The 144,179-nt window shown below is 54.0% G+C and overlaps 1 protein-coding gene across 1 annotated transcript; it reads right to left on the bottom strand.

Moving 5' to 3' along the window:
- Window positions 1-48,079: 48,079 nt before the first annotated feature.
- On the bottom strand, window positions 48,080-134,040 carry LOC144487565 (cysteine-rich protein 3-like). The gene is made up of 7 exons (XM_078205648.1): window positions 133,966-134,040; window positions 127,947-128,004; window positions 120,643-120,846; window positions 103,802-103,873; window positions 60,555-60,649; window positions 54,351-54,408; window positions 48,080-48,161 (listed from the first exon to the last, which is right to left on the bottom strand). Exons 1-7 carry the CDS (start codon window positions 134,038-134,040, stop codon window positions 48,118-48,120), a joined length of 606 nt encoding a protein of 201 aa, XP_078061774.1. The 3' UTR covers window positions 48,080-48,117.
- Window positions 134,041-144,179: the final 10,139 nt, after the last annotated feature.

Genomic DNA, 144,179 nt, shown 5'->3' with positions numbered 1-144,179 from the left:
TGCCCTCACACCGTGCCCTCACACCCTGCCCCTCACACCCTGCCCCTCACACCGTGCCCTCACACCCTGCCCTCACACCCTGCCCTCACACCGTGCCCTCACACCCTGCCCCTCACACCCTGCCCTCACACCGTGCCCTCACACCCTGCCCCTCACACCGTGCCCTCACACCCTGCCCTCACACCCTGCCCTCACACCCTGCCCTCACACCCTGCCCCTCACACCCTGCCCTCATACCCTGCCCTCACACCCTGCCCCTCACACCCTGCCCCTCACACCGTGCCCTCACACCGTGCCCTCACACCGTGCCCTCACACCGTGCCCTCACACCGTGCCCTCACACCCTGCCCTCACACCCTGCCCCTCACACCGTGCCCTCACACCCTGCCCCTCACACCCTGCCCTCACACCGTGCCCTCACACCCTGCCCCTCACACCCTGCCCCTCACACCGTGCCCTCACACCGTGCCCTCACACCGTGCCCTCACACCGTGCCCTCACACCGTGCCCTCACACCCTGCCCTCACACCCTGCCCTCACACCGTGCCCCTCACACCGTGCCCTCACACCCTGCCCCTCACACCGTGCCCTCACACCGTGCCCTCACACCCTGCCCCTCACACCGTGCCCTCACACCCTGCCCCTCACACCCTGCCCCTCACACCGTGCCCTCACACCGTGCCCTCACACCCTGCCCTCATACCCTGCCCTCACACCCTGCCCTCACACCCTGCCCTCACACCCTGCCCTCACACCGTGCCCTCACACCCTGCCCTCACACCGTGCCCTCACACCGTGCCCTCACACCCTGCCCTCACACCCTGCCCTCACACCGTGCCCTCACACCCTGCCCTCACACCCTGCCCTCATACCGTGCCCTCACACCGTGCCCTCACACACTGCCCCTCACACCGTGCCCTCACACCGTGCCCTCACACCGTGCCCTCACACCCTGCCCTCACACCGTGCCCTCACACCGTGCCCTCACACCCTGCCCTCACACCCTGCCCTCACACCGTGCCCTCACACCGTGCCCTCACACCCTGCCCTCACACCGTGCCCTCACACCGTGCCCTCACACCCTGCCCTCACACCCTGCCCCTCACACCCTGCCCTCACACCCTGCCCTCACACCGTGCCCTCACACCGTGCCCTCACACCCTGCCCTCACACCCTGCCCTCACACCCTGCCCTCACACCCTGCCATCACACCCTGCCCTCACACCCTGCCCTCATACCGTGCCCTCACACCCTGCCCTCACACCCTGCCCTCACACCGTGCCCTCATACCCTGCCCTCACACCGTGCCCTCACACCGTGTCCTCACACCGTGCCCTCACACCGTGCCCCTCACACCCTGCCCTCACACCCTGCCCTCATACCCTGCCCTCACACCCTGCCCTCACACCCTGCCCTCATACCCTGCCCTCACACCCTGCCCTCACACCCTGCCCTCACACCCTGCCCCTCACACCATGCCCTCACACCCTGCCCTCACACCCTGCCCTCACACACTGCCCTCACACCGTGCCCTCACACCGTGCCCCTCACACCCTGCCCTCACACCCTGCCCTCACACCCTGCCCCTCACACCCTGCCCTCACACCGTGCCCTCACACCGTGCCCTCACACCGTGCCCCTCACACCCTGCCCTCACACCGTGCCCTCACACCCTGCCCTCACACCCTGCCCTCACACCCTGCCCTCACACCCTGCCCCTCATACCGTGCCCTCACACCGTGCCCCTCACACCCTGCCCTCACACCCTGCCCCTCATACCGTGCCCTCACACCGTGCCCCTCACACCCTGCCCTCACACCCTGCCCTCACACCCTGCCCTCACACCCTGCCCTCACACCCTGCCCCTCACACCGTGCCCTCACACCCTGCCCTCACACCCTGCCCTCACACCCTGCCCTCACACCCTGCCCTCACACCCTGCCCCTCACACCCTGCCCCTCACACCGTGCCCTCACACCCTGCCCTCACACCCTGCCCCTCACACCGTGCCCCTCACACCGTGCCCCTCATACCCTGCCCCTCACACCCTGCCCTCACACCCTGCCCTCACACCCTGCCCTCACAACCTGCCCTCACACCGTGCCCCTCACACCGTGCCCCTCACACCGTGCCCCTCACACCGTGCCCCTCACACCCTGCCCTCACACCCTGCCCTCACACCCTGCCCTCACACCCTGCCCTCACACCCTGCCCTCACACCGTGCCCTCACACCGTGCCCTCACACCGTGCCCTCACACCGTGCCCTCACACCGTGCCCTCACACCGTGCCCTCACACCCTGCCCTCACACCCTGCCCTCACACCCTGCCCTCACACCCTGCCCCTCACACCCTGCCCTCACACCCTGCCCCTCACACCCTGCCCCTCACACCGTGCCCTCACACCCTGCCCTCACACCCTGCCCCTCACACCGTGCCCCTCACACCGTCCCCCTCATACCCTGCCCCTCACACCCTGCCCTCACACCGTGCCCTCACACCCTGCCCCTCACACCGTGCCCTCACACCCTGCCCTCACACCCTGCCCTCACACCGTGCCCTCACACCCTGCCCTCACACCCTGCCCTCACACCCTGCCCTCACACCGTGCCCCTCACACCGTGCCCTCACACCGTGCCCCTCACACCGTGCCCCTCACACCCTGCCCTCACACCGTGCCCTCACACCCTGCCCTCACACCGTGCCCTCACACCCTGCCCTCACACCGTGCCCTCACACCCTGCCCTCACACCGTGCCCCTCACACCCTGCCCTCATACCCTGCCCTCACACCGTGCCCTCACACCCTGCCCTCACACCCTGCCCTCACACCGTGCCCCTCACACCCTGCCCTCACACCGTGCCCTCACACCCTGCCCTCACACCCTGCCCTCACACCCTGCCCCTCACACCCTGCCCCTCACACCCTGCCCTCACACCCTGCCCTCACACCGTGCCCTCACACCGTGCCCCTCACACCGTGCCCTCACACCGTGCCCTCACACCCTGCCCCTCACACCGTGCCCTCACACCGTGCCCTCACACCCTGCCCTCACACCGTGCCCCTCACACCCTGCCCCTCACACCGTGCCCCTCACACCGTGCCCTCACACCGTGCCCTCACACCGTGCCCTCACACCGTGCCCTCACACCCTGCCCCTCACACCCTGCCCCTCACACCGTGCCCCTCACACCGTGCCCTCACACCGTGCCCCTCACACCCTGCCCCTCACACCGTGCCCCTCACACCGTGCCCTCACACCCTGCCCTCACACCGTGCCCCTCACACCCTGCCCCTCACACCGTGCCCTCACACCGTGCCCTCACACCGTGCCCCTCACACCGTGCCCTCACACCGTGCCCCTCACACCGTGCCCTCACACCGTGCCCCTCACACCCTGCCCCTCACACCGTGCCCTCACACCGTGCCCTCACACCCTGCCCTCACACCCTGCCCTCACACCGTGCCCTCACACCCTGCCCTCACACCGTGCCCTCACACCGTGCCCTCACACCGTGCCCTCACACCGTGCCCCTCACACCGTGCCCTCACACCGTGCCCTCACACCGTGCCCTCACACCGTGCCCTCACACCGTGCCCCTCACACCGTGCCCTCACACCGTGCCCCTCACACCCTGCCCCTCACACCGTGCCCTCACACCGTGCCCTCACACCGTGCCCTCACACCCTGCCCTCACACCGTGCCCTCACACCGTGCCCTCACACCGTGCCCTCACACCGTGCCCTCACACCCTGCCCTCACACCGTGCCCTCACACCGTGCCCTCACACCGTGCCCTCACACCGTGCCCCTCACACCGTGCCCTCACACCGTGCCCTCACACCGTGCCCTCACACCGTGCCCTCACACCGTGCCCTCACACCCTGCCCCTCACACCCTGCCCCTCACACCGTGCCCCTCACACCGTGCCCTCACACCGTGCCCTCACACCCTGCCCTCACACCGTGCCCCTCACACCGTGCCCCTCACACCCTGCCCCTCACACCGTGCCCTCACACCCTGCCCCTCACACCCTGCCCCTCACACCCTGCCCTCACACCCTGCCCTCACACCCTGCCCTCACACTGTGCCCTCACACCGTGCCCTCACACCCTGCCCTCATACCGTGCCCTCACACCGTGCCCTCACACCCTGCCCCTCACACCCTGCCCCTCACACCCTGCCCTCATACCGTGCCCTCACACCGTGCCCTCACACCCTGCCCTCATACCGTGCCCTCACACCCTGCCCCTCACACCCTGCCCCTCACACCCTGCCCCTCACACCCTGCCCTCACACCGTGCCCTCACACCGTGCCCTCACACCCTGCCCTCACACCGTGCCCCTCACACCCTGCCCTCACACCGTGCCCCTCACACCCTGCCCTCACACCCTGCCCTCATACCCAGCCCTCACACTGTGCCCTCATACCCTGCCCTCATACCCTGCCCTCACACCCTGCCCTCATACCCTGCCCTCATACCCTGCCCTCACACTGTGCCCTCATACCCTGCCCTCATACCCTGCCCTCACACCCTGCCCTCACACCGTGCCCTCACACCCTGCCCCTCACACCCTGCCCTCACACCCTGCCCTCACACCCTGCCCTCATACCGTGCCCTCACACCGTGCCCCTCACACCGTGCCCTCACACCCTGCCCTCACACCGTGCCCTCACACCCTGCCCTCACACCGTGCCCTCATACCCTGCCCTCATACCCTGCCCTCACACCCTGCCCTCATACCCTGCCCTCATACCCTGCCCTCACACTGTGCCCTCACACCCTGCCCTCACACCGTGCCCTCACACCCTGCCCTCACACCGTGCCCTCACACCGTGCCCTCACACCGTGCCCTCACACCGTGCCCTCACACCGTGCCCTCACACCCTGCCCTCACACCCTGCCCTCACACCCTGCCCTCACACCCTGCCCTCACACCGTGCCCTCACACCCTGCCCTCATACCGTGCCCTCACACCCTGCCCTCACACACTGCCCCTCACACCGTGCCCTCATACCCTGCCCTCATACCCTGCCCCTCACACCGTGCCCTCACACCCTGCCCTCATACCCTGCCCTCATACCGTGCCCTCACACCCTGCCCTCACACCCTGCCCCTCACACCGTGCCCTCATACCCTGCCCTCATACCCTGCCCTCACACCCTGCCCCTCACACCGTGCCCTCACACCCTGCCCTCACACCGTGCCCTCACACCCTGCCCTCACACCCTGCCCCTCACACTGTGCCCTCACACCGTGCCCTCACACCGTGCCCTCACACCCTGCCCTCACACCCTGCCCCTCACACCGTGCCCTCACACCCTGCCCTCATACCCTGCCCTCACACCGTGCCCTCACACCCTGCCCTCACACCCTGCCCCTCACACCGTGCCCTCACACCGTGCCCTCACACCGTGCCCTCACACCCTGCCCTCATACCGTGCCCTCACACCGTGCCCTCACACCGTGCCCTCACACCCTGCCCTCATACCCTGCCCTCACACCGTGCCCTCACACCCTGCCCTCACACCGTGCCCTCACACCCTGCCCTCACACCCTGCCCTCATACCCTGCCCTCACACCCTGCCCTCACACCGTGCCCTCACACCCTGCCCTCACACCGTGCCCTCACACCCTGCCCTCACACCCTGCCCTCACACCCTGCCCTCACACCCTGCCCTCATACCCTGCCCTCATACCCTGCCCTCACACCCTGCCCTCACACCCTGCCCTCACACCCTGCCCTCATACCCTGCCCTCACACCGTGCCCTCACACCCTGCCCTCACACCGTGCCCTCACACCCTGCCCCTCACACCCTGCCCTCACACCCTGCCCTCACACCCTGCCCTCACACCCTGCCCTCATACCCTGCCCTCACACCCTGCCCTCACACCCTGCCCTCACACCCTGCCCTCACACCCTGCCCTCACACCCTGCCCTCACACCCTGCCCTCACACCCTGCCCTCACACCGTGCCCTCACACCCTGCCCTCACACCGTGCCCTCACACCGTGCCCTCACACCCTGCCCCTCACACCCTGCCCCTCACACCCTGCCCCTCACACCCTGCCCTCACACCGTGCCCTCACACCCTGCCCTCACACCGTGCCCTCACACCGTGCCCTCACACCCTGCCCTCACACCCTGCCCCTCACACCATGCCCTCACACCGTGCCCTCACACCCTGCCCTCACACCCTGCCCCTCACACCCTGCCCTCACACCCTGCCCTCACACCCTGCCCTCACACCCTGCCCCTCACACCCTGCCCTCATACCCTGCCCTCACACCGTGCCCTCATACCCTGCCCTCAGACCGTGCCCTCACACCCTGCCCCTCACACCCTGCCCCTCACACCCTGCCCTCACACCCTGCCCTCACACCCTGCCCTCACACCCTGCCCTCACACCCTGCCCTCACACCCTGCCCTCACACCCTGCCCTCACACCGTGCCCTCACACCGTGCCCTCACACCGTGCCCTCATACCGTGCCCCTCACACCGTGCCCTCACACCGTGCCCTCACACCCTGCCCTCACACCCTGCCCTCACACCATGCCCCTCACACCCTGCCCTCACACCCTGCCCTCACACCCTGCCCTCACACCGTGCCCTCACACCGTGCCCTCACACCCTGCCCTCACACCCTGCCCCTCACACCGTGCCCTCACACCGTGCCCTCACACCCTGCCCTCACACCCTGCCCCTCACACCCTGCCCTCACACCCTGCCCTCACACCCTGCCCTCACACCCTGCCCCTCACACCCTGCCCTCATACCCTGCCCTCACACCGTGCCCTCATACCCTGCCCTCAGACCGTGCCCTCACACCCTGCCCCTCACACCCTGCCCCTCACACCCTGCCCTCACACCCTGCCCTCACACCCTGCCCCTCACACCCTGCCCTCATACCCTGCCCTCACACCGTGCCCTCATACCCTGCCCTCACACCGTGCCCCTCACACCCTGCCCCTCACACCCTGCCCTCACACCCTGCCCTCACACCGTGCCCTCATACCCTGCCCTCACACCCTGCCCTCACACCGTGCCCTCACACCGTGCCCTCACACCGTGCCCTCATACCCTGCCCTCACACCCTGCCCCTCACACCCTGCCCTCACACCCTGCCCTCACACCGTGCCCTCATACCCTGCCCTCACACCCTGCCCTCACACCGTGCCCTCACACCGTGCCCTCACACCGTGCCCTCACACCGTGCCCTCATACCGTGCCCCTCACACCGTGCCCTCACACCGTGCCCTCACACCCTGCCCTCACACCCTGCCCTCACACCGTGCCCTCACACCGTGCCCTCACACCGTGCCCTCATACCGTGCCCCTCACACCGTGCCCTCACACCGTGCCCTCACACCCTGCCCTCACACCCTGCCCTCATACCCTGCCCTCACACCGTGCCCTCACACCCTGCCCTCACACCCTGCCCCTCACACCCTGCCCTCATACCCTGCCCTCACACCCTGCCCTCATACCCTGCCCTCACACCCTGCCCTCATACCCTGCCCTCACACCGTGCCTTCACACCGTGCCCTCACACCGTGCCCTCACACCCTGCCCTCACACCCTGCCCTCACACCGTGCCCTCACACCGTGCCCTCATACCCTGCCCTCACACCGTGCCCTCACACCCTGCCCTCACACCCTGCCCTCACACCCTGCCCCTCACACCCTGCCCCTCACACCGTGCCCTCACACCGTGCCCCTCACACCCTGCCCCTCACACCGTGCCCCTCACACCGTGCCCCTCACACCCTGCCCCTCACACCGTGCCCTCATACCCTGCCCTCACACCGTGCCCTCACACCCTGCCCTCACACCCTGCCCTCACACCCTGCCCTCACACCCTGCCCTCACACCCTGCCCTCACACCGTGCCCCTCACACCCTGCCCCTCACACCCTGCCCCTCACACCCTGCCCTCACACCCTGCCCCTCACACCCTGCCCCTCACACCGTGCCCTCACACCGTGCCCCTCGCACCCTGCCCCTCACACCCTGCCCCTCACACCCTGCCCCTCACACCCTGCCCCTCACACCCTGCCCCTCACACCCTGCCCCTCACACCCTGCCCCTCACACCGTGCCCTCATACCCTGCCCTCACACCGTGCCCTCATACCCTGCCCCTCACACCGTGCCCTCACACCCTGCCCCTCACACCCTGCCCCTCACACCCTGCCCCTCACACCCTGCCCCTCACACCCTGCCCCTCACACCCTGCCCCTCACACCGTGCCCTCACACCATGCCCTCACACCCTGCCCTCACACCGTGCCCCTCACACCCTGCCCTCACACCGTGCCCTCACACCCTGCCCCTCACACCCTGCCCTCATACCGTGCCCTCACACCGTGCCCTCACACCGTGCCCCTCACACCGTGCCCTCACACCGTGCCCTCACACCGTGCCCCTCACACCGTGCCCTCACACCGTGCCCTCACACCCTGCCCTCACACCGTGCCCTCACACCGTGCCCCTCACACCGTGCCCTCACACCGTGCCCTCACACCGTGCCCTCACACCCTGCCCTCACACCCTGCCCTCACACCCTGCCCCTCACACCCTGCCCTCACACCCTGCCCTCACACCCTGCCCCTCACACCCTGCCCTCACACCCTGCCCTCATACCCTGCCCTCACACCCTGCCCTCACACCCTGCCCCTCACACCCTGCCCTCACACCCTGCCCTTATACCCTGCCCTCACACCCTGCCCTCACACCCTGCCCTCACACCCTGCCCCTCACACCGTGCCCTCACACCGTGCCCTCACACCATGCCCTCACACCGTGCCCTCACACCCTGCCCTCACACCGTGCCCTCACACCGTGCCCTCACACCCTGCCCCTCACACCCTGCCCCTCACACCCTGCCCCTCACACCCTGCCCCTCACACCGTGCCCCTCACACCCTGCCCTCACACCCTGCCCTCACACCCTGCCCCTCACACCCTGCCCCTCACACCCTGCCCTCACACCGTGCCCTCACACCGTGCCCTCACACCGTGCCCCTCACACCCTGCCCTCACACCGTGCCCTCACACCGTGCCCTCACACCCTGCCCCTCACACCCTGCCCCTCACACCCTGCCCCTCACACCCTGCCCCTCACACCGTGCCCCTCACACCCTGCCCTCACACCCTGCCCTCACACCCTGCCCCTCACACCCTGCCCCTCACACCCTGCCCTCACACCGTGCCCTCACACCGTGCCCTCACACCGTGCCCTCACACCCTGCCCTCACACCCTGCCCTCACACCCTGCCCTCACACCCTGCCCCTCACACCCTGCCCTCACACCCTGCCCTCACACCGTGCCCTCACACCGTGCCCTCACACCCTGCCCTCACACCCTGCCCTCACACCGTGCCCTCATACCCTGCCCTCACACCCTGCCCTCACACCCTGCCCTCACACCCTGCCCTCACACCGTGCCCTCACACCCTGCCCTCACACCGTGCCCTCACACCCTGCCCTCACACCCTGCCCTCATACCCTGCCCCTCACACCGTGCCCTCACACCCTGCCCCTCACACCCTGCCCTCACACCCTGCCCCTCACACCGTGCCCTCACACCCTGCCCCTCACACCCTGCCCTCACACCGTGCCCTCACACCCTGCCCCTCACACCCTGCCCTCACACCCTGCCCTCACACCCTGCCCCTCACACCCTGCCCTCACACCGTGCCCTCACACCGTGCCCTCACACCGTGCCCTCACACCCTGCCCTCACACCGTGCCCTCACACCGTGCCCTCACACCGTGCCCTCACACCCTGCCCTCACACCGTGCCCTCACACCCTGCCCCTCACACCCTGCCCTCACACCCTGCCCCTCACACCGTGCCCTCACACCGTGCCCTCACACCCTGCCCTCACACCGTGCCCTCACACCGTGCCCTCACACCCTGCCCTCATACCCTGCCCTCACACCGTGCCCTCACACCCTGCCCCTCACACCCTGCCCTCACACCCTGCCCTCATACCCTGCCCTCACACCGTGCCCTCATACCCTGCCCTCACACCCTGCCCTCACACCCTGCCCCTCACACCCTGCCCCTCACACCCTGCCCTCACACCGTGCCCTCACACCGTGCCCTCATACCCTGCCCTCACACCCTGCCCTCACACCCTGCCCTCACACCCTGCCCCTCACACCCTGCCCTCATACCGTGCCCTCATACCCTGCCCTCACACCCTGCCCCTCACACCCTGCCCTCACACCCTGCCCTCATACCCTGCCCTCACACCGTGCCCTCATACCCTGCCCTCACACCCTGCCCTCACACCCTGCCCTCATACCCTGCCCTCATACCCTGCCCTCACACCGTGCCCTCACACCCTGCCCTCACACCCTGCCCTCACACCCTGCCCTCACACCCTGCCCTCACACCCTGCCCTCACACCGTGCCCTCATACCCTGCCCTCACACCGTGCCCTCATACCCTGCCCTCATACCCTGCCCTCACACCCTGCCCCTCACACCCTGCCCTCACACCCTGCCCTCACACCCTGCCCCTCACACCCTGCCCTCATACCCTGCCCTCACACCCTGCCCCTCACACCCTGCCCTCACACCCTGCCCTCACACCGTGCCCTCACACCCTGCCCTCACACCCTGCCCCTCACACCCTGCCCTCATACCCTGCCCTCACACCCTGCCCCTCACACCCTGCCCTCACACCCTGCCCTCACACCGTGCCCTCACACCGTGCCCTCACACCCTGCCCCTCACACCCTGCCCTCACACCGTGCCCTCACACCCTGCCCTCACACCCTGCCCCTCACACCGTGCCCTCACACCGTGCCCTCACACCGTGCCCTCACACCCTGCCCTCACACCGTGCCCTCACACCCTGCCCCTCACACCCTGCCCTCACACCGTGCCCTCACACCCTGCCCTCATACCCTGCCCCTCACACCGTGCCCTCACACCGTGCCCTCACACCCTGCCCTCACACCGTGCCCTCACACCCTGCCCCTCACACCCTGCCCTCACACCCTGCCCTCACACCCTGCCCCTCACACCCTGCCCTCACACCCTGCCCTCACACCGTGCCCTCACACCCTGCCCTCACACCCTCCCCTCACACCCTGCCCTCACACCCTGCCCTCACACCCTGCCCCTCACACCCTGCCCCCACACCCTGCCCTCACACCCTGCCCTCATACCCTGCCCTCACACCGTGCCCTCACACCGTGCCCTCACACCCTGCCCTCATACCCTGCCCTCACACCCTGCCCTCACACCCTGCCCTCACACCGTGCCCTCACACCGTGCCCTCACACCCTGCCCTCACACCCTGCCCTCACACCGTGCCCCTCACACCGTGCCCTCACACCGTGCCCTCACACCCTGCCCTCACACCCTGCCCTCACACCCTGCCCCTCACACCCTGCCCTCATACCCTGCCCTCACACCCTGCCCCTCACACCCTGCCCTCACACCCTGCCCTCATACCGTGCCCTCACACCCTGCCCTCACACCCTGCCCTCATACCCTGCCCTCACACCGTGCCCTCACACCCTGCCCCTCACACCGTGCCCTCACACCCTGCCCTCACACCGTGCCCTCACACCGTGCCCTCACACCGTGCCCCTCACACCGTGCCCTCACACCGTGCCCTCACATCGTGCCCTCACACCGTGCCCTCACACCCTGCCCTCATACCCTGCCCTCACACCCTGCCCTCACACCGTGCCCCTCACACCCTGCCCTCACACCCTGCCCTCACACCGTGCCCTCACACCGTGCCCTCACACCCTGCCCTCACACCGTGCCCCTCACACCCTGCCCTCACACCCTGCCCTCACACCCTGCCCTCACACCCTGCCCTCACACCGTGCCCCTCACACCCTGCCCTCACACCGTGCCCCTCACACCCTGCCCTCACACCCTGCCCTCACACCCTGCCCTCACACCGTGCCCCTCACACCCTGCCCTCACACCCTGCCCCTCACACCCTGCCCTCACACCCTGCCCTCACACCGTGCCCTCACACCCTGCCCCTCACACCCTGCCCTCACACCCTGCCCTCACACCGTGCCCTCACACCCTGCCCTCACACCGTGCCCTCACACCCTGCCCTCACACCGTGCCCTCACACCGTGCCCTCACACCGTGCCCTCATACCCTGCCCTCACACCCTGCCCTCACACCGTGCCCTCACACCGTGCCCTCACACCGTGCCCTCACACCGTGCCCTCACACCGTGCCCTCACACCGTGCCCTCACACCCTGCCCTCACACGCTGCCCTCACACCCTGCCCTCACACCCTGCCCTCACACCGTGCCCTCACACCGTGCCCTCACACCGTGCCCTCACACCGTGCCCTCACACCCTGCCCTCACACCCTGCCCTCACACCGTGCCCTCACACCCTGCCCTCACACCCTGCCCTCACACCCTGCCCTCACACCCTGCCCTCACACCCTGCCCTCACACCGTGCCCTCACACCGTGCCCTCATACCCTGCCCCTCACACCCTGCCCTCACACCCTGCCCTCACACCCTGCCCTCACACCGTGCCCTCACACCCTGCCCCTCACACCCTGCCCTCACACCCTGCCCTCACACCCTGCCCTCACACCGTGCCCTCACACCGTGCCCTCACACCCTGCCCCTCACACCCTGCCCTCACACCGTGCCCTCACACCCTGCCCTCACACCCTGCCCTCATACCCTGCCCTCACACCCTGCCCTCACACCCTGCCCCTCACACCCTGCCCCTCACACCCTGCCCCTCACACCGTGCCCTCACACCGTGCCCTCACACCGTGCCCCTCACACCCTGCCCTCACACCGTGCCCTCACACCGTGCCCTCACACCCTGCCCCTCACACCCTGCCCCTCACACCGTGCCCTCACACCGTGCCCTCACACCGTGCCCTCACACCCTGCCCTCACACCCTGCCCCTCACACCCTGCCCTCACACCCTGCCCCTCACACCCTGCCCCTCACACCCTGCCCCTCACACCCTGCCCTCACACCGTGCCCTCACACCGTGCCCCTCACACCGTGCCCTCACACCGTGCCCTCACACCGTGCCCCTCACACCGTGCCCTCACACCGTGCCCTCACACCGTGCCCTCACACCGTGCCCTCACACCGTGCCCTCACACCGTGCCCCTCACACCGTGCCCTCACACCCTGCCCTCACACCGTGCCCTCACACTGTGCCCCTCACACCGTGCCCTCACACCGTGCCCTCACACCGTGCCCTCACACCGTGCCCTCACACCCTGCCCTCACACCGTGCCCTCACACCGTGCCTCACACCGTGCCCTCACACCGTGCCCTCACACCGTGCCCTCACACCCTGCCCTCACACCCTGCCCTCACACCCTGCCCTCACACCGTGCCCTCACACCCTGCCCTCACACCCTGCCCTCACACCGTGCCCTCACACCGTGCCCTCACACCGTGCCCTCACACCGTGCCCTCACACCGTGCCCTCACACCGTGCCCTCACACCGTGCCCTCACACCGTGCCCTCACACCGTGCCCTCACACCCTGCCCTCACACCGTGCCCTCACACCCTGCCCTCACACCGTGCCCTCACACCGTGCCCTCACACCCTGCCCTCACACCCTGCCCTCACACCCTGCCCTCACACCGTGCCCTCACACCGTGCCCTCACACCGTGCCCTCACACCCTGCCCTCACACCGTGCCCTCACACCGTGCCCCTCACACCGTGCCCTCACACCGTGCCCTCACACCCTGCCCTCACACCGTGCCCCTCACACCGTGCCCTCACACCGTGCCCCTCACACCGTGCCCTCACACCGTGCCCTCACACCGTGCCCTCACACCGTGCCCTCACACCCTGCCCTCACACCCTGCCCTCACACCCTGCCCTCACACCGTGCCCTCACACCGTGCCCTCATACCGTGCCCTCACACCGTGCCCCTCACACCCTGCCCTCACACCCTGCCCTCACACCCTGCCCTCACACCGTGCCCTCACACCGTGCCCCTCACACCGTGCCCTCACACCCTGCCCTCACACCCTGCCCCTCACACCCTGCCCTCACACCCTGCCCTCACACCCTGCCCTCACACCCTGCCCTCACACCCTGCCCTCACACCCTGCCCCTCATACCCTGCCCTCACACCCTGCCCTCACACCCTGCCCCTCACACCCTGCCCTCACACCCTGCCCTCACACCCTGCCCTCACACCGTGCCCTCACACCGTGCCCCTCACACCGTGCCCTCACACCCTGCCCTCACACCCTGCCCTCACACCGTGCCCTCACACCGTGCCCTCATACCCTGCCCTCACACCGTGCCCTCACACCCTGCCCTCACACCCTGCCCTCACACCCTGCCCCTCACACCCTGCCCCTCACACCGTGCCCTCACACCGTGCCCCTCACACCCTGCCCCTCACACCGTGCCCCTCACACCGTGCCCCTCACACCCTGCCCCTCACACCGTGCCCTCATACCCTGCCCTCACACCGTGCCCTCACACCCTGCCCTCACACCCTGCCCTCACACCCTGCCCTCACACCCTGCCCTCACACCCTGCCCTCACACCGTGCCCCTCACACCCTGCCCCTCACACCCTGCCCCTCACACCCTGCCCTCACACCCTGCCCCTCACACCCTGCCCCTCACACCGTGCCCTCACACCGTGCCCCTCACACCCTGCCCCTCACACCCTGCCCCTCACACCCTGCCCCTCACACCCTGCCCCTCACACCCTGCCCCTCACACCCTGCCCCTCACACCCTGCCCCTCACACCGTGCCCTCATACCCTGCCCTCACACTGTGCCCTCATACCCTGCCCCTCACACCGTGCCCTCACACCCTGCCCCTCACACCCTGCCCCTCACACCCTGCCCCTCACACCCTGCCCCTCACACCCTGCCCCTCACACCCTGCCCCTCACACCGTGCCCTCACACCATGCCCTCACACCCTGCCCTCACACCGTGCCCCTCACACCCTGCCCTCACACCGTGCCCTCACACCCTGCCCCTCACACCCTGCCCTCATACCGTGCCCTCACACCGTGCCCTCACACCGTGCCCCTCACACCGTGCCCTCACACCGTGCCCTCACACCGTGCCCCTCACACCGTGCCCTCACACCGTGCCCTCACACCCTGCCCTCACACCGTGCCCTCACACCGTGCCCCTCACACCGTGCCCTCACACCGTGCCCTCACACCGTGCCCTCACACCCTGCCCTCACACCCTGCCCTCACACCCTGCCCCTCACACCCTGCCCTCACACCCTGCCCTCACACCCTGCCCCTCACACCCTGCCCTCACACCCTGCCCTCATACCCTGCCCTCACACCCTGCCCTCACACCCTGCCCCTCACACCCTGCCCTCACACCCTGCCCTTATACCCTGCCCTCACACCCTGCCCTCACACCCTGCCCTCACACCCTGCCCCTCACACCGTGCCCTCACACCGTGCCCTCACACCGTGCCCTCACACCGTGCCCTCACACCCTGCCCTCACACCGTGCCCTCACACCGTGCCCTCACACCCTGCCCCTCACACCCTGCCCCTCACACCCTGCCCCTCACACCCTGCCCCTCACACCGTGCCCCTCACACCCTGCCCTCACACCCTGCCCTCACACCCTGCCCCTCACACCCTGCCCCTCACACCCTGCCCTCACACCGTGCCCTCACACCGTGCCCTCACACCGTGCCCCTCACACCCTGCCCTCACACCGTGCCCTCACACCGTGCCCTCACACCCTGCCCCTCACACCCTGCCCCTCACACCCTGCCCCTCACACCCTGCCCCTCACACCGTGCCCCTCACACCCTGCCCCTCACACCCTGCCCTCACACCCTGCCCTCACACCGTGCCCTCACACCCTGCCCTCACACCGTGCCCTCACACCGTGCCCTCACACCGTGCCCTCATACCCTGCCCTCACACCCTGCCCTCACACCGTGCCCTCACACCGTGCCCTCACACCGTGCCCTCACACCGTGCCCTCACACCGTGCCCTCACACCGTGCCCTCACACCCTGCCCTCACACCCTCTCACACCCTGCCCTCACACCCTGCCCTCACACCGTGCCCTCACACCGTGCCCTCACACCGTGCCCTCACACCGTGCCCTCACACCCTGCCCTCACACCCTGCCCTCACACCGTGCCCTCACACCCTGCCCTCACACCCTGCCCTCACACCCTGCCCTCACACCCTGCCCTCACACCCTGCCCTCACACCGTGCCCTCACACCGTGCCCTCATACCCTGCCCCTCACACCCTGCCCTCACACCCTGCCCTCACACCCTGCCCTCACACCGTGCCCTCACACCCCTGCCCCTCACACCCTGCCCTCACACCCTGCCCTCACACCCTGCCCCTCACACCCTGCCCTCACACCGTGCCCTCACACCGTGCCCCTCACACCGTGCCCTCACACCGTGCCCTCACACCGTGCCCCTCACACCGTGCCCTCACACCGTGCCCTCACACCGTGCCCTCACACCGTGCCCTCACACCGTGCCCCTCACACCGTGCCCTCACACCGTGCCCTCACACCCTGCCCTCACACCGTGCCCTCACACCGTGCCCTCACACCGTGCCCCTCACACCGTGCCCTCACACCGTGCCCTCACACCCTGCCCTCACACCGTGCCCTCACACCGTGCCCTCACACCCTGCCCCTCACACCCTGCCCTCACACCGTGCCCTCACACCCTGCCCTCACACCCTGCCCTCATACCCTGCCCTCACACCCTGCCCTCACACCCTGCCCCTCACACCCTGCCCCTCACACCCTGCCCCTCACACCGTGCCCTCACACCGTGCCCTCACACCGTGCCCCTCACACCCTGCCCTCACACCGTGCCCTCACACCGTGCCCTCACACCGTGCCCTCACACCCTGCCCTCACACCCTGCCCCTCACACCCTGCCCTCACACCCTGCCCTCACACCCTGCCCTCACACCCTGCCCTCATACCCTGCCCTCACACCCTGCCCTCACACCGTGCCCTCACACCCTGCCCTCACACCGTGCCCTCACACCGTGCCCTCACACCGTGCCCTCACACCGTGCCCCTCACACCCTGCCCTCACACCGTGCCCTCACACCGTGCCCTCACACCGTGCCCTCACACCCTGCCCTCACACCCTGCCCCTCACACCCTGCCCTCACACCCTGCCCTCACACCCTGCCCTCACACCCTGCCCTCACACCCTGCCCTCACACCCTGCCCCTCACACCCTGCCCTCACACCCTGCCCTCACACCCTGCCCTCACACCCTGCCCTCATACCCTGCCCTCACACCCTGCCCTCACACCCTGCCCCTCACACCCTGCCCCTCACACCCTGCCCCTCACACCGTGCCCTCACACCCTGCCCTCACACCCTGCCCCTCACACCCTGCCCTCACACCCTGCCCCTCACACCCTGCCCTCACACCGTGCCCTCACACCGTGCCCCTCACACCGTGCCCTCACACCGTGCCCTCACACCGTGCCCCTCACACCGTGCCCTCACACCGTGCCCTCACACCGTGCCCTCACACCGTGCCCTCACACCCTGCCCTCACACCCTGCCCTCACACCCTGCCCTCACACCCTGCCCTCACACCGTGCCCCTCACACCCTGCCCTCACACCGTGCCCTCACACCGTGCCCTCACACCGTGCCCTCACACCCTGCCCTCACACCCTGCCCTCACACCCTGCCCTCACACCCTGCCCTCATACCCTGCCCTCACACCCTGCCCTCACACCCTGCCCCTCACACCCTGCCCCTCACACCCTGCCCCTCACACCGTGCCCTCACACCCTGCCCTCACACCCTGCCCCTCACACCCTGCCCCTCACACCCTGCCCCTCACACCCTGCCCTCACACCGTGCCCTCACACCGTGCCCCTCACACCGTGCCCTCACACCGTGCCCTCACACCGTGCCCTCACACCGTGCCCTCACACCGTGCCCTCACACCGTGCCCTCACACCGTGCCCTCACACCCTGCCCTCACACCCTGCCCTCACACCCTGCCCTCACACCGTGCCCTCACACCCTGCCCTCACACCCTGCCCTCACACCGTGCCCTCACACCGTGCCCTCACACCGTGCCCTCACACCGTGCCCTCACACCCTGCCCTCACACCCTGCCCTCACACCGTGCCCTCACACCGTGCCCCTCACACCGTGCCCCTCACACCGTGCCCTCACACCCTGCCCTCACACCCTGCCCTCACACCCTGCCCTCACACCGTGCCCTCACACCGTGCCCTCACACCGTGCCCTCACACCCTGCCCTCACACCGTGCCCTCACACCGTGCCCCTCACACCGTGCCCTCACACCCTGCCCTCACACCCTGCCCTCACACCGTGCCCTCACACCGTGCCCTCACACCCTGCCCTCACACCGTGCCCCTCACACCGTGCCCTCACACCGTGCCCCTCACACCGTGCCCCTCACACCGTGCCCTCACACCGTGCCCTCACACCGTGCCCTCACACCCTGCCCTCACACCCTGCCCTCACACCCTGCCCTCACACCCTGCCCTCACACCGTGCCCCTCACACCCTGCCCTCACACCGTGCCCCTCACACCCTGCCCCTCACACCCTGCCCTCACACCCTGCCCTCATACCCTGCCCTCACACCCTGCCCTCACACCCTGCCCTCACACCCTGCCCTCACACCCTGCCCTCACACCCTGCCCCTCATACCCTGCCCTCACACCCTGCCCTCACACCCTGCCCTCATACCCTGCCCTCACACCCTGCCCTCACACCCTGCCCCTCACACCCTGCCCTCACACCCTGCCCTCACACCCTGCCCTCACACCGTGCCCTCACACCGTGCCCTCACACCGTGCCCTCACACCCTGCCCTCACACCCTGCCCTCACACCGTGCCCTCACACCGTGCCCTCATACCCTGCCCTCACACCGTGCCCTCACACCCTGCCCTCACACCCTGCCCTCACACCCTGCCCCTCACACCCTGCCCCTCACACCGTGCCCTCACACCGTGCCCCTCACACCCTGCCCCTCACACCGTGCCCCTCACACCGTGCCCCTCACACCCTGCCCCTCACACCGTGCCCTCATACCCTGCCCTCACACCGTGCCCTCACACCCTGCCCTCACACCCTGCCCTCACACCCTGCCCTCACACCCTGCCCTCACACCCTGCCCTCACACCGTGCCCCTCACACCCTGCCCCTCACACCCTGCCCCTCACACCCTGCCCTCACACCCTGCCCCTCACACCCTGCCCCTCACACCGTGCCCTCACACCGTGCCCCTCACACCCTGCCCCTCACACCCTGCCCCTCACACCCTGCCCCTCACACCCTGCCCTCACACCCTGCCCCTCACACCCTGCCCCTCACACCCTGCCCCTCACACCGTGCCCTCATACCCTGCCCTCACACTGTGCCCTCATACCCTGCCCTCACACCGTGCCCTCACACCCTGCCCCTCACACCCTGCCCCTCACACCCTGCCCCTCACACCCTGCCCCTCACACCCTGCCCCTCACACCCTGCCCCTCACACCGTGCCCTCACACCATGCCCTCACACCGTACATCACACCGGCCCTCACACCCTGCCCTCACACCGTGCCCTCACACCCTGCCCTCACACCCTGCCCTCACACCGTGCCCTCACACCGTGCCCTCACACCGTGCCCCTCACACCGTGCCCTCACACCGTGCCCTCACACCGTGCCCCTCACACCGTGCCCTCACACCGTGCCCTCACACCCTGCCCTCACACCGTGCCCTCACACCGTGCCCCTCACACCGTGCCCTCACACCGTGCCCTCACACCGTGCCCTCACACCCTGCCCTCACACCCTGCCCTCACACCCTGCCCCTCACACCCTGCCCTCACACCCTGCCCTCACACCCTGCCCCTCACACCCTGCCCTCACACCCTGCCCTCACACCCTGCCCTCACACCGTGCCCTCACACCGTGCCCCTCACACCGTGCCCTCACACCCTGCCCTCACACCCTGCCCCTCATACCCTGCCCTCACACCCTGCCCTCACACCCTGCCCTCACACCCTGCCCTCACACCCTGCCCTCACACCCTGCCCCTCATACCCTGCCCTCACACCCTGCCCTCACACCCTGCCCCTCACACCCTGCCCTCACACCCTGCCCTCACACCCTGCCCTCACACCGTGCCCTCACACCGTGCCCCTCACACCGTGCCCTCACACCCTGCCCTCACACCCTGCCCTCACACCGTGCCCTCACACCGTGCCCTCATACCCTGCCCTCACACCGTGCCCTCACACCCTGCCCTCACACCCTGCCCTCACACCCTGCCCCTCACACCCTGCCCCTCACACCGTGCCCTCACACCGTGCCCCTCACACCCTGCCCCTCACACCGTGCCCCTCACACCGTGCCCCTCACACCCTGCCCCTCACACCGTGCCCTCATACCCTGCCCTCACACCGTGCCCTCACACCCTGCCCTCACACCCTGCCCTCACACCCTGCCCTCACACCCTGCCCTCACACCCTGCCCTCACACCGTGCCCCTCACACCCTGCCCCTCACACCCTGCCCCTCACACCCTGCCCTCACACCCTGCCCCTCACACCCTGCCCCTCACACCGTGCCCTCACACCGTGCCCCTCACACCCTGCCCCTCACACCCTGCCCCTCACACCCTGCCCCTCACACCCTGCCCCTCACACCCTGCCCCTCACACCCTGCCCCTCACACCCTGCCCCTCACACCGTGCCCTCATACCCTGCCCTCACACTGTGCCCTCATACCCTGCCCCTCACACCGTGCCCTCACACCCTGCCCCTCACACCCTGCCCCTCACACCGTGCCCTCACACCCTGCCCTCACACCGTGCCCCTCACACCCTGCCCTCACACCGTGCCCTCACACCCTGCCCCTCACACCCTGCCCTCATACCGTGCCCTCACACCGTGCCCTCACACCGTGCCCCTCACACCGTGCCCTCACACCGTGCCCTCACACCCTGCCCTCACACCGTGCCCTCACACCCTGCCCTCACACCGTGCCCTCACACCGTGCCCCTCACACCGTGCCCTCACACCGTGCCCTCACACCCTGCCCTCACACCGTGCCCTCACACCGTGCCCCTCACACCGTGCCCTCACACCGTGCCCTCACACCGTGCCCTCACACCCTGCCCTCACACCCTGCCCTCACACCCTGCCCCTCACACCCTGCCCTCACACCCTGCCCTCACACCCTGCCCCTCACACCCTGCCCTCACACCCTGCCCTCATACCCTGCCCTCACACCCTGCCCTCACACCCTGCCCCTCACACCCTGCCCTCACACCCTGCCCTTATACCCTGCCCTCACACCCTGCCCTCACACCCTGCCCTCACACCCTGCCCCTCACACCGTGCCCTCACACCGTGCCCTCACACCGTGCCCTCACACCGTGCCCTCACACCCTGCCCTCACACCGTGCCCTCACACCGTGCCCTCACACCCTGCCCCTCACACCCTGCCCCTCACACCCTGCCCCTCACACCCTGCCCCTCACACCGTGCCCCTCACACCCTGCCCTCACACCCTGCCCTCACACCCTGCCCCTCACACCCTGCCCCTCACACCCTGCCCTCACACCGTGCCCTCACACCGTGCCCTCACACCGTGCCCCTCACACCCTGCCCTCACACCGTGCCCTCACACCGTGCCCTCACACCCTGCCCCTCACACCCTGCCCCTCACACCCTGCCCCTCACACCCTGCCCCTCACACCGTGCCCCTCACACCCTGCCCTCACACCCTGCCCTCACACCCTGCCCCTCACACCCTGCCCCTCACACCCTGCCCTCACACCGTGCCCTCACACCGTGCCCTCACACCGTGCCCTCACACCCTGCCCTCACACCCTGCCCTCACACCCTGCCCTCACACCCTGCCCCTCACACCCTGCCCTCACACCCTGCCCTCACACCGTGCCCTCACACCGTGCCCTCACACCCTGCCCTCACAACCTGCCCTCACACCGTGCCCTCATACCCTGCCCTCACACCCTGCCCTCACACCCTGCCCTCACACCCTGCCCTCACACCGTGCCCTGACACCCTGCCCTCACACCGTGCCCTCACACCCTGCCCTCACACCCTGCCCTCATACCCTGCCCCTCACACCGTGCCCTCACACCCTGCCCCTCACACCCTGCCCTCACACCCTGCCCCTCACACCGTGCCCTCACACCCTGCCCCTCACACCCTGCCCTCACACCGTGCCCTCACACCCTGCCCCTCACACCCTGCCCTCACACCCTGCCCTCACACCCTGCCCCTCACACCCTGCCCTCACACCGTGCCCTCACACCGTGCCCTCACACCGTGCCCTCACACCCTGCCCTCACACCGTGCCCTCACACCGTGCCCTCACACCGTGCCCTCACACCCTGCCCTCACACCGTGCCCTCACACCCTGCCCCTCACACCCTGCCCTCACACCCTGCCCCTCACACCGTGCCCTCACACCGTGCCCTCACACCCTGCCCTCACACCGTGCCCTCACACCGTGCCCTCACACCCTGCCCTCATACCCTGCCCTCACACCGTGCCCTCACACCCTGCCCCTCACACCCTGCCCTCACACCCTGCCCTCATACCCTGCCCTCACACCGTGCCCTCATACCCTGCCCTCACACCCTGCCCTCACACCCTGCCCCTCACACCCTGCCCCTCACACCCTGCCCTCACACCGTGCCCTCACACCGTGCCCTCATACCCTGCCCTCACACCCTGCCCTCACACCCTGCCCTCACACCCTGCCCCTCACACCCTGCCCTCATACCGTGCCCTCATACCCTGCCCTCATACCCTGCCCCTCACACCCTGCCCTCACACCCTGCCCTCATACCCTGCCCTCACACCGTGCCCTCATACCCTGCCCTCACACCCTGCCCTCACACCCTGCCCTCATACCCTGCCCTCATACCCTGCCCTCACACCGTGCCCTCACACCCTGCCCTCACACCCTGCCCTCACACCCTGCCCTCACACCCTGCCCTCACACCCTGCCCTCACACCGTGCCCTCATACCCTGCCCTCACACCGTGCCCTCATACCCTGCCCTCATACCCTGCCCTCACACCCTGCCCCTCACACCCTGCCCTCACACCCTGCCCTCACACCCTGCCCCTCACACCCTGCCCTCATACCCTGCCCTCACACCCTGCCCCTCACACCCTGCCCTCACACCCTGCCCTCACACCGTGCCCTCACACCCTGCCCTCACACCCTGCCCCTCACACCCTGCCCTCATACCCTGCCCTCACACCCTGCCCCTCACACCCTGCCCTCACACCCTGCCCTCACACCGTGCCCTCACACCGTGCCCTCACACCCTGCCCCTCACACCCTGCCCTCACACCGTGCCCTCACACCCTGCCCTCACACCCTGCCCCTCACACCGTGCCCTCACACCGTGCCCTCACACCGTGCCCTCACACCCTGCCCTCACACCGTGCCCTCACACCCTGCCCCTCACACCCTGCCCTCACACCGTGCCCTCACACCCTGCCCTCATACCCTGCCCCTCACACCGTGCCCTCACACCGTGCCCTCACACCCTGCCCTCACACCGTGCCCTCACACCCTGCCCCTCACACCCTGCCCTCACACCCTGCCCTCACACCCTGCCCCTCACACCCTGCCCTCACACCCTGCCCTCACACCGTGCCCTCACACCCTGCCCTCACACCCTCCCCTCACACCCTGCCCTCACACCCTGCCCTCACACCCTGCCCCTCACACCCTGCCCTCACACCCTGCCCTCACACCCTGCCCTCACACCCTGCCCTCACACCGTGCCCTCACACCGTGCCCTCACACCCTGCCCTCATACCCTGCCCTCACACCCTGCCCTCACACCCTGCCCTCACACCGTGCCCTCACACCGTGCCCTCACACCCTGCCCTCACACCCTGCCCTCACACCCTGCCCTCATACCGTGCCCTCACACCCTGCCCTCACACCCTGCCCTCATACCCTGCCCTCACACCGTGCCCTCACACCCTGCCCCTCACACCGTGCCCTCACACCCTGCCCTCACACCGTGCCCTCACACCGTGCCCTCACACCGTGCCCCTCACACCGTGCCCTCACACCGTGCCCTCACATCGTGCCCTCACACCGTGCCCTCACACCCTGCCCTCATACCCTGCCCTCACACCCTGCCCTCACACCGTGCCCCTCACACCCTGCCCTCACACCCTGCCCTCACACCGTGCCCTCACACCGTGCCCTCACACCCTGCCCTCACACCGTGCCCCTCACACCCTGCCCTCACACCCTGCCCTCACACCGTGCCCTCACACCCTGCCCTCACACCCTGCCCTCACACCGTGCCCCTCACACCCTGCCCTCACACCCTGCCCTCACACCGTGCCCTCACACCCTGCCCCTCACACCCTGCCCTCACACCCTGCCCTCACACCGTGCCCTCACACCCTGCCCTCACACCGTGCCCTCACACCGTGCCCTCACACCGTGCCCTCATACCCTGCCCTCACACCCTGCCCTCACACCGTGCCCTCACACCGTGCCCTCACACCGTGCCCTCACACCGTGCCCTCACACCGTGCCCTCACACCCTGCCCTCACACCCTGCCCTCACACCCTGCCCTCACACCCTGCCCTCACACCGTGCCCTCACACCGTGCCCTCACACCGTGCCCTCACACCCTGCCCTCACACCGTGCCCTCACACCCTGCCCTCACACCGTGCCCTCACACCGTGCCCCTCACACCGTGCCCTCACACCGTGCCCTCACACCCTGCCCTCACACCGTGCCCTCACACCGTGCCCCTCACACCGTGCCCTCACACCGTGCCCTCACACCGTGCCCTCACACCCTGCCCTCACACCCTGCCCTCACACCCTGCCCCTCACACCCTGCCCTCACACCCTGCCCTCACACCCTGCCCCTCACACCCTGCCCTCACACCCTGCCCTCATACCCTGCCCTCACACCCTGCCCTCACACCCTGCCCCTCACACCCTGCCCTCACACCCTGCCCTTATACCCTGCCCTCACACCCTGCCCTCACACCCTGCCCTCACACCCTGCCCCTCACACCGTGCCCTCACACCGTGCCCTCACACCGTGCCCTCACACCGTGCCCTCACACCCTGCCCTCACACCGTGCCCTCACACCGTGCCCTCACACCCTGCCCCTCACACCCTGCCCCTCACACCCTGCCCCTCACACCCTGCCCCTCACACCGTGCCCCTCACACCCTGCCCTCACACCCTGCCCTCACACCCTGCCCCTCACACCCTGCCCTCACACCCTGCCCCTCACACCCTGCCCTCACACCGTGCCCTCACACCGTGCCCTCACACCGTGCCCCTCACACCCTGCCCTCACACCGTGCCCTCACACCGTGCCCTCACACCCTGCCCCTCACACCCTGCCCCTCACACCCTGCCCCTCACACCCTGCCCCTCACACCGTGCCCCTCACACCCTGCCCTCACACCCTGCCCTCACACCCTGCCCCTCACACCCTGCCCCTCACACCCTGCCCTCACACCGTGCCCTCACACCGTGCCCTCACACCGTGCCCTCACACCCTGCCCTCACACCCTGCCCTCACACCCTGCCCTCACACCCTGCCCCTCACACCCTGCCCTCACACCCTGCCCTCACACCGTGCCCTCACACCGTGCCCTCACACCCTGCCCTCACAACCTGCCCTCACACCGTGCCCTCATACCCTGCCCTCACACCCTGCCCTCACACCCTGCCCTCACACCCTGCCCTCACACCGTGCCCTGACACCCTGCCCTCACACCGTGCCCTCACACCCTGCCCTCACACCCTGCCCTCATACCCTGCCCCTCACACCGTGCCCTCACACCCTGCCCCTCACACCCTGCCCTCACACCCTGCCCCTCACACCGTGCCCTCACACCCTGCCCCTCACACCCTGCCCTCACACCGTGCCCTCACACCCTGCCCCTCACACCCTGCCCTCACACCCTGCCCTCACACCCTGCCCCTCACACCCTGCCCTCACACCGTGCCCTCACACCGTGCCCTCACACCGTGCCCTCACACCCTGCCCTCACACCGTGCCCTCACACCGTGCCCTCACACCGTGCCCTCACACCCTGCCCTCACACCGTGCCCTCACACCCTGCCCCTCACACCCTGCCCTCACACCCTGCCCCTCACACTGTGCCCTCACACCGTGCCCTCACACCGTGCCCTCACACCGTGCCCTCACACCCTGCCCTCATACCCTGCCCTCACACCGTGCCCTCACACCCTGCCCCTCACACCCTGCCCTCACACCCTGCCCTCATACCCTGCCCTCACACCGTGCCCTCATACCCTGCCCTCACACCCTGCCCTCACACCCTGCCCCTCACACCCTGCCCCTCACACCCTGCCCTCACACCGTGCCCTCACACCGTGCCCTCATACCCTGCCCTCACACCCTGCCCTCACACCCTGCCCTCACACCCTGCCCCTCACACCCTGCCCTCATACCGTGCCCTCATACCCTGCCCTCATACCCTGCCCCTCACACCCTGCCCTCACACCCTGCCCTCATACCCTGCCCTCACACCGTGCCCTCATACCCTGCCCTCACACCCTGCCCTCACACCCTGCCCTCATACCCTGCCCTCATACCCTGCCCTCACACCGTGCCCTCACACCCTGCCCTCACACCCTGCCCTCACACCCTGCCCTCACACCCTGCCCTCACACCCTGCCCTCACACCGTGCCCTCATACCCTGCCCTCACACCGTGCCCTCATACCCTGCCCTCATACCCTGCCCTCACACCCTGCCCCTCACACCCTGCCCTCACACCCTGCCCTCACACCCTGCCCCTCACACCCTGCCCTCATACCCTGCCCTCACACCCTGCCCCTCACACCCTGCCCTCACACCCTGCCCTCACACCGTGCCCTCACACCCTGCCCTCACACCCTGCCCCTCACACCCTGCCCTCATACCCTGCCCTCACACCCTGCCCCTCACACCCTGCCCTCACACCCTGCCCTCACACCGTGCCCTCACACCGTGCCCTCACACCCTGCCCCTCACACCCTGCCCTCACACCGTGCCCTCACACCCTGCCCTCACACCCTGCCCCTCACACCGTGCCCTCACACCGTGCCCTCACACCGTGCCCTCACACCCTGCCCTCACACCGTGCCCTCACACCCTGCCCCTCACACCCTGCCCTCACACCGTGCCCTCACACCCTGCCCTCATACCCTGCCCCTCACACCGTGCCCTCACACCGTGCCCTCACACCCTGCCCTCACACCGTGCCCTCACACCCTGCCCCTCACACCCTGCCCTCACACCCTGCCCTCACACCCTGCCCCTCACACCCTGCCCTCACACCCTGCCCTCACACCGTGCCCTCACACCCTGCCCTCACACCCTCCCCTCACACCCTGCCCTCACACCCTGCCCTCACACCCTGCCCCTCACACCCTGCCCTCACACCCTGCCCTCACACCCTGCCCTCACACCCTGCCCTCACACCGTGCCCTCACACCGTGCCCTCACACCCTGCCCTCATACCCTGCCCTCACACCCTGCCCTCACACCCTGCCCTCACACCGTGCCCTCACACCGTGCCCTCACACCCTGCCCTCACACCCTGCCCTCACACCCTGCCCTCATACCGTGCCCTCACACCCTGCCCTCACACCCTGCCCTCATACCCTGCCCTCACACCGTGCCCTCACACCCTGCCCCTCACACCGTGCCCTCACACCCTGCCCTCACACCGTGCCCTCACACCGTGCCCTCACACCGTGCCCCTCACACCGTGCCCTCACACCGTGCCCTCACATCGTGCCCTCACACCGTGCCCTCACACCCTGCCCTCATACCCTGCCCTCACACCCTGCCCTCACACCGTGCCCCTCACACCCTGCCCTCACACCCTGCCCTCACACCGTGCCCTCACACCCTGCCCTCACACCCTGCCCTCACACCGTGCCCCTCACACCCTGCCCTCACACCCTGCCCTCACACCGTGCCCTCACACCCTGCCCCTCACACCCTGCCCTCACACCCTGCCCTCACACCGTGCCCTCACACCCTGCCCTCACACCGTGCCCTCACACCGTGCCCTCACACCGTGCCCTCATACCCTGCCCTCACACCCTGCCCTCACACCGTGCCCTCACACCGTGCCCTCACACCGTGCCCTCACACCGTGCCCTCACACCGTGCCCTCACACCGTGCCCTCACACCCTGCCCTCACACCCTGCCCTCACACCCTGCCCTCACACCCTGCCCTCACACCGTGCCCTCACACCGTGCCCTCACACCGTGCCCTCACACCGTGCCCTCACACCCTGCCCTCACACCCTGCCCTCACACCGTGCCCTCACACCCTGCCCTCACACCCTGCCCTCACACCCTGCCCTCACACCCTGCCCTCACACCCTGCCCTCACACCGTGCCCTCACACCGTGCCCTCATACCCTGCCCCTCACACCCTGCCCTCACACCCTGCCCTCACACCCTGCCCTCACACCGTGCCCTCACACCCTGCCCCTCACACCCTGCCCTCACACCCTGCCCTCACACCCTGCCCTCACACCGTGCCCTCACACCGTGCCCTCACACCCTGCCCCTCACACTCTGCCCTCACACCGTGCCCTCACACCCTGCCCTCACACCCTGCCCTCATACCCTGCCCTCACACCCTGCCCTCACACCCTGCCCCTCACACCCTGCCCCTCACACCCTGCCCCTCACACCGTGCCCTCACACCGTGCCCTCACACCGTTCCCCTCACACCCTGCCCTCACACCGTGCCCTCACACCGTGCCCTCACACCGTGCCCTCACACCGTGCCCTCACACCCTGCCCTCACACCCTGCCCCTCACACCCTGCCCTCACACCCTGCCCCTCACACCCTGCCCCTCACACCCTGCCCCTCACACCATGCCCTCACACCGTGCCCTCACACCGTGCCCCTCACACCGTGCCCTCACACCGTGCCCTCACACCGTGCCCCTCACACCGTGCCCTCACACCGTGCCCTCACACCGTGCCCTCACACCGTGCCCTCACACCGTGCCCCTCACACCGTGCCCTCACACCGTGCCCTCACACCGTGCCCTCACACCGTGCCCTCACACCCTGCCCTCACACCGTGCCCTCACACCGTGCCCTCACACCGTGCCCTCACACCGTGCCCTCACACCCTGCCCTCACACCCTGCCCTCACACCCTGCCCTCACACCGTGCCCTCACACCCTGCCCTCACACCCTGCCCTCACACCGTGCCCTCACACCGTGCCCTCACACCGTGCCCTCACACCGTGCCCTCACACCGTGCCCTCACACCCTGCCCTCACACCCTGCCCTCACACCCTGCCCTCACACCCTGCCCTCATACCCTGCCCTCACACCGTGCCCCTCACACCGTGCCCCTCACACCGTGCCCTCACACCCTGCCCTCACACCCTGCCCTCACACCCTGCCCTCACACCGTGCCCTCACACCGTGCCCTCACACCGTGCCCTCACACCCTGCCCTCACACCGTGCCCTCACACCGTGCCCCTCACACCGTGCCCTCACACCCTGCCCTCACACCCTGCCCTCACACCGTGCCCTCACACCGTGCCCTCACACCCTGCCCTCACACCGTGCCCCTCACACCGTGCCCCTCACACCGTGCCCTCACACCGTGCCCTCACACCGTGCCCTCACACCCTGCCCTCACACCCTGCCCTCACACCCTGCCCTCACACCCTGCCCTCACACCCTGCCCTCACACCCTGCCCTCACACCGTGCCCTCACACCGTGCCCTCACACCGTGCCCTCACACCCTGCCCTCACACCGTGCCCTCACACCGTGCCCCTCACACCGTGCCCTCACACCCTGCCCTCACACCCTGCCCTCACACCGTGCCCTCACACCGTGCCCTCACACCCTGCCCTCACACCGTGCCCCTCACACCGTGCCCTCACACCGTGCCCCTCACACCGTGCCCCTCACACCGTGCCCTCACACCGTGCCCTCACACCGTGCCCTCACACCCTGCCCTCACACCCTGCCCTCACACCCTGCCCTCACACCCTGCCCTCACACCGTGCCCTCACACCGTGCCCTCATACCGTGCCCTCACACCGTGCCCCTCACACCCTGCCCTCACACCCTGCCCTCACACCCTGCCCTCACACCGTGCCCTCACACCGTGCCCCTCACACCGTGCCCTCACACCCTGCCCTCACACCCTGCCCCTCATACCCTGCCCTCACACCCTGCCCTCACACCCTGCCCTCACACCCTGCCCTCACACCCTGCCCTCACACCCTGCCCCTCATACCCTGCCCTCACACCCTGCCCTCACACCCTGCCCCTCACACCCTGCCCTCACACCCTGCCCTCACACCCTGCCCTCACACCGTGCCCTCACACCGTGCCCCTCACACCGTGCCCTCACACCCTGCCCTCACACCCTGCCCCTCATACCCTGCCCTCACACCCTGCCCTCACACCCTGCCCTCACACCCTGCCCTCACACCCTGCCCTCACACCCTGCCCCTCATACCCTGCCCTCACACCCTGCCCTCACACCCTGCCCCTCACACCGTGCCCTCACACCCTGCCCCTCACACCCTGCCCTCACACCCTGCCCTCATACCCTGCCCTCACACCCTGCCCCTCATACCCTGCCCCTCATACCCTGCCCTCACACCCTGCCCTCACACCCTGCCCCTCACACCCTGCCCTCACACCCTGCCCTCACACCCTGCCCCTCACACCCTGCCCTCACACCCTGCCCTCACACCCTGCCCCTCACACCCTGCCCTCACACCCTGCCCCTCACACCCTGCCCTCACACCGTGCCCTCACACCGTGCCCTCACACCGTGCCCTCACACCGTGCCCTCACACCGTGCCCTCACACCGTGCCCTCACACCGTGCCCTCACACCCTGCCCTCACACCCTGCCCTCACACCGTGCCCTCACACCCTGCCCTCACACCCTGCCCCTCACACCCTGCCCTCACACCCTGCCCTCACACCCTGCCCTCACACCCTGCCCTCACACCCTGCCCTCACACCCTGCCCTCATACCGTGCCCTCACACCCTGCCCTCACACCGTGCCCCTCACACCCTGCCCCTCACACCCTGCCCTCACACCCTGCCCTCACACCCTGCCCCTCACACCGTGCCCTCACACCCTGCCCTCACACCGTGCCCCTCACACCCTGCCCCTCACACCGTGCCCTCACACCGTGCCCCTCACACCGTGCCCTCACACCGTGCCCTCACACCGTGCCCTCACACCGTGCCCCTCACACCCTGCCCCTCACACCGTGCCCTCACACCGTGCCCCTCACACCGTGCCCTCACACCCTGCCCTCACACCGTGCCCTCACACCGTGCCCCTCACACCGTGCCCTCACACCGTGCCCTCACACCCTGCCCTCACACCCTGCCCTCACACCGTGCCCTCACACCGTGCCCTCACACCCTGCCCTCACACCGTGCCCTCACACCCTGCCCTCACACCCTGCCCTCACACCCTGCCCTCACACCCTGCCCTCATACCCTGCCCTCAGACCCTGCCCTCACACCCTGCCCTCATACCCTGCCCTCACACCCTGCCCCTCACACCGTGCCCTCATACCCTGCCCTCACACCCTGCCCTCACACCCTGCCCTCACACCCTGCCCTCACACCGTGCCCTCACACCCTGCCCTCACACCCTGCCCTCACACCCTGCCCTCATACCCTGCCCTCACACCGTGCCCTCACACCGTGCCCTCACACCCTGCCCCTCACACCGTGCCCTCACACCCTGCCCCTCACACCCTGCCCCCATACCCTGCTATAACACCAACAACACCCAAGGATCTCGACAGCATCAAGACAAGAGCATTTTGCTTAATCAGCCCCCTGTTAATGGACTTAACATTCACTTCCTCCATTACTGATGCAGTGTAGCTGTATTGTATACTTTCTACAGAATCTATCGCTGTATCTCACCATGACCTGTCATCGAAAGTGAATGGGAACAGCACCGCTTCCAGGTCAGTCACCACCCTGCCTCAGAACGACACTGTCTTTTCTTCATTGCTGCTGGATCAAAGTCCTGGGACTCCCAACCAAACAGGGGTGCAGGAATACCATAACACACAGATTGCAGGGTTCACCAACAGCTGCCCAAAGGCAATTAGGATGGGCAATTAATGCAGGTGTCACCAAGGTAACCACATCCCTGACATAAGAACATACGAACATAAGAAATAGGAGCAGGAGTAGGCCATCTAGCCCCTCGAGCCTGCCCCGCCATTCAATAAGATCATGGCTGATCTGACGTGGATCAGTACCACTTACCCGCCTGATCCCCATAACCCTTAATTCCCTTACCGATCAGGAATCCATCCATCCGCGCTTTAAACATATTCAGCGAGGTAGCCTCCACCACCTCAGTGGGCAGAGAATTCCAGAGATTCACCACCCTCTGGGAGAAGAAGTTCCTCCTCAACTCTGTCTTAAACCGACCCCCCCTTTATTTTGAGGCTGTGTCCTCTAGTTTTAACTTCCTTACTAAGTGGAAAGAATCTCTCCGCCTCCACCCTATCCAGCCCCCGCATTATCTTATAAGTCTCCATAAGATCCCCCCTCATCCTTCTAAACTCCAACGAGTACAAACCCAATCTCCTCAGCCTCTCCTCATAATCCAAACCCCTCATCTCCGGTATCAACCTGGTGAACCTTCTCTGCACTCCCTCCAATGCCAATATATCCTTCCTCATATAAGGGGACCAATACTGCACACAGTATTCCAGCTGCGGCCTCACCAATGCCCTGTACAGGTGCATCAAGACATCCCTGCTTTTATATTCTATCCCCCTCGCAATATAGGCCAACATCCCATTTGCCTTCTTGATCACCTGTTGTACCTGCAGACTGGGCTTTTGCGTCTCATGGTCCCTCTGCACGGTAGCATGTTTTAATTTGTTTCCATTGAGATAGTAATCCCATTTGTTATTATTTCCTCCAAAGTGTATAACCTCGCATTTATCAACGTTATACTCCATTTGCCATATCCTCGCCCACTCACTCAGCCTGTCCAAATCTCTCTGCAGATCTTCTCCGTCCTCCACACGATTCACTTTTCCACTTATCTTTGTGTTGTCTGCAAACTTCGTTACCCTACACTCCGTCCCCTCCTCCAGATCATCTATATAAATGGTAAACAGTTGCGGCCCGAGTACCGATCCCTGCGGCACGCCACTAGTTACCTTCCTCCAACCGGAAAAACACCCATTTATTCCGACTCTTTGCTTCCTGTCGGATAGCCAGTCCCCAATCCACTTTAACACACTACCCCCAACTCCGTGTGCCCTAATCTTCTTCAGCAGCCTTTTATGGGGCACCTTATCAAACGCCTTTTGGAAATCCAAAAACACTGCATCCACCGGCTCTCCTCCATCAACCGCCCTAGTCACATCTTCATAAAAATCCAACATGTTCGTCAAGCACGACTTTCCCCTCATGAATCCATGCTGCGTCTGATTGATCGAACCATTTCTATCCAGATGCCCTGCTATCTCCTCTTTAATAATGGATTCCAGCATTTTCCCTACTACAGACGTTAAGTTGACCGGCCTATAGTTACCCGCCTTTTGTCTCCTTCCTTTTTTAAACAGCGGCGTAACATTAGCCGTTTTCCAATCAACCGGCACTACCCCAGACATCAACATTAAGAGTAACTTGCATTTATATTGTGCTTTGGGAGAGAGAATGAAGGATGAGAGAGAGGTGAGAAGGACGAGGGAGTGGGTTTAGGGTTGGGGAGAAGAGTCTGGAATAGGGAGAGGGCTGAGGAGTTTATAAGGAGGATTCTGGAGAGAGTCAAGGAGTGATGGCTCAGTTTGACACAGAGCTAGATCGGAAACAGTTTTAAGAGAGGAAAGATTGAGATTGAGTGGCCAAAAGGCTGATGGTTATAGAAATCCGAGCTAGTGTACAACGTCTCAGACAGTCAATGCAATCCCCACTCAAGTCCAGGGGAAGGAGGGAACTCTGCTGGGGGGACGATCGGGGAGGGAGGGATCTCTGCAGGGGTGGTGATCGGGGGGTCCCAATGTTCGGGGGTGGGTGGAGGTGGGTCTGGATGTCCATGGGGCGGGTGTGATGGGGGGTGACGGGAGATTGTCCAGCGCACTGAGAGATCAGTGGCACCCTAGAGCTCAGCAGCCAGCTCCCCCGGCAAGCTCAGGCTCCACCCCCCTCTCCATCTGCCGCCGAGTATCACATCCTGGCACTTCTTTTGCACTAAGTGCCATAAGATTGCAACTCGCAGTTCACTAAAAAACCTGGTACAATTCTCTCCTGATTACTTGCTCGTTCGGCACTTGGAATTTTTTTTGGAAGATCGTACGCCAAGTCTTTCAGGGCTTTCCGAATCCTTGTGGAGCGGTGTAACTCCGTCTGGGACACTTCCACAGGACTGCTGTCAGGCAAACAATGACAGGGGCTTCTTCAGGCACAGGAGTTCAGTTCTATCTGTTTCCATGGAGATGCCTGTTGTGTTTGCCATAGGACGACCAGGTACTTCACATTTCCTGATGGGAAAACTGGCTGCTGGGGCATCTCTTTTCCTCAAATGGTCTACGTGTTTTCAGACAATCCTTTCCTCCACGTCCACACCATAAGAGAGGGGTCCAGTTTTAGAGAGAGTTCCAGGGACCCAACCTAAGCCACTACCAAAATTCCTCACATCATCCACCATAAACAAGTCATGACATGAATCATGACTTGTCTTCTGAGTGCTTTGGCTGGCCTCCACCCTCCCTGGTAAATTTGGAAACAGTAAGAAGTCTCACATCTCACCAGGTTAAAGTCCAACAGGTTTATTTGATAGCAAATACCATAAGCTTTCGGAGGACTGCTCCTTCGTCAGATGGCGTGGAAATCTGCTCTCAAACAGTGCACAGAGACACAAAATCAAGTTACAGAATACTGATTAGAATGCAAATCTCTACAGCCAACCAGGTCTTAAAGGTACAGACAATGTGAGTGGAGGGAGCATTAAACACAGGTTAAAGAGATGTGTATTGTCTCCAGACAGGACAGCCAGTGAGATTCTGCAAGCCCAGGAGGCAAGCTGTGGGGGTTACTGATAATGTGACATAAATCCAACATCCCGGTTTAGGCCGTCCTCATGTGTGCGGAACTTGGCTATCAGTTTCTGCTCAGCGACTCTGCGCTGTCGTGTGTCGTGAAGGCCGCCTTGGAGAACACTTACCCGGAGATCCAAGGCTGAATGCCCGTGACTGTGGCAGCGCTCTGAAAGCTTATGGTATTTGCTACCAAATAAACCTGTTGGATTTTAACCTGGTGTTGTGAGACTTCTTACTGTGTTCACCCCAGTCCAACGCCGGCATCTCCACATCAAATTTGGAAACACCAGGCCTAGCCTCATTCTGTGATGATGTTTTATTAACGAATCTGCTGGCGGGAACCTGTTCTTGCAGGTGGAGTGATCCAGTAGCCAAGAAGGAATCGTGAGATTCTGGTTTCCAGGGTCCTCCCTGTGTGCTTCTTTAGGCCAGACATAAAAGTTTGGACATTTGGCTCAGCTAGTCTGTTGGGTGCTGGGTGGTAAGTTGCAATCCTAATGTACTTGACACCACTGAGGATGGTTAAATCCTGGAACACAGCACCTGTAAAGGCCGCTCCATTATCAGGCACTATCTCTTCAGGTATTCTGCAGGTGGAAAATCATTGTCGTAACTTCTCAAATGTAGTGTGCAATGTCAGAGACTTCACCTCAAAGAACGTCCATCCACTTTGAATATGCATCAACGACGAGCAGAAGCACTGTGGCCATGAATGAGCCAACATAATCAACGTGGACTTAAACCCTTGGCCAGCCGGCCACTCCCAAGGGTGCAGAGGGGCTGCAGCGGGCAACTGTTGTTGCAAGTGGCACTGTTAACAGTGCTTGCTTAGCCTCTGGATGCCAAGCCACCCACACATAAATCCTGCTGAGCATCTTCATCTTCGATATACCAGGATGGGCACTGTGTAATTCTGCTGGCAGCAACTCTCTTCCTAGTACAGGGACACCTACTCTTGCTGCTCCATCTTGGCAACTCAACTAATTTTTCCAAATGAGTTCAATTCCGGCCTCAGGTGTCCGGGTGGAGTTTGCACGTTCTTCCTCCGGGCGCTCCGGTTTCCTCCCGCACTCCAAAGATGTGCGGGTTGGGTTGATTGGCCGTGCTAAATTGCCCCGTAGTGTCAGGGGTAATAACAGGGTAAATATGTGGGGTTATGGAGATAGGACCTGGGTGGGATTGTTGTCTGTGCAGGCTCGATGGGCCGAATGGGCTCCTTCTGCACTGTAGGGATTCTATGGTCTATGATCGTCTATGAAAGTATGGTTTCACCTCTTCAGAAACTGGCTGATTAGCCGAACCCATTCGTATCCAGAGCCTTACTTCAGACAGCAACGAATCCCGACTGATCCAGGAGTTGATCTGTTTCGCAGCAGCTGGCAACGTGTTTAAGAAGTTTAACATCATGGCAATTTCTTGCAATACTGGGGGAGGTGCAATCCTGTCCTGCGAAGGAATGTGAATCAGCCTATTCACGATGTGTGCACCTGGCTGCTGCTTGAAGGTATATTCATAGCGGAGAGGGTTAATGCCCAATGCTGAATTCTCGCTTATTCGATTGGTGGAATAGCCTTGTCTTCTTTAAAAACAACCCACAAGGAGAAACAATGGGTACTTTATAGACAGGTGGAATTTCTTGACACCCCATAACTACTGACAATCCTTCTTTCTCCATTTGTGAATAGCCTTTTTTTGGCTTCTGAGAGGGTTCTGGAAACGTAACCCATTGGCCCTTCTGATCTGTCATCCATCTCATGGGACAAAACCTCACCAATTCTATATGGGGAGGCATGGCACAATAACACAAATTCCTAGATGGGTCAAAATATACTAAACAAGTTGGAAGAATGCAGTATTTGCTTTACTCTGTTCAAAGCTTCTTTCCAGCGCATCTTCCAAAACCAATCCTGCTGTTTCTTTAGCACTAAATACAAGAGTTTTAAGTTTGAGTTTATTTATTAGTGTCACAGGTAGGCTAACATTAACACGGCAAGGAAGTTACTGTGAAAATCTAGTCACCACACACCAGCACCTGTTCGGGTACACCGAGGGAGAATTTAGCATGGTCAATGCACCCTAACCAGCACGTCTTTCAAGTTGTGGGAGGAAACCGGAGCACCCGGAGGAAACCCACACAGTTCACAAAGAGCATGAGAGAAGCTGGGAGTTCACCCAGAGAGAGAGAGAGAGGAGCTGGGAGTTCACCCAGAGAGAGAGAGGAGCTGGGAAAATACAGTACGAAAGTAAGCTTGAACAAAGAACAAAGAACAGTACAGCACAGGAAACAGGCCCTTCGGCCCTCCAAGCCTGTGCTGCTCATTGGTCCAACAAGACCAATCGTTTGTATCCCTCCATTCCCAGACTGCTCATGTGACTATCCAGGTAAGTCTTAAACGATGCCAGCGTGTCTGCCTCCACCACCCTACTTGGCAGCGCATTCCAGGCCCCCACCACCCTCTGTGTAAAAAACATCCCTCTAATATCTGAGTTATACCTCGCCCCTCTCACCTTGAGCCCATGACCCCACGTGATCGTCACCTCTGACCTGGGAAAAAGCTTCCCACTGTTCACCCTATCTATGCCCTTCATAATTTTGTACACCTCTATTAGATCTCCCCTCATTCTCCGTCTTTCCAGGGAGAACAAGCCCAGTTTACCCAATCTCTCCTCATAGCTAAGACCCTCCATACCAGGCAACATCCTGGTAAACCTTCTCTGCACTCTCTCTAAAGCCTCCACGTCCTTCTGGTAGTGCGGCGACCAGAACTGGACGCAGTACTCCAAATGTGGCCTAACCAGCGTTCTATACAGCTGCAACATCAGACTCCAGCTTTTATACTCTATACCCTGTCCTATAAAGGCAAGCATACCATATGCCTTCTTCACCACCTTCTCCACCTGTGTTGCCACCTTCAAGGATTTGTGGACTTGCACACCTAGGTCCCTCTGTGTTTCTATACTCCTGATGACTCTGCCATTTATTGTATAACTCCTCCCTACATTATTTCTTCCAAAATGCATCACTTCGCATTTATCCGGATTAAATTCCATCTGCCACCTCTCCGCCCAATTTTCCAGCCTATCTATATCCTGCTGTATTGCCCGACAATGCTCTTCGCTATCCGCAAGTCCAGCCATCTTCGTGTCATCCGCAAACTTGCTGATAACACCAGTTACACCTTCTTCCAAATCATTTATATATATCACAAATAGCAGAGGTCCCAGTACAGAGCCCTGCGGAACACCACTGGTCACAGACCTCCAGCCGGAAAAAGACCCTTCGACCACTACCCTCTGTCTCCTATGGCCAAGCCAGTTCTCCACCCATCTACCCATCTTGCAGGGAACATAAAGACTGACACTAAGAGTTTCTATAGATACGTGAAGAGAAAGAGGTTGGTGAAGACAAATGTAGGTTCCCTACAGACAGAAACGGGGGAATGTATAATCGGGGACAAAGAAATGGCCGAGCAACTGAATACATACTTTGGTTCTGTCGTCACAAAACAGGACACAAATCAGGTGCCAGAAATGTTGGAGAATGCAAGATTTAGTGAGAGGGAAGAACTGAGGGAGATCAATAATAGTAGAAAAATGGTGCTGGGAAAATTGATGGGTTTAGAGGTGGATAAATCCCCAGGGCCTGATAACCTACATCCCAGAGTACTTAAGGAAGTGGCTCTAGAAATAGTGGATGCATTGGTGGTCATCTTCCAGGATTCTATAGACTCTGGAACAGTCCCTGCAGATTGGAGGGTAGCGAATGTCACTCCAATATTCAAAAAGGGAGGTAGAGAGAAAACAGGGAATTATAGACCAGTAAGCTTAACATCAGTAGTGGGGAAAATTCTCCAATCCATTATCGAGGACTTTATAACAGAGCATTTAGAAAGCAGCGGCAGGATCAGACAGAGTCAGCATGGATTTATGAAGGGGAAATCATGCTTGACAAATCTGTTGGAATTCTTTGAAGATGTAACTAGTAGAGTTGACAAGGGGGAACCAGTCGATGTGGCATCAACTACTTCCTGTGTGAACATCCTCCCTGCATCTATCCTCTCTAGGCTGGTTAGAATTTTTTCCATTCCTGATGGTCGGGGAGTCCAGAACCAGGGGTCACAGCCTGAGGATTCGGGGTAGACCATTTAGGACGGAGATGAGGAGATATTTCTTCACCCAAAGAGTGGTGAGCCTGTGGAATTCATTCCCACAGGAAGTAGTTGATGCCAAAACATTGAATGTATTCAAGAGGCGGCTGGATATAGCACTTGGGGCGAATGGGATCAAAGGTTATGTGGAAAAAGCAGGATTAGGCTATTGAGTTGGATGATCAGCCATGATGGTGATGAATGGTGGAGCAGGCTCGAAGGGCCAAATGGCCTCCTCCTGCTCCTATCTTCTATGTTTCTATGACTCTGTACCTCTATCACTCTATGACCCTGAGTTCTGGACTCCCCCATCATCAGGAACATTCTTTCTGAATCTACCCTGTCTAAACCTGTTAGAATTTTGAGTTTCTATGAGATCCCCTCTCACTCTTCTAAACTCCAGTGAATATAATCCTCACCAAGTTAGTCTCTCCTCATATGACAATCCTGCTATCCCAGGAATCAGCCTGGTAAACCTTCGCTGTGCTCCCTCTATAGCAAGGACATCCTTCCTCAGATAAGGACACTAAAACTGCACACAATACTCCAGGTGTGGCCTCACCAACGCCCTGTACAATTGCAGCAAAACATCCCTATCCCTATACTCAAATCCTCTCGCTATGAAGGCCCACATACCATTTGCCTTCCTCACTGCCTGCTGTACCTGCACGCTTACTCTCAGCGACTGATGCACGAGGACTCCAAGGTCTCGCTGAGTATCCGCCTCTCTCAATTTACACCAATTCAAATATTAATCTGTCTTCCTATTATTGCTCCCAAAGTGGATAACCTCACATTTATCACATTATGCTGCATCTGCCATGCAGATACCCACACACTCAGCCTGTCCAAATCACACTGAAGGATCTCAGCATCCCCCTCACAGCTCACCCTCCCACCCAACTTTGTATCATCTGCAAATTTGGAGATAATACATTCAGTTCACTCTTCCGAATCATTAATATATAATGTGAACAGTTGGGGTCCTGGCACAGATCCCTGCGGAACCCCACTAGTCACTGACTGCCAATCAGAAAAAGACCCATTTATGCCAACTCTTTGTTTCCTATCTGCTAACCAGCTTTCTATCCACCTCAAGACATTCCCTGCAATCCCATGTGCTTTAACTTTACGTAACAGTCTGCTATGTGAGACCTTCTTGAAAGCCTTCTGAGAGTCTAAATAAACCGCATCCAATGGTTCTCCTCAGTCAACTCTACAAGTTACATCCTCAGAATTCCAATAGATTCGTCAAGCATGATTTCCCTGTTGTAAATCCATGCTGACTTTGTCTGATAAGAACATAAGAAATAGGAGCAGGAGTAGGCCATCTAGCCCCTCGAGCCTGCCCCGCCATTCAATAAGATCATGGCTGATCTGACGTGGATCAGTACCACTTACCCGCCTGATCCCCATAACCCCTAATTCCCTTACCGATCAGGAATCCATCCATCCGCGCTTTAAACATATTCAGCGAGGTAGCCTCCACCACCTCAGTGGGCAGAGAATTCCAGAGATTCACCACCCTCTGAGAGAAGAAGTTCCTCCTCAACTCTGTCCTAAACTGACCCCCCTTTATTTTGAGGCTGTCCCTCTAGTTCTAGTTTCCTTTCTAAGTGGAAAGAATCTCTCCCTCTACCCTATCCAGCCCCTTCATTATCTTATAGGTCTCTATAAGATCCCCCCTCAGCCTTCTAAATTCCAACGAATACAAACCCAATCTGCTCAGTCTCTCCTCATAATCAACACCCCTCATCTCTGGTATCAACCTGGTGAACCTTCTCTGCACTCCCTCCAAGGCCAATATATCCTTCCGCAAATAAGGGGACCAATACTGCACACAGTATTCCAGCTGCGGCCTCACCAATGCCCTGGACAGATGCAGCAAGACATCTCTGCTTTTATATTCCGCTTTGGATACGGTTGAGGGGGATGACATACCAGTGGTGAGCCGCAGTGAGAGGATCTCCAGCACTGAGTCCATCCCTGTGGCTCGGGAGGGTAAGGGGGAGAGCGGGAGGGCAATAGTTATTGGGGACTCGTTAGTTAGAGGGATAGATAGGAGGTTCTGTGGTAGCAAAAGAGACTCGAGGATGGTATGTTGCCTACCGGATGCCAGGGTCCGTGACGTCTCGGACCGTGTCTTCCGGATTCTTAAGGGGGAGGGGAAACAGTCACAAGTCGTGGTACACATTGGTACCAATGACATAGGTAAGAGAAGGGACGGGGATTAAAAACAGGAATTTCGGGAGCTGGGCTGGAAGCTGAGAGCCAAGACAAAACATGTGGTCATCTCTGGTACGTTACCGGTGCCACGTGATAGCGAGTTGAGGAACAGGGAGAGAGTGCACTTAAACATGTGGTTGCAGGGATGGTGTAGAAGGGAGGGTTTCAGATACGTGGATAATTGGAACACATTCTGGGGAAGGTGGGACCTGTACAAACAGGACGGGGTGCACCTGAACCAGAGGGGCACCAATATCCTGGGAGGGAAATCTGATACGGCTCTTCAGGGGGGTTTAAACTAATTTGTCAGGGGAGTGGGAAAAGGAGTTGTAGTCCAGAAGTCAGTGTTGAGGGTGGTGAGGTATTGGGGAAGGTATCAAGGTCAAGGGTGGGTACCGGTAGACAGGAAGGTGGGTTGAAGTGTGTCTACTTCAATGCAAGGAGCATCCGGAACAAGGTAGATGAACTTGGGGCGTGGATTGGTACTTGGGACTACGATGCTGTGGCCATTACGGAGACGTGGGTAGAACAAGGACAGGAATGGTTGTTGGACGTTCCGGGGTATAGATGTTTCAGTAAGTGTAGGGAAGCTGGTAAAAGAGGTGGAGGAGTGGCATTGTTAATCAAGGATAGTTTAACGGCTGCGGAAAGGCACTTTGAGGGGGATCTGCACACTGAGGTAATATGGGCTGAGGTTAGAAATAGGAAAGGAGCGGTCAAGTTGTTAGGAGTTTACTATAGGCCCCCAAATAGTAATAGAGATGTGGAGGAAGAAATTGCTAAACAGATTATGGATATGTGTGGGGGTCACAGGGTAGTTGTCATGGGGGACTTTAACTTTCCAAATATTGATTGGAACCTTTAGAGGTCGAATAGTTCGGATGGGGCAGTTTTTGTGCAGTGTGTGCAGGAGGGTTTCCTGACACAATATGTGGATAGGCCGACAAGAGGTGAGGCCACATTGGATTTGGTACTGGAAAATGAACCGGGCCAAGTGTTAGATTTGGTTGTGGGAGAGCACTTTGGAGATAGTGACCACAATTCAGTGTCTTTTGTTATTGCAATGGAGAGGGATAGGGCCGTACAGCAGGTCAAGGTTTATAATTGGGGGAGAGGTAATTATGATGCGATTCGGCAAGAATTAGGGGGCATAAGATGGGAACAGAAACTGTCAGGGAAAGGCACACATAAAAAGTGGAACTTTTTCAAGGAACAAACACTGGGTGTCCTTGATAGGTATGTCCCTGTCAGGCAGGGAGGAAATGGCCGAGTGAGGGAACCATCGTTCACGAAAGAGGTGGAATGTCTTGTGAAAAGGAAGAGGGAAGCTTATGTAGGGATGAGGAAACAAGGTTCAGATGGCTCGATTGAGGGTTACAAGTTAGCAAGGAATGAGCTGAAAAAGGGGCTTAGGAGAGCTAGGAGGGGACACGAGAAGTCCTTGGCGGGTCGGATCAAGGAAAACCCCAAGGCTTTTTACTCTGATGTGAGGAATAAAAGAATGACCAGGGTGAGGTTAGGGCCGGTCAAGGACAGTAGTGGGAACTTGTGTATGGAGTCAGTAGAGATAGGCGAGGTGATGAATGAATACTTTTCTTCAGTGTTCACCAAGGAGAGGGGCCATGTTTTTCAGGAAGAGAAGGTGTTACAGGCTAATAGGCTGGAGGAAATAGATGTTCGGAGGGAGGATGTCCTGGCAGTTTTGAATAAACTGAAGGTTGATAAGTCCCCTGGGCCTGATGATATGTATCCTCGGATTCTTTGGGAGGCAAGGAATGAGATTGCAGAGCCTTTGGCTTTGATCTTTGGGTCCTCGCTGTCCACGGGGATGGTGCCAGAGGACTGGAGAGTGGCGAATGTTGTTCCTCTGTTTAATAAAGGGAATAGAAATAACCCTGGTAATTATAGACCGGTTAGTCTTACTTCGGTGGTTGGTAAATTGATGGAAAAGGTCCTTAGGGATGGGATTTACGACCATTTAGAAAGATGCGGATTAATCCGGGATAGTCAGCACGGATTCGTGAAGGGCAAGTTGTGCCTCACAAATTTGATAGAATTTTTTGAGGAGGTAACTAAGTGTGTTGATGAAGGTAGGGCAGTTGATGTCATATACATGGATTTTAGTAAGGCGTTTGATAAGGTCCCCCATGGTCGGCTTATGATGAAAGTAAGGAGGTGTGGGATAGAGGGAAAGTTGGCCGATTGGATAGGTAACTGGCCGTCTGATCGAAGACAGAGGGTGGTGGTGGATGGAAAATTTTCGGACTGGAGGCAGGTTGCTAGCGGAGTGCCACAGGGATCAGTGCTTGGTCCTCTGCTCTTTGTGATTTTTATTAATGACTTAGAGGAGGGGGCTGAAGGGTGGATCAGTAAATTTGCTGATGACACCAAGATTGGTGGAGTAGTGGATGAGGTGGAGGGCTGTTGTAGGCTGCAAAGAGACATAGATAGGATGCAAAGCTGGGCTGAAAAATGGCAAATGGAGTTTAACCCTGATAAATGTGAGGTGATTCATTTTGGCAGGACAAATTTTAATGTGGATTACAGGGTCAAAGGTAGGGTTCTGAAGACTGTGGAGGAACAGAGAGATCTTGGGGTCCATATCCACAGATCTCTAAAGGTTGCCACTCAAGTGGATAGAGCTGTGAAGAAGGCCTATATTGTGTTAGCTTTTATTAACAGGGGGTTGGAGTTTAAGAACCGTGGGGTTATGCTGCAACTGTACAGGACCTTGGTGAGACCACATTTGGAATATTGTGTGCAGTTCTGGTCACCTCACTATAAGAAGGATGTGGAAGCGTTGGAAAGAGTGCAGAGGAGATTTACCAGGATGCTGCCTGGTTTGGAGGGTAGGTCTTATGAGGAATGGTTGAGGGAGCTAGGGCTGTTCTCTCTGGAGCGGAGGAGGCTGAGGGGAGACTTAATAGAGGTTTATAAAATGATGAAGGGGATAGATAGAGTGAACGTTCAAAGACTATTTCCTCGGGTGGATGGAGCTATTACAAGGGGGCATAACTATAGGGTTCGTGGTGGGAGATATAGGAAGGATATCAGAGGTGGGTTCTTTACGCAGAGAGTGGTTGGGGTGTGGAATGGACTGCCTGCAGTGATAGTGGAGTCAGACACTTTAGGAACATTTAAGCGGTTATTGGATAGGCACATGGAGCACACCAGGATGATAGGGAGTGGGATAGCTTGATCTTGGTTTCAGATAAAGCTCGGCACAACATCGTGGGCCGAAGGGCCTGTACTGTGCTGTACTGTTCTATGTTCTATATTCTATCCCCCTTGCGATATAGGCCAACATCCCATTTGCCTTCTTGATCACCTGTTGCACCTGCAGACTGGGTTTCTGCGTCTCATGCACAAGGACCCCCAGGTCCCTCTGCACAGCAGCATGATTAGACCACTGCCTTCCAAATGCTGTGTATGAAATCCTTGATAATGGACTCGAGCAACTTCCCCAGTACCAACGTTAGTCTCACTGGTCTATAGTTCCCTGTTTTGTCTCTACCTCCCTTTTTGAATCGCGGGCTTATATTAGCTACTCTCCAATCTGGAGGAACCAGTCCAGAGTCCAAAGAATTTTGAAAAATAACCAATGGATCTAGCATTTCCAGGGCCACTTCCTGAAGTGCTCTGGGATGAAGATTATCAGGACCTGGAGATTTATCCACCTTCAATCTCATCAATTTCCCCAAAACCATTTCTCTACGAATGCTGATTTCCTTCAGCTCCTCACTAAAACATGTTTCTCACAGACTTCTGGTATATTATCTATGTTTTCTTTGTGAAGGCTGAAGCAAAGTACAAATTTAGTTCCTCAGCCATTTCTTTATTCCCCCTTGCATTATTCGTTTAGTCCAGTTTCATAGCTAATGTTTACCCAGATTGGTGATGTTATTGTAACGCAACTGTGCCTTTCAGAAACGTATTTGAATCGTGTTTCTGTGCAGTTGTTTGAAGAGGGCCTGGTTTATTTGTGACTGTTGTCCGTATTGTCTGTAGCAGTATCTGTTATGGTTGCTGCAGCAGGATAACAGCAGCAATGGTTATTTTTAATTTGGGCCTAATGCAATATTCTGGAGTTTTCGATCCTTTCGAATTGTCTGGTTTGCAACTGATTGACAGGTCAAGGTCAGGTGGTTCTTTCATTGGGAAATCCCGGAGTGATTTTCAGTTTGGCTAATGAACAGCTGTTTGGAATCCAGACTGAAAACAGTGCGTCTGTCTCTCTCCCCGGTATCGGAGGCTGGACTGGCTAGCCAGTAACTCGAGGCAGAGAGTGCCTCGGTCTCTTGAAGTGCTGAAAGTTCCAGAGCCAGAAGACTTCAGCCTTTTCAACTCACCATCCAAAGGAGTAAACCTTTCTTTGTGAGGCTGGAACAGTACATTGAGCTATTAAAGTTTATACAATATCATGGTTGTTTTTTTTCTTGTTTACAATTGGTAAAACTTATTGCTAATTGTCTTATATGTAATAACTGTATTCTTAAATAAACTTTGTTTGATTAAAGCTCCCTAGTGGGTCATTTGAATCATACCTGGAGAGAAACATTTTATTCTAACCTGTGCCAAATTCAAAATGTAAAACAGTCTCGGCTGACCTCATAAAACACTTTGGAGTTACTGACCTGGATTATGTGTTGATCGGGAGGGTGGGCTTAGAGGTAAAGAGGGCGGGACGTGATGTATTTTGGGAATTAGTGCATGTGGCATCGCCCCTTCCAGAGGCTGGTCACGTGACGACTCTGCGAAATCACCGGGGCCCCTAGAGCCTGTTGGGATTTGGAGCCAGTACAATGAACATCTAAAATAAAGCTTCCCTGCTGTTCATTAAAACTTGTGTGGATGGAATCGTCCTGAATGGAACTGATCTCTGCACCTCCCACCCAGCCACAGACAACACAACAGAGAGATGCAGGAAGGATGTGAGGGAAGCCAGAACCAAGAGTCCTATTTTAAGGATATGCAGTAAACCTTTTAGGATTGAGATTAGGAGAAATTCCTTCACAAGAGAGTGCTGAGCCTGTGGAATTCTCTACCACAGAAAGCAGCTGAGGCTAAAACATTGCATGTTTTCAAGGAGTTAGATATAGCTCTTGGGGCAAAGGAGATCAAAGGGAATAGGGGAAGACGGAATCAGGCTTTTGTGTTGGACGATCATAATGAACGGTGAAGCAGGCTCAACGGGCCGAATGGCCTTTTGATTTGATTTGATTTATTGTCACATGTATTAACATGCAGTGAAAAGTATTGTTTCTTGCGCGCTATACAGACAAAACATACCGTTCATAGAGAAGGAAAGGAGAGGGTGCAGAATGTAGTGTTACAGTCATAGCTCGGGTGTAGAGAAAGATCAACTTAATGCAAGATAGGTCCATTCAAAAGTCTGACAGCAGCAGGGAAGAAGCTGTTCTTGAGTCGGTTGGTACGTGACCTCAGACTTTTGTATCTTTTTCCCGAAGGAAGAAGGTGGAAGAGAGAATGTCCGGGGTACTTGGGGTCCTTAATTATGCTGGCTGCTTTGCCGAGGCAGCGGGAAGTGTAGACAGAGTCAATGGATGGGAGGCTGGTTTGCGTGATGGACTGGGCTACATTCACGACCTTTTGTAGTTCCTTGCGGTCTTGGGCAGAGCAGGAGCCCCATACCAAGCTGTGATACAACCAGAAAGAATGCTTTCTATGGTGCATCTGTAAAAGTTGGCGAGAGTTGTAGCTGACATGCCAAATTACCTTAGTCCTCTGAGAAAGTAGAGGCATTGGTGGGGCTTTCTTAACTATAGTGTCGGCATGGGGGACCAGGACAGGTTGTTGGTGATCTGGATGCCTAAAAACCTGAAGCTCTCGACCCTTTCTACTTCGTCCCCGTTGATGTAGACAGGGGCATGTTCTCCTTTACGCTTCCTGAAGTCGATGACAATCTCCTTCGTTTTGTAGACATTGAGGTAGAGATTATTGTTGCTGCACCAGTTCACCAGGCTTGTGACAGCACGGGGTGCCTTAGCTTCCCAGGAGGAGAGATGGAAGAGTGAATATGCTATTGTGGTAGAGGATTGAGGAGAAGACAGACGTTTCTGTGGCCATACGTGTGACTCCAGGATAGTATATTGCCTCCCTGGTGCCAGAGTCCAGGATGTCACAGAACAGCTGCAGAACACTCTTTGGGGCAAAGTCAAATCGCCAGATCCCATGGTGCACAGGGTGGTTGGAGCCCAGAATGACGGACATCCTGAAGGGAGGTGGAGGCAGCTTTGAGTGGAGTGTTCGAAAGAGAATTGGATTGCATTCTGAAACGAGCGAATGTGCAATGTCACAGGAATAAGGCGGGGAAGTGGGGACGGTCGGACACTCCTTCAGTCAGCCAGTGCTGCCTCGATGGACAAATGGCCTCTTTCAGCACGGTAAAGATTCTGTGATCCTGCCAATTGCTCGCCCAGAAGCAAATGTGCCAAAGCGAAGCTAACTCTCCATTCCCATTGACCTGAGTTCATGAGGTATTTCCACTGAGTACATTCACAGGCTGTGTGAAACGGAGAGATGATGCGAGAAAATGTTTGCTTACCGGAGAGGAGGGAATCCTGCATTGGTGGATAAAGCGAATTAGTCATTGTAAATGTAGCAGCCAACATTGCCAATGTTCACACCTGCAAACAAGAAAAATAGTTCTGCTCAAATAAAGCATCAGAGAGAGCAATGGTGGACGAGGCGGGAGAACAAAGAACAAAGAACAATACAGCACAGGAACAGGCCCTTCGGCCCTCCAAGCCCGCGCCGCTCCCCGGTCCAGGATTGAATCCTGAATCCAGGATCCCCGCCCAATTTTCCAGCCTATCTACATACCAATATCCTATCCACCGAGCTGTCCCTCACAGCTACGATGCTTTGTTCATCACAACCTATTAACTCACCCCCACCCCCCCATTCCAGACCATGTGATCTCCAGGGAGAGGCGAAAACCCAGAGTGAAAAACCCCAGGGCCAATATGGGGAAGAAAATCTGGGAAATTCCTCTCCGACCCCCTGAGGCGATCGAAACGAGTCCAGGAGATCACAATGGCCCTGATCGGAAAATGCTTCCCAACCCTAGTCATTTCCACTTCCACGAACACCATATGAATTCCCTGCCCCCGAGACAGGTTCCCAACTATCCGCAGTCTCGCTCTGTACTGGCACCAGCAAGATGATCATAGAATGAAGCCTTGAAACGAGAAACAAGGAACAATTAGCCTGCGCCGCTCCCTGGTCCAAACTAGACCACTCTTTTGTATCCCTCCATTCCCACTCCGTTCATATAGCTGTCTAGATAAGTCTTAAACGTTCCCAGTGTGTCCGCCTCCACCACCTTGCCCGGCAACCCATTCCAGGCCCCCACCACCCTCTGTGTAAAATATGTCCTTCTGATATCTGTGTTAAACCTCCCCCCCTTCACCTTGAACCTATGACCCCTCGTGAACGTCACCACCGACCCGGGGAAAAGCTTCCCACCGTTCACCCTATCTATGCCTTTCATAATTTTATACACCTCTATCAAGTCTCCCCTCATCCTCCGTCTTTCCAAGGAGAACAACCCCAGTTTCCCCAATCTCTCCTCGTAACCAAGCCCCTCCATACCAGGCAACATCCTGGTAAACCTCCTCTGTACTCTCTCCAAAGCCTCCACGTCCTTCTGGTAGTGTGGCGACCAGAACTGGACGCAGTATTCCAAATGCGGCCGAACCAACGTTCTATACATCTGCAACATCAGACCCCAACTCTTATACTCTATGCCCCGTCCTATAAAGGCAAGCATGCCATATGCCTTCTTCACCACCTTCTCCACCTGTGACGTCACCTTCAAAGATCTGTGGACTTGCACACCCAGGTCCCTCTGCGTCTCTACACCCGGAGGCGCACAGAGAGACAAAGAGAGCCTGCAGAGCTCATCGCGGTGGTTAATGGGCACAGTCTCTGAGTGCAGTATGATGAATAGAGTCATAGAGTCATAGAGGTTTACAGCATGGAAACAGGCCCTTCAGCTTGTCCATGCTGCCCTTTTTTTTTAAACCCCTAAGCTAATCCCAATTGCCCGCATTTGGCCCATATCCCTCTATACCCATCATACCCATGTAACTATCTAAATGCTTTTTTTAAAAAAAAATTGTACCCGCCTCTACTACTACAAAGATGAGTGGGAAAGCAAATTGCGTGGAGGACACAGAGTCTGCAGAGAGATTTGGATAGGCTAAGTGAGTGGGCGAGGATCTGGCAGATGGAGTATAACGTTGGTAAGTGTGAGGTTATCCGCTTTGGAAGGAATAATAGTAAAATGGACTATTATTTAAACGGTGAAAAATTACATCATGCGACTGTGCAGAGGGACCTGGGGGTCCTTGTGCATGAATCGCAAAAACTCAGTCTGCAGGTGCAGCAGGTGATCAAGAAGGTAAATGGAATGTTGGCCTTTATCACGAGAGGGATGGAGTATAAAAGCAGGGAGGTCTTGCTGCAACTGTACAGGGTACTGGTGAGGCCGCATCTAGAGTACTGTGTACAATTTTGGTCCCCTTATTTAAGAAAGGATATATTAGCTTAGGAGGGGGTACAGAGAAGGTTCACCAGGTTAATTCCGGAGATGAGTGGGTTAGCTTATGAGGGGAGATTGAGTAGACTGGGCCTGTACTCATTGGAGTTTAGAAGGTTGAGGGGAGATCTTATAGAGACATATAAGATAATGAAGGGGTTAGACAGGGTAGAAGCAGCGAGGTTATTTCCACTTACAATGGAAACAAGAACGAGGGGGCATAGCCTCAAAATACGGGGGAGTCAATTTAGAACAGAGTTGAGGAAGAACTTCTTCTCCCAGAGGGTAGTGAATCTTTGGAATTCTCTGCCCAATGAAGCAGTGGAGGCTACCTCCTTAAATGTGTTTAAGTCACAGATGGATAGATTTTTAACCATTAAGGGAATTAAGGGTTATGGGGAGCGGGCGGGTAAGTGGAACTGAACCCACTATCAGATCAGCCATGATCTTATTGAATGGTGGAGCAGGCTTGAGGGGCTAGATGGCCTACTCCTGCTCCTATTTCTTATGTTCTTATGTTCTTACCTCTGGCTGATCTGTGCCCCTCATTATTTTATAGACCTCTATAAGATCACCCCCTCAGCCTCCTACGCTCCAGAGAAAAAAGTCCCAGTCTATCCAGCCTCTCCTTATAGCTCAAACCATCAAGTCCCGGTAGCATCTTAGTAAATCTCTTCTGCACACTTTCTAGTTTAATAATATCCTTTCTACAATAGGGTGACCAGAACTGTACACAGTATTCCAAATGTGGCCTTACCAATGTCTTGTACAACTTCAACAAGACGTCCCAACTCCTGTATTCAATGTTCTGACCGATGAAACCAAGCATGCCGAATGCCTTCTTCACCACTCTGCCCACCTGTGACTCCACTTTCAAGGAGCTATGAACATGTACCCCGAGATCTCTTTGTCCTGTAACTCTCCCCAACGCCTTACCATTAACTGAGTAAGTCCTGCCTTAGTTCAATCTACCAAAATGCATCACCTTGCATTTGTCTAAATTAAACTCCATCTGCCATTCGTCAGCCCACTGGCCCAATTGATCAAGATCCTGTTGCAATCGGAGATAACTTTCTTCACTGTCCACTATGCCACCAATCTTGGTATCATCTGCAAACTTACTAACCATGCCGCCTATATTCTCATCCAAATCATTAATATAAATGACAAATAACAGCGGACCCAGCACTGATCCCTGAGGCACACCGCTGGTCACAGGCCTCCAGTTTGAAAAACAAGGGCAGCATGGTAGCACAGTGGTTAGCACTGCTGCTTCACAGCTCCAGGGACCTGGGTTCGATTCCCGGCTTGAGTCACTGTCTGTGTGGAGTTTGCACATTCTCCTCGTGTCTGCGTGGGTTTCCTCCGGGTGCTCCGGTTTCCTCCCACAGTCCAAAGATGTGCGGGTTAGGTTGATTGGCCATGCTAAAATTGCCCCTTAGTGTCCTAAGATGCGTAGGTTAGAGGGATTAGTGGGCAAAATATATAGGGATATGGGGGTAGGGCTTGGGTGGGATTGTGGTCGGTGCAGACTCGATGGGTCGAATGGCCTCTTTCTGTACTGTAGGGTTTCTATGATTTCTATGAACCCTCTACAACCACCCTCTGGCTTCTGTCAAGAAGTCATGATGTGGAGATGCCGGCGTTGGACTGGGGTAAGCACAGTAAGAAGTCTGTTGGACTTTAACTTGGTGTTGTGAGACTTCTTACTGTTCTGTCAAGAAGCCAATTTTGTATCCATTTAGATACCTCACCCTGGATCCCGTGAGATTTAACCTTATGCAACAACCTACCATGCGGTACCTTGTCAAAGGCCTTGCTAAAGTCCATGTAGACAACATCAACTGCACTGCCCTCATCTACCTTCTTGGTTACCCCTTCAAAAAACTCAATCAAATTTGTGAGACATGATTTTCCACTTACAAAGCCATGCTGACTGTCCCTAATCAGTCTGAGTGCAGTGTGATGATGGTTAATGGGCACAGTCTGAGTGCAGGGTGATGATGGTTAATGGGCACAGTTTGAGTGCGGGGTGATGATGGTTAATGGGCACAGTTTGAGTGCGGGGTGATGATGGTTAATGGGCACAGTCTGAGTGCAGGGTGATGGTTAATGGGCACAGCTTTAGTGCAGGGTGATGGGTAATGGGCACAGTCTGAGTGCGGGGTGATGGGTAATGGGCACAGTCTGAGTGTGGGGTGATGGGTAATGGGCACAGTCTGAGTGCAGGGTGATGGGTAATGGGCACAGTCTGAGTGCAGTGTGATGGTTAATGGGCACAGTCTGAGTGCAGGGTGATGATGGTTAATGGGCACAGTCTGAGTGTGGGGTGATGGGTAATGGGCACAGTCTGAGTACAGTGTGATGGTTAATGGGCACAGTCTGAGTGAGGGTGATGATGGTTAATGGGCACAGTCTGAGTGCGGGGTGATGGTTAATGGGCACAGTCTGAGTGCAGGGTGATGATGGTTAATGGGCACAGTCTGAGTGCAGGGTGATGGTTAATGGGCACAGTCTGAGTACAGGGTGATGGATGGTTAATGGGCACAGTCTGAGTACAGTGTGATGGTTAATGGGCACAGTCTGAGTGCAGGGTGATGATGGTTAATGGGCACAGTTTTAGTGCAGGGTGATGGTTAATGGGCACAGTCTGAGTGTGGGGTGATGGGTAATGGGCACAGTCTGAGTGCGGGGTGATGGGTAATGGGCACAGTCTGAGTGTGGGGTGATGGGTAATGGGCACAGTCTGAGTGTGGGGTGATGGGTAATGGGCACAGTCTGAGTGTGGGGTGATGGTTAATGGGCACAGTCTGAGTGTGGGGTGATGGGTAATGGGCACAGTCTGAGTGCAGGGTAATGGGTAATGGGCACAGTCTGAGTGCAGGGTGATGATGGTTAATGGGCACAGTCTGAGTGTGGGGTGATGGGTAATGGGCACAGTCTGAGTGCAGGGTGATGGGTAATGGGCACAGTCTGAGTGCAGGGTGATGATGGTTAATGGGCACAGTCTGAGTGTGGGGTGATGGGTAATGGGCACAGTCTGAGTGTGGGGTGATGGGTAATGGGCACAGTCTGAGTGTGGGGTGATGGGTAATGGGCACAGTCTTTGAGTGCAGTGTGATGGTTAATGGGCACAGTCTGAGTGTGGGGTGATGGGTAATGGGCACAGTCTGAGTGTGGGGTGATGGGTAATGGGCACAGTCTGAGTGCAGGGTGATGGGTAATGGGCACAGTCTGAGTGCAGGGTAATGGGTAATGGGCACAGTCTGAGTGTGGGGTGATGGGTAATGGGCACAGTCTGAGTGTGGGGTGATGGGTAATGGGCACAGTCTGAGTGTGGGGTGATGGGTAATGGGCACAGTCTGAGTGCAGGGTGATGGGTAATGGGCACAGTCTGAGTGCAGGGTAATGGGTAATGGGCACAGTCTGAGTGTGGGGTGATGGGTAATGGGCACAGTCTGAGTGTGGGGTGATGGGTAATGGGCACAGTCTGAGTGTGGGGTGATGGGTAATGGGCACAGTCTGAGTGCAGTGTGATGGTTAATGGGCACAGTCTGAGTGTGGGGTGATGGGTAATGGGCACAGTCTGAGTGCAGGGTGATGGGTAATGGGCACAGTCTGAGTGTGGGGTGATGGGTAATGGGCACAGTCTGAGTGTGGGGTGATGGGTAATGGGCACAGTCTGAGTGCAGGGTGATGGGTAATGGGCACAGTCTGAGTGTGGGGTGATGGGTAATGGGCACAGTCTGAGTGCAGGGTGATGGGTAATGGGCACAGTCTGAGTGCAGGGTAATGGGTAATGGGCACAGTCTGAGTGTGGGGTGATGGGTAATGGGCACAGTCTGAGTGTGGGGTGATGGGTAATGGGCACAGTCTGAGTGTGGGGTGATGGGTAATGGGCACAGTCTGAGTGCAGTGTGATGGTTAATGGGCACAGTCTGAGTGTGGGGTGATGGGTAATGGGCACAGTCTGAGTGCAGGGTGATGGGTAATGGGCACAGTCTGAGTGTGGGGTGATGGGTAATGGGCACAGTCTGAGTGTGGGGTGATGGGTAATGGGCACAGTCTGAGTGCAGGGTGATGGGTAATGGGCACAGTCTGAGTGTGGGGTGATGGGTAATGGGCACAGTCTCTGAGTGCCCTGGGATGTCTGGAATGTCGATGTACCATGTTAGTAACTGAACAATAATAGCCAATAATACGCAGAGAAAAACTCCCGTTAGAATCGCACATCGCTTTTTTACAAATTAATAGAAAGATGATTCATCTTTACCTTTGGGTCCGAACAAAATTCCATAGCAGGGAATTTGGCAATAGGGCTTCCCCTCATGCTGTCGGGAATAAAGTAGATCATTCTGGTTAAAGCTGTGTACAGTTAACGGAATTCCACCAACAACCTCCTCCTCTGACTCGCAAAACTTCCCAATCTAACAACAACTGTACAAAAGCTTCAATGTTTCTCTTTTTCAACAAATCCCAACTTGTATCCCTCCGAACGAGTTAGTTTTTCATTCCCTGGGCTTTCCCTGGAGTCATGATGTGGAGATGCCGGCGTTGGACTGGGGTAAACACAGTAAGAAGTGTAACAACACCGGGTTAAAGTCCAACAGGTTTATTTGGTAGCAAAAGCCACACAAGCTTTCAGAGCCTTAAGCTCCTTCTTCAGGTGAGTGGGAATTCTGTTCACAAACAGGGCATATAAAGACACAGACTCAATTTACAGAATAATGGTTGGAATGGGAATACTTACAACGAATCAAGTCTTAAAGGTACAAACAACGTGAGTGGAGAGAGCATCAAGACAGGTTAAAGAGATGTGTATTGTCTCCAGACAGAACAGCCAGTGAGACTCTGCAAGTCCAGGAGGCAAGCTGTGGGGATTACAGATAGTGTGACATGAACCCAATATCCCGGTTGAGGCCATCCTCATGTGTGCGGAACTTGGCTATCAGTTTCTGCTCAGCGACTCTGCGCTGTCGTGTGTCGCGAAGGCCGCCTTGGAGAATGCTTACCCGAATATCAGAGACCGAATGCCCGTGACCGCTGAAGTGCTCCCCAACAGGAAGAGAACAGTCTTGCCTGGTGATTGTCGAGCGGTGTTCATTCATCCGTTGTCGCAGCGTCTGCATGGTTTCCCCAATGTACCATGCCTCGGGACATCCTTTCCTGCAGCGTATCAGGTAGACAACATTGGCCGAGTTGCGAGTGTATGTACCGTGTACCTGGTGGATAGTGTTCTCACATGAGATGATGGCATCTGTGTCGATGATCCGGCACGTCTTGCAGAGGTTGCTGTGGCAGGGTTGTGTGGTGTCATGGTCACTGTTCTCCTGAAGGTTGGGTAGTTTGCTGCGGACAATGGTCTGTTTGAGGTTGTGCGATTGTTTGAAGGCAAGAAGTGGGGGTGTGGGGATGGCCTTGGCGAGATGTTCGTCTTCATCAATGACATGTTGAAGGCTCCGGAGGAGATGCTGTAGCTTCTCTGCTCCGGGGAAGTACTGGACAACGAAGGGTACTCTGTCTACTGTGTCCCGTGTTTGTCTTCTGAGGAGGTCGATGCGGTTTTTTGGTGTGGCGCGTCGGAACTGTCGATCGATGAGTCGAGCACCATATCCTGTTCTTATGAGGGCATCTTTCAGCGTCTGGAGATGTCTGTTGCGATCCTCCCCATCCGAGCAGATCCTGTGGATACGGAGGGCTTGTCCGTAGGGGATGGCTTCTTTAACGTGTTTAGGGTGGAAGCTGGAGAAGTTTCCAAAGGAAGAAAATGTCATCGATGTATCTAGTGTTTAGCATCAGTTGAAGGTCCTGTGCGGTGAAGAAGTCTTGTTCGAACCTGTGCATGAAGATGTTGGCATATTGAGGTGCGAATTTGGTCCCCATGGCTGTTCCGTGTGTCTGGATGAAGAACTGGTTGTTGAAGGTGAAGACATTGTGGTCCAGGATGAAGCGGATGAGTTGTAAAATTGCATCTGGAAACTGGCAGTTTCATCCTGGACCACAATGTCTTCACCTTCAACAACCAGTTCTTCATCCAGACACACGGAACAGCCATGGGGACCAAATTCGCACCTCAATATGCCAACATCTTCATGCACAGGTTCGAACAAGACTTCTTCACCGCACAGGACCTTCAACCGATGCTATACACTAGATACAGCGATGATATTTTCTTCCTTTGGAGTCATGGTGAGCAATCACTGAAACAACTCTATGATGACATCAACAAGTTCCATCCCACCATCAGACTCACCATGGACTACTCTCCGGAATCGGTTGCATTCTTCGACACGCGCATCTCCATTAAGGACGGTCACCTCAGCACCTCACTGTACCGCAAGCCCACGGATAACCTCACGATGCTCCACTTCTCCAGCTTCCACCCTAAACACGTTAAAGAAGCCATTCCCTACGGACAAGCCCTCCGTATACACAGGATCTGCTCGGATGAGGAGGATCGCAACAGACACCTCCAGACGCTGAAAGATGCCCTCATAAGAACAGGATATGGCGCTCGACTCATCGATCGACAGTTCCGACGCGCCACAGTGAAAAACCGCACCGACCTCCTCAGAAGACAAACACGGGACACAGTGGACAGAGTACCCTTCGTCGTCCAGTACTTCCCCGGAGCGGAGAAGCTATGGCATCTCCTCTGGAGCCTTCCTCATGTCATTGATGAAGACGAACATCTCGCCAAGGCCATCCCCACACCCCCACTTCTTGCCTTCAAACAACCGCACAACCTCAAACAGACCATTGTCCACAGCAAACTACCCAGGCTTCCACGACACCACACAACCCTGCCACAGCAACCTCTGCAAGACGTGCCGGATCATCGACACAGATGCCATCATCTCACGTGAGAACACCATCCACCAGGTACACGGTACATACTCTTGCAACTCGGCCAACGTTGTCTACCTGATACGCTGCAGGAAAGGATGTCCCGAGGCATGGTACATTGGGGAAACTATGCAGACGCTGCGACAACGGATGAATGAACACCGCTCGACAATCACCAGGCAAGACTGTTCTCTTCCTGTTGGGGAGCACTTCAGCGGTCACGGGCATTCGGCCTCTGATATTCGGGTAAGCGTTCTCCAAGGCGGCCTTCACGACACACGACAGTGCAGAGTCGCTGAGCAGAAACTGATAGCCAAGTTCCGCACACATGAGGACGGCCTAAACCGGGATATTGGGTTCATGTCACACTATCTGTCATCCCCACAGCCTGCCTGGACCTGCAGAGTTTCACTGGCTGTCTTGTCTGGAGACAATACACATTTTTTTAACCTGTCTTGATGCTCTCTCCACTCACATTGTTTGTTTCTTAAAGACTTGATTAGCTGTAAGTATTCACATTCCAACCATTATTCCATAAATTGAGTTTGTGTCTTTATATGCCCTGTTTGTGAACAGAATTCCCACTCACCTGAAGAAGGAGCTTAAGGCTCCGAAAGCTTGTGTGGCTTTTGCTACCAAATAAACCTGTTGGACTTTAACCAGGTGTTTGTTAAACTTCTTACTGTGTTTTCCCAGGAGTAGCAGGTTCAGCACCTTGCTTGTCAGAGTTTGTAATGAGTGGCTCCCTCTCCCTCAAAGCCTATTCTGCATCTACAAGGCACTGAGTGCTCTCATACTCCCAACTCTCCAAATGATGCAGCTCCAATAACACTCAGCAATAAGCAGCCCATTTGATTGGCACTGCAGCCATTGGGCTCATGATCCACTCCCCCCAATATCAATGGGTTGTGCCTGCAGTCTGTACCATCTACAAGGTGCATCTCAGCAGCTTCCTCCTTGAAACATCCACAACTGAGAAAGGCAAGGCACGAGATGCAGAGCAACACCATCAGCTGCACAGTTAATCAATCTATCATCAAGCAAGACATCTGGATAGAAATTGTCCCATTGGAAAGACGCAGCATGGGTTCATGAAGGGCAGGTCATGTTTGACTAATTTGGTGGAATTCTTTGAGAACATTACATGTGCAGTGGACAATGGGGAACCTGTGGATGTGGTGTATCTGGATTTCCAGAAGGCATTTGACAAGGTGCCGCACCAAAGACTGCTCCATAAGATAAAGGTGTGCGGTGTTATGGGTAATGTATGAGCATGGATAGAGGATTGGTTAACTAACAGAAAGCAAAGAGTGGGGGTAAATGGGTGTTTTTCTGGTTGGCGATCAGTGACTAGTGGTGTGCCTCAGGGATCAGTGTTGGGACCGCAATTGTTTACGATTTACATAGATGATTTGGAGTTGGGGACCAAGTGCAGTGTGTCAAAATTCACAGATGACACTAAGATGGGTGGCAGAGCAAAGTGTCCAGAGGACACTGAAAGTCTGCAAATTGATATAGATAGTCTAAGTGAGTGGGCGAGGGTCTGGCAGATGGAGTACAATGTTGGTACGTAGAACATAGAACAGTACAGCGCAGTACAGGCCCTTCGGCCCTCGATGTTGTGCCGAACCTTTTCCGAAACCAAGATCAAGCTCTCCCACTCCCTATCATTCTAGTGTGCTCCATGTGCCTATCCAATAACCGCTTGAAAGTTCCTAAAGTGTCCGACTCCACTATCACTGCAGGCAGTCCATTCCACACCCCAACCACTCTCTGCGTAAAGAACCTACCTCATACATCCCTCCTATATCTTCCACCACAAACCTTATAGTTATGCCCCCTAGTAACAGCTACATCCACCCGAGGAAATAGTCTCTGAACGTCCACTCTATCTATCCCCCTCACCATCTTATAAACCTCGATTAAGTCGCCTCTCAACCTCCTCCGCTCTAAAGAGAAAAGCCCGAGCTCCCTCAACCTTTCCTCATAAGACCTACCCTCCAAACCAGGCAGCATCCTGGTAAATCTCCTCTGCACTCTTTCCAATGCTTCCACATCCTTTTTATAGTGAGGTGACCAGAACTGCACACAATATTCCAAATGTGGTCTCAGCAAGGTCCTGTACAGTTGCAGCATAACCCCACGGCTCTTAAACTCAAACCCCCTGTTAATAAACGCTAACACACTATAGGCCTTCTTCACAGCTCTATCCACTTGAGTGGCAACCTTCAGAGATCTGTGGATATGAACCCCAAGATCTCTCTGTTCCTCCACATTCCTCAGAATCCTAAATGAGAGGTCATCCATTTTGGTAGGAATAACAGCAAAATGGACTATTATTTAAATGGTAAAAAATTGCAGCATGCTGCTGTGCAGAGGGACCTGGGTGTCCTTGTGCAGGAATCTCAAGGAGTTGGTTTGCAGGTGCAGCAGGTAATTAAGAAGGCAAATGGAATTTTGTCCTTCATTGCTAGAGGGATGGAGTTTAAAAACAGCGAGGTTATGTTGCAGCTGTATAAGGTGCTGGTGAGGCCACACCTGGAGCACTGTGTACAGTTTTAGTCTCCTTACTTGAGAAAGGATATACTGGCACTGGAGGGGGTGCAGAGGAGATTCACTAGGTTGATTCCGGAGTTGAGAGGGTTGGCTTATGAGGAGAGACTGAGTAGACTGGGGCTATACTCATTGGAATTCAGAAGAATGAGGGGAGATCTTATAGAAACATATAAGATTATGAAGGGAAAAGATAAGATAGAAGCAGGGAAGTTGTTTCCACTGGCAGGTGAAACTAGAACTAGGGGGCATAGCCTCAAAATAAGGGGAAGCAGATTTAGGACTGAGTTGAGGAGGAACTTCTTCACACAAAGGGTTGTGAATCTGTGGAATTCCCTGCCCAGTTGAGGCGACCTCATTGAATGTTTTTAAGGAAAGGATAGATAAATTTTTGAACAGTAAAGGAATTAAGGGTTATGGGGAGCGGGCGGGTAAGTGGAGCTGAGTCCAGGTAAAGATCAGCCATGATCTTATTGAATGGCGGGGCAGGCTCGAGGGGCTAGATGGCCGACTCCTGCTCCTAGTTCTTATGTTCTTCTAGCAACACCATCAGCTGCAAGTTCCCCTACAAGTTACACATTGTCCTGACTTGGAAATACATTGCCAATCCTTCATCATCACTGGCTGACTGGAATTCTGGACCTAACAGCACTAAATCTTAATCACATTGACTGCAGCAGTTCAAGAAGGCAGTTGACTGCCACCTTTGCAAGGGCAATTGGGGCCTTACCAGCAACAACCAAGTCTTAACAACAAAGGTTAAATATCCCAGGATTTCCCCAAAGGGAGAATTGCAGGTACAGACCTGGAGCTCTCTGCTACATGGTGATCCCTCAAACACCCCCTTCACATTCCTCTGCTCGCTAATTGTACTGCATTATGGAACAATTCTTCATCCTCCACATGGGCTGATGGAGAAAGTACTGCCCAAGCTGCTTGCAAGTCTTAGCTTTGCTCAATATTCCATCTGAACCTGTTGAGTGTTAAGATTGGCCCTCACAGCTCCACTCACTCTATGTAGGGTAGGTGTGAGTGTACTGGTCCCCCACATATCCCACACAGGAGCCGAGGGACGTACCTCAGCATGGTTCCCAGCGATCAATGTCTTTCGGCATCGTTCACACCGCAGGCAAGGCCGGTGCCAATTCCGCCCAAGGGATGTCACTTTTTCTGCTGGAGAGTGAAAGTAACAATTTATTCACAACCGCTGCTGAGAGAGAGCAGGCAATCAGGCTTTTACATCACTCGCCACACTCTAAATTCAGGGCACCATTTCAAAATGTGTGCATGAGATGATGATTGGAAAGCACTGTCAACCGTGGTGAGGATGGTGTGGACGGAGAAAGAATGGCTACAACAATGATTTCACAACAAAAGTGACAATAGTGGCTTTAAAATGGCTATTCTGGCTGAGAGTGAAGCATGCTGGGAATTTTGGTCAATTTATAGATTAAAACCAGTTGCACGTGGTTAAGAGGCTTTGCTTTGGGAGCTGTGATCTAAAGCTTCCTGGGTTGGTGGAGTTGAAGGAGAGTGCGCAGCCTCGGCACGGGCTGGACAGTAAGATAGCACCCGTTCCTTTCAAAGACTTCAACTGTGTGGGTAAGGTTTACTCAGGTAGAGCAGGGGAAGTACAACAAAGAACAACAAAGAACAGTACAGCACAGGAAACAGGCCCTTCGGCCCTCCAAGCCTGTGCCGCTCCTTGGTCCAACTAGACCAATCGTTTGTATCCCTCCATTCCCAGGCTGCTCATGTGACTATCCAGCTAAGTCTTAAACGATGTCAGCGTGCCTGCCTCCACCACCCTACTTGGCAGCGCATTCCAGGCCCCCACCACCCACTGTGTAAAAAACAGCCCTCTAATATCTGAGTTATACCTCGCCCCTCTCACCTTGAGCCCGTGACCCCTCGTGAACGTCACTTCTGATCTGGGAAAAAGCTTCCCACCGTTCACCCTATCTATCTCCTTCATAATCTTGTACACCTCTATTAGATCTCCCCTCATTCTCCGTCTTTCCAGGGAGAACAACCCCAGTTTACCCAATCTCTCCTCATAGCTAAGACCCTCCATACCAGGCAACATCCTGGTAAACCTTCTCTGCACTCTCTCTAACGCCTCCACGTCCTTCTGGTAGTGCGGCGACCAGAACTGGACGCAGTACTCCAAATGTGGCCTAACCAGTGTTCTATACAGCTGCATCATCAGACTCCAGCTTTTATACTCTATACCCCGTCCTATAAAGGCAAGCATACCATATGCCTTCTTCACCACCTTCTCCACCTGTGTTGCCACCTTCAAGGATTTGTGGACTTGCACACCTAGGTCCCTCTGTGTTTCTATACTCCTGATGACTCTGCCATTTATTGTATAACTCCTCCCTACATTAGTTCTTCCAAAATGCATCACTTCGCATTTATCCGGATTAAACTCCATCTGCCACCTCTCCGCCCAATTTTCCTATCCTATCTATATCCTGCTGTATTGCCCGACAATGCTCTTCGCTATCCGCAAGTCCAGCCATCTTCGTGTCATCCGCAAACTTGCTGATTACACCAGTTACACCTTCTTCCAAATCATTTGCATATATCACAAACAGCAGAGGTCCCAGTACAGAGCCCTGCGGAACACCACTGGTCACAGACCTCCAGCCGGAAAAAGACCCTTCGACTACTACCCTCTGTCTCCTATGGCCAAGCCAGTTCTCCACCCATCTAGCCACTTCTCCTTGTATCCCATGAGCCTTAACCTTCTTAACCAACCTGCCATGTGGGACTAAGTATATAAAGAAATTAAAATATTGAGAGATAGAGAAAATATTGAGAGCTAACATGTCTCTAATAGTAAGAGATGAAAATCTTTGCACTACTTCTGAAATATTGCCTGAGAGAGTGGCAATGTGTGAAATTAATGTTGAGAGGAGTAGTGTTCCCCTCTGCTGTTGTGCCGAGCTTCATCTGAAACCAAGATCAAGCTATCCGACTCCCTATCATCCTGGTGTGCTCCATGTGCTTATCCAATAACCGCTTAAATGTTCCTAAAGTGTCTGACTCCACTTGGGGCGGCATGGTGGCACAGTGGTTAGCACTGCTGCTTCACAGCTCCAGGGACCCGGGTTCGATTCCCGGCTTGGGTCACTGTCTGTGTGGAGTTTGCACATTCTCCCCGTGTCTGCGTGGGTTTCCTACGGGTGCTCAGGTTTCCTCCCACAGTCCAAAGATGTCCGGGTTAAGTTGATTGGCTATGCTAAAAATTGCCCTTAGTGTCCTGAGATGCGTGGATTAGTGGGTACATATGTGGGGATATGGGGGTAGGGTCTGGGTGGGATTGTGGTTGGTGCAGATTCGATGGGCCGAATGGCCTCTTTCTGTACTGTAGGGTTTCTATGACTTTCTATGACTATCACTGCAGGCAGTCCATTCCACATCCCAACCACTCTCTGCGTAAAGAACCTACCTCTGATATCCTTCCTGTATCTCCCACCATGAACCCTATAGTTATGCCCCCATGTAATAGCTCCATCCACCCGAGGAAATAGTCTTTGAACGGTCACTCTATCTATCCCCTTCATCATTTTATAAACCTCTATTAAGTCTCCCCTCAGCCTCCTCTGCTCCAGAGAGAACAGCCCTAGCTCCCTCAATCTTTCCTCATAAGACCTACCCTCCAAACCAGGCAGCATCCTGGTAAATCTCCTCTGCACTCTTTCCAGCGCTTCCACATCCTTCTTATAGTGAGGTGACCAGAACTGCACACAATATTCCAAATGTGGTCTCACCAAGGTCCTGTACAGTTGCAGCATAACCCCACGGCTCTTAAACTCCAACCCCCTGTTAATAAAAACTAACACACTATAGGCCTTCTTCACAGCTCTATCCACTTGACTGGCAACCTTTAGAGATCTGTGGATATGGACCCCAAGATCTCTCTGTTCCTCCACAGTCTTCAGAACCCTACCTTTGACCCTGTAATCCACATTTAAATTAGTCCTACCAAAATGAATCACCTCACATTTATCAGAGTTAAACTCCATTTGCCATTTTTCAGCCCAGCTTTGCATCCTATCTATGTCTCTTTGCAGCCTACAACAGCCCTCCACCTCATCCACTACTCCACCAATCTTGGTGTCATCAGCAAATTTGCTGATCCACCCTTCAGCCCCCTCCTCTAAGTCATTAATAAAAATCACAAAGAGCAGAGGACCAAGTACTGATACCTGTGGCACTGCGCTAGCAACCTGCCTCCAGTCCGAAAATTTTCCATCCACCACCACCCTCTGTCTTCGATCGGATAGCCAGTTACCTATCCAATCGGCCAACTTTCCCTCTATCCCACACCTGCTTACTTTCATCATAAGCCGACCATGGGGGACCTTATCAAACGCCTTACTAAAATCCATGTATATGACATCAACTGCCCTACCTTCATCAACACACTTAGTTACCTCCTCAAAAAATTCTATCAAATTTGTGAGGCACGACTTGCCCTTCACGAATCCGTGCTGACTATTCCGGATTAATCTGCATCTTTCTAAATGGTCGTAAATCCCATCCCTAAGGACCTTTTCCATCAATTTACCAACCACCGAAGTAAGACTAACCGGTCTATAATTACCAGGGTCATTTCTATTCCCTTTCTTAAACAGAGGAACAACATTCGCCACTCTCCAGTCATCTGGCACCATCCCCGTGGACAGTGAGGACCCAAAGATCAAAGCCAAAGGCTCTGCAATCCATCCCTTGCCTCCCAAAGAATCCTAGGATATATTTCATCAGGCCCAGGGGACTTATCAACCTTCAGTTTATTCAAAACTGCCAGTACATCCTTCCTCCAAACAACTATTTCCTCCAGCCTATTAGCCTGTAACACCTTCTCTTCCTCAAAAACATGGCCCCTCTCCTTGGTGAACACTGAAGAAAAGAATTCATTCATCACCTCGCCTATCTCTACTGACTCCATACACAAGTTCCCACTACTGTCCTTGACCGGCCCTAACCTCACCCTGGTCATTCTTTTATTCCTCACATAAGAGTAAAAAGCCTTGGGGTTTTCCTTGATCCGACCCGCCAAGGACTTCTCATGTCCCCTCCTAGCTCTCCTATGCCCCTTTTTCAGCTCATTCCTTGCTAACTTGTAACCCTCAATCGAGCCATCTGAACCTTGTTTCCTCATCCCTGCATAAGCTTCCCTCTTCCTTTTCACAAGACATTCCACCTCTTTTGTGAACCATGCTTCCCTCACTCGGCCATTTCCTCCCTGCCTGACAGGGACATACCTATCAAGGACACCCAGTATTTGTTCCTTGAAAAAGTTCCACTTTTCATCAGTGCCTTTCCCTGACAGTTTCTGTTCCCATCTTATGCCCCCTAATTCTTGCCTAATCGCATCATAATTACCTCTCCCCCAATTGTAAACCTTGCCCTGCCGTACGGCCCTATCCCTCTCCATTGCAATAACAAAAGACACCGAATTGTGGTCACTATCTCCAAAGTGCTCTCCCACAACCAAATCTAACACTTGGCCTGGTTCATTTCCCAGTACCAAATCCAATGTGGCCCCACCTCTTGTCGGCCTATCCACATATTGTGTCAGGAAACCCTCCTGCACACACTGCACAAAAACTGCCCCATCCGAACTATTTGACCTACAAAGGTTCCAATCAATATTTGGAAAGTTAAAGTCCCCCATGACAATTACCCTGTGACCCCCACACATATACATAATCTGCTTAGCATTCATTAGTTCGAAGTGGTGCAGGACAGAGGGAGAGATCTCAGCAGGAGTACTGAGGGTGAGTAAAGTGCTGTGATTTATTTAATCCGTTTTTTCGCCGGCTTTTTTCAAGGGTTTAAACTCTGAGGAAGTGGGAGTAGGCTGCAGAGGATTCTGGGAGATTGTGTTTTTTAGTATAAAAGTCACTCTATACAGCGGGCAGCGTCGGGAGCGGGCAGCGTCGGGAGCGGGCAGCGTCGGGAGCGGGAAGCAGAGTGAGTGGGAAGCTGAGTGAAAGCTGTCAGGGCTTTGGCTCACAGGGCTTAGGCAGAAAGGGCGAGTAGGGGCGAGTTGAATTCATTTTTGCACTTTCTACCTGGTACTGGCAAGGTATCTAGAGGGGATGGGTGTGCAGGCAGTGCTATGTTCCTCTTGCACTATGTTTGAGGTGAGGGACGACGACAGTGTCCCTACTGATTACACCTGTGGGAAGTGCACCCATCTGCAGCTCCTCCAAAACCGTGTTAGGGAACTGGAGCTGGAGTTGGATGAACTTAGGATCATCAGGGACGCAGAGATGGCCATAGACAGAAGCTTTAGGAATACAGTTACTCCGAGGAATGAAAACAGTTGGGTGATGGTGAGAGGGGCTGGGAGGAAGCAGTCCGTGCAGGGATCCCCTGTGGTCGTTCCCCTTAGCAACAAGTATTCCGCTTTGGATGCGGTTGAGGGGGACGACATACCAGTGGTGAGCCGCAGTGAGAGGATCTCCGGCACTGAGTCCGTCTCTGTGGCTCGGGAGGGTAAGGGGGAGAGCGGGAGGGCAATAGTTATTGGGGACTCGTTAGTTAGAGGGATAGACAGGAGGTTCTGTGGCAGCAAAAGAGACTCGAGGATGGTATGTTGCCTACCGGATGCCAAGGTCCGTGATGTCTCGGACCGTGTCTTCTGGATTCTTAAGGGGGAGGGGAAACAGTCACAAGTCGTGGTACACATTGGTACCAACGACATAGGTAAGAGAAGGGACGGGGATTTAAAACAGGAATTTTGGGAGCTGGGCTGGAAGCTGAGAGCCAAGACAAAACATGTGGTCATCTCTGGTACGTTGCCGGTGCCACGTGATAGCGAGTTGAGGAACAGGGAGAGAGTGCAGTTAAACATGTGGTTGCAGGGATGGTGTAGGAGGGAGGGTTTCAGATACGTGGATAATTGGAACACATTCTGGGGAAGGTGGGACCTGTACAAACAGGATGGGATGCACCTGAACCAAAGGGGCACCAATATCCTGGGAGGGAAATTTGATACGGCTCTTCAGGGGGGTTTAAACTAATTTGTCAGGGGAGTGGGAAAAGGAGTTGTAGTCCAGAAGTCAGTGTTGAGGGTGCTGAGGTATTGGGGAAGGTATCAAGGTCAAGGATGGGTACCGGTAGACAGGAAGGTGGGTTGAAGTGTGTCTACTTCAATGCAAGGAGCATCCGGAACAAAGTAGATGAACTTGGGGCGTGGATTGGTACTTGGGACTACGATGTTGTGGCCATTACGGAGACGTGGGTAGAACAAGGACAGGAATGGTTGTTGGACGTTCCGGGGTATAGATGTTTCAGTAAGTGTAGGGAAGCTGGTAAAAGAGGTGGAGGAGTGGCACTGTTAATCAAGGATAGTTTAACGACTGCGGAAAGGCACTTCGAGGGGGATCTGCACACTGAGGTAATATGGGCTGAAGTTAGAAATAGGAAAGGAGCGGTCAAGTTGTTAGGAGTTTACTATAGGCCCCCAAATAATAATAGAGATGTGGAGGAAGAAATTGCTAAGCAGATTATGGAATAATCAAATCAAAATCAAAACGATCCAGGTAAATGAGTTTAGGGTCTCTGCCTCCATCACCAACTCAGGCAGTGAATTCCAGACACCCACTCTGTGTAAAAAGGTTCTTCCTCATGTCCCCTCTACACCTACTGCCACTGATTTTAAATCTATGTCCCCGGTTCTAGAATTCTCCACCAAGGGAAACAATTTTACTCTGTCCACTCTATCACTTCCCCTCATCATTTTGTACACCTCTATTCAGTCATCCCTCAGCCTTCTTTGCTCAGTTTATCTCGTTCGTATTCAAAACAACATTAAATGTGCATTTTTATCAACAAGCTTCAAGTGAGAAAATTAATTAACTGACTTTTCGTCACTCTATTGGACACTGATTTTGCAAGAGATCTGGCATTGTTTTTGCTTGCACAAGTAGTCAATGTCTGCCCGTACTTGATCGAGCAATGCGGAGCATTCGGGTCAATTATAAGAGATACAGAAGCCTCTTGTACCCCAGAAAGGATCAAAGATGCAGATTGTCCATGCATTTGACAAATTTAGAAATGCATTTACATGATTCTGTTTGTCCCACTGTCAGTGAGAATCGGCTGACTGCCAGTGCAGGTGAATTTCATATACTGGAAACGAGTTTCTCTCGGAGGCGCTCAAACACAAAGAACCTTTCTGCAAAGCCCAGAGCAAAAAAAACACTCACCAAGACATTAAAAAATGAGGGACATCTCTTTCTCAGTGTATCAGCTGCTATAACGGAGGGAATGCTCTGCCTGTGCAAACAGTTTGATTCCAGATGATTAGACTGTAGTTTAATGATCCTTTATTGAAATGAGAAAAGTGGCACTAACTGAAACTTTAATATTTCCGAGTCCCCAAGTGTTTGATTGAAAATTGTTGATCATTGAACTTAATAATAAAATTGCTCAAATGTGCAACTGTTCAGGAGAGGGCAAACTTTCCCAATTGCTGCAAAACCAATTCCCAGTGCTCTGATACAAATACAATGATTGCAAAAAATGATAAGTCAATGTTGAGTATTAGCACATTCTTGTTCACCCAATCACTGCCAGTGGCAGGCAAACAAGGGTAGTTTTTAGGGATTTATATTTCTATTGTTAAATATTAGAAATCTGGCACTGTTTTAATCTCGTGTTGTTGTGTAAGGAAGAGTAAACCTATGTGATCTGTCTGGTACTAGGATGACTGACACTGCCTTCACTATTTAATGTGCTGGACCAAAGTGTTTGTGTGTGCAGGGGTTTCCTCAGTTCAAACTGTGCTTCTATTGTGCTTAGAGAGGGTTATGGCGTGAAAAGTAATCAGAGTGGCAGAAATATAAAGTTGTTGCTGAGCAATCAGAGGCACCGTTAAGTCAGGAAGGCTTTTTGAGTTTAATTTTTAGCTGGACATATCACAGTTGAAGATAGGAAGCCAGAGAATGAACATCTGTCAGCTAAGCCAGAAGATAGGAAAAGGCGGTTGCAAAAAGGGCAGGCTTCGCAAATAACGTTGAGGCAACCAGGGAATTGGGGCAGAAAGAATGCCTTCGGAAGACTGAAGTTAACGGAATAGAGGCCAAGAAATAGAACAAGGTATTGTTCAGGAGAATTCAGGGGAAAAGCAGCTAAAGTGTTACGAATTGAAGAGACAGCTGCAGTAACCAGATTTAAAAGGGAAAGAGGACTTCAGAGGTAAATCAAACTTTCTGGAAATGGATAGTTAAAGGCAGACAAAATTGTACCCGCCTCTACCACTACCTCTGGCAGCTTGTTCCAGACACTCACCACCCTCTGTGTGAAATAATTGCCCCTCTGGACACTTTTGTATCTCTCCCCTCTCACCTTAAACCTCTGCCCTCTAGTTTTAGACTCCCCTACCTTTGGGAAAAGATATTGACTATCTACCTTGTCTACGCCCCTCATTATTTTATAGACCTCTATAAGATCACCCCTCAGCCTTCCACGCCCAGAGAAAGAAGTTCCAGTCTATCCAGCCTCTCCTTATAACTCAAACCATCAAGTCCCGGTAGCATCCAAGTATATTTTTTCTGCACTCTTTCTAGTTTAATAATATCCTTTCTATAATAGGGTGACCAGAATTGTACACAGTATTCAAGTGTGGCCTTACCAATGTCTTGTACAACTTCAACAAGACGTCCCAACTCCTGTATTCAATGTTCTGACCGATGAAACCAAGCATGCCAAATGCCTTCTTCACCACTGTGTCCACCTGTGACTCCACTTTCAAGGAGCTATGAACATGTACCCCTAGATCTCTTTGTTCTGTAACTCTCCCCAACGCCCTACCATTAACTGAGTAAGTTCTGCCCTGGTTCAATCTAGACAGAAGAGAAGGTTGAGGACAGCACAGGAGTTAAAGAGAGCACATTAAATAGTGAAGGCAGTGTCAGTAATCCTAGTACCAGACAGATCAGACAAAAGCAAGATAGACAGCAAGGGAAGTCCAGATTAAACTGCATTTATTTCAATGCAAGAGGCCTGACGGGCAAGGCAGATGAACTCAGGGCGTGGGTGGGTACGTGGGACTGGGATATTATAGCAATTACTGAAACATGGCTAAGGGAGGGACAGGACTGGCAGCTCAATGTTCCAGGGTACAGATGCTATAGGAAAGATAGAACAGGAGGTAAGAGAGGAGGGGGAGTTGCACTTTTGATTAGAGAAAACATCACGGCCGTACTGAGAGGGGATATATCCGAGGGTTCGCCCACTGAGTCTATATGGGTAGAACTGAGAAATAAGAAGGGGGAAATCACTTTGATCGGGTTGTACTATAGACCCCCAAATAGTCAGCGGGAAATTGAGGAGCAAATATGTAAGGAGATTACAGATAGCTCCAAGAAAAATAGGGTGGTAATAGTGGGGGATTTTAACTTTCCCAACATTGACTGGGACAGCCATAGTATTAGAGGGTTGGATGGAGAGAAATTTGTTGAGTGTATTCAGGAGGAATTTCTCATTCAGTATGTGGATGGCCCGACTAGAGAGGGGGCAAAACTTGACCTCCTCTTGGGAAATAAGGAAGGGCAGGTGACAGAAGTGTTAGTGAGGGATCACTTTGGGACCAGTGACCATAATTCCATTAGTTTTAAGATAGCTATGGAGAATGATAGGTCTGTCCCAAAAGTTAAAATTCTAAATTGGGGCAAGGCCAATTTTGATGGTATCAGGCAGGAACTTTCAAAAGTTAATTGGGGGAGTCTGTGGGAAGGCAAAGGGACGTCTGGGAAGTGGGAGGCTTTCAAAAGTGTGTTAACCAGGGTTCAGGGTGAGCACATTCCTCTTAGAGTGAAGGGCAAGGCTGGCAGAAGTAGGGAACCCTGGATGACTCGGGATATTGAGGCCCTGGTCAAGAAGAAGAAAGAGGCACATGACATGCAGAGGCAGCTGGGATCAAGTGGATCCCTTGAAGAGTATAGGGGGTGTAGGAGTAGAGTTAAGAGAGAAATCAGGAGGGCAAAAAGAGGACACGAGATTGTTTTGGCAGAAAAGGCAAAGGAGAATCCAAAGAGCTTCTACAAATACATAAAGGACAAAAGAGTAACAAGGGAGAGAGTAGGGCCTCTTAAGGATCAACAAGGTCATCTACGTGCGGATCCACAAGAGATGGGTGAGATCCTAAATGAATATTTCTCATCAGTGTTTACTATTGAGAAAAGCATGGATGTTAGGGAACTTGGGGAAATAAATAGTGATGTCTTGCGCAGTGTACATGCCTATCATTCTCCTATCATTCTCCATGGAATACTGTGTGCAGTATTGGTCCCCTTATTTGCGGAAGGATATATTGGCCTTGGAGGGAGTGCAGAGAAGGTTCACCAGGTTGATACCAGAGATGAGGGGTGTTGATTATGAGGAGAGACTGAGCAGATTGGGTTTGTACTCATTGGAATTTAGAAGGCTGAGGGGGGATCTTATAGAGACCTATAAGATAATGAAGGGGCTGGATAGGGTAGAGGTGGAGAGATTCTTTCCACTTAGAAAGGAAGCTAGAACTAGAGGGCACAGCCTCAAAATAAAGGGGGGTCAGTTTAGGACAGAGTTGAGGAGGAACTTCTTCTCTCATAGGGTGGTGAATCTCTGGAATTCTCTGCCCACTGAAGTGGTGGAGGCTACCTCGTTGAATATGTTTAAATCACGGATAGATGGATTCCTGATCGGTCAGGGAATTAATGGTTATAGGGATCAGGCGGGTAAGTGGAACTGATCCACTTCAGATCAGCCATGATCTTATTGAATGGCGGGGCAGGCTCGAGGGGCTAGATGGTCTACTCCTGCTCCTATTTCTTATGTTCTTATGTACATATTACAGAGAAGGAGGTGCTGGGAGTCTTAAAGCGCAACAAGGTAGATAAATCCCCGGGACCTGATGAAGTGTATCCCAGGACATCGTGGGAGGCTAGGGAGGAAATTGCGGGTCCCCTAGCAGAGATATTTGAATCATCGATAGTCACGGGTGAGGTGCCTGAAGATTGGAGGGTGGCAAATGTTGTGCCTTTGTTTTAAAAGGGCTGCTGGGAAAAGCCTGGGAACTACAGGCCATTGAGCCTCACATCTGTGGTGGGTAAGTTGTTGGAAGGTATTTTGAGAGACAGGATCTACAGGCATTTAGAGACGCAAGGACTGATTAGGGACAGTCAGCATGGCTTTGTGAGTGGAAAATCATGTCTTACAAATTTGATTGAGTTTTTTGAAGGGGTAACCAAGAAGGTAGATGAGGGCAGTGCAGTTGATATTGTCTACATGGACTTTAGCAAGGCCTTTGACAAGGTACCGCATGGTAGGTTGTTGCATAAAGTTAAATCTCACAGGATCCAGGGTGAGGTATCTAAATGGATACAAAATTGGCTTCTTGACAGAAAGAAGTTTAACAACACCAGGTTAAAGTCCAACAGGTTTATTTGGTAGCAAAAGCCACACAAGCTTTCGGAGCGCTGCCCCTTGACAGAAGCCAGAGGGTGGTTGTAGAGGGTTGTTTTTCAAACTGGAGGCCTGTGACCAGCAGTGTGCCTCAGGGATCAGTGCTCGGCCCACTGTTATTTGTCATTTATATTTATGATTTGGATGAGAATATAGGGGGCATGGTTAGTAAGTTTGAGATGACACTAAGATTGGTGGCATAGTGGACAGTGAAGAAAGTTATCTCCGATTGCAACGGGATCTTGATCAATTGGGCCAGTGGGCTGACGAATGGCAAATGGAGTTTAATTTAGACAAATGCGAGGTGATGCATTTTGGTAGATTGAACCAGGGCAGGACTTACTCAGTTAATGGTAGGGCGTTGGGGAGAGTTATAGAACAAAGAGATCTAGGGGTACAGGTTCATAGCACCTTGCAAGTGGAGTCACAGGTGGACAGAGTGGTGAAGAAGGCATTCAGCATGCTTGGTTTCATCGGTCAGAACATTGAATACAGGAGTTGGAATGTCTTGTTGAAGTTGTACAAGACATTGGTAAGGCCACACTTGGAATACTGTGTGCAATTCTGGTCACCCTATTACAGAAAGGATATTATTAAACTAGAAAGAGTGCAGAAAAGATTTACTAAAATGCTACCAGGACTTGATGGTTTGAGTTATAAGGAGAGGCTGGATAGACTGGGACTTTTTTCTCTGGAGTGTAGGAGGCTGAGGGGTGATCTTATAGAGGTCTATAAAATAATGAGGGGCATAGATCAGGGAGATAGTCAATATCTTTTCCCAAAGGTAGGGGAGTCTAAAACTAGAGGGCATAGGTTGAAGGTGAAAGGTGAGAGATACAAAAGTGTCCAGAGGGGCAATTGTTTCCACACAGAGGGTGGTGAGTGTCTGGAACAAGCTGCCAGAGGTAGTAGTAGAGGCGGGTACAATATTGTCTTTTAAAAAGCATTTAGACAGTTACATGGGTACGATGGGTATAGAGGGATATGAGCCAAATGCAGGCAACTGGGATTAGCTTAGGGGTTAAAAAAAAAAAGCGGTATGGACAAGTTGGGCCGAATGGCCTGTTTCCATGCTGTAAACCTCGATGACTCTATATAAATGATCTGGAGGAAAATGCAGGTGGTCTGATTAGTAAGTTTGTGGATGACACGAAGATTGGTGGAGTTGCTGATAGTGCCGGGGATTGTCAGAGGATGCAACAGGATTTGGATAGATTGGACAGTTGGGCAGAGAAATGGCAGTTGGATTTAATCCAGACAAATGGGAAGTGATGCATTTTAGAAGATCAAATTCAGGTGTGAATTATACAGCAAATGGCAGAACCCTCAGAAGCATTAACATACTATTTAGAATTAAGAATCTACTGATGACCATGAAACCATTGTCGATTATCAGAAAAACACATCTGGTTCACGAATGTCCTTTAGTGAAGGAAATCTGCCATCCTTACCTGGTCTGGCCTACATGTGACTCCAGAGCCACAGCAATGTGGTTGACTCTCAACTGCCCTCCAAGAGCAATTAGGGATGGGCAATAAATCTACAAATCTACAAAAGGATCTACAAATATTTGGATAGACAGGGACTTATTAGGGAGAGTCAACATGGCTTTGTGCGTGGTAGGTCATGTTTGACCAATCTATTAGAGTTTTTCGAGGAGGTTACCAGGAAAGTGGATGAAGGGAAGGCGGTGGATGTTGTCTACCTGGATTTCAGCAAGGCCTTTGACAAGGTCCCTCATGGGAGGTTAGTTAGGAAGGTTCAGTCGCTAGGTATACATGGGGAGGTAGTAAATTGGATAAGACACTGGCTCAATGGAAGAAGCCAGAGAGTGGTAGTTGAGGATTGCTTCTCTGAGTGGAGGCCTGTGACTAGTGGTGTGCCGCAGGGATCGGTGTTGGGTCCATTGTTGTTTGTCATCTATATCAATGATCTGGATGATAATGTGGTCAATTGGATCAGCAAGTTTGCTGATGATACAAAGATTGGAGGTGTAGTGGACAGTGAGGAAGGTTTTCAAAGCTTGCAGAGGGATTTGGACCAACTAGAAAAATGGGCTGAAAAATGGCAAATGGAATTTAACGCAGGCAAGTGTGAGATATTGCACATTGGAAGGACAAACCAAAGTAGAACGTGCAGGGTAAATGGTAGGACTCTGAAGAGTGCAGTTGAACAGAGGGATCTGGGAATACAGGTACAGAATTCCCTAAAAGTGACGTCACAGGTGGATAGGGTCGTAAAGAGTGCCTTTGGTACATTGGCCTTTATAAATCGGAGTATCGAGTATAAAAGTTGGAGTGTTATGGTAAGGTTATATAAGGCATTGGTGTGGTGAACCATAGATGGTTAGCACTATGGGTATCTGTACATATGTTACTCTTGTTACTGTTGGGGTTAGGGTTAGGGTGTTCCACCTGTTGGTATTGTTCTGTGGTACACTCCGGTTGGCTCCGCCTACCTGTAGGAGTATAAAGGTCACTGCACTGCCTGGTGACCCTTTAGTCTGGGATTGTATTGTTAAGCAGTATGCTCCATTCTTGTTACTAATAAAAGCCTTTATTTCCCGGGTACGATCCAGCCTCCCGAGTGATTTAATCGCGCATCAATTGGTGAGGCCGAATTTGGAGTATTGTGTACAGTTTTGGTCACCTAGTTACAGGAAGGATGTAAATAAGGTTGAAAGAGTGCAGAGAAGGTTCACAAGGATAGAACCATAGAACCATAGAAAATTACAGCTCAGAAACAGGCCTTTTGGCCCTTCTTGTCTGTGCCGAACCATTTTATGCCTAGTCCCCCGGATGTTGCCGGGACTTGAGAAGCTGAGTTACAGAGAGAGATTGAATAGGTTGGGACTTTATTCCCTGGAGCGTAGAAGAATGAGGGGAGATTTGATGGAGGTGTATAAGATTTTGATGGGTATAGATAGAGTGAATGCAAGCAGGCTTTTTCCGCTGAGGCTAGGGGAGAAAAAAACCAGAGGGCATGGGTTAAGGGTGAAAGGAGAAAAGTTTAAAGGGAATATTAGGGGGGGCTTCTTCACGCAGAGAGTGGTGGGAGTGTGGAATGAGCTGCCGGATAAAGTGGTAAATGCGGGGTCACTTTTAACATTTAAGAAAAACTTGGACGGGTTCATGGATGAGAGGGGTGTGGAGGGATATGGTCCAAGTGCAGGTCAGTGGGACGAGGCATAAAATGGTTCGGCACAGACAAGAAGGGCCAAAAGGCCTGTTTCTGAGCTGTAATTTTCTATGGTTCTATGGTTCTAAATGCTGGCCAGCCAGCGACACCCATGTCCCACAAATGAATTTTTAAAAAATACAGGGGGATCTGGGTGTACAGGTCCATGGATCCCTGAAAACGGCAACACAGGTGGATAAGGTGATTAAGAAAGCAGACAGAGGGTGGTGGGTGCCTGGAACCCACTGCCAGTGGAGGTAGTGGAAACGGGCACATTAACAATGTTCAAGGTGTATCTTGATAGACACATGAAGGGGAGGCGAATAGAGGGATAGAAACGGCATATCAGTGCAGGCTTGGTGGGCCGAAGGGCCTGTTCCTGTGATGTATTGTTCTTTGTATTATTGAAGCTATTGCATAATTTCCTATGAGTGAGAGTCTTGTGGCTGGACATTAGAATGTGAGAATGTATACAAGAATGTCAAAGATGTTTTGCAAAAGTCTGAAGTATTGATTCATTTTAATCTGAAGCTACCGTTGCTGTTTGTGATGCTTCAACTTATAGAGTCGGGGCAGTCACTTCACAAACAATAGCTTCTGCTTCACATACTCTGACTCGTGCTGAATCTAACTATGTTCAGCTCAAAAACCAAGCGTTGAGTATAACAACAGACAAAAGTTTCATCGTTATTTATATGGTCATCGTTCCACATTATTGACTGATTATTGATGCTTGAGGACTAGTTTTGGGTTGTACAAAGACAACCATCGTTAGCTGCTAGCCAAATGCAAAGATGGTCACTGATCTTATCTACACATTCTTACGATATGAACTATCATCTATCAGAGTCTCGTGCTGGTGCATTATCATGCTTAAACAAATTAAAACATGCTACCGTGCAAAGGGACCTGGGGGTCCTTGTGCATGAGACGCAAAAGCCCAGTCTGCAGGTACAACAGGTGATCAAGAAGGCAAATGGGATGTTGGCCTATATTGCGAAGGGGATAGAATATAAAAGCAGGGATGTCTTGATGCACCTGTACAGGGCATTGGTGAGGCCGCAGCTGGAATACTGTGTGCAGTATTGGTCCCCTTATATGAGGAAGGATATATTGGCATTGGAGGGAGTGCAGAGAAGGTTCACCAGGTTGATACCGGAGATGAGGGGTTTGGATTATGAGGAGAGGCTGAGGAGATTGGGTTTGTACTCGTTGGAGTTTAGAAGGATGAGGGGGGATCTTATGGAGACTTATAAGATAATGCGGGGGCTGGATAGGGTGGAGGCGGAGAGATTCTTTCCACTTAGTAAGGAAGTTAAAACTAGAGGACACAGCCTCAAAATAAAGGGGGGTCGGTTTAAGACAGAGTTGAGGAGGAACTTCTTCTCCCAGAGGGTGGTGAATCTCTGGAATTCTCTGCCCACTGAGGTGGTGGAGGCTACCTCGCTGAATATGTTTAAAGCGCGGATGGATGGATTCCTGAGCGGTAAGGGAATTAAGGGTTATGGGGATCAGGCGGGTAAGTGGTACTGATCCACGTCAGATCAGCCATGATCTTATTGAATGGCGGGGCAGGCTCGAGGGGCTAGATGGCCTACTCCTGCTCCTATTTCTTATGTTCTTATGTTCTTATGTTCTTACCTTTATCTTTTAAGCAAATGTAACCAACTAGTTTTGCTAATATTCATTATTTTTTGCTCGTGGATCATTTGCCTGTGACAGCTTTGACCTGTGATGGGAAGGTGATGGATGTGACAGCTGAAACGCATCGTCTGTATCCTGATTTGAAACCATATATGTCATGAAAGCTTGAGTTGACTGTCCAAGGTGGGTGTCTATTGTGGGGATTTCCGAGTGATCATTTCTCCTCGTCTGTGTGAAAAAGTTCTTGAACAACTACATAAAGTTCATCCTGGTATAGTCCGGATGGAGGAATTAGCACACAGTTAATTTTGGTGGTGAAGTCTGGATGCTCAGATTGTAAAAAAAGTGGAACAGTATCAATCCTGTGGATGAGTAAGAAATACACCACCGTCGTCTCCTTTAAACCTTTGGGAGTGGCCTAAAATGTCATGGCAGCGATTACGTACAGATTTTATTGGTCCGTTTGACAGTTAAATGTTCTCGGTCATAATTGATCCATTCACAACACTCAAAACTAAAGAAGTTGGTGCTCCTGGAGATGTATCTGAGAAATCATTTCACAATTGGTCAGCACGGTGTCGCCAAATAGTTCATCTTCGGTTTGAACGGTGTAAGAAATTGGATCTGTTTTTGCTCCAACTGGCTGGAACCCATTTCTCATCATGGCACAATGACACACTAACACTCCATCTCCTCGCTGAAATTTCTCATCATGGCACAATGACACACTAACACTCCATCTCCTCGCTGAAATGAGCGTTGGTTTTCCATCACGTCATACGGTCCCCGGAAGGGTAGAGGGTTTTAGTTAAGTCGGGCAGCATGGTCGGTGCAGGCTTGGAGGGCCGAATGGCCTGTTCCTGTGCTGTAATTTTCTTTGTTCAAAGTGCCAGAAGTTGGTGTCATGAGATCTATTACATCTGAACGAACTATTGAAAAACTTGAAGAAATTTCTGCATGATTTGGTAAATCGGAACAGAATGCTGGCGATAATGGTTCACAGTTTACTTCACAAGAGTTTGAGGATTATCTCAAAGTAAATGTTATTCAGCATATAAAATCCACACCTTATCATCCATCAACCAGTGGATTAGCTGAAAGATTCGTACAATCCTTAAAACATTCTTTACAAGCTTCAAGAGAGCAAGGTTCATTATCACATCAAGTGAATAGTTTTTTAAGCATCCTATAGAAACACTACTCATGTGACTACCCAAAGTTCACCTGCATTACTATTATCAAGAAAGTTGAGAATTATGTTTGATTTGCTCTTACCTCCAGAAACTTCGGAGATAGTAGAGCGTCAACAACAATCTCAAGTTGCAAGACAAGACGTGATGGAAAAACAACGCTCATTTCAGCGAGGAGATGGAGTGTTAGTGTGTCATTGTGCCATGATGAGAAATGGGTTCCAGCCATAGTTGGAGCAAAAACAGATCCAATTTCTTACACCGTTCAAACCGAAGATGAACTATTTGGCGACACCGTGCTGACCAATTGTGAAATGATTTCTCAGATACATCTCCAGGAGCACCAACTTCTTTAGTTTTGAGTGTTGTGAATGGACGAATGGAAGTTGAATCTAATTGCCTGATGATTGTGTTTTTGCTACTATACCACATGAGAATGATGCAGAATTAGTTCCAAGGGAAGGGATGTTAAATATCTAAGTGGTTGCATATGATTGCATGATTTGATGATGTCGTAACAGGCTCCTGCTTTAGTTTTGATTTCTACTCTGCGCAGACAACAGCTCCTGTAATAAATCTGATGTTATTATTCTTTAATTTAAAACTCACATCTCCTAACAGAGTTAGGACATTACAGCTCTGGTCTTTTGAGCCAGGGTTCCATTCTGGGATCTTCCCATCCAATTATATCAGCTGGGACTGTAACATTGCACAAGCAAATGCGATGAGGGAGAGCATCAAACAGGTGACTGACAGCAGCCCGCAATCTTACCCCCAATGATGGTGTAACAGCTGGCAGGAGAGGTTGCAAATTAAACAGCTCAGCTTTGAGAGCAGTTGAAAGAGTTCCCACAATTATCTTTGAAAAAGCTAGAGTTCAGGGTCTATATATTCCTGTTAGGATGAAGGGCAAGGCTGGCAGAGTACGGAACCCTGAATGGCAAAACATTTTGAGGTTTTGGCCAGGAAAAAGATGGTTCAGGTGCAAGCAGCTGGAATGAAGGGATTCCCTGGAGGTGTACGGGGGATGTAGGAGTATACTCAAGGAGGAAATTAGGAGGGCAAAAAGGGGGCATGAGGTAGCTTTGGCTGAGAGGATTAAGGTGAATCCAAAGGAATTCCTTAAGTATATTAAAGGAAAAAGAATAATGAGAGAGAGAATCAGATCCCTCAAGGACCAAAGTGGACACATGTGTGGAACCTCAGGAAATGGGTGAGGTTCTGAATGAATATTTCTCCTGTGTTTACCATGAAGACATGAAGACTTGGAAACCTGGGATAGTTAGTGGCGATATATTGGGGTCACTTTGCATTACAGTCGAGGAGGTGATGTTTTAAAATGTATGAAGGTGGATAAATCTCCTGGCCCTGACCAGGTATATCCAAGAACACTTCATGAGGCTAGAGAATAAATTATGAGAGCCTCCCTCCTTTCCTGAATAGAGGGGTTAGATTTGATACTTTACAGTCTGAACATTCGTTCCAGAATCGAGTGAAATTTGGAAATTAACACCAACTCCAGCTTCTACCTCATTAGCCACCTCATTTAAGACCCTAGGATGAAGTCCATCAGGATGCGGAGTCTTGCCGGCCTGCAGCTCCATCAGTTTGCTCAGTACCACTTCCCCAGTGATTGAAATTTCACCAAGTTCCTCTGTCCCTTCCACCTCCCGATTTACAGCTATGACTGGAATGTTACTGGAATCCTCGAGAGTGAAAACCAAAGCAAAACATTGACTCATTTCATCTGCCATTTCCTTATCATCTACAATTAACTCCCCATTCTCAGGCTCTGAGGACGAATACTCACTTTACTCTTCTACTTTTTAAATACCAGTAGAAATCTTGCTCTCTGTATTTACATTTCTAGCTATCTCCCTCTGACTATAATTTCTTTCTCCTGATTAACCTTTTATCATTCTCTGCCCTTCTTTATATTCTGACCAATCATCTGAGCTGTCACTCATCTTTGCACAGGTTGTTACTTTCTTTAACTTCTTTAGCTAACCCTGGATGTGGCTCCGACCCCGAGGATTTTTCATTGCATACTTTATACTTATTCTGAGTATTCACAAATATTACCTAAATGTCTGCCATTGCTTCTCTATTGATCTGTCCCCTACCCCACGTTTCACCCACATACACTCACCCCCTCTCTCCCACACACACCCGCTCCCCCCTCCCCGTCGTCACACACACACACACACACACACACACACACAGAGCCCAGACACACACACACACACACACCCGCCCCCCCTCCCCGTCGTCACACACACACACACACACACACACACAGAGCCCAGACACACACACACACACCCGCCCCCCGCCCCCCCCCGTCGTCACACACACACACACACCCGCCCCCCGCCCCCCCCCGTCGTCACACACACACACACACACACACACACACACAGAGCCCAGACACACACACACACACACCCGCTCCCCCCTCCCCGTCGTCACACACACACACACACACACACACACAGAGCCCAGACACACACACACACACCCGCCCCCCGCCCCCCCCCGTCGTCACACACACCCGCCCCCCGCCCCCCCCCGTCGTCACACACACACACACACCCGCCCCCCGCCCCCCCCCGTCGTCACACACACCCGCCCCCCGCCCCCCGCCCCCCCCCCCCCCCCGTCGTCACACACATACACACACACACACACACAGAGCCCAGACACACACACACACCCGCCCCCCGCCCCCCCCCCGTCGTCACACACACCCGCCCCCCGCCCCCCCCGTCGTCACACACACACACAGAGCCCAGACACACACACCCGCCCCCCCCCCGTCGTCACACACACACACACACACACACAGAGCCCAGACACACACACACACACCCGCCCCCCGCCCCCCCCCCGTCGTCACACACACCCGCCCCCCGCCCCCCCCCCCCCGTCGTCACACACATACACACACACACACAGAGCCCAGACACACACACACACACCCGCCCCCCGCCCCCCCCCGTCGTCACACACACCCGCCCCCCGCCCCCCCCCCCCCGTCGTCACACACATACACACACACACACAGAGCCCAGACACACACACACACACACACCCGCCCCCCGCCCCCCCTGTCGTCACACACACACACACACACACACACCCGCCCCCCCGTCATCACACACACACACACACACCCGCCCCCCGCCCCCCCCGTCATCACACACACACACACACACCCGCCCCCCCCCCGTCGTCACACACACACCCGCCCCCCCCCCCCGTCGTCACACACACACACACCCGCCCCCCCCCCCCCGTCGTCACACACACACACACCCGCCCCCCCCCCGTCGTCACACACACACACACCCGCCCCCCCCCCCCCCCGTCGTCACACACACACACACCCGCCCCCCCCCCCCCCCCTCGTCACACACACACACACCCGCCCCCCCCCCGTCGTCACACACACACACACCCGCCCCCCCCCCCCCCCGTCGTCACACACACACACACCCGCCCCCCCCCCCCCCCGTCGTCACACACACACACACCCGCCCCCCCCCCCCCCCCCCCGTCGTCACACACACACACACCCGCCCCCCCCCCCCCCCCGTCGTCACACACACACACACCCGCCCCCCCCCCCCCCCGTCGTCACACACACACACACCCGCCCCCCCCCGTCGTCACACACACACACACCCGCCCCCCCCCCGTCGTCACACACACACACACCCGCCCCCCCCCGTCGTCACACACACACACACCCGCCCCCCCCCCCCCCCCCGTCGTCACACACACACACACCCGCCCCCCCCCGTCGTCACACACACACACACCCGCCCCCCCCCCGTCGTCACACACACACACACACACACAGAGCCCAGACACACACACCCGCCCCCCCCCCGTCGTCACACACACACAGAGCCCAGACACACACACCCGCCCCCCCCCCGTCGTCACACACACACAGAGCCCAGACACACACACCCGCCCCCCCCCCGTCGTCACACACACACACACCCGCCCCCCCCCCGTCGTCACACACACACACACACACACACACACACAGAGCCCAGACACACACACACACACACCCGCCCCCCCCCGTCGTCACACACACACACACACACACACACACACAGAGCCCAGACACACACACACACACACCCGCCCCCCCCCGTCGTCTCACACACACACACACACACACACACACACACACACACACACACAGAGCCCAGACACACACACACACACAGAGCCCAGACACACACACACACCCGCCCCCCGCCCCCCCCCGTCGTCACACACACACACACACAGAGCCCAGACACACACACACACACACCCGCCCCCCGCCCCCCCTGTCGTCACACACACACACACACACACACACACACCCGCCCCCCCCCGTCATCACACACACACACACACACCCGCCCCCCGCCCCCCCCGTCATCACACACACACACACACACACACACACCCGCCCCCCGCCCCCCCCCCGTCGTCACACACACACCCGCCCCCCGCCCCCCCCGTCATCACACACACACACACACACCCGCCCCCCCCCCGTCGTCACACACACACCCGCCCCCCCCCCCGTCGTCACACACACACACACACACACACACACACACCCGCCCCCCCCCCGTCGTCACACACACACACACACACACCCGCCCCCCCCCCGTCGTCACACACACACACACCCCCCCCCCCCCGTCGTCACACACACACACACACACACACACACACACCCGCCCCCCCCCCGTCGTCACACACACACACACACACACACACACACACCCGCCCCCCCCCGTCGTCACACACACACACACACACACACACACACACCCCCCCCCCCCCCGTCGTCACACACACACACACCCGCCCCCCCCCCGTCGTCACACACACACACACCCCGCCCCCCCCCCGTCGTCACACACACACACACCCGCCCCCCCCCCCGTCGTCACACACACACACACCCGCCCCCCCCCCGTCGTCACACACACACCCGCCCCCCCCCCGTCGTCACACACACACACACCCGCCCCCCCCCCCCCGTCGTCACACACACACACACCCGCCCCCCGCCCCCCGTCGTCACACACACACACACCCGCCCCCCCCCCCCCCCCCGTCGTCACACACACACACACCCGCCCCCCCCCCCCCCCCCGTCGTCACACACACACACACCCGCCCCCCGCCCCCCCCCCGTCGTCACACACACACACACCCGCCCCCCCCCCCCCCCGTCGTCACACACACACACACCCGCCCCCCCCCCCCCCCCGTCGTCACACACACACACACCCGCCCCCCGCCCCCCCCCCGTCGTCACACACACACACACACCCGCCCCCCCCCCCCCGTCGTCACACACACACACACCCGCCCCCCCCCCCCCCGTCGTCACACACACACACACACCCGCCCCCCGCCCCCCCCCCGTCGTCACACACACACACACACCCGCCCCCCCCCCCCCCCGTCGTCACACACACACACACCCGCCCCCCGCCCCCCCCCCCGTCGTCACACACACACACACCCGCCCCCCCCCCCCCCCGTCGTCACACACACACACACCCGCCCCCCCACCCCCCCGTCGTCACACACACACACACCCGCCCCCCCCCCCCCCGTCGTCACACACACACACACACCCGCCCCCGCCCCCCCCGTCGTCACACACACACACACACCCGCCCCCCCCCCCCCCCGTCGTCACACACACACACACCCGCCCCCGCCCCCCCCCCCGTCGTCACACACACACACACACCCGCCCCCCCCCCCCGTCGTCACACACACACACACCCGCCCCCCCCCCCCCCGTCGTCACACACACACACACCCGCCCCCCCCCCGTCGTCACACACACACACACCCGCCCCCCCCCCGTCGTCACACACACACACACCCGCCCCCCCCCCGTCGTCACACACACACCCGCCCCCCCCCCGTCGTCACACACACACACACCCGCCCCCCCCCCCCCGTCGTCACACACACACACACCCGCCCCCCCCCGTCGTCACACACACACACCCCCGCCCCCCCGTCGTCACACACACACACACACCCGCCCCCCCCCCCCCCGTCGTCACACACACACACACACCCGCCCCCCGCCCCCCCCGTCGTCACACACACACACACCCGCCCCCCCCCCCCCGTCGTCACACACACACACACCCGCCCCCCCCCCCCCGTCGTCACACACACACACACCCGCCCCCCCCCCCCCCGTCGTCACACACACACACACCCGCCCCCCCCCCCCCCGTCGTCACACACACACACACCCGCCCCCCGCCCCCCCCCGTCGTCACACACACACACACCCGCCCCCCCCCCCCCCGTCGTCACACACACACACACACCCGCCCCCCCCCCCCCCCGTCGTCACACACACACACACCCGCCCCCCCCCCCCCCGTCGTCACACACACACACACCCGCCCCCCCCCCCCCCCGTCGTCACACACACACACACCCGCCCCCCCCCCCCCCCGTCGTCACACACACACACACCCGCCCCCCCCCCCCCCGTCGTCACACACACACACACCCGCCCCCCCCCCCCCCGTCGTCACACACACACACACCCGCCCCCCCCCCGTCGTCACACACTCACACACCCGCCCCCCCCCCGTCGTCACACACTCACACACACCCCCCCCCCCCCCCGTCGTCACACACTCACACACCCGCCCCCCCCCCGTCGTCACACACACACACACCCGCCCCCCCCCCCCCCCGTCGTCACACACACACACACCCCGCCCCCCCCCCCCCCGTCGTCACACACACACACACACCCGCCCCCCCCCCCCCGTCGTCACACACACACACACACACCCCCCCCCCCCCCCGTCGTCACACACTCACACACCCGCCCCCCCCCCGTCGTCACACACACACACACCCGCCCCCCCCCCCCCGTCGTCACACACACACACACCCGCCCCCCCCCCCCGTCGTCACACACACACACACACCCGCCCCCCCCCCCCCCCCGTCGTCACACACACACACACACCCGCCCCCCCCCCCCCCCGTCGTCACACACACACACACCCGCCCCCCCCCCCCCCCCCGTCGTCACACACACACACACCCGCCCCCCCCCCGTCGTCACACACACACACACCCGCCCCCCCCCCGTCGTCACACACACACACACCCGCCCCCCCCCCGTCGTCACACACACACACACACACACAGAGCCCAGACACACACACCCCGCCCCCCCCCCCCCCCCCCCGTCGTCACACACACACAGAGCCCAGACACACACACCCGCCCCCCCCCCCCCGTCGTCACACACACACACACACACACAGAGCCCAGACACACACACCCGCCCCCCCCCCCCCCGTCGTCACACACACACACACACACACAGAGCCCAGACACACACACCCGCCCCCCCCCCCCCCCGTCGTCACACACACACACACACACACACACACAGAGCCCAGACACACACACACACACACCCGCCCCCCCCCCGTCGTCACACACACACACACCCGCCCCCCCCCCCCCCGTCGTCACACACACACACACCCGCCCCCCCCCCCCCCCGTCGTCACACACACACACACACACACACACACACAGAGCCCAGACACACACACACACACAGAGCCCAGACACACACACACACACACCCGCCCCCCCCCGTCGTCTCACACACACACACACACACACACAGAGCCCAGACACACACACACACACCCGCCCCCCGCCCCCCCCCCGTCGTCACACACACACACACACACACCCGCCCCCCCCCGTCGTCACACACACACACACACACACCCGCCCCCCGCCCCCCCCCCGTCGTCACACACACACACACACACACCCGCCCCCCGCCCCCCCCCGTCGTCACACACACACACACCCGCCCCCCGCCCCCCCCCGTCGTCACACACACACACACACACACAGAGCCGAGACACACACACCCCGTCACACACACACACCCCGTCACACACACACACCCCCGTCACACACACACACCCCGTCACACACACACACCCCGTCACACACACACACCCCGTCACACACACACACCCCGTCACACACACACACCCCGTCACACACACACACCCCGTCACACACACACACCCCCGTCACACACACACACCCCGTCACACACACACACCCCGTCACACACACACACCCCCATCACACACACACACCCCGTCACACACACACACCCCCGTCACACACACACACCCCATCACACACACACACCCCATGACACACACACACACCCCGTCACACACACACACCCGCCCCCCGCCCCCCCCCCCGTCGTCACACACACACACACACAGAGCCGAGACACACACACCCCGTCACACACACACACCCCGTCACACACACACACCCCGTCACACACACACCCCCCATCACACACACACACCCCGTGACACACACACACACCCCGTCACACACACACACACCCCGTCACACCCACACACCCGTCACACACACCCCCTGTCTCGCACACACCCTCCCCGTGTCACACACACACACACACACACACACACACACACACACACACACACACACACACACACACACACACACACCCTTGCGTCTACACTTTTCCCCCAGTCCTACTTCGCAAACTCCACCTTGAACAGCAGCTCAGTAACTATATGTTTAAGCAAAGTCGACACAACTCATCTCACAGCACCAAGATCTAAACAATCTATTAAAAGGGAGCCCTGCAGCAAAGCAGTATTAACCACAGTCATGTCCGCTATTTAACCAAGAACTGTGGAATGTTCCACTCTCGAATTCTGCCACCAAATCAACAGAACTCAATATAAAAAAAACACTGAGGGAGAAGACAACACAACACAGCCTGTGCCTCAGCAGCAGACATTTGTACTTGAAAGGAATAAATCACAACAAAACCCTCGTCAGACCCCACTTGGAAACTGTGCTCAGTTCTGGTCGCCTCATTACAGGAGGGATGTGGAAAAGATTGAAAGGATACAGAGGAGATTTACAAGGATGTTGCCTGGATTGAGTGGCATGCCTTATGAGGATAGGCTGAGGGAGCTCGGTCTTTTCTCCTTGGAGAGACGTAGGATGAGAGGAGACCTAATAGAGGTAGATAAGATGTTGAGAGGCATAGATCGGATGGACTCTCAGAGGCTTTTTCCCAGGGTGGAAATGGCTGCTACGAGAGGACACAGGTTTAAGGTGCTGGGGGGTAGGTACAGGGGAGATGTTAGGGGGAAGTTTTTCACACAGAGGGTGGTGGGCGAGTGGAATCGGCTGCCGTCAGTGATGGTGGAGGCAAACTCAATAGGGTCTTTTAAGAGACTCCTGGATGAGTACATGGAGCTGAATAGGATGGAGGGTTATAGGTCGGCCTAAAAGGTAGGGATATGATCGGCACAACTTGTGGGGCCGAAGGGCCTGTTTTGTGCTGTAGTTTTTCTATGTTTCTATGTTTTTAAGAATTTCTGCCTCAATTTTAGTGATGTCTCCAAGCACTTGGGGAACAGTAGCTCAGCATTCCTGTTCAGGAACTTCTAGTTCAGAGGCTCAAGCTGATGCTCAGGAAATAGTTCAAATCCCAGCACAGCAACTGGAGGAACTAAGTTACAATTCATCAACCTGGAATAAAAAGTTGGTCTCAGTAATGATGACCATGAAACTATTGGACAGTTTTGGTTCACTAATGTCCTTTAGGGAAAGAAATCTGCTGTCATAGAATCATAGAAACCCTACAGTACAGAAAGAGGCCATTCGGTCCATCGAGTCTGCACCGACCACAATCCCACCCAGGCCCTACCCCCATATATTTTACCCACTAATCCCTCTAATCTACACATCCCAGGACACTAAGGGGCAATTTTAGCATGGTCAATCAACCTAACTTGCATATCTTTGGACTGTGGGAGGAAACCGGAGCACCCGGAGGAAACCCACGCAGACACGAGGAGAATGTGCAAACTCCACACAGACAGCGACCCAAGCCGGGAATCGAACCCAGGTCCCTGGAGCTGTGAAGCAGCAGTGCTAACCACTGTGCTACCGTGCTGCCCTGTCCTTCCCCAGTCTGCTCCACGTGTGACTCCAAAGCCACAGCAATGTAATTGAGTCTAACTGCCCGGCAAACCTCTCAACCCACTACAGAAATAGTGAATACAAACAAAACTCGACGGACCACCCAGCTCCCAGCTTGGCCTATCAATAATCACCAAGAAATCCAGTCGGAAACTTCTTCAACCAAAGAGTAGTGGGAATGTGGAAGCTGCCACCACAGGGAGTGGTTGAAGCGAATTGGGAAATGTAACAGGCATTTGAGGGAGAAGGAAATAGAGAGTAGAATTAGATGAAAAAAGATGGGATGACGCTTGAGTGGAATATTAACAGCATCATCAACAGTTTGATTTGATTCATTATTGTCACATGTATTAGTATACAGTGAAAAGTATTGTTTCTTGCGCACTATACAAAGCATACTGTTCATAGAGAAGGAAAGGAGTGGGTGCAGAATGTTGTGTTACAGTCATAGCTAGGGTGTAGAGAAAGATCAACTTAATGCGAGGTAGGTCCATTCAAAAGTCTGACAGCAGCAGGGAAGAAGCTGTTCTTGAGTCGGTTGGTCCGTGACCTCAGACTTTTGTATCTTTCTCCCGACGGAAGAAGGTGGAAGAGAGAATGTCCGGGTTTGAGCTGACTGGCCTGTTTTCTCAGCTGCATATCCTATGTAATCCATGTAATACGTGGCAGGTAACTAATAACATCAAGGGATATGGGGATACAGCGAGCAAGTGGTACTCAGGTAGATAATCAGCCATGTTGTAACTGTGGCAGAGCAAGCTTGACAAGCCCAACCTTCTACTTCTGCTCCTTGCTCCTAAGTAACAGTTGTGCCACACACTGTCAGGCAATGTCCATCTCCAACAAAAGACAATCTAACCATCATCCCGTGGCATTCAATAACATTACATTCACTGAATCTCAATAGCCTGGGGGTTACCACTGACCAGAAACTGAACTGGATCCCAACCATATAAATACTGTGGATATCAAAGCAGGTCAGAGGCTGGGAATCCTGCGGAGAGTAACTCACCTCCTGACTCCCCAAAGCCTGTCCACCATCTACAAGGCACAAGTCAGGAGTGTGATGGAAAACTCCCCACTTGCCTGGATGGGAGCAGCTCCAACAACATTGAAGCTTGAAACCATCCAGGACAAAGCAGCCCGCCTGATTGCTACCCCATCCACCACCTTAAACATTCACTCCCTCCACCACAGTGGTAGCCGTGTGTACCATCTTCAAGATGCACTGCGGGAACTCACCAATGTTCCTTAGACGGCACTTTCCAAACCTGCAACTGCTATCATCTACGAGGGCGCAGGCAAATAGATTCATCACCACTTGCAAGTTCCCCTCCAAACCACACACCATCTTGATGTGGAAATACTTTGCAGTTCCTTCACTGTCACTGGGTCAAATATGTGGAACCAAGCAGGAAATTGAAGGTTGTGGGAGACATGCAGGGAAGTAGGGTTGGGGCCATAATCAGATCAGCCATGAACTTATTGAATGGTGGGCAAGCTTGAGAGGCTGAATGGCCTGACCCTGTTCTTATTTCTTAACTGCTTCACTTGAGAATCACAAGGTAATTTACAGTAGAGGAGAAGGCCATTCAGCCCAGTGAATCCATGCCAGCCCCTGTGAAGCAATCCACTTAGTCCAGATATCACTTGATACCAGTAACCCTGCAAATTTATTTCCTTCAAGTGCCCATCAATTTCTTCTTGAAATCATTGATTGTTTCTGCTTCCACCTCCCTCCTGGGGAGCAATCCCACCATTGCATGGCTGCACAAAAACCTTCTTCCACACATTCCTCCACCATCTCTTGTCCAAACCCTAAATCTATGTCACCTGGCTCTTTAATCATCAGTTGATGGGAACATAGAACATAGAACATTACAGCACAGAACAGGCCCTTCGGCCCACGATGTTGTGCCGACCTTCATCTGAAACCAAGATCAAGCTATCCCACTCCCTACCATCCTGGTGTGCTCCATGTGCCTATCCAATAACCGCTTAAATGTTCCTAAAGTGTCTGACTCCACTATCACTGCAGGCAGTCCATTCCACACCCCAACCACTCTCTGCGTGAAGAACCTACCTCTGATATCCTTCCTATATCTCCCACCACAAACCCTATAGTTATGCCCCCTTGTAATAGCTCCATCCACCCGAGGAAATAGTCTTTGAACGTTCACTCGATCTATCCCCTTCATCATTTTATATTTTCCTCATCTACCTTTTCTAAGCCTGTCATAATCTTGTACACCTTCATCAAATTTCCACTACTCCAATGTGAACAACCCCAGCCTTTCTGATCTAACTTTGCAACTCAACCCCATCCGCCCCACTCACACATCCCTGAAACCCTTCTGGTAAATCTCCTCTGCACCCTTTCAAGGATCTTCACATTCTTCCTAAAGTATGGGGACCAGAGCAGGACACATTATTCTAGTGGAGACGAACCAAAGCTTTATAAGGGTTCAGTGTAACTTCCCAGCTTTTGTACTCAATGCCAGGTGTAAAAGCTCAGACAATTCAGGGGCTATTCTCCCGGGTATGGAAAACATGATCCAACATTGACTGTAAGGAACATACTGACTGAAAGCTCAAACTGTGAATCATAGGTGGAATTGAAGAGTTAACTTCAGATGAAGGAGTGGAAGTTTTAACAGATTTATTTTTAGATTCCTGACTGTGAGCCTAACCTCTTGGTGTTTATACACATGAGCAGGAAGAACATTCCGGGCAGTAACAGCTTCCAGCTGCTAGCTTCTAGCCAACTCCCAGAGTGTACATATCCACAGCAAAAACAGCTATCAGCATGCAAACACCCACAGTGACCCACAGTCAGAGGGACAATGGTGTATTGTGGAACCAATAGCTGGCAAGCCTGATGGTTGGCCTGACTTGGCTCACACCTGCACTCACTGGGATCCACAATGTGGCCTCGCCAGATCGATGGACATACTGGAATAAAATAAAAAGTAAATTTAGGGTAAGATAGATTCCACCTGACTGGAATGTCATGGAATTCCTTATCTGCCCCACACATGGATCATAAGAGATAGGAGCATTTGGCCATTCAATAACATCACTGCTCATCTGATTTTGGTCTTAACACCACTTTTTTGCCTGGACCCCTTAACCCTCGAATCGGAGTCGGAGAGCTGACTGCTGGTGATTTAACAACACTAAGATAGGTGGGTGTAGGATGATGCGGCTGCCGTTTAGGTAGAGCTCAAGTTCTTGAAGACTTCTTGCATTGTAGGCACATGATGTGGTTTTGGAAGATCTTGGTTTGATGCACCAGTTTTGAGAGTAGTTTACTAAGTCGTTTGACAGAGAGTTTACTAAGGTCATCATTAAGAGCTCTATTAATGTCCTTGAAATCTCTCGCTCGGTAAATCTGCATAGATGGCCTTGCGGCTGCATGTGACTGGCAGGTCATTCCTGTACAGGTTGGAGAGGGTGGGAGCCAGTTTGGATCCTCCTGATAGGTCATTTCGCTGCCTCTGCCGTGTGCTGGCTTTGGGCCTCAGATGGACTCAAAATAGTCTGTTTTGAAGAGAAGCAATGGTTTCAGCGTCCCAGGGTGTTGAACTCTACAAAGCCACACAGTGCCACAGTGGCTAGCACTGCTGCCTCATAGCACCAGGGACCTGGGTTCAAATGTGACCTCAGGTGACTGTCTTTGTGGAGTTTGTACGTTCTCCCCGTGTCTGCGTGGGTTTCCTCCGGGTGCTCCAATTTCCTCGTACACTCCAAAGATGTGCGGGTTAGGTTGATTGGCCATGATAAATTGCCCCTTAGTGTCAGGGGGGTTAGCAGGGTAAATCCATGTGGTTAAGGGGATAGGGCCTGGGTGGGGTTGTTGTCAGTGCAGGCTCGATGGGCCAAATAGCCTCTTTCTGCACCATATGGATTCTATGATTCTATGTTAGCATGGCCAGTACACCTTTGTGCCAAACAGTGTCAGAGGCTTCAGTGACATTGAGGTAGATGAGTCCAGTTTTCAGATGCTTTTGAAAGCCATTGTCTACATGGCTGGTGAGGACAAGTACCTGTATTCTGTACTGTGCACCTTTCAGAATCCAGCTTGGTCTATGGATTGTGCCTCCTGCACGGTTGGTTGGTTACAGTGCAAGATGACCCACTTTAGCAGCTTATAACACATGCATTGGGAAGAAATTGGTCTGTAACTGGAAGCTTCTTTAGGCTCCATCCCAGACTCAGGAATTGCAGTGCTCTTCGCTTTTCATCAGATTTCTGGCAGTTGTTTTTCCTGTATGATTGTGGTAAGGAATACAGAGAGCCATTTTATCACCACGAGACAAGGCTGCTTAAGAAATTCAGTGTGGATTTGGTCGTAACCGCAGCTTTACCAGGTTTCAGTTTGCTCATCTGTGTTGATCACTTTGGCTGTTTGGTCTGTTCTTGAGTTCTTTCCCTGTTTGAAAGATGTCCATTCCAGAGCAATATTGTGTCTATGGCTCGCTTGAGCTCTGCCACCTTTGGCAAGGATGTCACTGAACAGCTGCAGAGGTCCCTGAGTGACGTGAGGGTGAACAGCCAGTGGTCATGGTCCACATTAGTACCGGGAGAAAGAGGGAAGTGGTCTTGCAGGGAGCTAAGTAGGAAAAGCAGTAACTGCTGTTTACCATGAAACCATTGTCAACTGTCGGAAAAAACCATCTGGTTCACTAATGTCCTTCAGGGAAGGAAATCTGCCGTCCTTACCTGGTCTGGCCTACATGTGACTCCAGAGCCACAGCAATGGGGTTGTCTTTCAATTGCTCTCTAAAATAGCCCAGCAAGCCACTCAGTTTCAAGAGGCAATTAGGGATGGGCAATAAATAATAAAGAAGGCTGCTTTAGTGACTGGAAACCAGTGTCCAATGGCGTACCACAGGGATCTGTGTTGGGCTCCCTATTAATAAATGACAAACAGGCCCTTCAGCCCACACGTTGCGTCGAACATGTCCCTCCCTACTAGGCTTACCTATAACCCTCTATCTTAATAACTTCCATGAACTTATCCAAAAGTCTCTTAAAAGACCCTATCGAATCCGCCTCCACCACCACTACCGGCAGCCAATTCCACGCACCCACCACCCTCTGAGTGAAAAACCTACCCCTAACATCTCCTCTGTACCTACCCCCCAGCACCCTAAACCTGTGACCTCTTGTGGCAACCATTTCAGCCCTGGGTAAAAGCCTCTGAGAATCCACTCTATCAATACCTCTCAACATCTTATACACCTCTATCAGGTCACCTCTCATCCTTCGTCTCTCCAAGGAGAAAAGACCCAGCTCTCTCAAACTATCCTCATAAGGCATGCCACCTAATCCTTGTAAATCTCCTCTGCACCCGTTCTACGGCTTCCACATCCTTTCTGTAATGAGGCGACCAGAACTGGGCACCGTACTCCAGGTGGGGTCTGACCAGGGTCCTATACAGCTGCAGCATTATCTCCCGATTTATAAACTCAATTCCTCTATTGATGAAGGCCAGTATTCCATACGCCTTCTTAACCACAGCCTCTACCTGCAACGCTGCTTTGAGCGTCCTATGAACCTGGACCCCAAGATCCTTCTGATCTTCCACACTGCCAAGCGTCTTACCCTTAATATTATATTCTTTCATCCTATTCGACCTGCCAAAATGAACCACCACACACTTATCTGGGTTGAAGTCCATCTGCCACTTCTCCGCCCAGTCTTGCATCTTATCTATGTCTCGTTGCAACTGCTGACATCCCTCTACACTATCCACAACACCACCAACCTTTGTGTCATCAGCAAACTTGCCAATCCATCCTTCCACTTCCTCATCCAGGTCATTTATAAAAATCACAAAGAGCAAGGGTCCCAGAACAGATCCCTGGGGCACTCCACTGGAGACCGACCTCCATGCTGAAAAAGACCCATCTACAACCACTCTTTGCCTTCTGTGGGCAAGCCAGTTCTGAATCCACAAAGCACCGTCCCCTTGTATCCCGTGCCCCTTCACTTTCTCAATAAGCCTTGCATGGGGCACCTTATCAAACGCCTTGCTGAAATCCATATAAACTACATCTACCGCTCCTCCCCCGTCTAAGTGTCTAGGGATCAGGGGGACCTCCGATATCCCTGACGACAGCACCTGCAAAAGATGCATTCAGCTGCAGCTGCTAGCAAAGCGTGTTAGGGAACTGGAGAAGGAGCTTGATGACCTCCATCTAATTCGGGAGAATGAGGAGTTTATAGACAGTAGCTTTAGGGAGATAGTTACACCTAAGCAGCAGAGCACAGGAAATTGGGTTACTGTAAGGAGAGGAAATGGCAGTGTGAAAGGACAGGCAGAGCAGGGTTCCCCTGTGGCCATACCCCTCCACAACAGGTATACTGAATTGGATACTGTTGTGGGAGATGCTTTACCTGGGACAAGCTGCGACAGCCGGAACTCTGATACTGAGTCTGGTTCTACAGCGCAAAAGGGTGGGATGAAGAAGAGGAGAGCAGTAGTGATAGGGGACTCAATGGTCAGAGGGACGGACAGGAGGTTCTGTGGTCGGGACAGAGACTCCCGCATGGTTTGTTACCTCCCAGGTGCCAAGGTCAGCGATGTCTCTGATCGCATGCACAGCGTTCTAAAGTGGGATGGTGATCAGCCAGATGTTGTGGTACACGTCGGTACCAATGACGTGGGAAGGAAGAGTGAGGAGGTCCTAAAGAGTGAGTACAAAGAGCTTGGAAGGAAGTTAAAAAGCAGGACCCCGAGGGTAGTAATCTCAGGATTGCTACCTGAGCCACATGCCAGTGAGGGCAGGAGTAGGATGCTTGGGCGGATGAACACGTGGCTGAGGAACTGGTGCAGGGGGCAGGGTTTCCAATTCTTGGATCATTGGGACCTCTTTTGGGGCAGGTGGGACCTGTACAAGAGAGATGGGTTACACCTAAACTACAAGGGGACCAATATACTTGCAGGGAGATTTGCTAGTGTTATTGGGGAGCGTTTAAACTAGATTTGCAGGGGGGTGGGAACCAGAGTGCCAGAGCAGATAGTGGAGCAGGGGTAAAAAGACAGGTTAGTTCAAGCAAAATCACAAATGGAAGGGTAGAGTGTGGTGGAAATAACCTTCTGAGGTGTGTCTATTTCAACGCCAGGAGTATTGTAGGGAAGGCAGATGAGCTGAAGGCGTGGATAGACACATGGAAATATGACATTATAGCCATTAGTGAAACTTGGCTACAGGAGGGGCAGGACTGGCAGCTCAATGTTCCAGGGTTCCAATGTTTCAGGCGGGATAGAGGCAGAGGGATAAAAGGTGGGGGGGTGGCATTGTTGGTCAGGGAAAATGTTACAGCGGTACTCAGGCAGGATAGATTAGGGAGCTTGTCTACAGAGGCCCTATGGGGGGAGCTGAGAAACAGGAAAGGTTTGACCACATTAATGGGGTTGTATTATAGACCACCCAATAGTCAGCGAGAATTGGAGGAGCAAATCAGCAGAGAGATAGCTGACAACTGCAAGAAACACAAAGTTGTGATAGTAGGGGATTTTAATTTTCTACATATAGATTGGGACTCGCATACTGTTAAAGGTTTAGACAGGGTAGAGTTTGTAAAATGTGTTCAGGAGAATTTTCTACACCAGTATATAGAGGTGCCAACTAGAGAGGATGCGATATTGGATCTCCTATTGGGAAATGAGTTAGGGCAGGTGATGGATGTGAGTGTGAGGGAACACTTTGGATCCAGTGATCATAATGCCATTAGTTTCAACCTGATCATGGATAAGGATAGATCTGGTCCTCGGGTTGAAGTTCTGAACTGGAAAAAGGCCAAATTTGATGAAATTAGAAGGGATCTGGGAAGTGTGGATTGGCACAGGCTGTTCTCTGGTAAGGATGTAAATGGAAAGTGGGAGGCCTTCAAAGGAGAAATTTTGAGAGTGCAGAGTTTGTATGTTCCTGTCAGGATTAAAGGCAAAGTAAATCGGAATAAGGAACCTTGGTTCCCGAGGGAGATTGTAACACTGATTAAGAGGAAGAGAGAGTTGTATGAAATGTACAGGCAGCAAGGAACACATCAGATGCTCGAGGAGTATAAAAAGTGCAAGAAGCTACTTAAGAGGGAAATCAGGAGGGCTAAAAGAAGACATGAGGTTGCTTTGGCAGACAGAGTGAAGGAAAATCCAAAGAGCTTCTATAGGTATGTTAGGAGCAAAAGGATAGTGAGGGATAAAATTGGTCCTCTTGAAGACCAGAGTGGTAGACTGTGTATGGAACCAAAAGAGATGGGGGAGATACTAAATGGTTTTTTTGCATCCGTATTTACTGAGGAAACGGGCATGGAGTCTACGGAAATAGGGCAAACAGGTAGGGAGGTCATGGAACCTTTACAGATTAAAGGGGAGGAGGTGCTTGCTGTCTTGAGGCAAATCAGAGTGGATAAATCCCCAGGACCGGACAGGGTATTCCCACGGACCTTGAGGGAAGCTAGTGTTGAACTTGCAGGGGCCCTGGCAGACATATTTAAAATGTCAGTATTCACGGGGGGGGAGGGGGGGGGGTGGTACTGGATGATTGGAGGGTGGCTCATGTTCTGTTGTTTAAAAAAGAAATCCGGGAAATTATAGGCCAGTAAGTTTGACGTCGGTGGTGGGCAAGTTATTGGAAGGTGTGATAAAGGATAGGATCTACAAATATTTGGATAGACAGGGACTTATTAGGGAGAGTCAACATGGCTTTGTGCGTGGTAGGTCATGTTTGACCAATCTATTAGAGTTTTTCAAGGAGGTTACCAGGAAAGTGGATGAAGGGAAGGCAGTGGATGTTGTCTACCTGGATTTCAGCAAGGCCTTTGACAAGGTCCCTCATGGGAGGTTAGTTAGGAAGGTTCAGTCGCTGGGTATACATGGGGAGGTAGTAAATTGGATTAGATACTGGCACAATGGAAGAAGCCAGAGAGTGGTTGTGGAGGATTGCTTCTCTGAGTGGAGGCCTGTGACTAGTGGTGTGCCGCAGGGATCGGTGTTGGGTCCATTGTTGTTTGTCATCTATATCAATGATCTGGATGATAATGTGGTAAATTGGATCAGCAAATTTGCTGATGATACAAAGATTGGAGGTGTAGTGGACAGTGAGGAAGGTTTTCAAAGCTTGCAGAGGGATTTGGACCAACTAGAAAAATGGGCTGAAAAATGGCAAATGGAATTTAACGCAGACAAGTGTGAGATATTGCACTTTGGAAGGACAAACCAAAGTAGAACGTACAGGGTAAATGGTAGGACTCTGAAGAGTGCAGTTGAACAGAGGGATCTGGGAATACAGGTACAGAATTCCCTAAAAGTGACGTCACAGGTGGATAGGGTAGTAAAGAGTGCCTTTGGTACATTGGCCTTTATAAATCGGAGTATCGAGTATAAAAGTTGGAGTGTTATGGTAAGGTTATATAATAAGAGTTTTAACAACACCAGGTTAAAGTCCAACAGGTTTATTTGGTAGCGAATACCATTAGCTTTCAGAGCTCTGCTCCTTCGTCAGATGGAGTGGTCTCTGTTCTCAAACAGGGCACAGAGACACAAAATCAAGTTACAGAATACTGATTAGAATGCGAATCCCTACAGCCAACCAGATCTTAAAGGTACAGACAATGTGAGTGGAGGGAGCATTAAGCACAGGTTAAAGAGATGTGTATTGTCTCCAGACAGGACAGCCAGTGAGATTCTGCAAGTCCAGGAGGCAAGCTGTGGGGGTTACTGATAATGTGACCTAAATCCAACATTCTGGTTGAGGCCGTCCTCATGTGTGCGGAACTTGGCTATCAGTTTCTGCTCATCGACTCTGCGCTGTCGTGTGTCGCGAAGGCCGCCTTGGAGAACGCTTACCCGAATATCAGAGGCCGAATGCCCGTGACTGCTGAAGTGCTCCCCCACAGGAAGAGAACAGTCTTGCCTGGTGATTGTCGAGCGGTGTTCATTCATCCATTGTCGCAGCGTCTGCATGGTTTCCCCAATGTACCATGCCTCGGGACATCGTTTCCTGCAGCGTATCAGATAGACAATGTTGGCAGCTCTGCCAACGTTGTCTACCTGATACACTGCAGGAAAGGATGTCCCGATTTTCCAGCCTATCTATATCCTGCTGTATTGCCCGACAATGCTCTTCGCTATCCGCAAGTCCAGCCATCTTCGTGTCATCCGCAAACTTGCTGATAACACCAGTTACACCTTCTTCCAAATCATTTATATATATCACAAATAGCAGAGGCCCCAGTACAGAGCCCTGCGGAACACCACTGGTCACAGACCTCCAGCCGGAAAAAGACCCTTCGACCACTACCCTCTGTCTCCTATGGCCAAGTAAGAAGTCTCACAACACCAGGTTAAAGTCCAACAGGTTTATTTGGTAGCAAATACCATAAGCTTTCGGAGCAATGCTCCTTCGTCAGATGGAGTGGTCTCTGTTCTCAAACAGGGCATAGACACAGAAATCAAATTACAGAATACTGATTAGAATGCAAATCTCTACAGCCAGCCAGGTCTTAAATGCACAGACAATGTGGGTGGAGGGAGCATTCAACACAGGTTAAAGAGATGTGTATAGTCTCCAGACAGTACAGCTTGTGAAATTGTGCAAGTCCAGGAGTCAAGCTGTGGGGGTTACTGATAATGTGACATAAATCCAACATCCCGGTTTAGACCGTCCTCATGTGTGCGGAACTTGGCTATCAGTTTCTGCTCAGTGACTCTGCGCTGTCGTGTGTCGTGAAGGCCGCCTTGGAGAACGCTTACCCGAATATCAGAGGCCGAATGCCCGTGACCGCTGAAGTGCTCCCCAACAGGAAGAGAACAGTCTTGCCTGGTGATTGTCGAGCGGTGTTCATTCATCCGTTGTCGCAGCGTCTGCATGGTTTCCCCAATGTACCATGCCTCGGGACATCCTTTCCTGCAGCGTATCAGGTAGACAACGTTGGCCGAATTGCAAGAGTATGTACCGTGTACCTGGTGGATGGTGTTCTCATGTGAGATGATGGCATCCGTGTCGATGATCCGGCACGTCTTGCAGAGGTTGCTGTGGCAGGGTTGTGTGGTGTCATGGTCACTGTTCTCCTGAAGGCTGGGTAGTTTGCTGCGGACAATGGTCTGTTTGAGGTTGTGCGGTTGTTTGAAGGCAAGAAGTGGGGGTGTGGGGATGGCCTTGGCGAGATGTTCGTCTTCATCAATGACATGTTGAAGGCTCCGGAGGAGATGCCGTAGCTTCTCCGCTCCGGGCAATGGGACCCTGTGCGAGAACCTCTCCGGCTATGTCGAGGGCATCCTGAAACCCATTGTACAAAGAACCCCCAGCTTTTGTCGCGACACGACGGACTTCCTACAGAAACTCGGCACACATGGAGCAGTTGAACCAGGAGCGCTCCTCGTCACAATGGATGTCTCGGCACTCTACACCAGCATCCCCCACGATGACAGCATTGCTGTAACGGCCTCAGTGCTCAGCGCCGACAACTGCCAGTTTCCAGATGCAATTCCACAACTCATCCGCTTCATCCTGGACCACAATGTCTTCACCTTCAACAACCAGTTCTTCATCCAGACACACGGAACAGCCATGGGGACCAAATTCGCACCTCAATATGCCAACATCTTCATGCACAGGTTCGAACAAGACTTCTTCACCGCACAGGACCTTCAACCGATGCTATACACTAGATACATCGATGACATTTTCTTCCTTTGGACTCATGGTGAACAATCACTGAAACAACTCTATGATGACATCAACAAGTTCCATCCCACCATCAGACTCACCATGGACTACTCTCCGGAATCGGTTGCATTCTTGGACACACGCACCTCCATTAAGGACGGTCACCTCAGCACCTCACTGTACCGCAAGCCCACGGATAACCTCACGATGCTCCACTTCTCCAGCTTCCACCCTAAACACATTAAAGAAGCCATCCCCTACGGACAAGCCCTCCGTATCCACAGGATCTGCTCGGATGAGGAGGATCACAACAGACACCTCCAGACGCTGAAAGATGCCCTCATAAGAACAGGATATGGCGCTCGACTCATCGATCGACAGTTCCGACGCGCCACAGCGCAAAACCGCACCGACCTCCTCAGAAGACAAACACGGGACACGGTGGACAGAGTACCCTTCGTTGTCCAGTACTTCCCCGGAGCGGAGAAGCTACGGCATCTCCTCCGGAGCCTTCAACATGTCATTGATGAAGACGAACATCTCGCCAAGGCCATCCCCACACCCCCACTTCTTGCCTTCAAACAACCGCACAACCTCAAACAGACCATTGTCCGCAGCAAACTACCCAGCGTTCAGGAGAACAGTGACCATGACACCACACAACCCTGCCACAGCAACCTCTGCAAGACGTGCCGGATCATCGACACAGATGCCATCATCTCACGTGAGAACACCATCCACCAGGTACACGGTACATACTCTTGCAACTCGGCCAACGTTGTCTACCTGATACGCTGCAAGAAAGGATGTCCCGAGGCATGGTACATTGGGGAAACTATGCAGACGCTGCGACAACGGATGAATGAACACCGCTCGACAATCACCAGGCAAGACTGTTCTCTTCCTGTTGGGGAGCACTTCAGCGGTCACGGGCATTCGGCCTCTGATATTCGGGTAAGCGTTCTCCAAGGCGGCCTTCGCGACACACGACAGCGCAGAGTCGCTGAGCAGAAACTGATAGCCAAGTTCCGCACACACGAGGACGGCCTCAACCGGGATATTGGGTTCATGTCACACTATCTGTAACGCCCACAGTTGCGTGGACCTGCAGAGTTTCACTGGCTGTCTTGTCTGGAGACAATACACATCTTTTTAACCTGTCTTGATGCTCTCTCCACTCACATTGTTTTGTTTCTTAAAGACTTGATTAGTTGTAAGTATTCGCATTCCAACCATTATTCATGTAAATTGAGTCTGTGTCTTTATATGCTCTGTTTGTGAACAGAATTCCCACTCACCTGAAGAAGGGGCTTGGAGCTCCGAAAGCTTGTGTGGCTTTTGCTACCAAATAAACCTGTTGGACTTTAACCTGGTGTTGTTAAACTTCTTACTATGATTATTCTTACCTAGAGGATCCTTTATTATTCATCCATTATTTCTGTCTCACTACACATTATCAGGTCTAAAATAGTCTGCTGTCTGGTTCCAGAACATATTGTTCTGATAGATTATTCTGAATACACTCAACTCATCCTCCAGGGTACCTTTGCCAGTTTGATTTGTCCAATCAATATGAAGTTTAAAATCACCCATGATTATTGCAGTACCTATCTTACAAATCCCCATTATTTCTTGAATTATATCCCATCCTCCAGTGTAGCTGCTGTCAGTGAGCCTCCCTTTGCCAATTCTTATCTCCACCCAAATTGATCTGACATTTTATGCAGTCTAACCATCTCCTGGAAATGTCCACACCAGCACATTTTACCGTACATTTTCCATTCTTAAAGTCTGCTCATTCTTTTTTTTAAAAAATTAAATTCTGATAGCACAGCAGTAATTAACTGCTCAATAATATTCAGCTGTTCGGCTGGGAAGGCTGCATGTTCAAGTCCTTGGACTGGGGCCTCCAGCCTGGTCTGCGGTTGGGATTCTCCGGTGCTGTTATAGTGACTGGAATTTTGGCTTCTCCATTCTTGCTGGCAGCGGGGCAGCTATGAATGAGATTGAAGAATCTAGCCCAGTGTGTGGAGTCGATTCTGTTTAGAGACAGGAGCAGGCCGACCTGTCAAATAATTTGCTATCAGCGCTATCAAACCAGGACAGAGCACTTCACCCGATCAGTGCCCCTGTCATTGGACTCAGCTCCCCTCATTGGGCACAATGGCTGCAGTGTGTACTAGCTGCAGGATCCACGACACCACCTCACCACAGTTACAACAATACCAGCCAGTCTGTCAACTCTATCAAGAGGGGCCACAGCAGCAATGATGTGGGAAACTCATTACTTCCTAGTCACACACCATTGTAATCTGGAGCTATATCACTGTTCATAGAACATAGAACATAGAAAGCCACAGCACAAACAGGCCCTTCGGCCCACAAGTTGCGCCGATCACATCCCTACCTCTAGGCCTATCTATAGCCCTCAATCCCATTAAATCCCATGTACTCATCCAGAAGTCTCTTAAAAGACCCCAACGAGTTTGCCTCCACCACCACCGACGTCAACCGATTCCACTCACCCACCACCCTCTGAGTGAAAAACTTACCCCTGACATCTCCTCTGTACCTACCCCCCAGCACCTTAAACCTGTGTCCTCTCGTAGCAACCATTTCAGCCCTTGGAAATAGCCTCTGAGAGTCTACCCTATCCAGACCTCTCAACATCTTGTAAACCTCTATCAGGTCACCTCTCATCCTTCGTCTCTCCAGGGAGAAGAGACCAAGCTCCCTCAACCTATCCTCATAAGGCATGCCCCCCAATCCAGGCAACATCCTTGTAAATCTCCTCTGCACCCTTTCAATGGCTTCAACATCTTTCCTGTAATGAGGTGACCAGAACTGCGCGCAGTACTCCAAGTGGGGTCTAACCAGGGTCCTATAAAGCTGCAGCATTATCTCCCGACTCCTAAACTCAATCCCTCGATTAATGAAGGCTAGTACGCCGTACGCCTTCTTGACCGCATCCTCCACCTCCGAGGCCGATTTAAGAGTCCTATGGACCCGGACCCCAAGGTCCTTCTGATCCTCTACACTGCTAAGAATGGTATCCTTCATATTATACTGCTGCTTCATCCCATTGGATCTGCCAAAATGGATCACTACACACTTATCCGGGTTGAAGTCCATCTGCCACTTCTCCGCCCAGTCTTGCATTCTATCTATGTCTCGCTGCAACTTCTGACATCCCTCCAAACTATCCACAACACCACCTACCTTGGTGTCGTCAGCAAACTTACCAACCCATCCCTCCACTTCCTCATCCAGGTCATTTATGAAAATGACAAACAGCAAGGGTCCCAGAACAGATCCCTGGGGCACTCCACTGGTCACTGACCTCCATGCAGAGAAAGACCCCTCCACAGCCACTCTCTGCCTTCTGCAGGCAAGCCAGTTCTGGATCCACAAGGCAACAGCCCCTTGGATCCCATGCCCTCTCACTTTCTCAAGAAGTCTTGCATGGGGGACCTTATCGAACGCCTTGCTGAAATCCATATAGACCACATCCACCGCTCTTCCTTCGTCAATGTGTTTGGTCACATTTTCAAAGAACTCAACCAGGCTCGTAAGGCACGACCTGCCCTTGACAAAGCCGTGCTTCATTATTGCTGGAGCTCTCTTCCTAATACCACTGTGGGTGCACCTACACCACGTGTGGACAGCAGCGGTTCAAAAAGTGACTCACCACCACCATCCATAATTAAGGATGGATAATAAATGCTGCCCTTGCCATCCTGTCAATGTGAGGAAGGAAGCTGGACTGGATCCAGTTCTGCAGAATGAGGTGGGGCAACTGGAGCATCTTTCAATAGAAGAGCATTTGGGAAATAGCGATCATAATATTCAGAAGGTTCATTGGAGGTATGGAAAGAGATAAAGAACAATCAAAGGTGAAAATATTCAACCAATTTCAGTGAGTTGAAAAGGAATGTGGCCCAGATGTTTCCAAGAGCTGGATAAATGATGTTCTGGTGATAGCCAAGTGGACCAGCATGCTCTAAGGAATTGGGTTCTTAGACATAATTATCAGATGTAAATGAAGAATGAATTCTCCTTACCAAAGTACACTACCTTCCCACAGCCAGGACAATGAGCAGTCTCACCAGCAAAGATAGTTGTGTAGGTAGGAGCTGAAATAAACAGGAAGGAAAGATTTACTTCACTATCTTCAGTTCCAGAATCTGAAAAAAACATTCAACACCAACTCTCCCACCACCAATACAAGACTGAACCAATGAACCATTACTCACCTCATGTTGTCCCATCTGCTCCTCCAGGAATGCCTCTCTGCTAGCGTTAGGTTCCATGTACAAAACCAGAATAACATTCACAGATAAAAAGCCAACTGACCATCAATTTCACTTCCCTAAAGTCCATAAATCTATCAGCAACTCTCCCTCGCACACTCCATTATAGATAGTCCATCAACAACTCCCAGTAATGTAGAGCCTTAATGTACAAAGAACAAAGAAAATTACAGCACAGGAACAGGCCCTTCGGCCCTCCAAGCCTGTACCGACCATGCTGCCCGACTTAACTAAAACCCCCTACCCTTCCGAGAACCATATCCCTCTATTCTCATCCTATTCATGTATTTGTCAAGACGCCCCTTAAAAGTCACTACCGTATCCGCTTCCACTACCTCCCCCGGCAACGGGTTCCAGGCACTCACCACTCTGTGTAAAAAATCTGCCTCGTACATCTCCTTTAAACCTTGCCCCTCGCACTTTAAACCTGTGCCCCCTAGTAATTGACTCTTCCACCCTGGGAAAAAGCTTCTGACTATCCACTCTGTCCATGCCCCTCATAATCTTGTAGACTTCTATCAGGTCTCCCCTCAACCTCCGTCGTTCCAGTGAGAACAAAACAAGTTTCTCCAACCTCTCCTCATAGCTAATGCCCTCCATACCAGGCAACATCCTGGTAAATCTTTTCTGTACCCTCTCCAAAGCCTCCACATCCTTCTGGTAGTGTGGCGACCAGAATTGAACACTACATTCCAAGTGTGGCCTCACTAAAATTAAAATAATTCCATACTGCCTCATCAGACAACATTTGACACTGAATCAAATAAAAAGATATTCGGGGAGGTAAGTGGTAAGTTTTAAGAAGTGTCTTAAATGATTAGAGAGGGTACAGAACTGGAAAGAGTAAGGGAGGAAATTTCAGAGCTTAGCTCACAGGCAGCTGGAGATATGGTTGCCAACAGTGGGGAGTTGTGGGTGGCTCGGAGCTGATTAAGGGGCCAGAGTTGGAGGGTTGTGGGGGCTGGAGGAGATTATAGAGATGGGGAAGTTAGGAGGGATCTAAACATAAAGATGAAAATGTTAAAACCGTGGCATTAACAGATTGGAATCGGGGTTATGGGTCTTGGTGCAAGTCAGAATCCATTTTGTCTGAGCCCATTTTGAAGTCTCCTTTAGGTTTCAGACACAGCAGAGAAAACATACAGACACAACATAACATGACATGCTTTAATAGGAAGTGAATTTGGTTTGAAGAATTATTTTCCTTTTCTGGATCAAAGCTCCAAATAGTTATCACTGCTATTTTACCAGAAAAGTCAATATGACCAAATTGCCCAGGAAGAGAGATACAATCTGGAGAGGAAGCTTTCAAAAAAATAGCAATCACATCACATCCCCACCCAAACCCATTAGATTTTAATTGCTTCCTACTCTATCTCTAGAAAGATCTAAATCCAAGGACTGGATTTTCCCCACGCTTCAGATTCCTGATGTTGAGCTCACACCTGCTGAGAGTGAGAATGGCTCAGCAATCAGCCAGGACACGGCCTGCTAACTGACCACTTCCAGGTTCATGGTTCAAATAGAGCGAGGGCCGTTCTCAAGCTCATCCCCATCAACTCTCGACCCAGCTCCCCCCAAATCCCCATAATCCTGAGGAGGAAGTGGGCACTGTTGAAGCAGGTCAGAGGTCGTGAGGGTTCCTCAACATGGAGATTCTCTTGCAAGCCTGCAAGTGAAGATATACACAAGTCCACTAGGATAGAGGGGCAACCTCTCTGCAGGATTGAGATTCAGGCCTTTCCAGCATCTTCTCTTTTGATTTCAGATTCCTGCATCTCCATTCATTTGCTTTTGTCTAAACGCAACTCAAGGCCGAGGTGCAACAAAGAACCTGCAACCTAAAGAACAGATAGTGGGCCGACAGAGTTCAGGAGACTCAGCAACTTGCCGACAATCACAACGTGCGCAGTTTCTTCAGTGCAACTAAAATCGACGGTTCGAGTACCCAGGGACCACCTCACTGAGAGCCAGAAACGAAGACGCATCCATCAGAGACAGAGAGGCAGTCAATGCCCACTGGAGAGGAAACTTCAACTCAACCAAGACACAACCTTTGATGTGAATGTCCTCAACACCATCCTGCAACACGCTACCCACGGGAGACAGCGGAATAGATGTGTAGGCAGATGTTGGAAAGGTGTAAAAGTAACAGGGTTGTTGTGGTGGGAGATTTTAACTTCCCCTTTATTGACTGGGACTCACTTGGTGTGAGGGGCGTGGATGGGGCAGAGTTTGTAAGGAACATCCAGGAGGGTTTCCCGAAACAGTGTGTAGATAGTCCAACTCGGGAAGGGGCCATACTGGACCTGGTATTGGGGAATGAGCCCAGCCAGGTGGTCGATGTTTCAGTCGGGGAGCAGTTCGGGAACAGTGACCACAATTCAGTAAGCTTTAAGCCTCCACATCCTTCTGGTAGTGTGGATAAAGATAAGTGTAGTCCTCAAGTGAAGGTGCTAAATTGAGGGAAGGCTAATTACAACAATATTAGGCAGGAACTGAAGAATGTAGATTGGGGGCAGATGTTTGAGGGCAAATCAACATCTGGCATGTGGGAGGCTTTCAAGTGTAAATTGATAGGGATTCAGGACCGGCACATTCCTGCCAGGATGAAGGATAAGTATGGCAAGTTTTGGGAACCTTGGATATCGAGAGATATTGTGAGCCTAGTCAAAGAGAAAAAGGAAGCATTTGTCAAGACTGGAGGCTGAGAACACACGAAGTGTGGAATACAAGGAAAGTAGAAAGAAACTTAAGCAAGGAAGAAGGAGGGCTAAAAGGGGTCATGAAAAGTCATTGGCCAGCACAATTAAAGAAACTCCCAAGGTTTTTTATACATATATAAAGAGCAAGAGGGTAGCCAGGGAGAGGGTTGGCCCACTCGAGGACAAGGGAGGGAATCTATGTGTGGAGCCAGAGGAAATGGGTGAGGTATTAAATGAGTACTTTGCGTCAGTATTCACCAAAGAGAAGGACTTGGTGGATGATGAGTCTGGGAAAGGATGTGTAGATAGTTTGAGTCATGTTGAGATAAAAAAGGTGGTGGTATTGGGGTTCTTAAGAAACATTAACACCTGATAAAGGGGCAGTGCTCCGAAAGCTTGTGCTTGTGCTACCAAATCAACCTGTTGGACTTTAACCTAGTGTTGTGAGACTTCTTACTGTGCTTACCCCAGTCCAACGCCGGCATCTCCATATTATAAGAAAGGTCCCAGAAGAACAAAAGAACAAAGAACAAAGAACAATACAGCACAGGAACAGGCCCTTCGGCCCTCCAAGCCCGCGCCGCTCCCTGGTCCAAACTAGACCATTCTTTTGTATCCCCCCATTCCCACTCCGTTCATGTGGCTATCTAGATATGTCTTAAACATTCCCAGTGTGTCCGCCTCCACCACCTTGCCTGGCAGCGCATTCCAGGCCCCCACCACCCTCTGTGTAAAATACGTCCTTCTGATATCCGTGTTAAACCTCCCCCCCCTTTACCTTGAACCTATGACCCCTCGTGAACGTCACCACCGACCTGGGATAAAGCTTCCCACCATTCACCCTATCTATGCCTTTCATAATTTTATACACCTCTATTAGGTCACCCCTCATCCTCCGTCTTTCCAGTGAGAACAACCCCAGTTTACCCAATCTCTCCTCATAACTAAGCCCTTCCATACCAGGCAACATCCTGGTAAACCTCCCCTGCACTCTCTCCAAAGCCTCCACGTCCTTCTGGTAGTGTGGCGACCAGAACTGGGCGCAGTATTCCAAATGCGGCCGAACCAACGTTCTATACAACCGCAACATCAGACCCCAACTTTTATACTCTATGCCCCGTCCTATAAAGGCAAGCATGCCATATGCCTTCTTCACCACCTTCTCCACCTGTGACATCACCTTCAAGGATCTGTGGACTTGCACACCCAGGTCCCTCTGCGCATCTACACCCTTTATGGTTCTGCCATTTATCATATAGCTCCTCCCTACATTATTTCTACCAAAATGCATCACTTCGCATTTATCTGGATTGAACTCCATCTGCCATTTCTTTGCCCAAATTTCCAGCCTATCTATATCCTTCTGTTGCCTCTGACAATGCTCCTCACTATCTGCAAGTCCAGCCATTTTCGTGTCGTCCGCAAACTTACTGATCACCCCAGTTACACCTTCTTCCAGATCGTTTATATAAATCACAAACAGCAGGGGTCCCAATACAGAGCCCTGCGGAACACCACTAGTCACAGGCATCCGGCTGGAAAAAGACCCTTCCACTAAGATTGGAGAATAGCCAATGATGTTCCTTTGTTTAAGAAGGGTAGCAAGAATAATCCAGGTAATTACAGGCCGGTGAGCCTTACATCAGTGGTAGGGAAATTATTGGAGAGGATTCTTCGAGACAGGATTTACTCCCACTTGGAAATAAGTGGACGTATTCGTGAGAGGCAACATGGTTTTGTGAAGGGGAGGTCGTGTCTCACTAACTTGATCGCGTTTTCCGAGGAAGTGACGAAGATGATTGATGAGGGTAGGGCAGTGGATGTTGTCTACATGGACTTCAGTAAGGCCTTTGACAAGGTCCCTCATGGCAGACTGGTGCAGAAGGTGAAGTCGCATGCGATCAGAGGTGAGCTGGCAAGGTGGATACAAAACTGGTTCGGTCATAGAAGACAGAGGGCAGCAGTGGAAGGGTGTGTTTCTGAATGGAGGGCTGTGACAAGTGGTGTTCCTCAGGGATCAGTGCTGGGACCTTTGCTGTTTGTAATATATATAAATGATTTGGAGGAAAATGTAACTGGTTTGATTAATAAGTTTGCGGATGACACAAAGGTTGGTGGATTTGCGGATAGCGATGAGGACCATCAGAGGATACAGCAGGATATAGATCAGTTGGAGACTTGGGCGGAGAGATGGCAGATGGAGTTTAATCTGGACAAATATGAGGTATTGCATTTTGGAAGGTCTAATACAGATAGGAAATATACAGTAAATGGCAGAACCCTTAAGAGTATTGATAGGCAGAGGGATCTGGGTGTACAGGTACACAGGTCACTGAAAGTGGCAACACAGGTGGAGAAGGTAGTCAAGAAGGCATACAGCATGCTTGCCTTCATCGGCCGGGGCACTGAGTTTAAAAATTGGCAAGTCATGTTGCAGCTTTATAGAACCTTCGTTAAAGTTTATTTATTAGTCTCAAGTAAGGCTTACATTAACACTGCAATGAAGTTACTGTGAAATTCCCCTAGTCGCCACATTTCATTGCCTGTTCAGGCCAATATACCTAACCAGCACATCTTTCAGACTGTGGGAGGAAACCGGAGCACCCGGAGGAAACCCAAGCAGACACGGGGAGAACATGGAAACTCCACACAGACACCGAACCCAGGTCCCTGGCGCTTTGAGGCAGCAGTGCTAACCACTGTGCCACCATGTTCAATTCTGGATGCCACCCTATCCGAAGGATGTGGAGCTTTGGCGAGGGTACAGAAAAGATTTACCAGGATGTTGCCTGGTATGGAGGGCATTAGCTATGAGGAGAGGTTGGAGAAACTTGGTTTGTTCTCACTGGAGCGACGGGGGTTGAGGGGAGACCTGATAGAAGTCTACAAGATTATGAGGGGCATGGACAGAGTGGATAGTCAGAATCTCTTTCCCAGGGTGGAAGAGTCAATTACTAGGGGGCACAGGTTTAAGGTGTGAGGGGCAAGGTTTAAAGGAGATGTACGAGGCAAGTTTTTTACACAGAGGGTGGTGGGTGCCTGGAACTCGCTGCCGGGGGAGGTAGTGGAAGCGGATACGGTAGTGAGTTTTAAGAGATATCTGGACAAATACATAAATAGGATGGGAATAGAGGGACATGGTCCCCGGAAGGGTCGGGGGTTTTAGTTCAGGTCGGTGCAGACTTGGAGGGGCCGAAGGGCCTGGTCCTGTGCTGGAATTTTCTTTGTTCTTTATTCTTTATCTCAACACAACTCCAGCTCAACGTGAAGTTGAATAAGCCTTCCAACAGCTGTAAAACAACATGGCCTCCGGCACACATGGGTTCCCCGATGAAATAATAAAATGCAGCGGAGAGGCACTGTTGACAAGAATCTGCAGCCTCATCACCCTGATCTGGAAGGAAGAAAGCATGCCAGGAGATCTCAGAGATGTTGAATTGTGACCATCTTCAAGAGAGGAGACAGGTCTGACTGCAGAAATTACAGAGGGATTTCCCTACTCTCCGCCACGGAATGGTCATCACGAGAATCCTCCGGAACTGCCTCCTCCCAGTAGCTGAAGAGCTCATCCTTCAGTGGCAGTGCGGCTCCCAAGGCACAATGGACTTGACCTTCAGCATGGACCAATTCCAGGAAGAGTGCAGGGAGCAGCATCAACCTCTGTACATGGCCTTCTTCGATCTCGCAAAGGCCTTCAACCCTGTCAACATGAGGAATAGAAACAGAGAAGATAGGAGCAGGAGGAGGCCATTCGGCCCTTCAAGCCTGCTCCGCCATTCATTACGATCATGGCTGATCATCCAGCTCAATAGCCTAATCCTGCTTTTTGCCATAACCTTTGATCCCATTCGCCCCAAGTGCTATATCCAGCCGCCTCTTGAATACATTCAATGTTTTGGCATCAACTACTTCCTGTGGTAATGAATTCCACAGGCTCACCGCTCTCTGGGTGAAGAAATGTCTCCTCACCTCCGTCCTAAATGGTCTACCCTGAATCCTCAGACTGTGACCCCTGGTCCTGGACTCCCCCCACCATCGGGAACATCCTTCCTGCATCTACCCTGTCTAGTCCTGTTAGAATTTTATAAGTCTCTATGAGATCCCCCCCTCATTCATCTGAACTCCAGTGAAAACAATCCTAACCCAGTCAATCTCTCCTCAGACATCAGTCCCGCCATCCCCGGAATCAGCCTGGTAAACCTTCGCTGTACTCCCTCGAGAGCAAGAACATCCTTCCTCAGAAAAGGAGACCAAAACTGCACACAATACTCTCGGTGTGGCCTCACCAAGGCCCTGTATAATTGCAACAACACATCCCTGCTCCTGTACTCGAAACCTCTCGCAATGAAGGCCAACATACCATTTGCCTTCTTTACCGCCTGCTGCACCTGCATGCTTACCTTCAGATGTGGAACATCCTCCTCAAATTTCTCATTCCTCAGAAGCTTGCTGCGGGCAGGCATCAACAATCAAATCTAACGTCAACTTCAATGCATCAGTGCAGTCCTCACATGCCTGAGGAACAGAGTGTTCCCCCTTCTCCCTTGATGGGGGAGGTGATGGTGGAGTGATATTATCACTCGACTATTAATCCAGAAACTCAGCTGCAAAATCTCAACAAAGAAATGAAACTGGACAGACCACCCGGCGTCGACCGAGGCACCGGAAAAGATAATGGCTAAACAAACAGCCCCGTCCACCCTGCAAAGTCCTCCTTACTAACATCTGGGGGCTAGTGCCAAAACTGGGAGAGCTGTCTCACAGATTAGTCAAGCAACAGCCTAACATAGTCATTCTTACGGAATCGTACCTCACAGATACACCCCAGACACCACCATTACCATCCCTGGATATGTCCTGTCCCACCGGCAGAGGTGGCAGCGACACAGTGATATCCAATCAGGAGGGAGCTGTCCTGGAGGCCTCATCATCGACTCCGGAGCCCATGAAGTTTCATGGTTTCAGGTTAAACAAGGGAAAGGAAACCTCCTCCTGGTTACCACGTACCGTCCTCCTCCGGCTGATGAATCAGGATTCCTCCATGTTGAACAACACTTGGAGGAAGCACTGGGGGCGGCCAGGGTGCAAAATGTACTCTGGATGGGGGATTTCAATGTCCACCACCAAGAGTGGCTCGGCAGCAGCACGACTGATCGAGCTGGTCGGGTCCTAAAGGATATAACTGCTAGACTGGGTCTGCAGCAGGTGATGAAGGAACCAACAAGAGGAAATAACCGACTTAATCTCGTCCTCACCAACATGCCTGCTGCATCTGTCCATGACAGTATTGGTAAGAGTGACCACCGCACAGTCCCAGTGGAGACAAAGTCCCGCCTTCACATTGAGAATACCCTCCATGGTGTTGTGTGGCACTATCACTGTGCTAAACGGGACAGACTTCAAACCGATCTGGCAACTCCAGACTGGGTATCCAGGAGGCGCTGTGGGCCAACAGCAGCGGGGCTGAACTCCAGCACAACCTGCAACCTCACGGCCTGGTATATCCCCCACTCAACCAATACCATCAAGCCAGGGGATCAACCCTGGTTCAATGGAGAGTGCAGGAGGACATGCCAGGAGCAGCACCAGGCACACCTAAAACTGAGGTGTCAACCTGGTGAAGCTACAACACAGGAATACTTGTGGGCCAAATGACAAAAGCAGCAAGTGACAGAGCGAAACAATCCCACAACCAACGGATCAGATCTAAGCTCTGCAGTCCTGCCACATCCAGTCGAGAAAGGTGGTGGACAATTAAACAATTCACTGGAGGAGGAAACTCCACAAATATCCCCATCCTCAGTGATGGAGGAGCCCAGCACATCAGAGAAAAAGATACGGCTGAAGCATTCGCAACAATCTTCAGCCAGAAGTGCCGAGTGGATGCTCCATCTCCGCCTCCTCCAGTGGTCCTCAGCATCTCAGATGCCAGTCTCCAGCCAATTCGATTCACTCCCCGTGATATCAAGAAACGGTTGGAGGCACTGGATGCTGCAAAGGCAATGGGCCCTGATAACATTCCGGCAATAGTACTGAAGACTTGTGCTCCAGAACTTGCCGCTCCCCTAGCCAAGCTCTTCCAGTGCAGTGACAACACTGGCATCTACCCAACAATGTGGAAATTGCCCAGGTATGTCCTGTACACAAAAAGCAGGACAAATCCAACCTGGCCAATTACTGCCCAATCAGTCTACTCTCGATCATCAGTAAAGTGATGGAAGGGGTCATCGACAGCGCTATCAAGCAGCACCTGCTCAGCAATAACCTGCTCAGTGATGCCCAGTTTGGGTTTCGTCAGCGTCACTCAGCTCCTGACCTCATTACAGACTTGGTTCAAACATGGAGAAAAGAGCTGGATTCCAGAGGTGAGGTGAGAGTGACAGCTCTTGACATCAAGGCTGCATTCGACCGAGTGTGGCATCAAGGAGCCCTCGTGAAACTGGAATCAATGGGATCAGGGGGCAAACTCTCCGCTGGTTGGAGTCATACCTGGTACATAGGAAGATGGTTGTGGTTGTGGAGGGTCAGTCATCTCAGCTCCAGGACATCTCTGCAGGAGTCCCTCAGGGGAGTGTCCCCGGCCCAACAATCTTCAGCTGCTTCATCAATGACCTTCCCTCCATCATAAGGTCAGAAGTGGGGATGTTCGCCGATGATTGCACAATGTTCAGCACCATTCACCACTCCTCAGATACTGAAGCAGTCCATGTTCAAATGCAACAAGATCTGGACAATATCCAGGTTTGGGCTGACAAGTGGCAGTAACATTCACACCACACAAATACCAGGCAATGACCATCACCAATAAGAACATAAGAACATAAGAAATAGGAGCAGGAGTAGGCCATCTAGCCCCTCGAGCCTGCCCCGCCATTCAATAAGATCATGGCTGATCTGACGTGGATCAGTACCACTTACCCGCCTGATCCCCATAACCCTTAATTCCCTTACCGATCAGGAATCCATCCATCTGCGCTTTAAACATATTCAGTGAGGTAGCCTCCACCACCTCAGTGGGCAGAGAATTCCAGAGATTCACCACCCTCTGGGAGAAGAATTTCCTCCTCAACTCTGTCTTAAACCGACCCCCCTTTATTTTGAGGCTGTGTCCTCTAGTTTTAACTTCCTTACTAAGTGGAAAGAATCTCTCCGCCTCCACCCTATCCAGCCCCCGCATTATCTTATAAGTCTCCATAAGATTCCCCCTCATCCTTCTAAACTCCAACGAGTACAAACCCAATCTCCTCAGCCTCTCCTCATAATCCAAACCCCTCATCTCCGGTATCAACCTGGTGAACCTTCTCTGCACTCCCTCCAATGCCAATATATCCTTCCTCATATAAGGGGACCAATACTGCACACAGTATTCCAGCTGCGGCCTCACCAATGCCCTGTACAGGTGCATCAAGACATCCCTGCTTTGATATTCTATCCCCCTCGCAATATAGGCCAACATCCCATTTGCCTTCTTGATCACCTGTTGTACCTGCAGACTGGGCTTTTGCGTCTCATGCACAAGGACCCCCAGGTCCCTTTGCACGGTAGCATGTTTTAATTTGTTTCCATTGAGATAGTAATCCCATTTGTTATTATTTCCTCCAAAGTGTATAACCTCGCATTTCTCAACGTTATACTCCATTTGCCATATCCTCGCCCACTCACTCAGCCTGTCCAAATCTCTCTGCAGATCTTCTCCGTCCTCCACACGATTCACTTTTCCACTTATCTTTGTGTCGTCTGCAAACTTCGTTACCCTACACTCCGTCCCCTCCTCCGGATCATCTATATAAATGGTAAACAGTTGCGGCCCGAGTACCGATCCCTGCGGCACACCACTAGTTACCTTCCTCCAACCGGAAAAACACCCATTTATTCCGACTCTTTGCTTCCTGTCGGATAGCCAGTCCCCAATCCACTTTAACACACTACCCCCAACTCCGTATGCCCTAATCTTCTTCAGCAGCCTTTTATGGGGCACCTTATCAAACGCCTTTTGGAAATCCAAAAACACCGCATCCACCGGTTCTCCTCCATCAACCGCCCTAGTCACATCTTCATAAAAATCCAACATGTTCGTCAAGCACGACTTTCCCCTCATGAATCATAGAACATAGAACATAGAAAGCCACAGCACAAACAGGCCCTTCGGCCCACAAGTTGCGCCGATCACATCCCCACCTCTAGGCCTATCTATAGCCCTCAATCCCATTAAATCCCATGTACTCATCCAGAAGTCTCTTAAAAGACCCCAACGAGTTTCCTCCACCACCACCGACGTCAGCCGATTCCACTCACCCACCACCCTCTGAGTGAAAAACTTACCCCTGACATCTCCTCTGTACCTACCCCCCAGCACCTTAAACCTGTGTCCTCTCGTAGCAACCATTTCAGCCCTTGGAAATAGCCTCTGAGAGTCTACCCTATCCAGACCTCTCAACATCTTGTAAACCTCTATCAGGTCACCTCTCATCCTTCGTCTCTCCAGGGAGAAGAGACCAAGCTCCCTCAACCTATCCTCATAAGGCATGCCCCCCAATCCAGGCAACATCCTTGTAAATCTCCTCTGCACCCTTTCAATGGCTTCAACATCTTTCCTGTAATGAGGTGACCAGAACTGCGCGCAGTACTCCAAGTGGGGTCTAATCAGGGTCCTATAAAGCTGCAGCATTATCTCCCGACTCCTAAACTCAATCCCTCGATTAATGAAGGCCAGTACGCCGTACGCCTTCTTGACCGCATCCTCCACCTGCGAGGCCGATTTAAGAGTCCTATGGACCCGGACCCCAAGGTCCTTCTGATCCTCTACACTGCTAAGAATGGTACCCTTCATATTATACTGCTGCTTCATCCCATTGGATCTGCCAAAATGGATCACCACACACTTATCCGGGTTGAAGTCCATCTGCCACTTCTCCGCCCAGTCTTGCATTCTATCTATGTCTCGCTGCAACTTCTGACATCCCTCCAAACTATCCACAACACCACCTACCTTGGTGTCGTCAGCAAACTTACCAACCCATCCCTCCACTTCCTCATCCAGGTCATTTATGAAAATGACAAACAGCAAGGGTCCCAGAACAGATCCCTGGGGCACTCCACTGGTCACTGACCTCCATGCAGAGAAAGACCCCTCCACAGCCACTCTCTGCCTTCTGCAGGCAAGCCAGTTCTGGATCCACAAGGCAACAGCCCCTTGGATCCCATGCCCTCTCACTTTCTCAAGAAGTCTTGCATGGGGGACCTTATCGAACGCCTTGCTGAAGTCCATATAGACCACATCCACCGCTCTTCCTTCGTCAATGTGTTTGGTCACATTTTCAAAGAACTCAACCAGGCTCGTAAGGCACGACCTGCCCTTGACAAAGCCGTGCTGACTACTTTTGATCATACTAAACTTCTCTAGATGATCATAAATCCTGTCTCTCAGGATCCTCTCCATCAACTTACCAACCACTGAGGTTAGACTCACCGGTCGGTAATTTCCCGGGCTGTCCCTGTTCCCTTTCTTGAATATAGGGACCACATCTGCAATCCTCCAATCCTCCGGAACCTCTCCCGTCTCCATCGACGATGCAAAGATCATCGCCAAAGGCTCCGCAATCTCCTCCCTCGCCTCCCACAGTAACCTGGGGTACATCCCATCCGGTCCCGGCGACTTACCAACCTTGATGCCATTCAATAGTTCCAACACATCCTCTTTCTTTATGTCCACATGCTCGATCCTTTCTGTCCACCGCAAACCAGCAGTACAACCACCCAGATCCCTTTCCACCGTGAATACCGAGGTAAAGTATTCATTAAGCAGCTCCGCCATTTCTAACGGTTCCGCACAAACTTTTCTCCCTTCACCTTTTAAGGGTCCTATGCCTTCACATCTCATCCTTTTACTCCTGACATATTTGTAGAAAGCCTTGGGATTCTCCTTAATCTTACCCGCCAAGGCCTTCTCATGACCCCTTCTCGCTCTCCTAATTTCCTTCTTAAGCTCCTTCCTACATCCCGTATACTCCTCTAAATCCTTAACACCTCCTAGCTCTCTGAACCTTCTGTACGCCTCTCTTTTCTTATTCACCAGGTTCATCACAACCTTCGTGCACCACGGTTCCCGTACCCTACCAACACCCCCCTGTCTCATCGGAACGTTGTCATGCAGAGCTCCAGACAAACATTCCTTGAAAATCCTCCACTTTCCTTCGGTACTTTTCCCCAAGAATGCCTCCTTCCAATTTACCCGTCTAATTTCCTCCCTGATGACACTGTATTTCCCTTTACTCCAGAGAAACACTTTCCTAGCCTGCCTGATCCTATCTCTTTCCAATGCTATCGTGAATCCATGCTGCGTCTGATTGATCGAACCATTTCTATCCAGATGCCCTGCTATCTCCTCTTTAATAATGGATTCCAGCATTTTCCCTACTACAGACGTTAAGCTGACCGGCCTATAGTTACCCGCCTTTTGTCTCCTTCCTTTTTTAAACAGCGGCGTAACATTAGCCGTTTTCCAATCAACCGGCACTACCCCAGAATGCAACGAGTTTTGATAAATAATCACTAACGCATCCACTATTACCTCTGACATTTCTTTCAATACCCTGGGATGCATTCCATCCGGACCCGGGGACTTGTCCACCTTCAGTCCCATTAGTCTACCCAGCACTGCCTCTCTGGTAACATTAATCGTATTAAGTATTTCTCCTGCTGCCAACCCTCTATCGTTAATATTTGGCAAACTATTTGTGTCCTCCACCGTGAAGACTGACACAAAAAACTTATTTAAAGACTCAGCCATATCCTCATTTCCCACTATTAACTCCCCCCTCTCGTCCTCCAAGGGTCCAACATTCACTCTAGCCACTCTATTCCTTTTTATATATTTATAAAAACTTTTACTATCATTTTTTATATTAATTGCTAGCCTAGCTTCATAGTCTATCCTTCCTTTCTTTATCGCTTTCTTAGTCTCTCTTTGTTGTTTCTTAAATTTTTCCCAATCACTTGTTTCTCCACTATTTGTGGCCACTCTGTACGCAGCTGTTTTTATTTTAATACTCTCCTTTATTTCCTTCGTTATCCACGGCTGGTTCTCCCTTTTCTTACAATCCTTGTTTTTTGCTGGAATATATTTTTGCTGAGAACTGAAAAGGATCTCCTTAAAAATCCTCCACTGTTCCTCAGCTATCCTACCTGCCAGCCTGCTCTCCCAGTCTACCTTAGCCAATTCATCCCTCATCCTATCATATTTCCCTCTGTTCAAACAGAGGACACTCTAACCACCGCCCCTTGACAGTCAATGGTGTCACCGTCACTGAATCCCCCACTGTCAACATCCTGGGGGTTACCATTGACCAGAAACTCAACTGGACTCACCACATAAACACAGTGACTACAAGAGCAGGTCAGAGGCTGGGAATCCTGCAGCGAGTAACTCACCTCCTGACATCCCAAAGCCTGTCCACCATCTACAAGGCACAAGTCAGGAGTGTGATGGAATACTCCCCACTTGCCTGGATGGGAGCGGCTCCAACACAAGAAGCTCGACACCATCCAGGACAAAGCAGCCGCTTGATTGGCATCATATTGACAAACATTCACGCCTTCTACAACCAATGCTGAGTGGCAGCAGTGTGTACTATCTACAAGATGCACTGCAGCAATTCACCAAAGATCCTTAGCACCTTCCAAACCCACAACCACTTCCATCTAGAAGGACAAGGGCAGCAGATACATGGGAACACCGGCACCTGCAAGTTCCCCTCCAAGTCACTCACCATCCTGATTTGGAAATATATCGCCGTTCCTTCGCAGTCGCTGGGTTAAAATCCCGGAAATCCCTCCCTAACGGCATTGTGGGTCAACCCACAGCACGGGGACTGCAGCGATTCAAGAAGGCATCTCACCATCACCTTCTCAAGGGCAACTAGGGATGGGCAATAAATGCTGGACAGCCAGCGACACCCACATTCTGTGGATACATTTTTAAAATCTGTTTATGGCACAGCCAAACTTTGTGTTAATGCACATTTTGCAATGATGCTCTGTTCAGGTCATTGATATATATCAAAAGAAGCAGTGGTGGCAACCCCTGGGGGAACATCACTGCAGACACTTCCCTTTAGTCTGATAAACAACTGTTCACCACCAGTCTCTGCTTTCCGTCTCTCAGCTAATTGCACTGACTGCCACTCTAACTCCATGAGCTTCAATCTGCAGTCAGTATGTGTTATTTTATCAAATGCCATCTGAAAATTCACACACAAATCCAGCACACTGCCTTTATTACCTCACTGTTACTTCATCAAAGAATTCAATCACATTAGTCAAACATGACAGATTGGATTCGGTGAAGGATCAAAGACCTGACGAATGGCAGATGGAGTTTAATTTCGACAAATGCGAGGTGATGCATTTTGATAGATTGAACCAGGGCAGGACTTACTCAGTTAATGGAAGGGCGTTGGCGAGAGTTACAGAACAAAGAGATCTAAGGGTACATGTTAAGAAGGCGTATGGTGTGCTGGCCTTTATCAATCGAGGGATTGAGTTTAGGAGTCCGGGGATAATGATGCAGCTATATAAGACACTCGTCAGACCCCACTTGGAGTACTGTGCTCAGTTCTGGTCGCCTCATTACAGGAAGGTTCTGGAAAAGATTGAAAGGGTGCAGAGGAGATTTACAAGGATGTTGCCTGGATTGAGTGGCATGCCTTATGAGGATAGGCTGAGGGAGCTCAGTCTTTTCTCCTTGGAGAGACGTAGGATGAGAGGAGACCTAATAGAGGTATATAAGATGTTGAGAGGCATAGATCGGGTGGACTCTCAGAGGCTTTTTCCCAGGGTGGAAATGTCTGCTACGAGAGGACACAGGTTTAAGGTGCTGGGGGGTAGGTACAGGGGAGATGTTAGGGGTAAGTTTTTCACACAGAGGGTGGTGGGCGAGTGGAATCGGCTGCCGTCAGTGGTGGTGGAGGCGAACTCGATAGGGTCTTTTAAGAGACTCCTGGATGAGTACATGGAGCGTAATAGGATGGAGGGTTATAGGTAGGTCTAGAAGGTAGGGATGTGTTCGGCACAACTTGTGGGCCGAAGGGCCTGTTTATGCTGTAGTTTTTCTATGTTTCTATGTTTCTATGTTCATGGCTCCTTGAAAGTGGAGTCACAGGTGGACAGAGTGGTGAAGAAGGCATTCGGCATGCTTGGTTTCATTGGTCAGAACATTGAATACAGGAGTTGGGACGTCTTGTTGAAGTTGTACAAGACATTGGTAAGGCCACACTTGAAATACTGTGTGCAATTCTGGTCACCCTATTATAGAAAGGATACTATTAAACTAGAAAGAGTGCAGAATAGATTTATTTGGGATGCTACCGGGACTTGATGGTTTGAGTTATAAGGAGAGGCTGGATAGACTGGGACTTTTTTCTCTGGATCGTAGGAGGCTGAGGGGTGATGTTATAGAGGTCTATAAAATAATGAGGGGCACAGATCAGCGAGATAGTCAATATCTTTTCCCAAAGGTAGGGGTGTCTAAAACTAGGGGGCATAGGTTTAAGGTGAGAGGGAAGAGGTACAAAAGTGTCCAGAAGGGCAATTGTTTTGCTCAGAGGGTGGTGAGTGTCTGGAACAAGCTGCCAGAGGGAGTATTAGAGGCGGGTACAATTTTGTCTTTTAAAAAGCATTTAGCTAGTTACATGGGTAAGATGGGTATAGAGGGATATGGGTCAAATGCGGGCAATTGGGACTAGGTTTGTGGTTAAAAAAAAGAGCGGCATGGACAAGTTGGGCCGAAAGGCCTGTTTCCATGCTGGAAACCTCTGTGATTCTATGACTCTACCTGGCCCATGTCTTGCATGCCTTGGCATCACAAGTGCCCATCTAAATACTTCTTACCTCGGGATTGTGCTCTTGGTGCAGGAATTGCTGTTCTCACTGGTGGTGGGGGTTTGACCAAAGCACTCTGCGCTGCTGCTGGTGCTGAAGATCTGGAAGGATCAGAAGGACTGACAGGGAGATTCTGCATCAGCGCATTGACTGGTGGCTCTGCCAATGAATCTATCTGATAAATGTAAGAGCCACCATCACCAATATTGACCCCTGTGGAGGGAAAGGGAACAGTGAGCAGACAATCCAGACAAATTTACTTCAATTCATTCCTTTACTGCAGCTTTTTCTTTTATTGTCAAAAAGAAAACTAGTTCAAAAGATTCACATAAATTGAGCAGTTAAGATTGCCTCGTACCCCTGAGCAGAACAAGTTTGTAGATAGCACCTTTAATATAAGAAAATGTCCCAAGTTGCTTCAGAGGAGCATTCAAACAAGCACCTTCCAAACCCATGACCACTGCCATCTAGAAGGGGGTGGACAGCAGATATACGGGAACACCAGCTCCTGCCGGTTTCCCTCCAAGTTCTCATCATCCTGACATGTAACTAAATCACTGCTCCTTCACTGTCGCTGCCTCAAAATCCCACCTGAGTGTATTTCACATTCTATATTCCTGCTGACTGGCTTATTTAAAAAATGGACTTTGCTGAACCAAAAGATAGCAGCTGTAGGTCACATGATTCACAGGCCGGGGAAGCGATGGCCTATCGATATTATCACTGGATTATTAATCCAGAAACTCAGCTAATGTCCTGGGGTCTCGGGCTCGAATCCTGCCATGGCAGATGGTGGAGTTTGAATTTAATAAACAATGTCTGGAATTAAGAATCTATTGATGACCATGAAATCATTGTCAATTGGCGGAAAAGCCCATCTGGTTCACTAGTGTCATTTAGGGAAGGAAATCTGCCGTCCTTACCCGGTCTGGCCTACATGTGACTCCAGAGCCACAGCAATGTGGTTGACTCTCAACTGCCCTCCATGGGTAACTAGGGATGCACAGTAAGGAGTCTCACAACACCAGGTTAAAGTCCAACAGGTTTATTTGGTAGCAAAAGCACAAGCTTTTGGAGCGCTGCTCCTTCGTCAGGTAAGTGGGAATTCTGTTCACAAACAGGGCATATAAAGACACAAACTCAATTTACAAAATAATGGTTGGAATGCGAGTCTTTACAGGTAATCAAGTCTTAAAGGTACAGACAATGTGAGTGGAGAGAGGGTTAAGCACAGGTTAAAGAGATGTGTACTGTCTCCAGACAGGACAGTTAGTGAGATTTTGCAAGCACAGGCAAGTTGTGGGGGTTACAGATAGTGTGACATGAACCCAATATCCCGGTTGAGGCCGTCCTCATGTGTGCGGAACTTGGCTATCAGTCTCTGCTCAGCGACTCTGCGCTGTCGTGTGTCGTGAAGGCCGCCTTGGAGAACGCTTACCCGAAGATCAGAGGCCGAATGCCCAGTACCCTTCGTCGTCCAGTACTTCCCCGGAGCGGAGAAGCTACGACATCTTCTCCGGAGCCTTCAACATGTCATTGATGAAGATGAACATCTCACCAAGGCCATCCCCACACCCCCACTTCTTGCCTTCAAACAACCGCACAACCTCAAACAGACCATTGTCCGCAGCAAACTACCCAGCCTTCAGGAGAACAGTGACCACGACACCACACAACCCTGCCACAGCAACCTCTGCAAGACGTGCCAGATCATCGACACAGATGCCATCATCTCACGTGAGAACACCATCTACCAGGTACACGGTACCTACTCTTGCAACTCGGCCAACGTTGTCTACCTGATACGCTGCAGGAAAGGATGTCCCGAGGCATGGTACATTGGGGAAACCATGCAGACGCTGCGACAACGGATGAATGAACACCGCTCGACAATCACCAGGCAGGAGTGTTCTCTTCCTGTTGGGGAGCACTTCAGCGGTCACGGGCATTCGGCCTCTGATATTCGGGTAAGTGTTCTCCAAGGCGGCCTTCACGACACACGACAACGCAGAATCGCTGAGCAGAGACTGATAGCCAAGTTCCGCACACATGAGGACGGCCTCAACCGGAATTTAGGTTCATATCACACTATCTGTAACCCCCACGACTTGCCTGGACTTGCAAAATCTCACTAACTGTCCTGGCTGGAGACAATACACATCTCTTTAACCTGTGCTTAACTCTCTCTCCACTCGCATTGTCTGTACCTTTAAGACATGATTACCAATAAAGACTCGTATTCCAACCATTATTTTGTAAATTGAGTTTGTGTCTTTATATGCTCTGTTTGTGAACACAACTCCCACTCACCTGATGAAGGAGCAGTGCTCCGAAAGCTTGTGTGGCTTTTGCTACCAAATAAACCTGTTGGACTTTAACCTGGTGTTGTGAGACTTCTTACTGTGTTTACCCCAGTCCAACGCCGGCATCTCCACAGCATAACTGTGGATGGGCAATAAATGCTGACCAGCCAGCAACACCCATGTCCCAGGAATGAATAAAAGGGAGAAAATGCTGGAAAATCTCAGCAGGTCTGGCAGCATCTGTAAGGAGAGAAAAGAGCTGACGTTTCGAGTTCAGATGACCCTTTATCAAAGCTAACAGGCAGAGAAAGTGGGAAATATTTATACTGCAGGGGGAGGGAATGAAAGATGAGTCATAGCCACAGAAACCAGGGGAAAGGCTGCTAATGGCAGCCCATAGAGAGAATAGATAGGATGCAAAGCTGGGCTGAAAAATGGCAAATGGAGTTTAACCCTGATAAATGTGAGGTGATTCATTTTGGTAGGACTAATTTAAATGTGGATTACAGGGTCAAAGGTAGGGTTCTGAAGACTGTGGAGGAACAGAGAGATCTTGGGGTCCATATCCACAGATCTCTAAAGGTTGCCACTCAAGTGGATAGAGCTGTGAAGAAGGCATATAGTGTGTTAGCTTTTATTAACAGGGGGTTGGAGTTTAAGAGCTGTGGGGTTATGCTGCAACTGTACAGGACCTTGGTGAGACCACATTTGGAATATTGGGTGCAGTTCTGGTCACCTCACTATAAGAAGGATGTGGAAGCGCTGGAAAGAGTGCAGAGGAGATTTACCAGGATGCTGCCTGGTTTGGAGGGTAGGTCATATGAGGAAAGGTTGAGGGAGCTAGGGCTGTTCTCTCTGGAGCGGAGGAGGCTGAGGGGAGACTTAATGGAGGTTTATAAAATGATGAAGGGGATAGATAGAGTGAACGTTCAAAGACTATTTCCTCGGGTGGATGGAGCTATTACAAGGGGGCATAACTATAGGGTTCATGGTGGGAGATATAGGAAGGATATCAGAGGTAGGTTCTTCACGCAGAGAGTGGTTGGGGTGTGGAATGGACTGCCTGCAGTGATAGTGGAGTCAGACACTTTAGGAACATTTAAGCGGTTATTGGATAGGCACATGGAGCACACCAGGATGATAGGGAGTGGGATAGCTTGATCTTGGTTTCAGATAAAGCTCGGCACAACATCGTGGGCCGAAGGGCCTGTTCTGTGCTGTACTGTTCTATGTTCTATGTTCTATGAATGGCCAAACGGCAGAGAAGCTGAAATGGGAGGGTAAGCTGTGACAGATGAAGATGTTGGGGGAGGGGGAGGGGTAACGGATGGGACGGGGTAAGATTTAGAAAAGGGGAAGTGTCTGAGATGGACCAGGTGAAGGCGATGGAGGGGTGGAAACTGGAAGCAAAGTTGTGGTCGCCTCTGTATCGGAGAGACCGAGCGTAGACTGGGTGATCGCTTTGCTGAGCACCTTCGGTCTGTGCGCAATCAGGATCCTGACCTTCCTGTCGCTGCCATTTTAACCCACGATCCTGCTCCCATGCCCACATGTCTGTCCTTGGCTTGCTGCAATGTTCCAGTGAAGCTCAACGCAAACTGGAGGAACAGCATCTCATCTTCCAGCTCTCTACAACCTTCCGGTCTCAACATCGGATTCAACAACTCCAGATGATTAGCTCTACCCCACCTCCACCCCTTTGTTTTCACTCTATTTTATTTAATTTTTTACTGTTCTCTCCCTTTTATTTCTTTACTGTCTTTCTTCATTTTTCTTCCCTTCCTCTCACTCTTTCCCCCGACTTTACCCCCTTCCCTTTTCTCCCCCTCCGCTTCCCCTTTTCTAAATCTTACCCCTGTCCCATCTGTTTCCCCTCCCCCTCCCCCAACATCTTCATCTGTCACAGCTTATCCTCTCATTTTAGCTTCCCTGCCATTTGGCCATTCACACCCTTTATTCTCTCTATGGGCTGCCATTAGCAGCCTTTCCCCTGGTTTCTGTGGCTGTGACTCATCTTTCATTCCCTCCCCCTGCAGTACAAATATCTCCCACTTTCTGGTTAGCACAGTGGTTAGCACTGCTGCTTCACAGAGCCAGGGACCCGGGTTCGATTCCCAGTCTGGGTCACTGTCTGTGTGGAGTTTGCACATTCTCCCTGTGTCTGCGTGGGTTTCCTCCGGGTGCTCCGGTTTCCTCCCACAGTCTGAAAGATGTGCTGGTTAGGGTACGTTGGCCATGCTAAATTCTCCCTCAGTGAACCCGAACAAGCGCCGGACTGTGGCGACTAGGGGATTTTCACAGTAACTTCATTGCAGTGTTAATGTAAGCCTTACTTGTGACTAATAAATAAACTTTAACATTTAGCTTTGACAAAGGATCATCTGGACTGGAAGCGTCAGCTCCTTTCTCTCCTTACAGATGCTGCCAGACCCGCTGAGATTTTCCAGCATTTTCTCTTTTGGTTTCAGATTCCAGCATTTGCTTTTATCCAATGAATTAAAAAGGTTGACTACCGTTTCTGTAAATTTTCAACAGCAGCGACAGAACCAAACCCTCATCCCTATGAGACCTCCCACCTCTCATTCAGAGAACACATTAGAATCCCTACAGTACAGAAGGAGGCCATTCAGCCCATCGAGTCTGCACCGACCACAATCCCACCCAGGCCCTATTCCCGTAACCCCACATATTTACCTGCTAATCCCCCTGAAACTAGTGTCAATTTAAAATGGCCAGTCAACCTAACCAGCACATCTTTGGACTGTGGGAGGAAACCGGAGCACCCGGAGGAAACCCACGCAGACACGGGGAGAACGTGCAGACTCCACACAGACAGTGACCCGAGGCTGGAATTGAACCCGGGTCCCTGGCGCTGTGAGGCAGCAGTGCTAACCACTGTGCCGCCCCATGACAATCAACAAACCAGTTACCAGCAGTCAATCTGTCTCCCCAGCCTGGCCAATAATAAAGGAAGAGCCATCAAAACTTGTCACACTTGCAGAGGTGCTAATAGCCTTCAAAGATTCCCTCTGGATTTTGACCAGATGGATAGGAGCTGCTCATTAGCCTGGAACTGATGCATCAATGGGCAGGTTCACATGACCTAAACTTCTGGTCTTTTGGAAGTTTTAATATTACATTTGCAGACTTGCAACTCAGCTCGCTGTTTAACCTCCAGTCTGAATACATCAAAGCAAGACTCCAGGCGGACCAATAGCCTGCATCAAGAGTTGAGGAGGAACTTCTTCTCCCAGAGGGTGGTGAATCTCTGGAATTCTCTGCCCACTGAGGTGGTGGAGGCTACCTCGCTGAATATGTTTAAAGCGCGGATGGATGGATTCCTGAGCGGTAAGGGAATTAAGGGTTATGGGGATCAGGCGGGTAAGTGGTACTGATCCACGTCAGATCAGCCATGATCTTATTGAATGGTGGGGCAGGCTCGAGGGGCTAGATGGCCTACTCCTGCTCCTATTTCTTATGTTCTTATGTTCTTATCAAGTCTAAGCCTCCTCAAAGCCTGTTTCACTGCTATCACTTGCCAAGCAGACCAATTTTATTTTATTCATTTGTGGGATGTGGGCGTCACTGGCCAGACCAGCATTTATTGCCCATCCCTAGCTGCTCTTCAAAGGATGGTAGTGAGCTGCCTTCCTCAGCCGCTGTGTTCCCTGAGGTGTAGGTACACCCATAGTACTGTTAGGGAGGGAGTACCCAGGATTTTGACTCTTTCTAGGTACCAACCTCATCTTTGATTTGAGTTATTGTCACATGTATTAACATAGTGAAAAGGATTGTTTCTTGCGCGCTATATATACAAAGCTTACTGTTTATAGAGAAGGAAAGGAGAGAGTGCAGAATGCAGTGTTACAGTCATAGCTAGGGTGTAGAGAAAGATCAACTGAATGCGGGGTAAGTCCATTCAAAAGTCTGGCAGCAGCAGGGAAGAAGCTGTTCTTGAGTCGGTTGGTACGTGACCTCAGAGCTTTGTAGCTTTTTCCCGAAGGAAGAAGGTGGAAGAGAGAATCTCGCTGCATCACCATGAACTTTAAAAGGATTCTGCAATTGCTGCTGTAACGAGCTGAACCTGTTGGAACTGTAACTCCTCTGAAGGAACTCTCAGTGGCCTGTGACTCTACAAATGTGAACTGATATCCAGATCTCTGGTTCTTTTTCTTTTAAGTTATTCATAACTGTATAAACCTCTCCCTCTTACCTTTGTGTGTAGCGTGGAGTGTGTATGGAGTGTGTATGAAGTTGCGGCCATTCCCTTGGTATAAATAAACAATACTTCTGAATTAATTCTAAAGAGAGTTTGCTGCAACTCACTTTCGAAATTCATAGAATCATAGAAACCCTACAGTACAGAAAGAGGCCATTCGGCCCATCGAGTCTGCACCAACCACAATCCCACCCAGGCCCTACCCCCATATCCCTACACATTTTACCCGCTAATCCCTCTAATCTACGCATCCCAGGACTCTAAGGGGCAATTTTTAACCTGGCCAATCAACCTAACCCGCACATCTTTGGACTGTGGGAGGAAACCGGAGCACCCGGAGGAAACCCACGCAGACACGAGGAGAATGTGCAAACTCCACACAGACAGTGACCCGAGCCGGGATTCGAACCCAGGTCCCTGGAGCTGTGAAGCAGCAGTGCTAACCACTGTGCTACCGTGCCGCAATTGAGCTCACAAAGTGAGGGTCTAGGAAAACGCCTCTGCTTCGGGGCAGAGGACAAGAGAACAAAGGATTTCAGGCGTGCCTCTCTCCCCTGTCCACAATACAATGGTGGAGGCTTTGCTTCCACGCAAAGTAGCACCAGGTTCAGCTTGGTAGAGTACCATTTCAATAGAGTGCTTACTTCACATGGGGAAGTTGGTGGGTGAGGGAACTCAACACAGTAAGGAAACAAGCGCTGTTCTAGTCTCTTACCAAACAAGCAGTCATCAAGAGAGCGCGTGATACACCCAGACCCAGCTGAAACTGTGTGCTAGCAACATTCACTAACCTTTGGGTCCAAACAGTGTGGCATAGCATGGCTTGTGACAATAAGGCTTTCCATCATGCTAAAAAAAATCAAATCATCGTTATCATAGAATCATAGAATGGTTATAGCAAAGAAGTTGGCCATTCAGCCCACTGTGTCATGCTAGCTCTCTGCAATAGCTAGTCCCACTCCCCAAACTTTCCTGAGCTCTGCAAATGTTTTCTCTGGATAATTATCCCGTTTGAACCTGTCTCCACCACACTCTCAGACAGTGCATTCCAGATCCTAACCACTCGCTGTGTGAATCTGTCTCCACCACACTCTCAGACAGTGTATTCCAGATCCTAACCACTCGCTGTGTGAATCTGTCTCCACCACACTCTCAGGCAGTGTATTCCAGATCCTAACCACTCGCTGTGTGAATCTGTCTCCACCACACTCTCAGGCAGTGTATTCCAGATCCTAACCACTCGCTGTGTGAATCTGTCTCCACCGCACTCTCAGACAGTGTATTCCAGATCCTAACCACTCGCTGTGTGAATCTGTCTCCACCACACTCTCAGACAGTGCATTCCAGATCCTAACCACTCGCTGTGTGAATCTGTCTCCACCACACTCTCAGACGGTGTATTCCAGATCCTAACCACTCGCTGTGTGAATCTGTCTCCACCACACTCTCAGACAGTGCATTCCAGATCCTAACCACTCGCTGTGTGAATCTGTCTCCACCACACTCTCAGACAGTGCATTCCAGATCCTAACCACTCGCTGTGTGAATCTGTCTCCACCGCACTCTCAGACAGTGCATTCCAGATCCTAACCACTCGCTGTGTGAATCTGCCTCCACCACACTCTCAGACGGTGTATTCCAGATCCTAACCACTCGCTGTGTGAATCTGTCTCCACCACACTCTCAGACAGTGTATTCCAGATCCTAACCACTCGCTGTGTGAATCTGTCTCCACCACACTCTCAGACAGTGTATTCCAGATCCTAACCACTCGCTGTGTGAATCTGTCTCCACCACACTCTCAGACAGTGCATTCCAGATCCTAACCACTCGCTGTGTGAATCTGTCTCCACCACACTCTCAGACAGTACATTCCAGATCCTAACCACTCGCTGTGTGAATCTGTCTCCACCACACTCTCAGACAGTGTATTCCAGATCCTAACCCCTCGCTGTGTGAATCTGTCTCCACCACACTCTCAGACGGTGTATTCCAGATCCTAACCACTCGCTGTGTGAATCTGTCTCCACCACACTCTCAGACAGTGCATTCCAGATCCTAACCACTCGCTGTGTGAATCTGTCTCCACCGCACTCTCAGACAGTGCATTCCAGATCCTAACCACTCGCTGTGTGAATCTGCCTCCACCACACTCTCAGACGGTGTATTCCAGATCCTAACCACTCGCTGTGTGAATCTGTCTCCACCACACTCTCAGACGGTGTATTCCAGATCCTAACCCCTCGCTGTGTGAATCTGTCTCCACCACACTCTCAGACGGTGTATTCCAGATCCTAACCACTCGCTGTGTGAATCTGTCTCCACCACACTCTCAGACAGTGTATTCCAGATCCTAACCACTCGCTGTGTGAATCTGTCTCCACCACACTCTCAGACAGTGTATTCCAGATCCTAACCACTCGCTGTGTGAATCTGTCTCCACCACACTCTCAGACAGTGTATTCCAGATCCTAACCACTCGCTGTGTGAATCTGTCCCCACCGCACTCTCAGACAGTGCATTCCAGATCCTAACCACTCGCTGTGTGAATCTGTCCCCACCGCACTCTCAGACAGTGCATTCCAGATCCTAACCACTCGCTGTGTGAATCTGTCCCCACCGCACTCTCAGACAGTGCATTCCAGATCCTAACCACTCGCTGTGTGAATCTGTCTCCACCACACTCTCAGACGGTGTATTCCAGATCCTAACCACTCGCTGTGTGAATCTGTCTCCACCACACTCTCAGACAGTGCATTCCAGATCCTAACCACTCGCTGTGTGAATCTGTCTCCACCACACTCTCAGACAGTGCATTCCAGATCCTAACCACTCGCTGTGTGAATCTGTCTCCACCACACTCTCAGACAGTGCATTCCAGATCCTAACCACTCGCTGTGTGAATCTGTCTCCACCACACTCTCAGACGGTGTATTCCAGATCCTAACCACTCGCTGTGTGAATCTGTCTCCACCACACTCTCAGACAGTGCATTCCAGATCCTAACCACTCGCTGTGTGAATCTGTCTCCACCACACTCTCAGACAGTACATTCCAGATCCTAATCACTCACTGTGTGAATCTGTCTCCACCACACTCTCAGACGGTGTATTCCAGATCCTAACCACTCGCTGTGTGAATCTGTCTCCACCACACTCTCAGACGGTGTATTCCAGATCCTAACCACTCGCTGTGTGAATCTGTCTCCACCACACTCTCAGACAGTGCATTCCAGATCCTAACCACTCGCTGTGTGAATCTGTCTCCACCACACTCTCAGACAGTGCATTCCAGATCCTAACCACTCGCTGTGTGAATCTGTCTCCACCACACTCTCAGACGGTGTATTCCAGATCCTAACCACTCGCTGTGTGAATCTGTCTCCACCACACTCTCAGACGGTGTATTCCAGATCCTAACCACTCGCTGTGTGAATCTGTCTCCACCACACTCTCAGACGGTGTATTCCAGATCCTAACCACTCGCTGTGTGAATCTGTCTCCACCACACTCTCAGACAGTGCATTCCAGATCCTAACCACTCGCTGTGTGAATCTGTCTCCACCACACTCTCAGACGGTGTATTCCAGATCCTAACCACTCGCTGTGTGAATCTGTCTCCACCACACTCTCAGACGGTGTATTCCAGATCCTAACCACTCGCTGTGTGAATCTGTCTCCACCACACTCTCAGACGGTGTATTCCAGATCCTAACCACTCGCTGTGTGAATCTGTCTCCACCACACTCTCAGACAGTGTATTCCAGATCCTAACCACTCGCTGTGTGAATCTGTCTCCACCACACTCTCAGACAGTGTATTCCAGATCCTAACCACTCGCTGTGTGAATCTGTCTCCACCACACTCTCAGACAGTGTATTCCAGATCCTAACCACTCGCTGTGTGAATCTGTCTCCACCACACTCTCAGACAGTGCATTCCAGATCCTAACCACTCGCTGTGTGAATCTGTCTCCACCACACTCTCAGACGGTGTATTCCAGATCCTAACCACTCGCTGTGTGAATCTGTCTCCACCACACTCTCAGACGGTGTATTCCAGATCCTAACCACTCGCTGTGTGAATCTGTCTCCACCACACTCTCAGACGGTGTATTCCAGATCCTAACCACTCGCTGTGTGAATCTGTCTCCACCACACTCTCAGACAGTGTATTCCAGATCCTAACCACTCGCTGTGTGAATCTGTCTCCACCACACTCTCAGACGGTGTATTCCAGATCCTAACCACTCGCTGTGTGAATCTGTCTCCACCACACTCTCAGACAGTGTATTCCAGATCCTAACCACTCGCTGTGTGAATCTGTCTCCACCACACTCTCAGACAGTGTATTCCAGATCCTAACCACTCGCTGTGTGAATCTGTCTCCACCACACTCTCAGACAGTGTATTCCAGATCCTAACCACTCACTGTGTGAATCTGTCTCCACCACACTCTCAGACAGTGTATTCCAGATCCTAACCACTCGCTGTGTGAATCTGTCTCCACCACACTCTCAGACAGTGTATTCCAGATCCTAACCACTCGCTGTGTGAATCTGTCTCCACCACACTCTCAGACAGTGTATTCCAGATCCTAACCACTCGCTGTGTGAATCTGTCTCCACCGCACTCTCAGACAGTGTATTCCAGATCCTAACCACTCGCTGTGTGAATCTGTCTCCACCACACTCTCAGACAGTGTATTCCAGATCCTAACCACTCGCTGTGTGAATCTGTCTCCACCACACTCTCAGACGGTGTATTCCAGATCCTAACCACTCGCTGTGTGAATCTGTCTCCACCACACTCTCAGACAGTGCATTCCAGATCCTAACCACTCGCTGTGTGAATCTGTCTCCACCACACTCTCAGACAGTACATTCCAGATCCTAACCACTCACTGTGTGAATCTGTCTCCACCACACTCTCAGACAGTGCATTCCAGATCCTAACCACTCGCTGTGTGAATCTGTCTCCACCACACTCTCAGACGGTGTATTCCAGATCCTAACCACTCGCTGTGTGAATCTGTCTCCACCACACTCTCAGACGGTGTATTCCAGATCCTAACCACTCGCTGTGTGAATCTGTCTCCACCACACTCTCAGACGGTGTATTCCAGATCCTAACCACTCGCTGTGTGAATCTGTCTCCACCACACTCTCAGACAGTGCATTCCAGATCCTAACCACTCGCTGTGTGAATCTGTCTCCACCGCACTCTCAGACGGTGTATTCCAGATCCTAACCACTCGCTGTGTGAATCTGTCTCCACCACACTCTCAGACGGTGTATTCCAGATCCTAACCACTCGCTGTGTGAATCTGTCTCCACCACACTCTCAGACGGTGTATTCCAGATCCTAACCACTCGCTGTGTGAATCTGTCTCCACCACACTCTCAGACGGTGTATTCCAGATCCTAACCACTCGCTGTGTGAATCTGTCTCCACCACACTCTCAGACAGTGTATTCCAGATCCTAACCACTCGCTGTGTGAATCTGTCTCCACCACACTCTCAGACAGTGTATTCCAGATCCTAACCACTCGCTGTGTGAATCTGTCTCCACCACACTCTCAGACAGTGCATTCCAGATCCTAACCACTCGCTGTGTGAATCTGTCTCCACCACACTCTCAGACAGTGCATTCCAGATCCTAACCACTCGCTGTGTGAATCTGTCTCCACCACACTCTCAGACAGTACATTCCAGATCCTAACCACTCGCTGTGTGAATCTGTCTCCACCACACTCTCAGACAGTGTATTCCAGATCCTAACCACTCGCTGTGTGCATCTGTCTCCACCACACTCTCAGACAGTGTATTCCAGATCCTAACCACTCGCTGTGTGAATCTGTCTCCACCACACTCTCAGACAGTGTATTCCAGATCCTAACCACTCGCTGTGTGAATCTGTCTCCACCACACTCTCAGACGGTGTATTCCAGATCCTAACCACTCGCTGTGTGAATCTGTCTCCACCACACTCTCAGACAGTGTATTCCAGATCCTAACCCCTCGCTGTGTGAATCTGTCTCCACCACACTCTCAGACAGTGTATTCCAGATCCTAACCACTCGCTGTGTGAATCTGTCTCCACCACACTCTCAGACGGTGTATTCCAGATCCTAACCACTCGCTGTGTGAATCTGTCTCCACCACACTCTCAGACAGTGTATTCCAGATCCTAACCACTCGCTGTGTGAATCTGTCTCCACCACACTCTCAGACAGTACATTCCAGATCCTAACCACTCGCTGTGTGAATCTGTCTCCACCACACTCTCAGACAGTGTATTCCAGATCCTAACCACTCGCTGTGTGAATCTGTCTCCACCACACTCTCAGACAGTACATTCCAGATCCTAACCACTCGCTGTGTGAATCTGTCTCCACCACACTCTCAGACAGTGTATTCCAGATCCTAACCACTCGCTGTGTGAATCTGTCTCCACCACACTCTCAGACAGTGTATTCCAGATCCTAACCACTCGCTGTGTGAATCTGTCTCCACCGCACTCTCAGACAGTGTATTCCAGATCCTAACCACTCGCTGTGTGAATCTGTCTCCACCACACTCTCAGACAGTGTATTCCAGATCCTAACCACTCGCTGTGTGAATCTGTCTCCACCACACTCTCAGACAGTGCATTCCAGATCCTAACCACTCAAAGAACAAAACGTTTTTCCTCAATTACCTTAATTCACTGTCCTCTGGGTCTCAACTCTTCCACCAATGGGAAAGTTTCTCCCTATCTACTCTGTCCAAACTCCTCATGATTTTGAACCCGATATCAAATCTCTGCTCACTCTTCTCTTCATCAAGGGAACGGCACCAGCGTCTAATCTATTCATGCAATTAAAGTACCTCATGCCCAGAGCCATTCTCACCAATTATTTCTCTCTCTAAAGCATTTACATCCTTCTTAAAGTGTGGGGCCAAGAACTGGACATGATACTCCAGGTGGTGTTAAACCAGCTTCTTCTCCGACCCCGCGCAGCCCAGGGCAGATCACATGGGGTTGAAGAATCATGGGGGAAATGGCTGGGTCGTACCCTGGCAGTGTCAATAATTTTAATAGCCAGGTGCCTGAAAGTGACATAGTGGGAGCTAGAACTGTTTAAACGCACTATTGAGTAGAACATGGCACGGTGGTTAGCACTGCTGCCTCACAGCGCCAGGGACCCAGGTTAGATTCCAGCCTTGGGTGACCGTCTGTGTTGAATTTGCATGTTCTCTCCATGTCTGTATATGTTTTCTCCGGGTGCTCCAGTTTCCTCCCACAATCTGAAGGTGTGCAGGTTACCTGGACTGGCCTTGCTGTTTGACCTCTGCTGTTTGTGATATACATAAATAACTTGGATGAAAACGTAGGTGGGTAAGTTAGTAAGTTTACAGATGACACAAACACAGTTGGAGTTGTGGATAGTGTAGAAGGTTGTCAAAGGATACAGCAGGATATAGATTAATTGTAGATCTGGGCGGAGAAAGGGCAGATGGAGTTTAATCCGGGCAAGTGTGAGGTGCTGCACTTTGGGAGATGAAATGTGAAGGGTAAGTATCCAGTTAATGGCAGGACCCTGAACAGCACTGATGTACAGAGGCATCTCGGGGTTCAAGTCCAGAGCTCCCTGAAAGTGGCCTCACTGGTAGATAGGGTGGTAAAGGCGGCGGATGGCACGCTTGTCTTTATTGGTCGGGGCATTGAGGACAAGACTCAGGATGTCATGCTGCAGCTTCTTAAAGATTCGGTTAGGCCGCTCTTAGAGTATTGTGTTCAATTCTGGTCACCACATTACAGGAAGGATGTGGAGGCTTTGGCGAGGGTGCAGGAGAGGTTTACCAGGATGCTGCCTGGATTAGAGGGTATCAGCGATAAGGAGAGGCTGGACAAACTCGGGTTGTTTTCTCTGGAGCGGCGGAGGCTGAGGGGAGACCTGATAGAAGAATATAAAATGATGAGAGGCACAGATAGGGTTGACAGTCAGAATCTTTTCCCCAGAGCTGAAATGTCTAATACTAGGGGGCATGTACTTAAGGTGAGTGGGGGAAAGTTCAAAGGAGGTGTGAGGGGCAGGTGTTTTACACAGAGGGTGGAACGCGCTGCCGGGGGGGGGGGGGGGGGGGGTGGAGGCAGATACGATAGGGGCGTTTAGATAAACACATGAATATGCAAGGAATAGAGGATATGGAGCAAGGGCAGGCAGAAGGGATTAGTTTAATTTGGTGTCATGTTCAGCACAGCATGATGGGCCGAAGGGCCTGTTCCTGTGCTGTAATGGGCCGAAGGGCCTGCTCCTGTGCAGGTTGCCTGAAGCAGCTCCCTCCTCCTGCAATCACAGGGGCTCATGGTCCGAGATGCAGCCCCCACCGAACCCCAGCGCCTGGACCAAAACGGAACGCCCCCCACCTACCGATTGTGGACTCGCCGCCCACAATCGGTGCAGAGTGGCAGTGGGCGCCCCCTCTCTCCTTCCTCTCACTGCTCCCTGCAGAGTGGTAGCGGACCCTCTCTCTCTCCCAACCCCCCCCCCCCCCCCCGACCCATCCACCGCTCCCTGCGAGTGGCAGTGGGCCTCCTCTCTCCATTAGCCCCTCCATTGGCACTGCCCCATTGGTCTCGCCCACATTGGCCCTCCACTGGCCCCATCCCCTGGCATTGTCCAGTGGGCACTGCCCAGGCACCAGTCTGGCACTGCTGCAGGGGCAGGGGCTTTGCCTTCGGCCTCCCTGAGGTCTTCAATGGCCTCTGGTTCCACCAGTGAGGTCGTGTCGACTGCCCCCCATTCACGGAGAGCGTGTCGACTGCCCCCCATTCACGGAGAGCGTGTCGACTGCCCCCCATTCACGGAGAGCGTGTCGACTGCCCCCCATTCACGGAGAGCGTGTCGACTGCCCCCCATTCACGGAGAGCGTGTCGACTGCCCCCCATTCACGGAGAGCGTGTCGACTGCCCCCCATTCACGGAGAGCATGTCTGCCCCCCCATTCACGGAGAGCATGTCTGCCCCCCCATTCACGGAGAGCGTGTCGACTGCCCCCCATTCACGGAGAGCATGTCGACTGTCCCCCATTCACGGAGAGCGTGTCGACTGCCCCCCAATCACAGAGAGCGTGTCGACTGCCCCCCCATTCACGGAGAGCGTGTCGACTGCCCCCCAATCACGGAGAGCGTGTCGACTGCCCCCCATTCACGGAGAGCGTGTCGACTGCCCCCCATTCACGGAGAGCATGTCTGCCCCCCCATTCACGGAGAGCATGTCTGCCCCCCCATTCACGGAGAGCGTGTCGACTGCCCCCCATTCACGGAGAGCATGTCTGCCCCCCCATTCACGGAGAGCATGTCTGCCCCCCCATTCACGGAGAGCGTGTCGACTGCCCCCCATTCACGGAGAGCATGTCTGCCCCCCCATTCACGGAGAGCATGTCTGCCCCCCCATTCACGGAGAGCGTGTCGACTGTCCCCCATTCACGGAGAGCGTGTCGACTGCCCCCCAATCACAGAGAGCGTGTCGACTGCCCCCCCATTCACGGAGAGCGTGTCGACTGCACCCCATTCACGGAGAGCATGTCTGCCCCCCCATTCACGGAGAGCGTGTCGACTGCCCCCCATTCACGGAGAGCGTGTCGACTGCCCCCCAATCACGGAGAGCGTGTCGACTGCCCCCCATTCACGGAGAGCATGTCTGTTCCTCACCGGCGAGAACCTTTCCAGGCGAGGACATAAAGGGGGGCGAAGGCTGGACGGTTGAGTTCTGGGCTCGCTAGACAGATGCAAATGCCCATTTTATTAAATTTTATTATATTAACTCGTCTCTCGCCATTTCGGGGAGAGGCGACTGCGCTCATTATCCGGCGCTCGTAAAATGGCACCGGCGGTGAAAACCGGCGCCGATCGCACTCAGCACTTTACAGCCCACGGGCCACAAAATCGCCCCCTTCGTGTCCTAAGAAGAGTAGGCTTGGAGGATTAGTGAGGTAAATGTGTGGGGTGAGGGGATAGGTCAGGGGAGTGGTCCTGGGTAAGATGCTGTTCTGGAGAGTTAGTACAGACTGTATGAACTAACTGTCCTACTTCTGCACTGTAGGGATTCTATGGACCAGCCAGTCATCCAAGGCATCAGCACCCGGGGGACCCCCTTCCACCCAAATCAGCCTTTCCCTCCAGCTGAACCCCAGTTGAGACGCTGGACACCCTCCCATGCAATGCAGAGAGGTTTTAAACAGGCCACTTCCCTGGGAGGTCCTGGCGTCAGGGCACCTGCTTTTCAAGAGCAACACTAAGTACTGCAGAGGATCAGTTCGACCTTGGGGTCCGGGTCCACAGGACTCTAAAATCGGCCCCGCAGGTGGAGGAGGTGGTTAAGAAGGCGTATGGTGTGCTGGCCTTTATCAATCGAGGGATTGAGTTTAGGAGTCCGGGGATAATGATGCAGCTATATAAGACCCTCGTCAGACCCCACTTGGAGTACTGTGCTCAGTTCTGGTCGCTTCATTACAGGAAGGATGTGGAAAAGATTGAAAGGGTGCAGAGGAGATTTACAAGGATGTTGCCTGGATTGAGTGGCATGCCTTATGAGGATAGGCTGAGGGAGCTCGGTCTTTTCTCCTTGGAGAGACGAAGGGTGAGAGGAGACCTAATAGAGGTATATAAGATGTTGAGAGGCATAGACCGGGTGGACTCTCAGAGGCTTTTTCCCAGGGTGGAAATGTCTGCTACGAGAGGACACAGGTTTAAGGTGCTGGGGGGTAGGTACAGGGGAGATGTTAGGGGGAAGTTTTTCACACAGAGGGTGGTGGGTGAGTGGAATCGGCTGCCGTCAGTGGTGGTGGAGGCGAACTCAATAGGGTCTTTTAAGAGACTCCTGGATGAGTACATGGAGCTTAATAGGATGGAGGGTTATAGGTAGGTCTAGAAGGTAGGGATGTGTTCGGCACAACTTGTGGGGCCGAAGGGCCTGTTTGTGCTGTAGTTTTTCAATGTTTCTATGTTTCTAAATCACAGCAGTGTAACTGCCACCTGGGGTTGTGGGTGTATTGCGGCTGGTTGCTGAATGGACTGTCCAGCCGGCTGGTCTCTGAATGGACTGTCCAGCCGGCTGGTCGCTGAATGGACTGTCCAGCCGGCTGGTCACTGAATGGACTGTCCAGCTGGACGGTCGCTGAATGGACTGTCCAGCCGGCTGGTCGCTGAATGGACTGTCCAGCCGGCTGGTCTCTGAATGGACTGTCCAGCCGGCTAGTCGCTGAATGGACTGTCCAGCCGGCTGGTCGCTGAATGGACTGTCCAGCCGGCCGGTCGCTGAATGGACTGTCCAGCAGGACGGTCGCTGAATGGACTGTCCAGCCGGCTGGTCGCTGAATGGACTGTCCAGCTGGACGGTCGCTGAATGGACTGTCCAGCCGGCTGGTCGCTGAATGGACTGTCCAGCCGGCTGGTCTCTGAATGGACTGTCCAGCCGGCTAGTCGCTGAATGGACTGTCCAGCCGGCTAGTCGCTGAATGGACTGTCCAGCCGGCTGGTCTCTGAATGGACTGTCCAGCCGGCTAGTCGCTGAATGGACTGTCCAGCCGGCTGGTCGCTGAATGGACTGTCCAGCCGGCTGGTCGCTGAATGGACTGTCCAGCTGGACGGTCGCTGAATGGACTGTCCAGCCGGCTAGTCGCTGAATGGACTGTCCAGCCGGCTGGTCTCTGAATGGACTGTCCAGCCGGCTAGTCGCTGAATGGACTGTCCAGCCGGCTGGTCGCTGAATGGACTGTCCAGCCGGCTGGTCGCTGAATGGACTGTCCAGCTGGACGGTCGCTGAATGGACTGTCCAGCCGGCTGGTCTCTGAATGGACTGTCCAGCCGGCTAGTCGCTGAATGGACTGTCCAGCCGGCTAGTCGCTGAATGGACTGTCCAGCCGGCTGGTCTCTGAATGGACTGTCCAGCCGGCTAGTCGCTGAATGGACTGTCCAGCCGGCTGGTCTCTGAATGGACTGTCCAGCGGGCTAGTCGCTGAATGGACTGTCCAGCCGGCTGGTCGCTGAATGGACTGTCCAGCCGGCTGGTCTCTGAATGGACTGTCCAGCCGGCTAGTCGCTGAATGGACTGTCCAGCCGGCTAGTCGCTAAATGGACTGTCCAGCCGGCTGGTCGCTGAATGGACTGTCCAGCTGGACGGTCGCTGAATGGACTGTCCAGCCGGCTGGTCGCTGAATGGACTGTCCAGCTGGACGGTCGCTGAATGGACTGTCCAGCCGGCTGGTCGCTGAATGGACTGTCCAGCCGGCTGGTCGCTGAATGGACTGTCCAGCCGGCTGGTCGCTGAATGGACTGTCCAGCCGGCTGGTCACTGAATGGACTGTCCAGCCGGCTGGTCTCTGAATGGACTGTCCAGCCGGCTGGTCTCTGAATGGACTGTCCAGCCGGCTGGTCGCTGAATGGACTGTCCAGCCGGCTGGTCGCTGAATGGACTGTCCAGCCGGCTAGTCGCTAAATGGACTGTCCAGCCGGCTGGTCGCTGAATGGACTGTCCAGCTGGACGGTCGCTGAATGGACTGTCCAGCCGGCTGGTCGCTGAATGGACTGTTCAGCCGGCTGGTCGCTGAATGGACTGTCCAGCTGGCTGGTCGCTGAATGGACTGTCCAGCCGGCTGGTCACTGAATGGACTGTCCAGCCGGCTGGTCTCTGAATGGACTGTCCAGCCGGCTAGTCGCTGAATGGACTGTCCAGCTGGACGGTCGCTGAATGGACTGTCCAGCCGGCTGGTCGCTGAATGGACTGTCCAGCCGGCTAGTCGCTGAATGGACTGTCCAGCCGGCTAGTCGCTGAATGGACTGTCCAGCCGGCTGGTCATATCAAAATGAGGAGTTTATCATAATTATCGTGTTGGAGCCGCTCTGGACAGGAACGCAGTCAGGGTTGGCAAGGTGGATGAATGTGAAACGCTCCCACACCCGGTGTGGATCCGGATTTGCAGCTTGTTCAACAGGCCATCAGCATTTCCACTCAGAGCAGACGGGGCTCTGAGTTATTCTCACACAGAATTCAATCTCAAATATTGGCAGATGTCAAAGTGCTTCAGTATTGACACGTTCTCAGTAATAGTCCTTAATACTATGAACAGTCACTAACCTCTGTGACGGGACTGTGCCTTTCAGAGATATATTTTATTCATGTTTCTCCCTCTCTCTCTGGAGTTGGAGTTTCATTTCGGTTGCTGCCAAAAGCTGATGGGAGAAGGCGGTCTCTCAGCAAGTACCGTGACCGGGGAGCCTCGGGGATTTGATCCAACATTCAAGGACCAATTCATACAGGTGTTAAAAAGCTGAAGATTCAGCATCACCTGGGCATACCCGTTTCTGTGCTACGTCTGGAGAAGAGTCTCCGTGTGTGGGATGGTGTTTGACGTGGAACAACATAGATAGCTAGCTGTTAAGGATTATACTGTGTTATGTTTAAATCTTGTAATTGGTAAAAGTTATGCGTAACCTTTTTATTATATTTTAACTGTGTTCTTAAATAAACTCTGTTTGATAAAAGCTTCCTTATGGCTCACTTCAATCATTCCCAGAGTGAAACACCTTACACTCACCCGAATGCCACATTCAAATGTAAAAACATAGGGTCTGGCTGTCTTTATAAAATGATGTGGAGATGCCGGCGTTGGACTGGGGTAAGCACAGTAAGAAGTCTCACAACACCTGGTTAAAGTCCAACAGGTTTATTTGGTCGCAAATACCATAAGCTTTCGGAGCACAGCTCCTTCGTCAGATGGAGTGGAAATCTGCTCTCAAACAGTGCAAACAGACACAGAAATCAAGTTACAGAATACTGATTAGAATGTGAATCCCTACAGCCAGCCAGGTCTTAAAGGTACAGACAATGTGGGTGGAGGGAGCATTAAACACAGGTTAAAGAGATGTGTATTGTCTCCAGACATGTCTGAGATCCACTCAGATTTCCACTCCATCTGACGAAGGAGCAGCGCTCCGAAAGCTTATGGTATTTGCGACCAAATAAACCTGTTGGACTTTAACCTGGTGTTGTGAGACTTCTTACTGTGTCTTTATAAAACACACTGGAGTTTCTGGCCTGGATCATAACACCTCTGCCTCCCTCCTTTATCTTCACTGAATGAGACGACGAACTGCTATTCTTCCAAAATGGTACCTTTCAAAGTATTTATCTAATTCTGTTTTAAAACGGATCATTGTTTCTGCAGCCAGAACGCTTTCAGACAGTGCATTCAAAAATCACAACTGCTCCACCAATTCTGAATCCTTCCTCTCATCTACCGGCTGAATCTTTTTGTCCTTATCCTTAAATCGGGCCCCCTCCCTCTCCCCAGTCCCGGTCCCCTCCCTCTCCCCGGTCCCAATCCCGGCCCCCTCCCTCTCCCCGGTCCCGATTCCCTCCCTCTCCCCGGTCCCGATTCCCTCACTCTCCCCGATCCCGATTCCCTCCCTCTCCCCAGTCCCGATTCCCTCACTCTCCCCGATCCCGATTCCCTCCCTCTCCCCGGTCCCGATTCCCTCACTCTCCCCGATCCCGATTCCCTCACTCTCCCCGATCCCGATTCCCTCCCTCTCCCCAGTCCCGATTCCCTCACTCTCCCCAATCCCGATTCCCTCCCTCTCCCCGGTCCCGATTCCCTCACTCTCCCCGATCCCGATTCCCTCACTCTCCCCGGTCCCGATTCCCTCACTCTCCCCGGTCCCGATTCCCTCACTCTCCCCGATCCCGATTCCCTCACTCTCCCCGGTCCCGATTCCCTCACTCTCCCCGATCCCGATTCCCTCATCCTCCCCGGTCCCGGCCCCCTCCCTCTCCCCGGTCCCGGTCCCGGCCCCCTCCCTCTCCCCGGTCCCGGCCCCCTCCCTCTCCCCGGTCCCAATCCCGGCCCCCTCCCTCTCCCCGGTCCCAGTCCCGATCCCCTCCCTCTCCCCGGTCCCAATCCCGGCCCCCTCCCTCTCCCCGGTCCCGGTCCCGGCCCCCTCCCTCTCCCCGGTCCCAATCCCGGCCCCCTCCCTCTCCCCGGTTCTGGTCCCGGCCCCCTCCCTCGCCCCGGTCCTGGTCCCGGCCCCCTCCCTCTCCCCGGTCCCAATCCGGCCCCCTCCCTCTCCCCGGTCCCGGTCCCGGCCCCCTCCCTCTCCCCGGTCCCCAATCCCGGCCCCCTCCCTCTCCCCGGTCCTGGTCCCGGCCCCCTCCCTCTCCCCGGTCCTGGTCCCGGCCCCCTCCCTCTCCCCTGTCCCAATCCCGGCCCCCTCCCTCTCCCCTGTCCCAATCCCGGCCCCCTCCCTCTCCCCTGTCCCAATCCCGGCCCCCTCCCTCTCCCCGGTCCCAGTCCCGATCCCGTCCCTCTCCCCGGTCCCGGTCCCAGCCCCCTCCCTCTCCCCGGTCCCAATCCCGGCCCCCTCCCTCTCCCCGGTCCTGGTCCCGGCCCCCTCCCTCTCCCCTGTCCCAATCCCGGCCCCCTCCCTCTCCCCGATCCCCTCCCTCTCCCCTGTCCCAATCCCGGCCCCCTCCCTCTCCCCTGTCCCAATCCCGGCCCCCTCCCTCTCCCCGATCCCCTCCCTCTCCCCTGTCCCAATCCCGGCCCCCTCCCTCTCCCCGATCCCCTCCCTCTCCCCTGTCCCAATCCCGGCCCCCTCCCTCTCCCCGGTCCCAGTCCCGATCCCCTCCCTCTCCCCGGTCCCAGTCCCGATCCCCTCCCTCTCCCCGGTCCCGGTCCCGGCCACCTCCCTCTCCCCGGTCCCAATCCCGGCCCCTCCCTCTCCCCTGTCCCAATCCCGGCCCCCTCCCTCTCCCCGGTCCCAATCCCGGCCCCCTCCCTCTCCCCGGTCCCAATCCCGGCCCCCTCCCTCTCCCCGGTCCCAATACCGGCCCCCTCCCTCTCCCCTGTCCCAATCCCGGACCCCTCCCTCTCCCCGGTCCCAGTCCCGATCCCCTCCCTCTCCCCGGTCCCGGTCCAGGCAACCTCCCTCTCCCCGGCCCCCTCCCACTCCCCGGTCCCCGGTCCCGATCCCCTCCCTCTCCCCGGCCCCCTCCCTCTCCCCAATCCCAATATCGACCCCCTCCCTCTCCCCTGTCCCAATCCCGGCCCCCTCCCTCTCCCCGGTCCCAATCCCGGCCCCCTCCCTCTCCCCGGTCCCGGTCCCGATCCCCTCCCTCTCCCCGGCCCCCTCCCTCTCCCCAATCCCAATATCGACCCCCTCCCTCTCCCCGGCCCCCTCGCACTCCCTGATCCTGATCCCAGCCCCCTCACTCTCCCCGGCCCCGTTCCCCCTCACTCTCCCCGATCCCGGCCCCCTCACTCTCCCCAGTCCTGGCCCCCTCACTCTCCCCGGTCCCGAATCCCGGCTCCCTCGCTCTCCCCGATCCCCCTCACTCTCCCCGGTCCCGGCCCCCTCACTCTCCCCGGTCCCGATCCCGGCTCCCTCGCTCTCCCCGGTCCCGATCCCCTTCACTCTCCCCGATCCCCCTCGCTCTCCCCTGTCCCCCTCATTCTCCCCAATCCCCCTCACTCTCCCCGATCCCCCTCGCTCTCCCCGGTCCCGATCCCCCTCACTCTCCCCGATCCCCTCGCTCTCCCCGGTCCCGATCCCCCTCACTCTCCCCGATCCCCCTCGCTCTCCCGGTCCCGATCCCCCTCACTCTCCCCGATCCCCCTCGCTCTCCCCGGTCCCGATCCCTCACTCTCCCCGGTCCCGATCCCTCACTCTCCCTGGTCCTGATCCCCTCACTCTCTCCGGTCCCGGCTCCCCCTCACTCTCCCCGGTCCCGGCCCCCTCACTCTCCCCGATCCCGGCCCCTCACTCTCCCCGGTCCTGATCCCCCTCACTCTCCCCGGTCCCGATCCCCCTCACTCTCCCCGGTCCCGATCCCCCTCACTCTCCCCGGTCCCGGACCCCTCACTCTCCCCGGTCCTGATCCCCCTCACTCTCCCCGGTCCCGATCCCCCTCACTCTCCCCGGTCCCGGCCCCCTCACTCTCCCCGGTCCGGGCTCCCCCTCACTCTCCCCGGTCCCGATCCCC

This window comes from Mustelus asterias, unplaced genomic scaffold (assembly GCF_964213995.1).
Source record: "Mustelus asterias unplaced genomic scaffold, sMusAst1.hap1.1 HAP1_SCAFFOLD_880, whole genome shotgun sequence".
NCBI lineage: Eukaryota > Metazoa > Chordata > Chondrichthyes > Carcharhiniformes > Triakidae > Mustelus > Mustelus asterias.
This window is presented reverse-complemented; position numbering and strand designations above follow the sequence as displayed.

Coding starts and splice junctions, on each gene's coding strand:
- LOC144487565 (XM_078205648.1), bottom strand. CDS start 134,040: ATGGCTCTGGGCATGAGGTACTTTAATTGCATGAATAGATTAGACGCT. Junction 128,005..133,965: donor TTCCCTTGATGAAGAGAAGA/GTGAGCAGAGAT, acceptor GATTTTTTTTAG/CATGATGGAAAGCCTTATTG. Junction 54,409..60,554: donor TCGCTGGGAACCATGCTGAG/GTACGTCCCTCG, acceptor TATTCCCGACAG/CATGAGGGGAAGCCCTATTG.